The following is a 119222-nucleotide window of genomic DNA, read 5'->3' as shown; positions in this document are numbered from 1 at the left end:
TAAAAAACACCTGACTTTCCAGGAATGTTCCTCAGTGCGTCGTCAACATGATGAGAAGCTAAAGGTCACTGGATGAAAACGGAAACACGGGACGCAGTGAAGACACACAGCACCTTCCTAAAGGGTGTCTAAAGGTTGTACATAACACATAATACAGACGACATTTGATGGAATAACACAATACCTATCATTTGATGGCCTCGCTGTAGATACCGATGAAAACAACAAGGTCTCAAAGAATGTTCTATTGGATAAAAGGGCTGAGATTGGATCATTTATAAGGTTAGATTACGTTTTTATTTCTCTACGTTCTCTTAAAGGATGACCACATTCCCAAGTAAGGGATAATCAGTGAGAGGCAGGGCAATAAACAGTTTGATATGCCCGGCTCGTGGACGGCTTAGGGTAACCTTCCACGAGCCGGGCATATCAAACTGTTTATGGCCCTGCCTCTCGGTGATTATCCCGTTTATTCTTCTTCTTGCTTGCCAACATAATAAAACCATTCAAATACTTTAATAATTATGCTTTTTCTTATTCTTATTGCATGCTTATTAAATGTATACTGTTTGAGTTCATCTCCCTCAAAAAGTAGTCCCCTTTAATTACGATCGATCAAACATGCATTCCTTATTCCAAATAATTTTTATTTGCAATAAATGTATAACAAAATTATTTAGCTATTATATTGGTGCTATTTAGTTTGATACACTCAAAACTCAAATTAATAAATAGCCTATAGGCTATACAAGAGCATTAATATTCTTCAGGCGATTCATTTACTGTATGTGTATTAAGCTGCGGATTCATGCAGCAATTTCAGGTCAGCCTCGTTGACGTGGGGATGGTGTTTCGCCTTATCTTGGCCATTCTTTCGATGGGTTTTCTTGATGGATTTGAACACCCTGTTGCTGGTGGTAAACTCACTGTCCGCATATAAATGTAACCTTGAGAAATGACGGTTCAGTGAGGCTCTGATGCCGGTCATCGTTGCCACACTGTATGGCTTGCCTACTGCGCTTCGAACAGTAGAATAAAAACGTCTTAACAATTCGTGTAGTTCTTCGGCGCTGCAGGTGTCCGGGTCAGTTGTCACTGGCAGTCTATCCTTCTGGTGGCTCTTCCACTCTGTGAAAACTTTGATAGCAAAGGCAGTTGCCTTTTTCGTGTTTGATTCAATGGCCCCGTCTTCAATTGTACGCAGCTCTTCATCTGTCAGATCTCGGAAACGGGTACCCTGGGCCTTGTCTTTTGCTTTTGTCATTCCGTCGTCCTCGTCGCTCTTTAACCAGTCTTCAAATGTCTTCCCTACTCCAAATACATTAAAATTGACAATGAATTCATCCATTTTTAAAAAGCTGCAATGTTTAGAACTACGGTGAATAACGTTAGCAGCTGTAGCTAATTAGTTTCTATAGCAACCACACAAGGCTGCATCTGATCACTAGTTTAATAACGTAGTTGCTACATTGTGTATCGACTGACCCTTCGATAGATTTCCGACATTTTAGAAACTTTTTTTAATAAGGTTTATTTTTACAATGGACCTCACGTTTGAAATTTCAGTGATGGAAAAAAATACAAGCGCAAATTGATCTACTATTTGATGACGGTGTGCTCAGTCAGCAGCAAGTACAACCGACAAGTCAGCGGGCAACCTGCCGGGTTAATGCCCTCTTCCCAGCCAATCAGAATCAAGCATTCTTAAGCGAAGTAGAATAATAGATAATAACTCATAGCCATAGAGTTGATATAAAGCTAATTGCCAGTAGCCAGGGGGGTAGTAGGGGGCCTTTGAGGGCCGACAAAACTTTAAACTACAGCCGTGTCAACGTGCAAAGTTTTTTTTTTTTTTGAATTGATGCAAATATGGGATGGGATGAGTCCAGATGGATGAAATAATAAAGTTTTAACGGTATCTTTCAAATGCATTTCACTGACTGGAGGTGGAGAGTTATGCTGACCTGCTAACCATAAGGATGCACATGTCACAACTTCAGTGCACATATCTACAAGTAAGTATACAGTATGAACAGGTGTATGTAAGCAAAAAATACAAATTCAGTTCCTTTCTTAGTGAAAGGAACTGATTAGTGATGCAATGCGCAACGTTTGCAATGACAGTAGGAGACCTCCCTAAGGGGGCCCCTCACTCCGTTCATCCCAATGTTCCTCCCCAGGGAATTTTTGCCTAGGGACCAGGCAGACTCTAGAATCGCCACTGCCAGTAGCATATTAAGCTAATTAACCCCCTAAGAGCCAAAGCCTTTCTGTCTTCAAGAGCTAGTGGCGGCCCAGTTTTAAAGAGAGTGAAGACGTTTGAACCATCTCAAACTATAGACAAACGTAAGGAATCTGTAGTCACCAACCATGTCACGGTAGCTTGTTGAAAGGAAGACAACATTATGCTCTAAAACGAGTTAATTTTCGGCAAATCAAAAACTGGCATGCCATACTCACTGGGCTCCTTTTAACCCCTCACCTCATTATTCCTAACTGAAAATGAATCTCCTTTCTAAGTGAATCACATGCAGTTTGGGGAAGAGTCCTGTAGTTGTTCCCTTGCAGTATAAATGTGTTATTTTTTTACTTATTATAAACATTTTGGATAATGTATTGGGTGTGTGACACAGATATATCGACCATGGGAGTATATTATAATTCCATCAACATGTTCTTAGCCCCTATACACTCTGAACGTTCACATTTAATTATATTTGTCCATTTAAGGAACAGCACTTTCCTATTTGAGAACTTTTGGAGTTTTTTTCAGGACATTCATTGCTATTAATTTGGCGTACTGCTGCCTACAGTGACGTCACGCCCTGTTGTGCATTCTGTATGTTTGATAGGTCAGCCAGTCATGTTCTAACTCAGGGGTGTCCAAACTAAGGCCTGGGGGCCAACTGTGGCCTGTGGTCCATTTTGCCATCTCAGCTCATTTTAAAAGTATAATGGAACATGGCCCACACCTGTAACTTGTGCTTTTTTATATATTGTACTAAATATAATATATAATATACAACTCCGGAAAAATTAAGAGACCACTTCAGCATTATCAGATTCACCAGTTTAATTTATTATAGGTACGTCTTTGAGTTAAATTATTTAAAACACATTTTTTAAATTGTATTCTATAAACTGACAATTTTTCAACAGACACTGGAATGGCTGCCATACATGTAGAGATAGTGGTCTTTTTTCCAGGGCTGTATATGTGAACAGATATTACACAGTAGTATACATGTGTTAATAAACACCATTTTGAAATAAATTGGGTCAATTAATGTTGAAAATATTTTCTAGCAAATCTTAGTTGATTAAAAAAGCCCGATAACTAATTTGCATAACAAACTTGAAATAGACCATTCCTATTTCCCCTATCAAAAGCAACCTGAAGCTTCTGTTTTAAGGGATCAGCTGCCAACAAAATAAATACACCCTGTGGAGAGCTGTGATGTCTGTTAAAGCGTATTCAAGTATCAAGTATAATGTACCTACGTTTGTTTGATTTTGCTAACTTATAACTTATGCCGTAATATACTTCACCCTTAGTGAGGGGCCCAGACCTTCGTATGTTGTTCTGTATGTGGCCCTCAGTGAAAAAGGTTGGACAACCCTGTTCTAATTTATAGCTTACGATGACCTCCAATGTCACTGTTAGATGTGTATGTTAATACTACTAATACTTCAGTTTGAATCAGTATAAATGAAGATAAATACATTAAACAACAGGCTCCTCTGTACAGAACTAGAAGGTATAAGGACATGCACAATATGTTACCTTTATCATGTGTAGTTTAAATGTGGGAAACAGTAAGAACTGACAGTCCAGCCAGTGCAAATATCACAATTGGTGGTTTATTACCAAGGGGTTTAATGTACACTGTAATATGAATTCATAGAAAAAGCTATTTATTCATGTACAAATTACAAATACAGTTGTTTTCTCCACTCTTTTGTTTAAATGTACACAAGTTTCTTCTCTCCCATCGCTGTCCAATAGCAGCTTTACAACCTGGCAAGACTTTGCAGTAAAACGACAAGTATGAAAAATAAAAATGCATTTCAGTCAGTTCAACATACCCTCTGTATGTGGCGAAGGAATGGAGAGGAAAAGAGAAAAGCAGGAGAGTCTTTTAGTTGTTAGTAAGAAATCTGATGTCCCAGAAAAGAACAACATTAGCCAATCTTACAAAACAAAGACTAAGTCCCACTATAGGCTTATTTCAGAGGCTTTACAAGAGAAACGTTCTTTAGAAAATCAACATATGCATGTCGCATGATTTGGTGGTGCTGTAGTGTAGAAGGGCTTTTCTTTATGGCAGACACAGGGATGGCAGTGGAGGAAGAGAGGGAGCCACAGTCAGCCTCTTCACAGAATTAAATATCCACAATCACTTTGACTGGGTACAAAATAACTACTGGATCCCCCAGCACGAGTCCAATGGGTTTGTCAATACGTTAAATGAGTAAAAAGGCCTTTACACATAAAAGACACCTTAAAATAGAGAAACAAACTTAGAAAAATAACAGACAAAACATACAATTCATACAATTCTGTGTTTCTATCCCCACATTGGCACCACATAGTAGATTAAGCTGAATCTTCATCTCAAGTACATTACTGTTTCATGTAGTGTGTATCTTATACAGTGCAGAGTATATGGGCGTTAATGTGTGTGTGTGTGTGTGTGTGTGTGTGTGTGTGTGTGTGTGTGTGTGTGTGTGTGTGTGTGTGTGTGTGTGTGTGTGTGTGTTGTATTTCTATACTTTTAAGGACTTAATGTCTCCTCAGGGATGAAAGCAGTGATTAAGCTCTGGAAGACATGAACGCAGATCCACCCCTCTGGGAGATTGTCCATTGTAAAAAATAAGATGAGGATTATCTTTGGATAAAAGTTGTTTGGATACAATTAAGCATTTACCATCTGCTGCTTTTAACAATACAATCATATTTTAAACGCATACACCAAAAATAAACATAAATGTATGTTAGGATGTCAGGGAATCCATCAAATGTTAAGTAAAGAAAGAAAAAAAAGGCTGATTATAATTTATTCTGATATTTGATCATATGTGAAGGGAAGTGAGAGGTTGGTTACTCAGGGAGTATTATAAATATGCTCAAGAGACATTTCTAAGGATTCCTTAACGGTGCTAAATTCCAAATTCAGAGCAAATGGACCCTGCCAGTGACACGCACACACCACACCACGCACCACACGCACCACACACACACACACACACACACACACACACACACACACACACACACACACACACACACACACACACACACACACACACACACACACACACACACACACACACACACACACACACTAACTTTTAGAGCTACATAAACACAGAAGCTCGGATTACGACAACAGCAGAGGAAGAGGGGCGTCATTCTCTGCTCAGTCAGACCATTACGCCACAGGTGCATGCAGAGGATGTCAGAGAGGCTGGTATGATATCAACAATGGGAAAATTCACCTCTGTGTAGTTAACTCAAACAGAAATGTACTGTTTTGTAAAAAAACTTCATTGGAAAAAGGGCACTTTTGTAATTTGAGGGTAAAAAGACAGGTGCTCAGGCTTCCTTTGAGGTCTGTGCACGTTCCTGCCCCACTATACCTTTATAGCTTTTAATTACAAGGCTTATTAATTCTGATTGATCAATTTGAACATTTAAGTACTTTATAACACACTGCTGCTAAGCATAACATCACCGTTGCTACGGGGAGAAGGAAAGAGGTTAAAAGACTGATCGTTGGACATCGGCGAAATCAACAGAAGAAGACTGACAGGAAGTAAACAATTAAGGGAACACAGAATATTTTTTTTGCAGAAGCAGTATTATATTTTTTACTATTTTACAATACAATGCAATATGGTGATTGTGATAAAAGAGGTTTTCATTAATGGCCGCCTCGCTGCACATTATCCTTCACATACCTTTACCATTTATGCTCTGAATTCGGAATTTAGAACCTTTAAAGCTCCAGCAGACAGCCTCTAGGGATGGCAATGTCTGCTTTAGGAAATTCTCAGCTATGCCATGACATTTGGTGCGGATATTCATGGTCCCCAGAGGAAGAGTTGTAATAAATGTGATCCTTTACTCTTGTAACTAGCGCAATCATCAGGTTAAAATGATATTTTGTCTAATGCTTTGAGTTTAGGACTAAATATCTCCAGGACTAACGACCGTCCATTGGCCTCAGCTGGGATTTATGTTGGTGCTAAATAGAGAATACTAGCATGAAACATTATTCCTGAATGTGGCTATAAATCAGTACATTTCTCCATATTAACTACCTGAAACACTACATTTTAGTTTGCCATTAGACATGTTGGAATATCATACATAATGCCCTCAAACTTTCCTATTGGAATGAGATAAGCTGTCAATGTGCCCTACATCCGTATTATATTACTAGATGTGGTTTGCATGCTTCCAGCCTTAGGGTAAGCCCGTTGTATACAGACATGAGATCTCCCACTCAACTCTTGGAAAGAACCAAGCATATCCCAAAATCTTGAATGCCTTTAACCAAGGACAGGGAGGCAAGCTGCAGTGTTAACATTCATTAAAAATGAGGCTGTTAGGATTACTTAGAAATTAAGCACTGGTAACGGGAGTACATTATAATATTTAGGAAGGGTTCATTCAAATATAAAAAACTGCACATTGTAAAACTACAAAAAGTACTGGAAAAAAATCAATGGTGTTGCAGAACAGGAACATTTGTCAAAATAGGTGACACTGGTAAACAGCAGCTGTGGATTTGTTTCCAAATTATGGAGAAGGTTTTGAATAAGGATTGGGTAAGAACTTAAGGAAGTTAAAAGTGTATTCTTTTCAAGTTAAATTGATTTGGGTAAAGATTTTCAATATATGTTTAACAGTTTAAAGGGAGACTGATATTTGTATATGTTAAATCTCTATTTTCCCTCCTGGTCACTCCTGATGAGCAGCTGTGAAGTGTTTACTGCATCCTTTAACCAGAGCAGGTTAGGGTTGAGGATTTAGCAGTGGCTGAGTGTCAGTGGGCGTCCTCACAAGTATAGTAATACATCTTGTGCGTGTGTTTTAGTGTCTCTTTTTGCCCCCTAGTGTCGGTCCCTGCTCACTCTGTGTGTTGATGTTCGGTGTGTTGCTGCCTCCACACAGTAGTTGGGTTTGTCAGAGGAAGTGAAGCCCTGGCAGACACACACACTGATAGGAGCCCACTGTGTTAATGCACTTTGCATTTTTACACAGTGACATCCTACTGTTCAGCTCCGAGCACTCGTTCACATCTGTGGACAGAGGAGGAAAGACCTGATTTTGAAACAGACAGATATTCTTTAGGTAATAGTGTAGGTGTCAGAGTCCTACTGTGAACCCAGAAATGTTGAGTACACTAAAATGTTTATCTAGTGCTCTCTATATCCAATGATCGCAACAGTACTGATGGTAGTCAAAGTCAGCCCACAGAGAGTACCCATATGGACACTTTCTGGTTAAAACTGCCAATTTTTATCCTGAAAATGTCAGAAATGGATTCAGCATATTACAAGCCATTTTAAACTATTGTCCACATAGCTTTAATGCTGATTAATGCTAATTAAATTGCCCAACACGTGGAAGTTAGCATCCGGCAGTCTCTATGTGCTGGGGACCCTACTATACATTTATATCATAAACATTTGATATACTCCACAGTTCCAGGTTCACAGTGCTGGCAACTAGACTTTTATGTTATTTATTTTGTGTTTTAGTTGTGTAACAGGACCTTACCGACGCAGGCCATGCGAGACAGGTCCAGGGTGTAACCGTCGAAGCAGTCGCAGGTGTAGCCCTCCTGAACACGCACACAGCGTCCGTTCTCACAGCCGTTCAGGATCCCACATTCCTCTGCCCGCAGACCCTCAAAGGCTTTAAATGGAACTGTAGCACAAAGAGACCAATTGCCTCAAGGACTTGCCTGAGAGTCATCACCAGTTTTCTTAACTATGAAGAAAATCCTATGAAAGCTGTGAATGGGGACCAGCAGACTCTTCAAATATCATCCCTTAAAGAAGCTCATTCTAACACTTTTTTCTTTTTATGAACATGGGATGGCAGCAAAGCGCTGTGAAACAGGAACGTGTATCACTGTTTTTAGGCTTCAGCAGTTTGTAGAAAAACAACATTTAGATACAAAAGTAACGTTGGTATCTTTTAAGATAAATTCCTTAGCATTTACAAACTATATCAAAAAAACTTTGTGGCTACCTCGGAAAACAATAATAACTGTTATCAATCATGGATAACCACGACCACCTTCTCCAACAGACTGCTCCAGCTCCGCTGTCCCAAAGACAGATAGAGGAAGTCATTCCTGCCGAATGCCATAACTCTTTACAGCAGCTCCCCTCTGGCTGGCAGAGACCTCACTTAGCTTAATATGCCATTCTTGCACACTTAATGTAAATAATGTCCTGCGTTTATATTGTGTCAGCTGCACATTGGCAGTGTTTTCAGTGTTGTATTTGTCAGATAGTTTACAGATCTTGTAACTGTAATTTGTTGAACTTGTATAATTTAATTTTCAGTTCTATTTTATCTCCTATTTTAAGATGTTTATATTTCACAATTGCTTATTTTCTCTTTTTAGTTTGTAATTATTTGCCTTGTTTTCAGTAGTGTAAAGTACTGTCCGTAACAACAATATTAGGTATTGGTAGGAGGTACTTCACTTGAGTATTTACATTGTATGCTACTTTGAACATACTCAACGTACTCAACTACAATTCAGAGGTAAATGGTGTACTTTTGCTCCACTAAATGTATTTAATCCCTTTAGTTACTTTACAGATCTGGATTAACGATGTGAAATATAATCAACCCTTAAATCAGACTTTAGTTCACCTGGAGTAAATTCAGCAGCTACCCTGCAGTATACAGAGTATATATAGCGCATAGTGTTTGTGTGATGCAAGAAGAATCAGAATAAAAACAATCCTGTGTTTCCGTGCAATATAGTAACCGTAAAAGATGCACACAAAGAAATACTCACACTCCTCGTTCCCGTAAAAAGGCAGGGCCTCCTCCTGCTCAGGTGATGGGGAGTAGTCCACTTCATATTCCTGGACCGGGCCGGCAACAAGCGCATCACGACCGTACGCCCGCCGTGAGCCGAGGTTACACATGGACGCATAATCCTCTACAAGTGAGAAAACAAACATCTTTTAACACTTGTAGACTACTGTATCTATTCTCTATTTTACTATTGGTGTAAATGCATCTATGGACCATTCAAGGGAATAGGTTGTGAAGTGTATAAAGAGACCAGGAGACCAGAGGAAAAGTGACTGATGGGCGGTCAATATTAAAATCATAAATACAAAAATCTAAATTAAATGTACCATTGGTGTGGTCATAGAGTTTACAGTCTACAATCTAGACCTGTTTTATATGAAATGAGCCATGAGAAAAACTCCTGTTATGATTTGACGTAAAAGAGGATAAAATATAATTAGAATGGAGTAATGCAACATGTACAAACATTAAAAGTTGAACAACCATTTTAAGTGAGTTGCTAACAAACACTGTCCATCTAATACGACTGGTACAACAGAACGTAAAACACAGAAACGTATTATGGTGAATACTTGATTATGATGTTCAATTAGGTCAGTCTGCAGTCTCAATAGCAGACTGATGCTAGGGAAGCAATGATCCAGGGACTGTGTGCATTCACATCAATATATAGAAAGAAGTCGGTCAATTAGCTGTGGCCGAAAAAACCCTACATTTTCCTTTATCAGAAAACTTCCTTTTTATATTTGCAGAGAGCTTTGGATAAGTGATGGTTCAACTGACCCCAGTGAAGAAAAGAAAAAGAGAACAATAGTAGGAAGGCGGTTAAAGACACAGAGAGCTGTACAACAGATACAATCAGCAGAATAAGACAGACAGGACGTAAACACTACAGGGAACACGGTAATACCCCAATAAAAATGTTGTCAATTATTGATTTACTTAGGAAGTAGCTAATACGATCACATGCTGTATGTGATCCCTCCTGTGTGTTTACCTGTGTCTCTGGGGGGACACAGGGCACAGTCCATGCCCCAGGCCTCTCCGTACAGACAGCAGCACTCTGTGTATGTGGTCTTGATGTGTGGAGCAAGCGGCCGCGTGCACGTCATTGACTCTGTCACCCCCTGCCAGCACACTCCCCCATCGTAGTCTACCAGCTCTGCCGCTTCCTGTTCCTCTGCAGAAACAAAATGAAAAATGTTTACATCATACACTCCAGCATGTGCACTTCACTCTGCTTTAGCCAATCGACCCTCACAGGTGGACATGGGCATGGACTGTGCCTCAATATAAACACGTCTGTTTGCTATCCTGGCTCCAAAATGGTGGAACGAGCACCACTTTGATATCAGGACAGCAAGTTTACACATCTTCCAGTACAGTTGAGTCTGTTTCTTCATTGTTGAATGCACTGATTAAATCGCTTTGGATAACAGCATGAACAAACATAATTTAAAAAAAATATTATTATTTTTGCTAATTCAAGAACACGTTAGGCAGGACATTTGGAATTATTTGTTATTATAATGTAATAGGATACTTTCTCACCGGTTCCCTCAGGAGCAATGACACAGCGGTTGGTGTGGGGTTCAAGCACCATGGGAGGTTTGCATAAACACATGTATGAGCCCTTTGTGTTCAGACACTCTCGACCTTCACACAGCGACTCATCCTCACACTCATTGATGTCTGCAGGAGAACAGCAAACACACACAGTTAATGGACACACACACACACACACACACACACACACACACACACACACACACACACACACACACACACACACACACACACACACACACACACACACACACACACACACACACACACACACACACACACACACACACACACACACACACACACACACACACACACACACACACACACACACACACAGGGTTTGTGTAACAATGTCTTAGCCTTACCTCTGCACTCCAGTTTGGCAGGGTCGTAGTCTTCTCCGGTCTTGCAGTAACACTCGTAGCTTCCCACAGTGTCCAGACAGAAGCCACCTTTACACACCTCCTGGCCGAACAGCGCACACTCATCTGCGTCTGCAAGCAGGCAGAGACAGGCAGGACAGGTTCACAGAGTCAATGATGGAGAGCCAGGAGTAACTGTGCTGTGCATGTAGCATTCATGTAGCGTTAGCATCTGGTTATGGGAGCGTTAAATCATCATCCTCATGTAAGTTCATGGAGAGGATATCACCACAAAGTGTGGAGTAGTATAAAACTCCTGAAATAGAATGACTAAGTTCATTAGGGTTTCACAGAGAACATGTTTTAATGTTTGTATCGGAGGTTTGGTGATAGTTGTCTAACTGTTAGAATCAGATTAAATTATATCTTCTCTTTCACTAAATCTGTTCACAGAGCAACAGGACATAATATTCTGAGGGTTAACTGCTGTATGGATTTGATTAAGTTAATGATTTGATCCCAGCATACCCTTACAATTTGACATAAATACATGGCAGTGCTAACAACTAGTTGACAGTTTTAATATTTAATGCTGTACAACGGGGGTCTAAAACACTTCCTATTGGATGTTTTATTTACAGTGAGGTTTACAGTATCATCCTAAAAAGAATGGGCATATGAGCCTTGAGGCCTCTGTGGAAAGAAGGGAAACACTTACTGAGTGCATGAAGACTTTTATAAAGGCTTTAAACTGGACCCCTATTACTGCTGACTGTCAGGTAGAGAACTGGACTTGTATAAAAAGGTGCTATACAAACAAAGCTTGAATGGTTGAATCCAAATCTTCATATCCCCTTATTGCCGGCAACCTTCCTCTTTTTATCTCAACTAAACAGCTGTGACGTTTCATGATTCCATCTTCCACTTTTGGGAATAGATGGACTCCAACACACACCCATGGTCAAGGTATTTTACAGTACAGGAATTCCCACTCTTTCTAAATGAAAATAAACAGCACATGTCAGACGTACCCTGATGCGGATATAATTGCAATATGCTATCAATAGTTGAAATATAATCAGACCCTAAATCGGCACACCCAGTTTCGTTTCTTCCTGCTGCACTTGATAACAAAACACTTCAGATTCTGCTGTGTGATGTATGTATGATGCTACGTTGTGTAAAATACGCTCAGTCTTACCTTTGTAGCTGCCAGCTGTGGGTACTCCATACAATAAGTCTCCATTGGGAATAAGACCTCTTCCAGACGGACACATCTGATTGAACTGGTCTGAGAGGGGACGGACATGGAGGTTAAGAGGTTAAGACTCCATCAAGCACTGTGGTGTGTGTGTTTGCAAACCTAGAGTACTGTAATAACAAAAGGTACACTTTACTGTATAAGCCAAACAAGCGGTTCAGTTCCTGCTCTGTTTTTAATGTGGTAAGACACTGATTTCAGCCACTATCAATAATTGTAGGTGCTTACTGACGTTTTGTTTCTCTAACCTGACATTAGTGGTGAGACAATAGTGATGCAGGTCTATGAAAGAAAACTACACCTACTGTAACATGCTCGCACTGCAGCCATTTGTGATGCAGCCACATGTACCAGTTTAGTCAAAAAAGCAAACTCAAGCTGGAGAATAGCTTGGGCCTATTGCTTTTTTAAACCAATATGCGAAGTCACAGTGAAGGCACATGTGTGAAGAACAGTCAGAATCAGAATTGCACTTTCTCCAGATATTCTGCGTTCAAATTGTTTGTCAACTTGGGAGAACGTTAAGACGCCAGGAGTCACTCTACTGTGGCTTGATGTAAATGTACTAGGGCTGCCTGGGGTTAAACCTGGGTAGAGGAGGTCTAACATTAACTTCTGTAGGTATAATCTGCATGTAGCTTTCATGCCTCATTTCATGACACATGACACATCACCTATCTGACTGACACTCTTACAACATATTTATATACTCTAGAATTATTTAATTAATTTTTTTGGGGCAACCAGTGCACTTTAATGAAGTGACAGCTGTGAAATGGGGAGACAGACAGGATGACACGTGGCAAATGGTCTCAAGCCGGATTCGAACCTGGGTCGTCGGCATGGAGATCAAAACCCAGTATATGGCCACCAGCTCTACCAACTGAGCTATACGCAGGCCCAGACTGGCACTTTTAAGTTTGGTTATATGCATGGGTATTTCTTGGCTGGAAAGATTTGCCATGCAATCATTTGGACTCCAGGAGGTTACTGCTGTTACTGCTACTCCGCTCCAACTAACACCTAAACCTGCCACTCAGAATCGACCTGGACATTTAAGACTCGACCACAGCTGTGGACAAACTTTAGGCCAGCTTTAACTTAACATTTCCACACTTCTTGAACAAATCCAAAATGTAGGGTGAACAGGATAGGTAGATCATTCTGACTGTGGTTTGTGTCACAAGCTGCAAAATGGTACACTGTGACTGACAAAAAGATACTGAGTGGGTCAGTGTGTTATTGTACAGTTGCTTTTCTCTTCCTCCTCCTCCTCCTGCTCTTCCTCCTCCTCTGTCTCACCTGTGCCATTGACAGGACAAGGGTGCACCTCGCAGTTGTCCCCCCACCCAGCTCCCAGGGTGCAGCAGCACTCCTGCAGGGTGACGTGGCTGGTCAGCACGCTCTCACACAGGTTCTCATCGTTCAGACGGTAGTAACACTCCTTACGCTCCACTGAGGACACTGAGGGAGGAATCCAGGAAGAGAGGGGAAGGAGGGAAACAAGATGAAGGGATGAGTTTTAAAACATTTTATACACATTTAAAATTCTTCAGAACTGGGGTCTGTTTAGTTCCTATTTCCTGAAGGATCCACATAACTAAACCTGATTTCAGGCTTCAGCTGTCGCTCAATTTATTATTGTTGCAATGGTTCCATCTCAAATGAAGTCATGGTCCCTTTAACATTTCATTGTTTTTAAAAATCCGATTGTCTTCGGTTCTTTTTAAATATAATATGGAAATTAACTGCATTTTATACTCATTTTGCAATTTGCATATTGAATGAAAAACTTAGGTCACAGGTTCCTCAACATTAGCATTACAACAATAAAAATAGTGCAAGCTCAGGCATTTCATTGTTCATTATGACATATATTAATACATTCAAAAGGTAGTAGTTTTTAGTTGTGTTCAGTGGTGGAAAGTAACTCAGTACATTAATTCAAGTATTTACTGTTTGAAGTATCTGTGCTTTATTTGAGTATTTTCACTCATTTCTACTTTACACTCCGGCTCAGCTCCTAATCTACATTGCATTTCAATCATCTAGATTTGGTCTACATTGATAAACGTTAATACTAAAATGCTCTTACATGAATAAAAACAGGACTTTATATTCACCGTAATGATCATACTGCGAAAAGATCCATTCTGCAGAATGAGTACTCTTACTTTTTGTACTTTAAGTACATTTTGATGCTAATACTTCTTCTTCCTTTACCCAAGTAACATTTTTAAATCAGGACTTTAAGATTATACTATTTGTACTTTTATTAATATGAAAGATCTGAGTACTTCTTACAACACATGTAGTGTTTGTAGTGAGGAGATTAATAACCTTACATTTATAAATAACTTCATTATGTTGCTTGAGTGTATGAAGCATTATAGCCACTGTACACAAGTCAAGAACTCAGTAGAAAGCTCCAGAATAAGGACTAAATGAATTGGCTATCGATTGTATTCAAAAAATAAAAATTAGTATAAAAAACAGTTATGGACTCTGGGGGGGGGGTCACCTGTGGGAACAGGCTCACACTTGGCGATCATCACGTTGTAGTCCTGTCCGCTGGGACACTCGCAGTGGAAGGAACCATCACTGTTCCTACACTGGGCCTCCCCACACACACTGCTCAGCAGCTCACACTCATTCACATCTGTGGGGACAGGAGCAGAAACACAAATCCATGCATGTTGTTAATTAGTCAGGTCATTCGCCTCTTCACAATCAAAACATAATTCGTACATCATCAACCGGTGGGACAGTTCCTTCCATGATGCCAACAGGATGACAGAAAACAAATAGACGGATAAATATACTTTTGGTCAAGAAATGCGAACCTCTATATTAGTGCAAAAGACAGCATGACTGACCTTATATTGGATCAATCTTCAGAGTGGAGTCAACCTTACAGCAATTCTGTTATCTTTTTAAGTTGATGGAAGATGCAACGGGACCTAATACACTACTTTGCACCACACACTCACCATCTTGGCTGAGGCATTGGACTAACTGTTTAAAGGCAAAATTACACCTTTAACTCTGCAAGTAGGAAAATCAAGTACCTGTGTGAATGATCAGCCATTACGCCAAATCATTTTCCTACAAGACATTCTCTTCAATGGTTTCAAAAAGCAGCTTGGTTCCTAACATTTTCTGGTGCTGCTGTAGTTTACAGTTGCTAAAACCCCCAAAAATGATCCTTAGGGGAAAAAAAACAAAACACAAATAATGGCCGACGAGAGGAGAGGAACAGCTGGAAGGAAGACAGAGAGACGGCACACATTCTATATGATTAGTGGTTCACCACTGCTCTTGATTTTAAAAGTGTGTGTGTGTGTGTGTGTGTGTGTGTGTGTGTGTGTGTGTGTGTGTGTGTGTGTGTGTGTGTGTGTGTGTGTGTGTGTGTGTGTGTGTGTGTGTGTGTGCGTGTGCGTGTCAGCCACAGTGCAGTGATGGTTTGGCAGCGTAGTGCACACATTGTATTGAGATATGTTCATAAGAGTGTGCTGCTAGTTTTTATTGTTTGTGTTTTGAGGGTTTTTGTCAGCCAAGATGTGTGTGGGGGAAGTTTTATATCAGACTGCAGGAGGAAGGGAGCTCTGACAGTCCTATGGTCAGGGTTCGGAAGGAAAATGCGGGGGCCAAGTGAGCTCGGGGAAACCACCGGCACAGCTCAGACTCATTCCAAACCAAATTCGAGGAATTTTCAACTGTTCCATTTATTCCTCATTGGGATAGTGTGTCTGCAAACCTTGGCGATGTTTCTTTCAAAGATTATCTAAGAAACAACAAAGCATGTCTCATTAGGGCTTATTCTGCAATCATGTTTGGAGCCTTTACTTCAAGGAAAAGGAAATGTAGGTCTTTGTTTCAGACTGTTTGAGTATGATCCGACTTTAAAGGTCCCAGACTGTATGAAAGAAATGTCACTTCTCTTTTAAAAATGTTACTTTTCTAAAATGATGACACTGGAGCTTGTGGTCCACCTTTCTAAGACAGTTATAGCTCAAGTTGAAGACATCGAAGGACTCTAGGTTGTTCTAATGCTTAGTAGAAGAATGACAAAGAACTTGAGGTTAAGACAGAACAGTTTCATGGTGCTTTTACATCCCTAGCACTGTTAATGTGGTCCAGACAAAAAAGTGTCAACATCCTTTAAAAATTAACCAAAAGTAGTTCAAGTTCAGTTAAAGAAACTGAAAGGTAAATTGTCGATTTGAGTCATCATCAGGACGAAGGTGGGGAAATCCAAGTCCACTGAGAGACAGAGGTCTCTGCAACACTTATACTATAATATAAGACTTTTCTTATTAATGTCCTTTTGTGTCACACAGAGCTTACAACAACATTTTATTGGACTTCAAATCAGCCACATACTATGGATTATATTAAGAAACAGTAATGGTTTGGGCTTATTATGGTAACTTTTACCATCACACATCTCACAGCTGGCTGGACCTCGTTTCCTCTGTGGCAGTGCACCACCCGAGACCAGCTGTAGGTCACGGGGTCCGGGCGAGGGTGTGGTAAAGCTACCAGATGGAGGTGCGTGGACTTGCCCTTACTATTTCATAAGCTTTTTCATAAAGGAAAGTCTACGCTTAAATGTGGAGAGGGTGACTCCCAGACCCCTCTACTAACAGGAATCTGGTTCCACAGAAGAGGCCTGATAACTGAAGGCTCGGCTCCTGTTGTACTGTTTGAACCACTGCATTCTGGGAACCTATTGGGGTTTTAGGGAGCTATGAGCTCTTTAAGATAGAATGATGCCTGAACATTAAGGACTTTGTAGGCTAGGAGAAGAACTTTAATCTGTTTTCTGTGTTTTATAGGGAGTAGATGCATAATACAGGACTCATATGATTTTGTGGTTCTTGTCAATACACGTTCCACAACATTTTGAATCAACTGTGTCATGATCTTGGTTAGTATGTAATGTTTCCTGTTATATTTTGAAATGTATTTTCTCTTTGTGTCTTATCTGGTTTACCTTTGTGTCTTTGTGTTTGCAGCCTTTGTAATTGTCTTGATTCTTTCCACCTGTGTGTGATCTCCCTGCTGCCCGCAGCTGAGTCTTGTTAATGTAATTAGTCCCTCACTGTATATGCCTCTAGATGTCTGTCTAGGTGTTTGTTTTCAGTTCATCATCTTTGTCTGGTTCGTGCTTGCCTTTGAGCCTCTTAACGTTCCTTCTCTTGTTCCTCATGCCCTCTCTTATCTGTTTTTCTTTGTTTGCCTGGTCCTCCTGTTTATGTGTTAAACTGCTTTTGCTAAGCGGCTTTGTTAAATAAAAGCGCGCTTTTGGTTATAGATAGCTGCCGTCTTGTTTTTACTGCTTTTGGGTTCAACATCGTGCTAAAACCCTGACCAACTGAGTCTAGAGCAGTGTTTTGGCACAGGCTACAGGAGACTCCGCATCAGGACTGGCAGAATCAGGAAGAGCTTCTTACCCTCAGCTATCACCTGGCTGAACTCTGAACAATGACAGCTGCCCCCCACCCCACGCCGCACATATACACACACACAAATTCCCCCCCTGGATACACAGTGACTTACTAAATTTGACGAGTGACCTCATATTATTTAAAACATCAATACAGGTTTATATTTATTCTGTGGATAGTGGCTTTATATACTGTATATGTTTATAGCTGGTTTATCATGTTTCCAAATTCTATGCTGCTGTTAAATAATGTGTATATCTCCTCATAATGTTAAAAATATAAATACATTGTTTGTTTTTAGCCGTCACATATATATATATACACAGCTCCGGAAAAACCACTGCAGCATTATCACTTTTTCTGGTTTTACTATTTAAAGGTATGTGTTTGAGTTAAATTATAATTTTTTATTGTATTCTATAAACTACTGACAACATTTCTTAGTGTTGGAATTCAACATACACTGGAATGGCTGCCATACATGTAGAGATTTAAAATTTGGAGTGGTCTCTTGATTTTTTCCAGAGCTGTATTTGCTGTATATATATTTATATTATACTTGAACAACTCTGTGCTTTCTGCTGTTTTGCACTTCTGATTAAAGGCTAACTACATGTTGTTGTCAGAAGTACTTGTACTCTGTGCAATGACAATAAAGTTGAATCTAATCGAAATAGATTAACAAAATACTACATACTACTTCTAGCTAAATATAGGCATCCTAAACCAAAACTTACCCAAACATCCTTGGCCGTCCTGGTCCTCCTGGTAGCCCTGCTCACAGAGGCAGCGGAAAGAACCCAGCCTATTCTCACAGAAACCATGAGGGCCACACAGCGTGTCGTTGAGCCCACACTCATCAATATCTGGAGAGCAGAGAAACAAGGCCAAGAAATGTCAAATGCTTTGTCCCTTTCCTTTTACATACCATAATAGTGTTTTGTTTCTCTAAAGTCATAATTTTCGAGACGATTTCATGTAAAGTTCTTTACATTTCACTACGTTATATGAACATCTGCTGTAGAAATTCAGCCTCATTGTTCACCAAACCCACAGCTGCTCCTGTGATCTCTTATATGTCCTTCAAAACAGATTGTAGAGGTGACATTAAGGGGGAAATGTACTAGATTTCAGAATATTACTGAAAGCACAGCAGCTGGAGTAAACATTGTAAATAAAACATGAATTAGAAGGTTTTATAAACACACACACACACACACACACACACACACACACACACACACACACACACACACACACACACACACACACACACACACACACACACACACACACACACACACACACACACACACACACACACACACACACACACACACACACACACACACACACACCTCCTCGTCTAGACAGCCAGCTCAAAGGCTTCCGTCTGTTTCTTCTCCTCTTTTTTCTCTCCGTTTTTTCGGAGGCAGGAAATAGCATTAAACAGCTCTGGCACAGGGGCCAAATCTGCTGTCATGCTGCAGAAAATATGAGCAGTATGTATATATATATATGAAAGAACTTGAAGACTATTTTCATAACAGGGCAGAAATGAATGGACGTGCTGGATGCAGACTAAGGAGGGACATTATGAAAATGTAAAGCATGTGTAGTATATTTATTATAGCGTTGTATAAGATGGAATCTTTATCAAAATGTGTGTAAAATAAAATGATGTTGAAACAAAGAAACCCTCTCCATGCAGTGAGTGATACACAGTGTTTTATCACAATGGCAGTAACAACATGCTGATGTTTAAAAGAAACATTTTCAATATGTTAGCATGGTAACATTTAGCACTACCTGCAGCAGCAATGGCATTAGTTTTTTTATGCATTTGCTCATACTGTAACTTGGGGATAGTCCTGCAATTCTAAAAAAGAATTAACATTCTCATCAAGAAATATTTTTGCTGAGATGATGAATGTGTGCACCAAATTCTATACAGACATTCTACTAAAAAACACAAATGCCAAACTCATTGTGTCACCAAGGAATCGTCAGGGGATCACTAGAGTGCTTATGAATGTACCACACTTAGTGGCTAAAACACAAATCAATGATCACTGGTGAACTGCGTGGCTTGTTCCTTCATTAAAATGAACAAAGACTAGTACATTTTGCCCCAATCCTACATAATCTTTCCCTCTGCCATAAATATTCTCCCACTCTCCCAAACAAATGCTGTGTTTCCTCCTGTCTGATTAACGTTTTATTACAACTGCAGCGACCAGCCTTAAAGGCAAATAAGAAACCTAAGTAGAAAATGACTTCTGAGCATCTGAGTGTCACATGCAGCAGTGAACACTGAAGACACTCTGTTGGGTTTGATCTTTTGAATTACAGAATTACATCAGTGAAAACACGTGTGCTACGTATGATCAATACTTTTAGTCAGCATCAACATGTTAACGACTCAGGAGCCCTAAGTACAATAGGCTCTATTCTTAATGTGTTAATATCGATGTGTGTGTGTGTGTGTGTGTGTGTGTGTGTGTGTGTGTGTGTGTGTGTGTGTGTGTGTGTGTGTGTGTGTGTGTGTGTGTGTGTGTGTGTGTGTTATTTACAAAGTTTCTGTTTCAATTTCAGTAGTATTTTGTTGAATCCACTACATTTCCAAATTAATGTCACTTCTACAATCTGTTTCAAGGTAAATATGAGAAATCACAGGAGAAACTGAGTGTGTGTGTGTGTGTGTGTGTGTGTGTGTGTGTGTGTGTGTGTGTGTGTGTGTGTGTATATTTTCTGTTCTTTTGTAGTAGCATCTTACCGTCACAGGAGGGCGTGTCGATGTTGGCGATGAACCCGCTTTCACACTCACACCGATAGGACCCCTCTGTGTTGAGACACTCTGCATGGGGGGAGCAGAGCTCTGGTTCGTCCACACACTCGTCAACATCTGGAAGCACAGAGACAGAATACACTGAGAGGTGTTTGTTTATGTGTGTGTTTATTTATCCTTCCAACAGGTACCCCAAAGCTGGTTATCAACTGTGTTCAGGCTTTCCTCTTCATTCTCTGCGCGCTCACATAAAAAGGGCGTTTCTACCGTATAAGAATAAAAAAAATAATCACAGCATTAGCCGACCTGTTGCTTGGAAATTGGAAGAAATGTACCAATCGTGTAAATTCAGTAGCTCCTAATCTTTAAGATGGCTCACCTGTGCAGCGGGTGCCGTCGACCTGCCGGTACCCCCGGGGGCAGGTGCAGGTGTAGGAGCCCATGTTGTTCACACACTCCCCCACAGACTCACAGGGCCTGGCTTCTTCTAAACACTCATCCACATCTGGAAAACGCACAGATCAGTGTTGTGGGAGTTGTTCTTCGCTGGAAATTACTTTAAATATTATATCGTACATAATAAGATCATAAGAAAGAACGTTTAGATTATGGGGACAAATGACTTCAATTACCTACTTAGATTTTTAGTATGACGGACCACAAATGTCATTGAAATGGTGATAGAGCAGCTAATAACTAATATATTTTATTGGACATAAAAGCAGTTGGAAAATGAATAGGAAATGCCAAAATGCCTGAAGCTTAATTAACCTTAATTAAATCTGAGAATTCGGTTATTTTTGCATTTTTCTGTGTTTTCTAATAATTCTCTCTTATTTTGACGTGTACAGTATATTAGTTGATCATCCATTAATATAGTTATAAGATTAATCTGTAAAATAATGTAATAATTATTCTGGATATTTGTGATTTACGTATCAATTTACTCAATATTTATCTTCAAAGTTAATGTCTTTTATTTGTCAAGTAATGAATTAATGAACCATTTAATTTAATATCAAATTAAAAAAAGACAAACAGAGGAAATAGTGCAGTGTGTGCAAAAATGTGTACCTTATCAGTTAAAAAATGTATCTAAAAGACTTTGAGAAATAATACTAATATATATAAATCTGTATTATTATTAACTGTTCTATTGCTTAACGAGTTAACTCTTACTCATTTTTACTCATAATTTAGTTTTGTCCTTAAAATGTTGTTGGAACTATGTATATTTCATACCATCACAATCGTCTCCTGCCAAAGACTCTCTGAAGCCGGGCCCACATTGACAGAGGAAGGAGCCCTCAGTGTTCTGGCAGTGGCCCCTGGTACAGATCCGCTGGTCCTGGCACTCATCTAAATCTGGAGCAACACAAACAATGGAACAACTTCATCACAGAAAGCAAAGGTTCAAGCAAAGGATGTTCCCTCACATTTTGGACATAGGCAAACAGTACATATAATGTGCTCAAAGCAGTACAGAAGTTATATCAGTTTTTTAATATACGTTGGCTGCTATAAATACATCACTGTCTGCAATGTGTTCTCAAACTCAGAGTGCTGTGGTTCAAAGTCTAATGCCGCTTTTCCACCAACCCGTAGCCGGAGCTGGAGCCGGAGCTGGAGCCAGAGCTGGAGCCAGAGCTGGAGCCGATAAAGGTCTGGTTTTCCATGTTTCCACTGCAGCGGCAACAGCTTTAAGCACAGAAAAACCAGATCTTTCTGGCCCCACTCGGCTGCCCCGCAAGACCCAAGATCCAATACGAACCAATACATCACGCTTACTTTGTTCCCATAGTCTATTCTCTTAATTTCATAGCTTTCGTCTTGGCTGCGCTGCTTCCAGCCTCAGAACGAGATTTGGAGGGCTGGCCTTTATGTTAGAGCTTTTATCCAATCATATTTCAGCCATAATGTGTTGCTAGGGTCAAAGAAATCTACCCTTAGGCCTTCAGAATCAACAGTGCGGGCGCCTGTAGCTTTAAAGTGAACGCAAACAAAATTGTGGCGTTAACCAATCAGATTTCGAGTTGGCGACAACGGGCCAGCTAGCAGGCATACGCTAATATTAGCACAGGCACGTCTTCTGATTGGATATGCACTATTGAGAGGCAGAGCTAGGCAGAGCCCTACAGTCTATGGGCAGAGCTAGCAAACTGAACTAGAACTTGAGCGAGCTAATTTGTGTAGATTTCTACAAGCTATTTTTTTCAACCCACAATGGCTGAAGGAGGAGAAGAGATCGATTTGGTCGCAGATATAATTACAACGCCATTTTCAAGACGAACTTTTCAAGAAAAGCTACACATCTTGAGAAGGGAACGACCAACTCCAACGCTAGTGAGCCTAGCACCGCAGGGAAAAGGGTTTGGGCGCCATTTTCAAATCACTTACTACGAGCGGTACCCCTGGCTCACAGCCTCCGTGAGGCACTGCAAATTGTACTGCTGGGAATGCCTGCTATTTGCAACTGATCGATTTGGTGTTTGGAGCCACACTGGATTTGCAAACTTCAGTTGTGGATCTTCGTTCGTTGAGCTGTAGTGGATCTACAGCTCAACGAACAAGTGCGCAGGGAAACAGAGCTCCACAACGAAAGGGTGAACAAAAATAGGGAAATATTGAAAAGACTGATTGATTGTGTCCTGTTTTTGGGTAAACACTAAACAGGAACTTTCATTTAGGGGACACGATGAAAGCGCCGAGTCCAGAAACAGAGGAAACTACGTAGAGCTTCTTTCTTTTCTTGCTGAGAACCACACAGATTTGCATTACCACCTGTCCACAAACAAAGTGTTTACTGGGATGTCAGGCAAAATACAAAATGACCTGTTTTATGTTATTGCTGAAGTGATAGAATCGGAGGATGAAACCCTCTTTATCTGTCACATACATGCACACAGCAGAGCACACACAGTGAAATTGGTCCTCTGCATTTAACCCATCCTAGTACTAGGAGCAGTGGGCAGCTATTGTGCAGCGCCCGGGGAGCAATGGGGAGGGGGGATTGGAGGTGTCCGGTGCCTTGCTCAAGGGCACCACAGCAGGGCCTAGGAGGTGAACTGGGACCTCTCCAAGTAGCAGTCAACTTTCCATATTTCAAGGGACTTAAACCGGCGACCCTACGATTCCCAGTCCAAGCCCCTACTGACTGAGCTACTGCTGGACCGTTTTTTTTTCATTTCAACCCTTTTAGCGTGTTGGTGGGATAGCTAAACTGGCCGTCTTGTGTTGTAAATGTCCCCTCAGTAACATAATAATTATTCAAATCGCTGCTCTTCCCCCGGTCCTGCTGCGAGGGGCCAACAGGCGGCTGCACTTCAATCAGCGGCCGGGGCAGGAGGCTCGGTGGGCGGCATGCAGTGTGACCGTGGGGCGGCCTGTGTGAGGGCTCTGCACCATCCCTACAGCCAGGGGTCTTTTAACTCTGCAGGGGGGCTGGTTTCCTGCAGGGGGGAATCACAGCACTCTTCCCCCTCCTACACTGAGCCGTCAATGGCCTGGAAAAGGCGATCCAAGGTCTTGTTTTCACTTTGTTAACAGGTTAACAGATGGGAGAAGAGATCAAAATGAAGATTAAAAAGCACCCTTTCTCGCTGTTATGGTGGATGAGACGTCAGACGTGGGTAATGTAGCACAGCTGGCATTTGTCCTGCGTTATGTGACGGACACAGGTGTCAAGGAGCGGTTTGTCAGATAATCTGATTAATTAAGTTAACTGTAAATGCTGATGTATTGATTATAAATGCTTCGGAAATATTAATATAACTCTGTTGTACTTGACTATGTTAAGGTGATGCAACGCCCGGTTATACTGCGTTTCTGTCTAAATGTATAGTTTCTAGAGCCATGGCGTCATAATGATGGTATTAAGAGGTGTTATAATTCAGGTAGGTGGTATCACTGAAGGCCTAGGTGTGAAATGCACAGCCTGCCACTGGAATCAATACATGGGCTACACAGGTTGCCATCGGAAGTAAAATCATAACGAAAACTACGACGGTAGAATATGCCTGTAGAAAACGGCTTATGCCACAACAGGATAGCAGAGTAGTCATGATAGTCAGAGTAGCCTCGCTTGCTATGCTAACACCACCTGTGTAATGCCAGAGACAATTTCATAACAGCGTTGTGATGCCAAACAGCGTCAATTTAGACTGAAACACATTCACTTATGGGGAGGGGGGGATGCATCAGCTGCTTGTGTGACAGTCAGACAGTGAATATGAATCCGTCATAAGAGGGCACGTAAACGGTTACGTCATGACGCAAATGATGATGCCATGACGCAGCTCCACTTGAGCTCCACTCGGCCTCTGAGCGGTGGAAACAAAAAGGGTGCTACAGGCTAGAACCAAAAAAGCAAAAGATCGGAGCTTGAACCGGATCCGGTTTGGGGCATAAGTGCAAAAGGGGCATAAGTGCTAGACAGGGCAGAGCTAATCCAACTAAATGCTAACTTGTGTATGCTAAATTGTTGAAAACACAGGCAGAAAAATGAGTATCTCATATTATAATTGTTCAATAATATCTTGATATACAATGGCAGTATTGAGTTGCCTTAAAATTCAAACGAGGCACAAAAACCAACTGTAGAGTAAAGATTGAAACTCCATAACTTGTTGTTCTAGATCCATAAACTGCATAAACTCTACGGTAAATCTGAAATTGTGCTCAAGTGTTTTTGTGGCATGGAAAATGTATAAACCCAGAAAGTAATGTCTCCAGTTCGATCAAGTTTCGGAGGCATGAACAAAAAAAGTCCTAAAAAAGTCCTTTTGGTAAAACAAGTAAAAACGTTTTGAATGGTAAAGCCACCATGTCATTCATGCAAACGCTGCCCAGACTTAATGCACGTTTATGAGGTAACAACTCCTTTTTATGGCACTTGATATTTGCAGTTATTACACAGTTCATATTTATAGGGTTATTCTGAGCACCAGAGTCCCTGTGGCTTAACGTGAGTCTGTGTGATGATTCCAGCTCTGCAGCACGTTCCAGCTGAAGGCACAGGATGACTCAAAGTCACCATTGGGTGGTGGAAATCCTCATTTTAGTAGCTTACTGTATATGTTTTTAAATGAAACGTAAAACTGTTAAAAAAAACCTTTTCTTTAAGGAGGACTAAGAATTAAGAACAAAGCACAGACTAAAAGCTTGACTTCCTTGGCTGACGAAATTGAAAACCTCCTATTCAAAAGCCTAAAAACAGCCTTGTTTGATTACTGTTCACCAGTATAAACTTATTATTAATTTCTTTGTGGTATAAAAACCTTGGATAATAGACCCGACCCCCCACCCCACCCACCTGAAAAGCCTCCATTGCACCTTTGTTTACTTCTGTAATCTAGTGACATCACTATGTACACTCGCACTTCTATCAGGTAGCGCTCCAACACATTGTACGTGGTAGGCTAAGGGGCGGGACATCTCTAAGCGTTTCACCAATCACAACAGAGCCGACCAGCTAAGCAATCAGAGCAGACTGGGCTCTAGTTTCAGACAGAGGGTGAAAAGAGGATACTGCAGCAACTGACAGTATGAGAAAAATAAAGAGCTTTTTGAACATTAAAGCATGGAGACATGTCACAGGAGAGACACTACATACTGATATGACCAAATCATACTCAAGACAATCATCATGACGGAATGAGGTCTGCAATAAAAAAGCCAAAAAGAAGACCAGGACAGGAGAACAAGAAGTCCCTTTATGACTACTTTAGATTCATTTCTTAAACACAACAAACACACACACACACACACACACACACACACACACACACACACACACACACACACACACACACACACACACACACACACACACACACACACACACACACACACACACACACACACACACACACACACACACACACACACACACACACACACACACACACACACCGTGAGATGCTTGATATTACCCTCAACTTGGCAGTGTCATGTGAACATCTGTGAGCAGGGGTTATTACCTTCTAAAAAGGACTGCATGGTGTAATTATTTCCTCTCTCACCAACCACCACTCCCTGCCACCCTCCTGTGGCTTGCCTTGCCATGCATGCTGAGTGAACAGTCAGAACCTCACAGTTAACCATGTGTCACACAGAGCAGCAAACTACTGAAGAGGAAGGATGGGGACACCTTCCAGGAAAATATGGGCCGTTCTATATGTTCTTTGGAAAGGTTTATTAGTTTAATTGCTTGATTGGCACGGTATTTAATTCAGATTTTGTTTCCTGGGCTGATTTCTGCATGTGTTGACGGCTAGACGTTACTCGCCATGGGGTTAGGATATAATGTAATCTTGGAATGGTGCAATAAATTCAAAGCTCTACTTTCAGAGCAGTTAAAACGAAACCACATGGGCGTTCAAATTGACCTGGTTACCCCTGTCAATTGCTTCATCTAAAAAATGCAGCTCAATTTAAAAGTAGCAGCAGACCATTGGTATGTTTTCAAATACAGGGGAGCTTGGATCCCCTGGAGGAGGCATTTCAGAACACCCTAGAAAGCCTCATTGAATAGCTTTACGAGAACTCTAAAACACAGTATTTGACTGTTAAATGTTGTTGTGAATCTTTTATAAACTGTTGTTCCAACCCTATAATTGGTTGTTGAAAAAGATTGATGCAGATGTTATAAGAGTAGCTAATCATATTTAAGGAACAGCTCAGAGTAAAATGACTGTAACAATTAATTCCAAGTGTTATTCCAAACTCAGGACTAATTCTTTGACTTTTTCAGGCCTAGAAAAAGCAGCCAAAGAATAGTATTTCTTAAGGAAACTTAAGAAAGCAAAAAATCCCCATGCTCAGTTTTTGTTCATTTTTACAAAGGAGCAATAGAAAGCATCCTGACTGAAAACCGTACAAACTATCAAGGTCAAGAGGGTTCCCACAGGGGTAGACTGAAAATCGTACTGGAACATAACTGGTACCATCAACCAAGCATCAGTGATATCGGTGAGGTGAGGGGCCTGCATGGAGCCCAATGGAAAAGGCCAATATCAAACCCAGCCACAGCCTGTTCAGCTGCCATGCTGCGCCATATTTTCTTTAGCTTAAAAGATCTTGAACTTTTTTTGTGGAAAGACAATAAACTGATGATGATAAAATGATATGCTGCTGTATTTCCAAGCCTCCGTTTTAATTCTGCACGACTGTAGTGAATATTTTATCTCCAGCTGTCTGATACATTTCCGCCGTTAAATCTGCAACTTTGACTGAATGGTGGTTTTAACCCTTTTAAAAGTACGTATTTAAATAGCATCAGTGCAGAGTCAAATATGTATATTAGGAAAGTGGTTGACGCTGCACCAGATGGTAAAGATGTATTCAAGATTCTAAAAAATGTCTGAAACTCTGAGCGTGGTTTTGTATCGATCGTATTAATAGAGATCTCGGTTGCAATATACATCATTATAAAACTGTTAAAGTCATAATCGGATCCCTCATCCTCCGCAGTTGTGAAGAAGATATTTTATTGGAGCTCTGGGGAAACAGACATCAGGCCTGTTTGCACTCACAGAGCGTAATTTAGTATTATTTTGGTGGGTGGAGAAAGCTACGTTGGAATGGCAGGAAACCGCGTAATGACAGAGTGCCTTGAATTTATATCCCAATAAGTGGGACAAACCAGGGAGGAGGTTGTGCAAACGCTCATAACGGTGTGGTCACCGGCCTCCTCCAAGATTCCACTGACTTATAATTCTATTAGTGTGCACTTGTTAGTGTGCAGAGCTTGTGTTTGACCAGGTGTTTGACCAAGGACTGCCCATTGCCAGGCTGTGGTTATGCGTGGCTTACAGAGTGTCCTCATGATTGATGCTGCATTTAGTTTTGACATGAAATGTGCATGTTTGTGCTAATCCTAGCAGAGGGACAGATTTGGTCAATATCGTGTGGTGGAGTGAATACACATTTTTGTAGGCTGACCTGAAAGATTTGCATCGCAATGGGATTTTTCCATTAGAATATTGCAGAAAATGAGCTCCCTGGCAAACACAAATTTAGTATACTAACACAATATGTTCATCAGGATAAACTCCACACAATAACACCACCTCGTGATTTGTAAAGCGTTAATGCAATCGGCAGAAGAACAGAGTTAACGCTATGCTGCGTACGTGACAAAAAGACTCTGTTCTGGCGTTGTGTTTCTGAGGAGAGAGCAATTTCCCCCGACTAGGCATAAGCACTACCCTCGGCGTCGCCATCACAGCTGACCTACGAAGTGCAACCAATCAGATCACAGCTGTTGTGAGAATAAATCAATATATTGAAACGGAACATTAAATGATATAATTCACTGTTTCCGGACGGAACGGACTTTGTACTTCCGCTCGTATTGTTTTAGCCTCAGATAGCACGTAGCTAATAGTGTATCGTATATATTTAGTAGAGGGAGAATGACGCGTGGAGTTACATACTAAACACACCGCCTCTGACGCTGCAATAATACTATTACTATTTTAGACTTATCATATAATTGTATTAATATATACCTATTAAATTTAGACGAGAAGCTTCTTGGATTCTTTTAGCATATTCCTACTATAGTAGGCCTAACCCTACACTCTGCACAGCGGCGCAACCTAGCTGAGTAGGTAACCCTAGGAACGAAACGTAACTAGCTGTTTCACCTGAAGGTTCTGCGCCCAAACTCATGCTGAGCAAATCGCATATCATGTGAATGCAGCTTTAGGCGATAAATATACTACATCCTGGTCGCATGACATCACCACCGCTAAGCTAAAGGTGGCTAATGTTCGGCGTGATGACTTTTATTAGTTTATTTAGTCAATTGTTAGCAACTTGACTGTTAGCAAGTGTCTTTTATGAAACAACGAAGCTGTGGACATTCATGAGTGTAGTATTTACACGTGTATTTTAGTCATAGAACAAGTAGAAATGTAGCAAATTCAGGACTCATTCCTTACATACAGCATGTTATGTGAATTTGGGTATGGATAGGGCTGAAATTAAAATCATGTCAACAAGTGAAGAACAGAAAGTGGACATTTGATGCAGAACATATCTTTGAACAATAATAACAAGGTCTTTATTTTATCCTCTCATGAACATTTTAAAAGTATTGGGGTTAGTATTGTTTCTATTTTGTTTGTTGAAGCACTTTGTGTATGAAAGAGCTTTATAAATCATGAATCAAATCATCTAAGGGAAAGAGAAAAAAGTAGTGTGCATATAAAATAGTCTTTCCAGGAAGCATCAAAATATGCTTTTGCATGAGTTGAGGGTATGTACCTAAACAACTAGTTCCCTCTTCATCGACGAGGAATCCCTCCGGACACACACACAGAAAACTGCCCTCTGTGTTCTCGCAGCGACCACCAACACAAAAGGATGGGCTCTCCACACACTCATCTACATCTGGACATATCAGAGCACACAACATAGGATAACATCAGTACACAATTTAATTGCTGAAAGAAACTGACCTCCATGATTGTAACAAAAACTATACATTCATACAGTATATGTCAAACTCAAATGTCGAAATTAAACCATCTGTAATATAGAGATAGACCTGTTGATGGGGAGATACTGTATTTTACTTTTGAGCTGGCTTCTTGTTAGCTACCCTTACATTTGAATGTTGAACGTAAGAGTCAGAAAGATGTATTTGTCATTTTACAGCCACTCAGTTTGTAATAAAAATGTTAAAAACAGTCTTTAGCATCAGTTGGTGCATGGGATCCAATTGTCCTCGAGGGTCATCCATTACAATACCTTTGGGTTGAAGGGGCTGGAGCCAAACCAGCAAGCAAATAACGACACCCTAATTGGGCACCCTTCTGTCACAAGGCTTACACATTTAGACAAGCACTCACACTTACATTCACCATGTACTTGAACCTGCATGTCTCTGGAGTGACGTTGCTAGCTGTGATCTCCCTGAGGCTTAAACAGAACCAGGCTGTGCCGCCATTTGCAAATTCCTGGCTTACAAAAAATGTAAATGATGTACATACTTACCACTCTTCGTATCAAAAGGTGAGTTAATATGTTCAATACAACATAGCTGTGAGCTACAGGTAAAATCCCAGTGCTCTGCTGTTATTATTCATCCCAACTTGCATAAATTGACATAGACAAAATGACTTTGACTCAGTATCTTGCTTGCAAACTGTAATCCTCACCTACACAGGTGGTTTGGGCGTCATCCAGGCGGTATCCCTCATCACAGTGGCAGGTGTATCCCTCTGCTGTGTTGTAGCAAATCCCCTGGCCACAGATGAAAGGGCTGATCTGGCACTCATCTACCTCTGGGGCAGGAGAGAGACAGGAGAGGATTAATACAGAGCAGGTTAACAACTCATAACCTGTTCCTGAAAATACTACAAAGAACCACAACATACGATTATGTGCCACAACTTAGGCGCTTAATAGAAGACACCATGTTCGAAACCTGTACTATAAATCATGGTATGTGATTCCCTGGTTTCTTTTATTTATATTTGTAATGACATTTTAACAATGCCTGCCATCTCACAGCAGCAAGTTTAACTTTTTCAAACTTTCACATAAACATGTATAGAACAGAGGAAACAGAGGGCAAAATAACGTGTTTTTCCCTGATTTTTAGCGATTGTTGTTGGTATACCAACATTTGCTGCCGGTAACACTATCACAGAATGAATGATGGAGCTTTCCCTTTAAATGGGGTCATATTGCCAAAGATATCAGAGTCCTGCAGCACAGGAGACAGAGGAATCTGCGTGTCAATTATTTTTATATAACCTTTTTAGCCAGTGACCTGTCAGGAACTCAGTAAGACTCAGGACATACCAAGGACACAGGTGGTTCAGATATGTGTGTGTACAAACACAGTCTGTGCAACCTCCAAGTATAGCTCATTTTATATATACCTTTTCAGTGGGTGGCTCAGCTGTCACCTGTGACTTACCTCAGAATAAAACTCTAAAAACAGACCAGAATATGCCACAGCAGAAGAAAAGAAAAGACTTGAGAAGCCTCACCAGCGGACTGTGTGGGAGCGATGTCCTGTCCGGCATTAGATGGGAGGATCTCCACCGGTGCGGGCGGAGAGCTCCTCTCAACAACCTCTACCAAATTAAAAAAAACACCGTTATTTTAAATCCATCCAGTTTATTTTAAATTAAGTCAACATGTGTTTTCCATCAAACATGGCACTTTTTCTACTTAAAAACTGTGGCCAAGGTGCAGCCTCAGGAGATGAGTTTTCAGTCTGCAGCAGAAGATGTGTGTAGTTTCTGCTGTCCTGAGGGGAACAGTTCAGTCCTGTGCTCTTTTGAAAAAAGGATTCCATTCTTTTAACTCTCAGTGTTTTCATTCAATCAGCAGCAGTTTTATGAACAAAATGTGATGATAATGACATAGTTCAAAGGAGATGGACCAGACTCCTTCAAGGTAATGCAAACCAGAATACTTCCCTACTGTGCGGAAGGGTGGCGCTGAATATTTAGCAAGGTATAAATGCATTCTAATAATATAATAAATACAAGATGAAATTACCTTCAAACAGCCCCCATTTTACTTTGTGGGTAGTTATCTGGAACGTCGCTGTATGAATTCTAAAATGAATCTCCCTTGTTTCTCTTGGACCAGTTTGCCGATTGATGACATCCATGTTGGATTTTTTCTTGTTTGAAAAGTTTAGTACAGGTTTTTTTTTGTATATGTGTGATGAATATTATATATATATAATAATCTATATACATTATACCTGTCTTTTTCCAATACTTCAGACTATATATTTATTGCAGCTCCACCAGTCAAGGAGCTCCACTACTCCGAAAGCATAATTTTAGCTTGAAAAGATAAAAACAAATGAATGTCTGCAAATAGGAATAATAAATAAAAAAGGAAAATTATAATGAGTAGAATATTAGTTACTGTGAGCTTTTAGGATATCAAGACTAATCATGTCGGCAGCAGACTCATCTGAAACCTCAGACTGTGTGTTTCCTCATACTTCAGTTAGCATTTTATCCTCACGTTGGCTAAAATGTGTGCTATTGTTAGCATTCAAACATTTCAGCACAACTGGAACTGAGGGCAGTTGAGTCAGACAAAGTGCTCTGAGCTTGACAAGCTGTGTGTGAGATGTCTTAAACTGCACACCGCACCACAAAATTTCAAGTGTAGTGAAGCAGACACCTGGGTAGAGTGCCTCCATCTTGACAGTGGATACACCCGGAGATAGCTGGGGCAGGATGGGATCAAATACTGGCCTATCGCTAACCCCAGGAACTAGCAGCTCCTTCAACGACAAGACACAGACAATAAAACCAAACGGACAAGGTCAACGGAACACTGTTTGCATTTCTTCAGTCCATTATTCAGCTTTGCACACTGCTTCTGTCATGCATTACAGGCGTGGTACTTGGTACAGATTAGCATTTAGCTTGCATGGCAACTGACTGTAGTGCATAAACAGTGCAATAAGAAACAGCTCAGCGAGGAAGCCAGAGAACAAGTAAGCCACTTGTGCAGACACTTCAGTCTGGATTTGATTCTCTATCTGTTTTTCCTACTTACATAAACATAAGCACATTGAAGATTAATACAGTGCTGACCTGCTCAAAGTCATGCAGCAACGTTGCTGACTTCATGCAAAATGAATTGTGCAGCTCCTTAGTAGCTGTGATTGTCTGTGTGCATGCAAACTGCCTCTACATTTATCTTCTTAAAGCACCCAACCTACCTGATCTGGTGCAGTTGTTGCTACTGACCACAGAAAAAAACCGAAACAAAAACATTTAAATGTAGGTTTGCAACATAATATACTGTATGAAGATATCTTGGGTTTTTTTGTTTCAAACATCTATCTTTTTCTCCACCCCATATACAGTGGGGCAAAAAAGTATTTAGTCAGCCACCAATTGTGCAAGTTCTCCCATTTAAAAAGATGAGAGAGGCCTGTAATTTTTATCATAGGTATACCTCAACTATGAGAGACAGAATGAGAAAAGAAAATCCAGAAAATCACATTGTAGGATTTTTAAAGAATTTATTTTCAAATGATTGTGGAAAATAAGTATTTGGTCAATAACAAAAGTTCATCTCAATACTTTGTTGTATACCCTTTGTTGGCAATGACAGAGGTCAAACGTTTTCTGTAAGTCTTCACAAGGTTTTCACACACTGTTGCTGGTATTTTGGCCCATTCCTCCATGCAGATCTCCTCTAAAGCAATGATGTTTTGGGGCTGTCGCTGGGCAACACGGACTTTCTACTCCCTCCAAAGATTTTCTATGGGGTTGAGATCTGGAGACTGGCTAGGCCACTCCAGGACCTTGAAATGCTTCTTACGAAGCCACTCCTTCGTTGCCCTGGCGGTGTGTTTGGGATCATTGTCATGCTGAAAGACCCAGCCACGCTTCATCTTCAGTGCCCTTGCTGATGGAAGGAGGTTTTCACTCAAAATCTCACGATACATGGTCCCATTCATTCTTTCCTTTACACGGATGAGTCGTCCTGGTCCCTTTGCAGAAAAACAGCCCCAAAGCACGATGTTTCCACCCCCATGCTTCACAGTAGGTATGGTGTTCTTTGGATGCAACTCTGCATTCTTTCTCCTCCAAACACGACGAGTTGAGTTTTTACCAAAAAGTTCTATTTTGGTTTCATCTGACCATATGACATTCTCCCAATCCTCTTCTGGATCATCCAAATGCCCTCTAGCAAACTTCAGACGGGCCTGGACATGTACTGGCTTAAGCAGGGGGACACGTCTGGAACTGCAGGATTGAAGTCCCTGGCGGCGTAGTGTGTTACTGATGGTAGCCTCTGTTACTTTGGTCCCAGCTCTCTGCAGGTCATTCACTAGGTCCCCCCGTGTGGTTCTGGGATTTTTGCTCACCGTTCTTGTGATAACTTTGACCCCACGGGGTGAGATCTTGCGTGGAGCCCCAGATCGAGGGAGATTAGCAGTGGTCTTGTATGTCTTCCATTTTCTAATAATTGCTCCCACAGTTGATTTCTTCACACCAAGCTGCTTACCTATTGCAGATTCAGTTTTCCCAGCCTGGTGCAGGTCTACAATTTTGTCTCTGGTCTCATTTGACAGCTCTTTGGTCTTGGCCATAGTGGAGTTTGGAGTATGACTGTTTGAGGTTGTGGACAGGTGTCTTTTATACTGATAACGAGTTCAAAAAGGTGCCATTAATACAGGTAACGAGTGGAGGACAGAGGAGCCTCTTAAAGAAGAAGTTACAGGTCTGTGAGAGCCAGAAATCTTGCTTGTTTGTAGGTGACCAAATACTTATTTTACCGAGGAATTTACCAATTAATTCATTAAAAATCCTACAATGTGATTTCCTGGATTTTTTTTTCTCATTCTGTCTCTCATAGTTGAGGTATACCTATGATAAAAATTACAGGCCTCTCTCATCTTTTTAAATGGGAGAACTTGCACAATTGGTGGCTGACTAAATACTTTTTTGCCCCACTGTATGTGAAAGATGGTAGGGTGAATCTGTTATTTACCTTACCATATTTCACGTATAGTAGTACATAACATATTTATTTGAAACGTAGTGCTTTCTTTTATGCCACCTACAGGCATATGTAGACCACTTCCTAACAGCTTTCCATCCAGGGGGTGGATAAGGAAACTGATAGACTACAAGTACCTTGGAGAACACATTTACAAGAACCTGGACTGGACTAAGAAGCTGTGTACAAGAAGTGCCTGCTGTTCTATTTTCAATGCCTTGTTTTCGGTGGGCAATCGATGCCATCAGAACAAACATGCTCAAAAGGCACGAGTTTGACTAAAACAAGAAATGTTCACATTCCAAACACTGAGATAGATTAACCAAAAAAGTTCTAATGTTGATTCCAAAAGACTCTAGGCCAAAGGACACACCCTTTGCAGTGTGATCCCCCACAATATTACAATGGCCTACCTAAAAGAGCATGTTTGCCACATTAAGCAGTTCAGGTATTATAAATCTTATTCACAAGCAATGATAAACACGAGTGTGAGATTGATGGCAAGTTATAAGTGTAAGCTGTTGTGATGCAAGCTTTGTATTCATATTAAAGATCATTGATATTAACCAAATCATTTGGTTGGTTGGCCTCCTCTGTGTTTTGGGAATGACACACTTGGGATTGCACTGAAGGGATGGCATTTTCCAGGAATTATAAGGGATATCCAGGAGAAGCTGGAAGAAATCACTGTGCAAAAACATGTGTGCACTCTTTGCCTCACTCTTGTGCCAATGTATCCTTTACTGAGAAAAAGTGGGTCTGCCATCATTTCTATCTTGTTAAACTGCACCAAAGATAGTATCCGTCATTGAATTGTGTTAAACTGTATTTCAGAGCTTTACAACAAACACACAACATCCAGCGTGTGCTACACACATAACATTAAAGGTGGGGGTAGCCATTCTAGAGAAATAATGTTGATATTTATACGCAACATCAAAACAAACCCCCCCCCCCCCCCATCTCAATTGCTCCCACTGCTTTATTACTAATTGACAAAAAGTGTATTTGAGAATCACCAAGTTATACCATTCTACCAAACTAACTGAAAACGCACCAGTAGAGATGTGACAGAGACTCACCTGGTATAAACTCTTCTGGTTTCCCAAAGGCCTCCACTGGTCTCTCTGAGGTTGGCAGGGGTTGAGGAGGAATCTCAATGGGCTCCTGGTTAATGGTGATTGGCTTATTGACAGGTGGATTCGGCAGAACAGTGTAGCCCATTCCACCAGGACAGATGTCTTTGAACTTAGCTAAAAGGAAACATAAAAGAAAATAGATAATGTTTAAAGTTCATACCAAAAAACATGAGATGCAACATGTTCTGAGTGTGTTTTGCATATTATCTCAAAAGCAGTACATGACAATTCCACAGAAAAATCATGAAAAGAGACAGCCGGCATCACCATGGAAATATTTGATTGCTACTAGAAAAACACAGCTCATTGATATTAGCGGGAATGCCTTTCATATCCCCTTCTTATGGAATAACCTTCTTTTGGACTGACTTACCCACAAATCACCCCAACAGGGGTTCTGTATCTTTATAGGAAATGAGGGACAGGTTTCATTCAAAACAAAAGTCCCATAAAGTAACAGTATCTTGTTTATTTAATAGTGTTCCCACTGTATTTACTGCAACATATTACATCAGTGTTACATTATGCATGCATTCGTTATGATGAACTGCATTTCTTTTAAAACCTCTCACTGAGACCTCAAGGGAATGTGTTCTTTGTATAGCCCCCACCTTTATACTGATAATGTTGATCTGTTTTCAACATCCATCAGAAACCAGTTTCTATTCCCTTAGCTCAAAAGTTATAACATTATAATTATCTTTTGCATAAAAATATACATTTTCTGTATATTCTATAAAAGGTATATCACGAATTGGCACTGAATGGTCTTCGTGTTGTAGCAGATGAAGGTATAGCTCCATTACAGACCACCTCAGCATCCGGTTTTAATACTGCACATTGGAAAATTATAAATATGCATTGAAACCCTGACACATCACAACCCTGCCCAACACTGCTCTGGTACCCTGCGATGGTTGGCCCTCGCATGGTACCAGTAAAAAATCCTATACTTGAAATAGCAAGTAAGTCAAACTTTACTCACCACTGAACTGAGACACTACGCTCTCCAACAATACCAATAATATATTTGTAATATACCTGCAAATATGTGTATATATCAATGGAATGCAACCTTTTAAAACTTAGATTTTCACGAATAGGAATTACTGATAAAAGGAGTACAAAAATAATGGCTACCGCGAAAGGCTTTCAGTGTTACTTAATATTAACTCTAATAGCAACAACTTTGAATAGGCTGTGAAAGCTCTGAGCCCAAAAGTATCAGGAATAACCTGAGTGATACACATACACATTATATAAACTTATTTAAGGAAAATAATACTTAGATGATATATGTAATAGCAGGCTTGTATTGACTTAAAATGAGGTGAATTTGACCCTTCGGAATTTGAATGTAACATTCTTGAAGTTTAAATCAAGATTCGCAATTTGTAAAATAACCATCTTGAACTTTAATTAACAGTATAGAAATGCAACTTAACATTCAAAGACTGTATTTCCTAGAATTGAAATGACAAATTCTATAAGTGTTACTTAACACTCTAACATTTTAATTGATTTTAAACCTTACGTCCTTGATTTGTAACCTAACATTGTAGAATTATAACTCAACATTCTAGAAATGTATCTTCCCGAAGGAGACTTACATTCTACAATAGTAACTCAACATTCCAGACATTAATGTTGACATTCTTTGTGACCAATTACTTGAATTGTCTCTTAACATTTTGTTATTGTTACTTGACATTTTAGATTAACTCAAGATTCTAGAATTGTAACCCAACACTACTTGTAAACCAAATGTTTAGAATTGTAATTACACATTCTAGTATAATAATTCTACATTCGGAAAACAAACTCAACGTCAAAGCATTCAACTGGACATTATTGATTGATGAACATGCTTTCTTGACTTGTAACATTATACATGTGTAACTCAACATTCTATGTCTTTAACTTAACATTCCAGAATTGTTATTATAATAACTCAATATTTTAGAATTGTAATTTTCCAAAAGTAGTGTTCCACAATTGTAACTCAACACTCTAGAATTGGAATTGAACTTTCTAGAACTCTGACTTAAGAAGCTAAACTAGAAAATCACAGTTTTAGAATGGAAACTACACATTTCTGTTTTATATCTAAACATTGTAGAATTGTAACACCACTTTGTATAATTGTAACCTCACAGTAACTTGCACAGGATTGCACCTCAATGTTATAGTCATATGATTAAACATTCTTGAATTATAACTCAACAGTCAAGGCATCACACTTGACATTATGTTTGTAACCTTACTTTTTAAATTGTAACGTCAAAACATTTTGTTGTAACTTAACATTACAATTATGTGACTTAACATGACTTAACATGTATAACCTTACATTCTAGATTTTTAATTACACATTCTAGTAATATAACTTATGATTCTAAACATGTTCAAAATGTTCTAATTATAGTTCAATATTCTACAACTTTAATTCAACATTCTAGAACTGTAACTTCTTATACACATACATACACATTTTTCTAAACTATAACTGAAGGTTCTAGCATTGTTACTTAATATTGGAGACGTTAAAGTTCACATTCTTCGTGACCTTACTTTCTTTGAATTGTACTTCACAATTTTTATTATTAAATATGTAACTAAACACTCTAGAATTAATAATTAATTATTACAATTAAACATTCAACAATTGTAACTCAACATTCTATATTTGTAATTTACATTTTTAGAGTTGTATTTACACATCCTAGTTTTATATCCTAACATTCTAGAATTGAAACTTTATAATCTAGTGTTGTTACTTGACATTCTATACATGCATCTTAAAATTCTAAAATGGAAACTGCACAGTGTAGAACTGTAACTCCAAAGTCAAGGCCTTAAACTTGATATTCTTGATTTGTAACTTTCCTTTCTTAACTGACTCAACAATAAGAGTACAGAGTATATTCTATAATAGAGTCTACTATATTGAGTTTAGACTCATCTAGAATTCTAGAACAGGACTTTAACATTCTATCATTGAAACCTGAGATTTTAGATTGTAGATAAATATTCTGATAATCTTACTCATTATTCAAGAATTGCAACTAACCAAAGTAGACTACACTTTAGAATTGTAACTCAACATTCTACAATAACTGAACCTTCTAGAACTCTGATTTATCAAGCTAGACTTGTAAATGATATGTTTAGAATTGTTATTTCACATTCTAGTTATATAACTGAACATTCCATACTTGTAATTTAACATTCTAGGATTGTAATTCAACTTTCTAGGATTGTAATTCAACTTTCTTGAACTTATTGGAAATTCTGGAAATTAATTTTGACATTCTAAAACTGAAGAGCACAGTCAACATTTTCTGAAGCCAATTAAGGGAAAAGACAAAAACATATCTTGCATAAAGAAAAGTCTAAGTGTCATTCTTTGCTCTTCTCTCAATAAAGAAATCCTCTCTAAATCTGATATACCAGATGTTATTAAAACATCTGTGCTAACTGTTTATGATCCAGCATTGTTGTTTCTGCCTCTGTGTCATTGCACACACCTAAACCATTTAGGACACTGATGAGTCTGGTCACAGGTAGTCCGGAAACAAACTGATAAGATGGATTTTTTTCATGAAGGTAAATTAATTGTACCCACCCCAAGGAATCACCAACGTAACGTAATGAGCCAAGAAGGAGCAGCGACACCTCTCCCGGAACAGGATAACTAGAGCCCCCTACTTGCTCTGGAAACCTTGTACTCTGTTACACTGCTCTTGTGGTCTGTTAATTTGCAGGACCCTGACCCACTGGGCAGAGTCGGTTACCTGGCCCTATGTGCTGCATAGACTTACAAAGCTTTGCTGATTTGAAAAGCCAAATGTCACAATTGAATGGTGGTAGGCATTGTCTTTCACCATACTTAAGTGAGAAAAACCACTTTGGACTGTTCTCTTTGAGACAGAATAAATGTCCGATGTTGCAGGGGGCCTTACCTGTTCCTGGAGGGGGGCATTTGTCACAACGAGGGCCCCAGGCTTTGCCCACACTGCAGCAGCAGAGCTGTCTGCTCAGCTGGGTAGACACTGGGTGCAAACACTGCCTCCCTGAGCTGACCAAACGGAAGCAAGCCCCCTTTTCCTCTTGGATGGCAGGTGTGTTGGCTAAATAGGAGCGCAGGAGGGGGTAGGAATCGATGCACCAGAGTTTAGAAGAAACATACATGGGAAAAAGAAAGAACAGAGAGTAGAGAAATAAAGAGGTTCCCTTCACCAAAGCAACCTTTCCAACTGCTATGACAAACATATATGTAAAACAACACCAGTGCATAGATAAAAATGCATAGAGTATTTCACAGTGAAGAATCAGGAAGTCTAATTTTGTGATGGCACAAAAAACTATATTCTAAAAAATTACTGCCGCTCATTCAAAGAGCACAAAACATGTTCATGTTAATGCTTCGTGCACTAGCTAGATCATGCGCTGGCTCAGATGAAGGCATGCAAAGAGAGTTTGGCTCAGTTTGTGTTTTTAAAGTCTCATGGTGTAATCCAATATCTTATAATCTTATAATTGGAACAAAATACTTTGATGATATGTTCTGAATGAACTAGAGATTGGAAAGTAATAGATAGAATCATAAAGTCTATTCTATATTTTACGTGGAGCCACTGAAGGGATGCAAGGATAGGTATGATGGGGGTAGACTGGCTGCAGTATTTTGCAAGAAATGCATGTGGCACAGTGCTGCGTAGCTGAGACAGAAGGAAAAAGAATTGCAATATCCAGGCGTGAAAAATGAGGGCATGAATAAGTAATTCAGAAGCGTTTTTAGCATTGATTAGATTTTTGTAATGAGCTTGTTTATGTGAGCAAAGTTTCAGTTCTTGTCAAAGATAATATCCCGTGTTTTGTTGAAGGGGTTTAACATTGGGGGCCAGACTGCCGATGTGGATTGGATCTTGAAGACAAAGTAATCTTGACCAATAAAAAGGAGCTCAGTATTGACTGAATTTGGATAAAGGAATGATATCCATTTTCTGATGGCAGCAAGGCAGTCATGGATAGTGCTAAATTTACCCATGTTTATTAGTCTAAGTAATATGTGAATATATATGTATCGTCAGCATAATAGGGGGGACAGATATAGAGGAATTGTTTAAGCAGGTTATCTAGAGGTAACATGTACAGGGAGAAAAGAATGCGTCCAGGGATTGAACCCTGTGGAATACCCCAGAGTAAAGGGGCAGATGAAGACACAAAACGGTCTATGGCCACCTCAAACTGCTTATTCGATAGAAAGGAGGACAACCAATTGAGAGCAGAGACTGAGAAACCATCCCAAAAGAAACCTGTTCACAAGTTTCTAAATTTTCACAAAAAAACATAACTGACTTTTTCTGTTCTTTGTCGTTATGTTTATAATGTTCTGAATACGGTTAGAACTGTTGTGTAATGTTATCTGACTAAACGGCTGTTTTAGTCTAAATCTTTAGTTTAAATTCTAATTAATTTGCCAAATCCTTTATCAATTGCTAATAAATGCTTAGAGGGAAAGGTGTCTCACATGTACACCCATAGTGACTGAAATAGTACATTAACACTTAGAGTGAATTATCCAAAACACCACATTTTCACTTTTTTCACACTCATGAATGTATCATTAAGGATAAAAATAAATGGATGGATGGATGGAACAGAAAAAGAAAACCTAAATGTGATCCATGACAAAACCCCACCCCCAAGCGTTGTATACTTTATCTCCAATAAACAGGAACAAACACATTTGCTACGAAAATGGGACTCCCAGCACGTGAGACGGGAAATGTAACCTCAACCACTAACAGTTAAAACTATAAACAAGCACGAAAGTGACATAAGTCATTGATTTGTGACTGACATTGCCAACACAAAGTTGCCGAAACACACATTAGCAACATGTTTGCATTTTGGTACAGGCCCAATGTGTGTCTCGATCTTAACCGGACTGTGCAGAAGTTGCACATTATGCCAGATCGCGTTTGTAGTTTTTCCGACCCAGTTACAATTTAGCCATGCCCACTTTCGCATTAACGTAGCTCAAGAGAACCTCTCCATGTTAAAGTAATGACCAAGTAATATCTCGTCTAGATTGGAAAAGTGAAGTGAAAAATGTTCCAGTGGTCTGCAGCTCTGACAGAGTCGGAAAGTAACAAAGTGCATTTACTTTGTTGTAGTACTCATGTACAAAATGTGACAAAAGCAAAAAACTGCTAAAATGCTTTAAAAGGGGTTGTAGTTTATTGTTTTTAAATCCAGAGGGAATTTATTAAAACAATTATACTCTCTCTGTTACATTTAAACTACAGTATACAACTAATAAAACTCTGAGACTGACGCTCTGACGCTGCACTGACTGTTAACATGGGGACACCGACGTTCTCTTTATACTTCCATGACTCAGTCACGCAGAGCTACTTTAATGAGGTGGGCGTGGCTAAATCTAAACTGGGTTGGAAAAACGATAGGCGACGCCAGATCTTTGCTCAAATCTACATACTAACTGACCCCGGGGAATACAAACTAGATTAATTCTCTATGCAATTCAAAAACTGAACACTTAGCCATCTTACTAACGTCAAAGAATCTAAACTCTGATGTCAAAAATGGTTTGTCATTTTCAATTGTGATATATCATTTTAATTTGATACTTTATGATGTAATGGAGGCAGGCTATTTCCCGGTTAAATAATACATATATTGTCCAATATGACAGCGGTGCACTGATACTGTATATACATATACTGTTATTTATTTAGATGTACTCCTTAACATCGCTATCAGCATCAGACCCTGAAAATGAGCATTGGCTGGACTCATAGAGGAGGAAATTAATAACTCACACCCCGTTTCGATCATGTGCAAGATTGATAACTCTGGCACTAGCGCGTGAACAGTTTCTTCTTCTAACTGCATCTTCCCTCTGTTCCCCAGATTATCCACTTTATCTCTTCCTCCCTCTTTTCATATACACTAAAAGCCAATAGTTTTGTTGGGTTTGACTACATGTTGGCCTTGCGGTTCATGCATGAGGTGGAGTCTTTTTATATAGTGAACACCATGCTTTCATCCATGCACTGTTTTCATATGCACATCATTAAAGACACATTTCAGCTTCAGAAGCATGCCTGGCAGCCTTTTTATTCGCCTGTACTTTGAAGCAGGAGGCCGGGATAAATATTGAAAATGTTTTCAACCTGTCTCTCATTAATGATGGTAAAAATCTCAAACCAGTTTCAGAACGTTTTTTGGTTAAACATATCAGAGACCAGCATGTGCATATAATGCATTCACTCCTGTAAATATTTCAGTTTGACACTTCACTGTTGGAGGTGCTGGTTTGGATGTTATTAAATCACACAGTGAAGAGAAGAAGAAATCTTCGGCCTAGTTAGATTTTGTAAGACTTACATATGCAAGTGGTGAGTGTGGAGTCGGGGACAAACCCGGGTTTGCAGGTGCACCTGTAGCTGCCCACGGCATTCAGACAGTTTCCATTAGGACACACACCCTGCAGCTGGCACTCGTCTAGATCTGTGAATCAACACAAAATTAAAAGTGCGATTAATACAGAGCAGGAAAGAATTGAGAAATAAGTCATCTTTATAGTTTCCCATATTGCAATGGTATTTCTTCACAAAAAATGTCCTACTTTCTCAATTACATATACTAACACAATAATCAGGCACGTGTATCCCAGGATTGTATTTCACTGAATATTTTCCCGAAGCATACGTAGGTTTACATTTTTAATCCTTTCAGTCTGCGTCAGCAACACAATGTTGTATATATATTTAAGCGTGTGAGTGTGTGTGTGTGTGTGTGTGTGTGTGTGTGTGTGTGTGTGTGTGTGTGTGTGTGTGTGTGTGTGTGTGTGTGTGTGTGTGTGTGTGTGTGAGCAATGCCAAAAGAAAAAACAAGTGGTGAAGTACTCATTACAATATATTCTTCTTCTATGAACTCAAGAAATTATGAAATGAGGAGACAGAGTAGAAGAGAGGAGTTTATAGGCGGGACTGGAATTCTGTGAGGGACTATTTTCCCAGTACCTTCACCTCACACAGAGACCATCTTTTCCATATCACTATTTTAGAAGCAATACAAATCAGGTGTGAGCTTGTAATTACTGCAGTTTAAAAAGTTTGTTGAGTTTTTAACCTTCAGGTAATGCAAAAGCCAAAGGCCCCTCTCTAGAGCTGGAGTTTGGTTTTTCCATTCTGTGCTACTGTGGAAACATGGCAGTACATATACAACTCGGTTAAAGAGGACCCTCTCCTTAAGGGCATTTAAAGGGCTCATTCTGAGGTAGCAAACACATTTATATTTTTAGCTTAAATGAAAACAAAGCAATGCATGGATTTCAAAAATGTAAAATTGCTTAAAAAACAAATTAAATGTTATAAAAACAGTGAGTTAGCTTTACGATTGTACATTCATGTTCTGACCGCAAAGCATATGGGGATAGATTGAAGACAAAAAACAGAAAACAAAAAAAAGGAAAAGTGGTTGAAAAGGTCAATCATCAATAAGAAGAAAAGGATGTGGTTGATTATACTGAGTCCCAGCACCTCCTGACACACACACACACACACACACACACACACACACACACACACACACACACACACACACACACACACACACACACACACACACACACACACACACACACACACACACACACACACACACACACACACACACACACACACACACACACACACACACACACACACTCTCTCCTGCTTCTAGCCACAGAGCTGGCAAACACCAGGGATACCATTGCAATGTGCCACCATTACTAGTGTTAATATTGAATTCAACGCCCACTATTGGTGCTATAAAGAACCACAAATGATTGTGGGAAATGACTTTCCGGGTAGAGAAGACCATAATCGCTTTGTGCACTTATGAACACTGCGTCAGCTTTTGCCTGCTGTGAACATTCCTCCTGTTCGTACGAGCTATCAAGAGGTCCATTCCTAATGTACTTCAATGAAACTGACCAATCAACAGTCAGTTCAGTTAGAAAATGCACACTTATGTTCAATTTAAGCTAAAGTTAGGCCTTAGTTCATACCATCAAATAAAGATATTCCAAATTACATTTTAATTTACAACTAAATGTTCTGTACAACTCATCCTCAGAGTGATGAGGCGAGCATCAAAGCATTGGACCAATAGTTATTATTAGCTGAAGTGATTACAAATCATTTTGCAGATGACATGGATTACATTTCAATCTATTAAATTGGCAATCTATTTATTCTCATGGTATGGAGCTAGAGAACAAGTCACAGGATCAAGTCATTATGGTTCTTCCTTTTGGAATGATAATGAATATTGTGCCGATCCATGCAGTAGATTTTGAGATTTTCAGAAACAAGCAAGAGCTCTTACCTTGGCAATGGGAACTGTTGATTCTCCTGTAGCCCTGAGGACAATCTATCAGAGGAATAGCTGAGGAGAGGAGAACACAGGAATAAGAGGAAGCCAACATGTCAGTCAGACATTTAATGAACTGTTGGACAGTCAAAAACAAAAACCACACCCACAGTCAGCTATTTCAATTATCTTCCAGTGAAATGTTAATATCTGTTGTCCAAACTGATCCACATAGCACTCTTTATATTTCTAGGATTATGGCAATAATTGGTAAAACGTCCTAAAAATTCAAAGTTTAACTGTGCTGCCTTAATTGGGATTATAGCCTTTGCAGACCATTTACATGCACAAAAACCTATAGAACACACTACAGCGAGTGTGGGCCCCTGAAAAGCATAAAGGTGGGGAGTGTAGAAGTGTTCTTTACAAATTGTAGTCTCTTTTATTGGTTGAATTTTAAAATAATTTAAATACTTTACCTAAATGTTCTGATAAAACCAGAGTGTGAGGCTGTTGCAGGACTGTAAAAATCCCTGTCAATCACATCATTCAGTCCCAATGAAACGATTGCATGGCTAACCTTTCTGTCAAACTGCCTGCCTGTGAACCTCACTGCATGCACTCGGCTGCATTTGGGCTCACCACATGACACCTGAGAGTACTAACAAAACCCCTGTTTTTTGTTTACATTCATTTATCATTTTGGGGCTTTAAAGGTAGGCCTGAAGAGAGGATGTGTCGGCACCCACACTAGCTTTGATTTATCTCATGTTTTCCTGTGTTAAATTGAGCAGTACTTATACTGAATTGAGTAATAAAGGATTGCACATTGAGAGGCAGTGATAAATAAAGAGTCATGAGATATACGGGACACTATTAACCTGCTACTAGTACTGAGATATAGCAAATTCACGTGTCTCATGTGATGTGTAAACAATTTATTAAGGTTCAAATGATCATATGTTACATAAAACATTGACAAAAACAAAAATGGGATATGTGGTTGAATTGTGACATGTTTATAATGGTAATAAAGTAGTCCACCTGGACTTGTTCAGGTTGGTTTTAAAAACACAGTGTCAATCTGTGTAACTGTGATCGACTAGATGCCCTTGATTTGGGATCGGGAGATTGATTGCTTCTGCCTCGACCCACATATCTGGGATTTTGCTGCAATTTTCCTCACTTCAGTCATGTTTTCACTAGGGAAACTTCACTTTCACTCTGGTGATTATATCCCATGTTTTATCAGGGGCGTAACACAGGGAGTCAGGGCTGGAGCTGGAGGTTCAAGACCTGAAAGCAGCTCTAACATCCAGCAGCTCCCAGCACACTGAGAAGTCAAACCCGTCCTAATCTGCAGGTTACAGGCTGGGCACTGCTGCAATGCTATACAAAGGCACCAGTGGGGACGTGGTACCCAAATACCTGAAAGCAGATTGATATTTTGCTCAACAGGAAACAACAAAGCGATGTTTGTTAGACCAATAAAGCCATTTTATTTACCAGCTACCAGTGTCTCCATGGCACAATGGACTGTTTCACACTTCACTGTCCAGGGGAAACAAACTCCTGCCCCTGCCATTCCTCAGGACAACAGAGGGAAGGACAAATACCTGGCTCTGTGGTGACTCCCACTGAAATATGTCATTAATGCGGCTGAAATCCCCTCGGGGTCGAGGCATGAGGGCTGAGAGCTGGTATGAGTGATTAACAGGGTTTTTCGATATTATAAATGCACATTATGACAAAGTGTGAACTTGCCGTGAACCTAAACATATCTGAGCTGAGTGAATGTTGTATTGTTTACGTCAGACATTTACATTGAAACAAGTTTACAGACCCCCAAAAATCCACTCTGTCCCTCTCTGTGTGTGTGCCAGTATATCTGGTGGATTATGAGTGGAAACCGCTACTACTATACAACCTGAGGGATAGCATGTATTACACCTGGATATTTAAAGTTTGAAAAAAGAGGGAGAAAAAAATGTTTTTTCTCCCTCTTTTTGAAATTGATCTTCCCTGATTCAGTCAGGGAAGATCAATTTCTGATGGCCACCAAAGACATTGTGAGGGAGAGAATAGGTGATAAGGCTGCTAGGAAAGCTGATACATACCTGTTCTCTGTACCACAGAGGAAGACTTTGTGTGCACTTTTAAAATAGCTAACATAATGTCATGTTTATGTTTAGTGTTTTTAAGATAAAATGTAGCTCTGTCCCAAAGTCGAACCCAGGTGTAATATTTAACCCTAAACTGCAGGTGTCTGCTGCTTAGGGTTAAAAATGTGTTATAGATATCTGTTGGTGTTATAATCCCCCTCACTATGATTAAAACCAGCTATCCTTACTAAAAAATGCATTTCTGGAACTGATTGGCATTGGTATTTAAACGAGCAGTTTTTTTTTTAGTGTGTTTCCCTCAGAGTTATATGTATTCATAGAAGATAAATGGGCTTTTAAAAAAATATTATCATACAATTAACACAAAATGAAGGTGTTTCATTGTTCAGACACACTCTTCAATAATGTGACTTGACTGGATTGTAACAGTAGGATTTAGCAGAGGTCTTTCAGAATACTTGCTGTCAAGCTGTTGAAATGATGAGGGTTAGGTTAATGTTTACCCTCACTGGCATGTACAAACAGCTTCACACAAAGCTCTAAATCTTTAGAGGTGAGCAGAGCATTCCACTGGACATCAATTAAATTAATTAAATTCCAAATAGCCTGACCAACATCTATGAGCATTAACAGAACTCACATGGTTGCTTTGGACACTTCTGGCATTTGTGGAATCCCCAGGATGTCCCAATAGTCTGGCAGCACTGCTCCTGCTTCGTGAGGCCTGGCAGAGCCTTCCCACACTGGAACACACAGACGTACACAGTGAAACAAAGAAAGGAAGAGGAATTATTGTGTTTATTTTTTATTTAAAGTCTGTTTGTGTGATCCCAATGCCGTCAGATAAACACACTGACTCTTGTCTCTTATCTTTATGGAAACAACTGCTCTGTGAAATGTGACCTGGTGGTGAACTGACTCATGATTTATGACCTTCACTTAAACTTGACATTGGGGGTTTGTACAGTAAAAGAATAAATCTGCTCTTCATCTTACACCCTCAACTCCAGGACCTGATTAGCTGACAGTGTACCTGACTGCCTGCTGTTTCCTGGAAGCAGCGCCCCAGTGTGTTCTTGGAGGTGACGGGCGGGTACTGGGGGACCTGGTATCCGCCCTTGCTGGGATAAACGATGTTGTAGCCGTGATGCTGGACGTTCTGGCTGCTCTCCGTGTGGCGGTAGGTGTAGGTGGAGGACAAAGAGGAGCTGGAGTGGGAGCCTTTCAGCGGCTGCCCGTTGTTGTGGTAGTTATCAAGCTGAGACACATGGTGCACCTGGACCGAGGCCTCTGGAGGGTGTTTGATGTGTATGTTCACGATGCCGGGGCTGAACACTGGAGGCGGATGGGACAATCATTACAGGACATACAGTCTAATTATGAATATCTGTCAATATATAGATGGGTTCGTCCTTTGCATGTCTCAATAACCTGTAATCTGATCTACTTTATACTAGGCAGGATTATGGCTGTGGAACCAAGGGCATCCAGTATCAAGGTTTGTTCCATTTGGAAAAATAATAATTTAATATGAATTAATTTTGAATAAACATGGATAGTGTGTTTCTGATTTTCCAAAGTAAAAGTATTAATAATTAATGTTAAACAACACAGATTATTACATGGTTTAGTAATATTTGATTATTCAGAGCATGTGACACGTTGTTAATCCAGTAGTACAGACTGCTGTCAAGGACTATATTGACTGTTGTTAAGGAGGATCAAGAAAGAGAAAGGAAGAGGTTAAAATACGGAGCGCTGGACATCAGATAAATCACCAGAAGAAGACAGACAGGAAGTCAACACTAACAGGAACACGGTCTTGGCTCTGCAGTGTTTAAGGACTTGTTAGTGGATCAGAAACTGTGATCAGACTTGAACAGTTACAGTAAACCTCGATCACTCGTAAAGTTGCTGTTGTCGCAGTTCCAGACGTTGGTGTGCCGTGGAGTTTCTTTTTTATTAGCGGAAGAAATACGTTACTTTTTGAGTCAATAAAACAATTTCAATTAATATCGGGAGTCAAGTCGTTATTTTGTTTAGTATCTGGCCGTGTTATAAGCGGGATAATGTGCAGCTGATACTTACATTAAAGTGTTGCTTTCAGATTTTTACTTTGCCATGAGGATTGGTTAAATACTCGATTCTGATTGGTCAATTTGGACATTCAGTGTTCTGTTAATTCTCGAAAGCAAAAAGCTGATAGAAAGCTATTTATTTTTAACTCTGTGTGATACTGTTTGAATATTCATTTTCATATTTCTATAAAGCAAAAAACATTGGATTTATTAGACTTGGACAGCTTCAACAGTACTTAAACCAGATTGGACATTCAGATTAAAGCAACTATAGCAGAGTTCGCAGAGTTCACTTAGCTTCTACTACAGTATGTTGGGTTGTGGCCCGAACAGTTTTGGAGCTTCTATTTATAATACTTAAATGTCCTTATTAAATTGCTTCAGTTTGATCCATCATGTCTCATCTGTAATCCAAAGGCTGCAGAGTGGTCAGTCTCTGCTCTCGTTGCATCGTGTCTTTTCTGTGTTTATCCTTGCAGAAAAGTGTGAGAGCAAAAAAAGTTTGCTCTCACACTTTGCTTATATTTAAAGGAAGTGAAATACTAATTCACCACAGTGCCCATTTAACAAAAACAAGGATGTGCAAAACAATGTATCGTCCTTTCTCACAAATTGTAAAGACTTGTAGTTTTGCTCTTACAATAAGATTTGAAATGCTTGAGCTAAAACTAACTCAAAAAGATCAAAGATCAAAATAACTAACACACACTGACCATCAATGATTTATCAGGTCATTTGAATTGTTGATTTTAATATTTATTGAGAATGTTCCTGTTCAAAGCTGGTGTTTTTATCCCTGGCCAGTGAGCAGTTATATTGTTTGTGACTTGCTTTAAAGACCATGCTGGTGTTTATACATGTTAAAGGCCAATGACTACAAATACCCTCCACTTTACATCCCGGCTGGGAATCCTCCAGAGCATTAAAGGACTTACAGTTAATAGGCTGAAACATGCATCTTGCAGGAAGTTGACTGATAAACAAAAGGAAAGTGTTACTCCTCTACTTTTCCCACCCACATGTTCCATCTCCATCACAAAACCCACATGTTTAGCCTTTATTTATCCTACTAGCAGCACAGCTGCTGCGTTCACTCACCAGGGTTCTGTCCGTTGCTGTAGGTCAGAGGCAGAGTGTGTGTGGAGTGGACCTGGGATTGGCTGTATCCGCCCGCCGGCTGCTGCTGCTGTCCGTTCCGAACGGGCATCTGGCAGAACTTCCCGGTGAAGTTGGGAGGGCACTGACACTTGTCCCTGGCGCTGCACTTCCCTCCATTTATACACGGCAGGTGACACACCACTGATGAGAGAACAAAGAACAAGAAGTTGATGAAGTGCCACACTAATGGTCCCACACAATACAAACCAAAAGAGAACGTGCCATAATAAACACATCTGTGAGCCTATTTGGAGTCTGGCTGTTCAACACATCTGTCAATAATTAGGTTTAAGTACGTCAGAGTTGGTTTGGGCTGGTCCTAGGAGGTAAGAAAATTAAGTGCTGATGAAATGCTCAGTAAGAATGTTTAGGTCAGCCATCCAAACCACGTTCAATTCAGAAACTGTGTTGTCAGAGATCTAGCACAGAAAAAAAACAATACGCAGCCATGCAGGTCTCAAACACAAAAATATATATATTGTTATATATATTTTTGGACTCCATTGGACTCCTTTGTTTACTCTCTTAACATAGTGACATCACTTGTGCAACACAATGTATTTGATAGACTTAGGGGCGGGACATCTTTAAGGAGGTTGATCAATCACAACAGAGCTGGACATTTAACCAATCGGAGCAGACTGGGCTCTGGTTTCAGACAGAGGGTGAAAAGAGGTGCTTTTTGAAGGAGCGTAAACGCGCCTTCTTAAAGTTCTTTAAGACCAGGGCTACAAAGAAATCCTGATTATGATGAGCTGGAAGATGTGGATTGCCTTTTAATAACTGAACAGTAAGTACTGTAGGAATGTTTAATTCTGTTTGTATCGATAAATGCATGCATGAGTAAAATGGAAAAAAGACAAATAAATACCATGAAATGTGACTTGCTGTGGGAAAGGGATGTACTGTATGTAAATCAGAGTATATTTCTCTGTTAAGATCTGAGCATAACAGTGTCCACAATGTTTGGTTAAGTCTACTTTTTTTTAAAATCTTACTATCCTCCAATCGGAAACCAGCCAGTATGTCTAGGTAGTGGAATAACTCTAGCTCCTAACATACAGTGGCAAGAAAAACAAGTGAACCATTTGGAAAACCTCTGAACACAATGTGTTCTAACTACTAGCACACACATTATTGTGATGTTTTTATCCATAATGAATAATTATTCATAAAAGCAGGACAGCAAAGGGTTCACATACTTTTTGTTGTACCTGTAGCTGGGTTAGCTTGGCTTGATGATGATGGATCTACAGTAAAAAGCACCTGATACAAAAGGGAGGGCAGTTTGACCTGTAGGACAACTCTCCCTTTTCTGAATGCTGCAGTTCCCACACACCATGAACACACCATAGAAACAGGTGTCGGCTACACACACACACACACACAGAACAGGCTGCAGCCCTCTTTCAGTCAGAGGGATAAACCATGCAGAAACAGCAATATGGTGCTGAGACGCCAGAGGGAAGAGAGGATACAGTGAAGTCCCTGTTTTGCAGCCAAAAGGCGTTAACACAGCGCTCAGGAGGTGATGATACACATGCAGAGTATGTACCAAACTCTGTTCAATGTGGTATTGTTCCATAAGATTGGCACAATGGGGAAAAAAACAGCAGAAACAGGTGGGATCTAGACACTAATAAACCCATCCAAGTACTTCTTCATTTCCTGTTATTAGTTAGATCTCAGACAAAAAGAGATGCAGGTTCATTTTCCCAGGCCTCGCTTTCCAAAGAAAATCAAACCTCACAATCAGGACAGGAAAGGGACACTGTAAGATTTTTGGGGGATTCTATCCCTGTGCAGCAGCCATTACTCACATCCCAACAGTCATCCACCATGGGTTACCATGCCATTACATTATTGGATTACTGCTCAAACCCCCCCACCATGCATATCACACATTACAACAGCAAAATGTATATAATTATTCAGAAAACCTCACTTAGTTCTATTAGGGATTTAGGTCTGTATAGATGGAAGTCATATAGTCGTTCATGTAGTAGATCATGCAGGCTGTCATTCTGTTGTTTTACAACTCATTTTTATTATTCTAGCCCTTATTTCTTCCAAACCTGCAAAACCCCCTGATGGCAGTATAGTCAATAAAGATGTGTGTGCACACTGGAACTTTTAAAAGTACCTTTGTGAAAATCAGAGTGACCAAGCCTTCCTTATTTACACCCAGCAAAGAAAAACAGACCACCCGTTCACAATGTTCAGCCCTTAGAGCAGGGGTGTCCAAACTTTTTCCCCCCGAGGGCCACATAAATAAAAACATACGAAGGGCTGGGCCCCTCACTAGAGGTGATATTGCCTCATAGATTAAGTTATGAGTTAGCAAAATCAATCAAATGTTAGTAAATGACACTTGAATATGCTTTAAGAAAAAAAACAGCCTACATCACAGCTCTCCATAGGGTTTCATTTATTTAGTTGGCAGCTCATTCCTTAAAAGAGAAGCCTCAGATTGCTTATAGTAAGGGGGAAATGAAGGGTATAACTCAAGCTGGTTATGTAAATAAGCTATTGGGCTTTTTTCTTATCAACTTAGATTTGTTAGAAAATGTTTCCAACTTTAATTGATTGAATTCATTGTAAAAGTGGGATTATCAACACATTTCTACAACTCTGTAATATATGTTTTACATATATACTTAAGAAGTACAATATAACACAAACTTTCTGGGCGATATTTCATTATTCTTTTTTAATTGGACGAGGGCCAATTCAAAATGGCCCATGGGCCGTATTTGGCCCCCAGGCCGTAGTTTGGACACCGCCGCCTTAGAGTAATGGAAGACACTGGTACATGCTCATTTCCTCAGCCCCCCCCCCCCCCCCGTCCACAAAACACTACTGCCTCTACTACCCCTTCACTACAAAGACTACTGCAAAACGTCATAACTGTTGCTGTCCTGGCTCCTCCGTGATGGAACATGCTTCATTAACATCAGAAGCACATTTTCCCCTGCAGACTGAAATCTCATCTGTTCAGTCTGCACCTTCGCTATAAAAAATAACTGAATTAAGTATATCAACAACTTGAGTTTTCCAGTTCCTCCCCTTGTTGCGTTGTGGCTGCATCAAAATATGCCGCAAACATGCAGGGCTCATTATATACATGACACTATCTCCCAAAAGCTATTTATTTTTCATCTAATCATAAATGATTTGATAGTGTCTGGACTGCAAGAATGAGCTGGCAGTTACAGGCGTCTTTAATAAAGGAAGAACGAGTTGAGTTGCCAGAGAGCTCTCAGCACAGCGAGCCGGTGTGTGCACCTGGATGAGGAGTTGCCAGAGGAGCTGGAAAAACACCACTTAAATCCTCTCTCCATGGACTGCACAGGGCCAAATAGGAAACACATTCAACAGGCTGAATCATAAAAAAGAATCCTTAATAAGTGGTATGAAGTCATTCCCTGAGTAGTTTCTGCTATCACCAAACTATCATCAATCGGCCAATTAATTTCCTGTCTTGAACTGGCCAAATCAACACAGAAAAATAGGTCAACACCTTTTTTCTTATGTGGGGAAACACATATGTGGAAAACTGCACATGCCAAAACACCTGATTGTCAGAGACAGCACGCAGAGAAGGTTCAAATGTTCTGTGGAATTGGAAGCACTTGTCTCAGGACGATGACCCAGAAATACTCTTTTAACACAACATTTGAAGTTGTTGTAGCAGTTGCAGTTGCAGATCAACCAATATTTTCACACTGACAGTAATTAACTTACTACTACAGCAACAGTTACTACAGATGGAGCTGGATTTCAAAATAAAACACCCTCCTGTTTCCAGCTGTTGTTTTGACATGGCTAATATGCAGCTCCTCAAAACCATGGGCTACAGTCACTTCTAACACTGTAAACACCAAACAATACTAAACATATATTGGCAAATAAATCACTTATTCCAAAGAATGAGTATAAAACAAGACTATAAGTCATACATTGGACTCGCACATGTAGCTGGAATGCATTGCTATAGACGAATAGATGAACATAAACATTTTCCCTTCCAAGTCACTAAAAGTTCTCCATATCAAAAATATAACTAAAAGAACACGGTCAAACAACTATACCGCTTCCCGTTCAATAACACTCACAGCTGTGTCCCATTGTCCTGCCATATAAAGGCATATAGACATGCTCATCATATCCCCCTGACAGCACTCATTTGACAGCAAAAATGAGGATTTTAATTAACTTATAAGTCATCTAAATTAACATCTATTAAACCCTAGTGTAACTCAAGAAAATGAACAGTTAAGAGTTTAAAGCCTCATATTAATAAGCTCAATATTCAACACTAAATGTTGCAAAGTAAAATGGCTCTCACACTTACATTAAACAAGCATTAAGTCCGCTCACACACCTGTGAGTGCACGATATTCGCCGGATGGTGCAGGCGCTTGGTACTGTTTTCAAACCGTTAGGGATTTTACCGTCCACTAAAATATGTTTCAAAAAAGAATTCAGCTGAGAAATAAGCTGTGATTAATAAAATAAGCCGTCTTCATACAAGTAAACAATATTACAATGTGGTGAGAATCGTGTATTGAATGGATATACATGAAGTGGGGGGTTATGTACAGGAAATGCATGCATGTATATCTACTGTATATACAGTAGATAGACTGTAGGGTTTATAACGCGTGCAGTAAGTATGTGAAGTCACTTAGCTCAGCTCCAGGTTGTTATGACAGGCTGCTTTTAAACCTTCTATCTTTATTTACACCCATCACGTTTAGTCAAGTCAATGTTTATTACAGACTAATATAAAAAAAAAAAACCATGCCTTAGAGGGCTCATTATCAAGCAGAAACCCTCTGAGTTACCGTCATTGGAAACAATGAATTAGGGCAGTGGGGAGTGGAGAGCACCCTGAGGGGCCCCGGTTCTCGATGTGATTTTTCCTGGTCTTACTTGCTGCTTCTTGTCTGCATGCTCTATTCCTGGAAGGATCCACTGACAGGAAGGGGCTGGCACATTGACTTGGATGAGTTAAGAGTGAAGGCCCTCTGGGATATGATAGAGCATTATCAGGTATGGCATCACAGCCTGGTATAGCAACCTCACAGCGCAGTTAAAATCAAAGATGGCTCGCCTCGTACGGAATGGCAAGAAAATCATGGGGGTTAAAAAAACCTCTATACCTCCTAACATTGATAAGCAGCCAATCATAAATGAATTTGGTTAATATATAACACTAAAAATGACATGTCATTCCACCCACATCCTCCACCCATTGATCTAGCTCTTACCTGCCTAGTAGGAGATTTAGGGTCCCTAATAGCAGGCCAAACTGTTACAAACACTAATTCCTGGCAATATCCATTAAGCTTCTCAACAATCAAATGTAATGTGACGTTTATAAGGATTCGTGAATAGGGCGTCATCGTCAGAATGTTGTCTGTGTTTGCAGTCTGTGCGGCTGTCTTTTATTGTGTACTACATACTATTTATGACTTTTTATCTTTTTTGGAACTGCAGGATGGAGTCCAAAACAAATCTCCCTACAAGGTAGATAAGGTGTATCAAATTGACTACAAACAGGATCCTTGCTAGTGTCCATGAGGAGCTGCAGTGTAGTACAGCAGGACAGGTAGTGTCCTTCAGGTGGACCAACACCAGTCTTTGGGATGGTTTCATGACCACAAATCATAATCCTGAGATTGAGGGTTCTAGGTAACGGGATGATTGTGGAGTGTTTTGAACAGGGGGACTTCACACCTCCAGTGATCTGTTGAAGATCTGTGTGAAGATGGGGGCCAGCTGGTCAGCACAGATGTTCAGAACACACAATCTTGGTCTGTTGGCTTTCCTGATCTTCTGTCTGTGAAAGAGCTGGCATTGAGTGAAACACATCCAGTTCTAAAGAGAGTTGGTGGTCCTCCACAGGGTAGTAAGTGATGTTTCACAGCTAACATGAAACAGGATCATTGCCTATATTTATAACAGCTCCTCAGCTTTTCAGTGCATCTTGTCTTTGTTACTTTAAAGTTGGTTGTCAGTGTATGTAGCTAGCAAAGAACACACTAAGCAGTTTGGTTGAGAGCAAAGTCTAACATCTTTAATGTGAAAACATGCACATGTTACTGCCCTGGTTGTAAAGGATTCTGTCCCCACTGTGTAGGACCTTTCCTTGGCTTGGCCAAGCTGCCTGAGGTGTTCCCAGAATTTGTTATGTTTGAGATGCTAAAGTCGTTAGTGTTCTAACAAAACGTAATGTGATAGGTGACAGTGAAATGTTGTTTTTCCAAGTCTGTAGAAGCAGCATCTGCAACACAGCGCAGTACAGAGGACCTGTAACTCCAGCTTTGCCTCGTTGCTTCAAAAGTTTTTTAGTGTTAAAACAGACAAAGTCGATTATAGTTTTTACCTGTAAGTTAGCAGAAATTAGCCAGACTCAGTCCCAAAGGTGCACAGGAGACAGATAGATAGATACACGTAATTTAATTTGGTGCAGCAATGGTCCAATGCATTTTTATCTCTACTGAAGCTTAATGTGCTGTCAGTATTTTGGCATTTTGGCAGTTTTTGGCCAAAATATGCTCTGTTGAAGTCAGCAAGAACCAGTGGCTGGCTGTCAGGGCCAGCAAGGCATATTCTGCTGGCTACACTATCAGAATCACTGACTCAACTTTTAATATCATTTTTCATTAACAGGTTTTAATTATTTCTAATAGTCGATTCCCTTCATTTCATAGCTTTTCTCTGTGTTAAGCTCGGCTGCAATGCCTCCAGTAATGGTTGTTAATGTTGGAGCTTTTATCCCATCTGTCGAGGCCTTCAGAATCAACAGTGCGGGCGCTTGTAGCTTAAAATAAGTGGCAATGAAACGGTTGCTTTGACTATTCAGATTTATAGCTGGCGACACCGGGGCCAACTAGGGGCCAATCTCCTTTGATTGGATTCTCAGGGCTAGCAAACAATAGCGTCCTTAGCAACCTGCACAGGCTCAAATATTTCCCTGTAGATTTTAAAGCGTTTCTTTCAACCCACATGGCTGACGGCGGAGGATAAATTGATTTGGTGGAGGGTTTGGATTACATAAATGTGGATTAGTAAAAGTAAAGGATTTACCCCTGAATTGTAGTGGGTTATAACAAGTCCCTCAAAATTGTACTTAAGTAGAGTACTTGCGTAAATCTACTTCCACTGACCATTATATAACTCAAACAATGTAACTCAACAACTGACATAGAGCAGAGATACAGCCAGGCAGACAGATGGATGAAGAGCTGGGCTGCTGTCCAGTGTTTCTCTGGTGATTAGCTGCTGCAAAGCCCTGAGGCATGTATCTGAGGAATTACTACGTTAGTTGAAAAGAGAGTTTGTTTCACTGTGATTTAAACATTTGTAGTTGTAGTAACACAATAAGTACAGTATCAAAACAGGTTGGTACTTTGTACACCTTCAAAGTGAATCTCTATTTCTCAGTTTATAAGAACTTGCTGTTATTATCCATGCCTCGTCTTCTGGACATAGCCAATTGTTACTTGGCCAACATGTCGTCATGTGTTGTCAGCATTTTAACGATCCTCCCCCTCCTCCCACTGTATCATGAATCAACATTCCCCCTTACTGGTCCTCTCATTAGGTAAATATGATAAACAAGACAAGTGGGATTAGTTCTGTCTTGGCTCTCTCAAGCTCTGTCTGGACTACAAATAAACGTTCAACTTTCCAGCTCCTTAGCTCCGTCTGCATCCTATCACACAGCTAAGAAAGAGGGAGGAAGGAAGGGGAGACAGAGAACAGGGTTGGAATGAGGCGAGCCCGGACAGGCATGAGCCTAAGCTCTATTTCTCCACCTTCAGTCAGATCCATAGGCCAATGTTAATATGCAACACTGTCAAAATATCAACAGTATGTTGGTAAGGATATACAAAATATCAGTTTTACAGATCTGTATTTCTCACAGATAAATGAGTAGAGCTTTCACAATCCGCAAACACTGTCACTTTCAGCTTTCAGGAAGACATCATTCCAAAAGACTCCGTAGAGACTATAACATGTTCCAAATAAAGTCATCAAATGTTGATAAAGAATATTAAACATTAAACAGCTTCGCACCTTTTAGGTTTATGAAGCCCATTTAATCCTGTAATTTGGAAGCCAAAAAAGGGTGAAAAGGGGACCACCAAAGACAGAGTGGTCTGCCGACATGCTTTGTAGCTGGGTAGACGACGACCTGGCTAAATGGCAAGCTAGCAACAAACAAGAATCATGGAGTTTGATTATTTGGAGAGGTTCTATCGTGACAAAACCAAACTTCCCTGCTTCCATGGCAGGTTTGTACGACTTTAGACAAGATATCACTTACCTAACAACATAAGGTTTGTGATTCACATTTATCTACAGCTGTCAATGTCATAATGGAGACAGTCGATTTGAAGAGCCTACTAATATCCCAAGAGAGCTGGAAGCCAAGTAAAGGCTTAGCAAATACTCTGTGTATCTCGATGAAGTTGAATTAACTCCAATAAAATACAAAATAAAATAACACACAGATGGCAGATGGTGCAATCAGTCAGTAAGTGTTATTTTGCCATGTACACCAGACAGTGTCAAAATGATGGGTATTTGACCATACTTATGTTAAATAGCTATATTATATTATTGCGGGTTAAAAGTGTGTATTTTCACCAGCATTCCCATAGTACATCCATGTTGTTGCTGATATCATGACTGATGGGAAACTACATCACAGCTTTCTCTCACTGCCATCTTTATTCTGCAAGATGAAAATGAATTAAATTTGAGTCTTCAGTGTGACCAGAAGTGTGTGAGGTCATCTCAACTAAGACATCTAGTAATTGGTTCATGCTTTAACAAATCCACCCCACAAATGAACAGCATCCATCCAGGTCACCCAGAATGAACAGTGTGTGTGAGCTGTTGTAGTAATTTGTTCAGCTGAGTCAGACAGGAATTCATGTTGTTCCGCTCTTCCCATGTTTCTGTATGAGTGAGAGATGTTGTCCTTGTAAGGACTGAGACAGGTTCAGACATATTTTGCAGGGTCTGTGAAACACATTACAGAACCCCCACATCATGCTGCACAACACAGACCTGTTTCTACAGAGGCTACAGTGTTAATATTTACACCCAACTAAGGGATATCTAACTTACACTTCTGACACACAACCTGTCTATATGTCATCCTTTCTTAACATATAGTTGATAACATACCTGAAAGCATCTTTTACTAAAGAAACCGGTTAAAGCCAAAGATAAAAATGAATGAAGGGTACCCAGATTGATACATGGGTTACTTGAAGATTGTATTCTGTACCTCTGCTATTTCTTTGTGATTATATTCTACAACTTTATTTAAACAAACGTTTAAAAAGTTACAAGCCTAATAATCTCCTTTAGAGTTCAAGATGAGAGTTACAAATCTATGTATGTCAGCCAAGACCCAATACCCAAGAACCCATCATCACAACCACCATCACCATCACCATCACCATCACCATCACCATCATCTTGCCCAAAATATGGGAACATAAAATATTTTTACCACTTTTTGACAAAAGGTTAACATTTTTGCAGTCTATGATGTTGACATCATTTATTTGAACATTTTCTTCTGACCATCTGATGAATCTGACTCTGATATTCATTCTCTTTTTTACTCTAATTGTCTTTCTATTTTAATTCAAAACTGGCATTTTAGCTGCTAAATGCTACACTTATTCACCAAGTCTCTAAATTATTCTTAAAGCCGCTGGTGGTTTGGATGGTAATGTACAGTGGGTTTATCAGAGCTTATACATTTTTGTACATATAAAGTATAATTTGGCATAATGGCAAACTGACACACAACAGTAGAAAACAACTGCTGTTTACAGATTAGAGCGGGAAAAGGAACACATTCAGAATGGAAACTGAGTGGAAACTCATCCAGCTGAGGGTCAGTTTGCCTGAGATCAGAACAGACAATAATAATACCGCACACAACACACACGGCTTCTAGACTTGGGCAGATGGATCAAACCATCTCAGGCTGATACTGCCATGACTGGAGGGAAGCACCCCGTGCTCTCTCTATGGTTTTTCCCACCGCTGTCAAGGCTCTTTGGGACGGAGCTAAATATACAACGCTTCGATGTCTAGCTACAACTTGCTGGGCGTCTGGCACAACTCAAATTTAAATCAGCACAAGACCTATAGCTCTAGCATACCTTGCAAAAAATAACATAATACATATAAAATGTAAAGTTAATAAGGTCAAGTGTTCTAATTTAAATAGATGGCTGGAGCACTTTCTGAACCCTATGAGTCATACCTGATAGGGGTGTGAACAGTTTATGGGACAAAATAAAGCAGATCAGCATGCCCTCCTCTCAAAAGTCATTATTGGGCTAAGTGTATTTTCTCCAGGTGTAAACTATTGTGTATGCTCTTTTAAAGTAATGATTTTCTATAAAACAATGAAGAAGCTATAAATGTGTTGTGCTTAGGCATGTGCTGATGCAAGATCGTGTTCTTGCATGTGTTCCTATGGTGACACTACGTGTAAATACAAACACTCTAACCTCCCCCTCACCACTGCTATTTGTATGTCTTGTATGTGTTATAGCATTACCTTATGTCTGTGATTTTATGTTTGTCTAGAAAATTCCGAATGCTTAATGCTACGTTAGGGTTAATAAAAAATGTCAATGCCAACAAACATGTATTTAATCAACAGCTTTAAAATCCCAGCCATATAGAAGCACCACCCAGAGAGAACAGTGACCCAGTAGCGTTCTTATCTGCAGATATAAATACATTTAGAAAATGTGTGTGTGTGTGTGTGTGTGTGTGTGTGTGTGTGTGGGTGTGTGTGTGTGTGTGTGTGTGTGTGTGTGTGTGTGTGTGTGTGTGTGTCATGTGTGTGTGTGTGTGTGTGTGTGCACGTGTGTGAGGATCACTCACCTACTCTGAAGTTGGGTGCCGTCAGGGTGTCGGTGGCGTGGCCGTTCTCACTGATGATGGTGGTGGTGTTTCCCAGCTCACAGTTGTTGTGACATCTTCCTCCTATGCAGGTTAGTTTACAGATGGTGGGTGTGAAGACCACCTTGATCCGTCCTGTATGGTTGCCCACTGCCACAGAAAACATTGCACACACCGAGAAGAGGGGGAGGGAGAGCAGACGAGGTTCGGTTATTCTTTGATCCATCAGAAAAGCACTTTCCAGTTTAAGCGTGTTACGATGAACTGGTGAGGCTCCAATCAAAACACCAGCAAAAAATCTACTATGTAATTTTAAAATTCTTAAAAATGTGTGATCTGTCTCCCCCCTGCACTTATTCACTTCCAACTACCCCTCTCTATCTGGTTCTCCTCCTCCTCCTCCACTGCTCCTAAATCCAGTGGCGCCTTTGAAACATGAGCAAGAGTAAAGAAAATTTTTGGGGAGAGACAGAAGTCAGCAAACAAAACTCTGGGATGTCTTCCAATTGTTCATTATAAGTCTCTGAGGTGGATACTGGCATATGAGCGCAGACAAACAGCAGGCATGCCACCTCCTGCTCCTGTGCCTGCTCTCTTTGCTCTTTGTTTTTCTTCGTATTTCATCCACCTACTTAGGTTTTACCGCCGTGGTCGGAAAAACTATGCTCAGGAACTTTAGCACCTCAAATAAATAAGAAGACCTCTAAAAATCCTCTGCTATGAGTTCATTTGCAGATCAGTTGCAGTAGCCATTAGAAGACAAATGTTTATTTGACCTTTTTCTTGTCTGCTGAGATTTTCCCCTCCTTCAAACACCCAGCCGACAGGAAATGAGTGACAGAGATACTGGATCCTGGCTCAATGTATCTGACACATTTCATTTTACTACATACGGTACACCAATATCTTACATATATGCAGGCTTGGGGAGTAACAGATTACATGTAACAGGATTAGGTAAACAGGGTCCAAAAAAGGTAACTGTATTCCCTTAGGGTTACATAATCTAAATCGTCATCAGACTACTGGTACATTTTTTTAAAGAGTGATTAAGTAATGAGGTTTATTACTTTTATATTGTGATACTTAGATTGGGTTACTGATTTTTTTTTTTTACAGATAACTAGTAATTGTAATGTATAACATTACTTAACGAACCTTCCCAACCCTGCACATAGTAGGACTTGAGGTTCATTTACAGTTTTGCTCTATTATTGAGACTGAATTTATATCTCCTCCCGTGTGGTTGTTCTTGGCATCCCTGTGTCAGCTCCAAACCCCTGTCTCCAGCGCTCGGTGCCTTGCTGTGGCTGTCAGCTGTTCACACCTTAGAGTGGAGACGCATGGAGGGAAGCCAAGTTGCCAGAGTAATGCTTTATAATCCTGAGAGGATTAAAAAAAAACTACTGGATAAAAGCTACCTAAACATTGCTAATAGGTGCAACAATTAACTATTGATAAGGGATCTAAAATGATGAAGGGGTTCAAACAAATGCCAACAGAAATGTGGTTTTCAAAATGTTGCCATAAACATATATGGCCCTCCAAGACCCAAAGTCTAATCATGGTCTGCCCAATCCTTTTTAATAGAAAGAATATTCAAGAAAAGAAACAGCAAGGCAAGGTATGTAAAGCTCGATGGGGAAAGTCAAGGCTCTGCTTCTTTTAAGGGGATAAATCATTATAAAAGTGCCTTTTTCTGTCCTTATGCTCATACATGCTAGTGTCTGGTATGGCTAACAGCCCACACACTATGGAATAACAGCACCCAGTCAATTATTTTTGGCTGCCTCGGTCAGAAACATGGGATTCTACATGTCTTTCCGACTTGGCTTCACATCAAATTCAGGCTCATTAAAATATACGGCCCAAAGTCTGAGTTTCTTCACCCACGGCCTGAGAACTATATTTGCAATTCTTTTAGTAAGCCAATCAGAGCAGACCTACTACTCGTAATGGTATTCAGTGTAACCACCGATGGCTGGCAAATAGCTAACAGCTAGCAGTAATCAACCCTCTTCTTCAGGTGTCAACACACAATGAGTTTCGCATTTAGGGAACAGGTTGAGTTGTAAACGTGTTAATAGTCAGTTTACTGATGAAATACGTGTTTGCATTCTGTTGCGTAACAAGTGTAAGTGTTTGGTTTGGAAAAGAAGGAATGGTGAATGGTCTGACAACCAACAGCAATTTAACAGCTTTATCAGGTTCATTAGGATAAACCCTTTGGGTTAACAATATGTTACACGCAATAAACATTTAAAAAACATTGAATCATCTGAAACATGTACAATTTAACCTAAAATAGAAAGAGAACCCAATTTAAAATATTCAAAATTATGTTAACTATTGTATTTAAAGCATTAGAACGCTTTAAATGATGTATTGTGGAATATATACAAAAACTGCTGTAGTTAAGGAGTTTTAAATATCAGTCGAATGTGTCTTCTTATGTTGAGTAGAGGCTGCATAAGTGAACAATTGTACTGTACAGTGATGAGTATTAAAGGAACATTCAAGAACACCCACACTTTTAAAGCAAGTCTCTTTTAGACACCAAGTGAACAACAGTTTTCAGATTGAGATAACACTAAATTACGTTTAGCAATAAACCAGGGTATGTGTACAAAGTGTGATTGGATTTAATGTTAAGGGTCAGTCTTTTACCAAAGACCATTACACAACATGTTGGTTTATGGAGCAGTTTTTTAAATAAGAGCTTGTTTTGTCAACTATTAAAATCCAATTAAAGAGCAGTTTGGTTTTGCATTAAATGATGTTCTGAAAAGTAAATGATCTGCATATAACTGAACAGAGGCACAGGACAAATCTCAGGAAGGTTATTAACGAAAAAGATAGAAGAAGTGGACTCAGCATTAAGCGGTGGGGTACACCTCTTTGAACACATAAATCAGACTCATTATATAAATAAGATTAAAAACATTTATGCATTTTGAGAGAGGCCAAAAGAATTAAGCTCATGTAAGATTTATAAGTGATCAAATCAAAGGAACCTTAAGAATAACCAATGTTTGATGGTGAAAGAACACCATGAGTCAGTCTTAAAGGAGCAGTAGTTGAATAAACAGAAGTCCACTCCTAATGGAAACCAGATCTTTTCATTATCTCCTGATTAATATATAGTTATTTCCAGCATCACAATCTTCTTCATCAATAATCAGTTTTCTCCGATTTTGAGGTCGATGATCTTTAAACATATTAAACCTGGCCTTAACAATGAGCTAATACTATACCTCAATTAACAACTTTCGTTCAAAATCGTGACAGTTAAAATATATATGGTTGACCCACCTTACTTTCACCTGACTTTAGTTTAATGCACTACCTCTAACAACCATTGGTTGATGCTTTGCCCTATGTCTGGTGGTAAAATGTGAGATTCACACGATGCAACTGATCACTCTTTTGCACATACACTGCCTGCATTAAGGCCTCTACTGTCAGGACAAGTATAAGTCCAGTAAGTCAGTGCTTTCTAATACACTTACGACTGTCACAATAAACATTCTGCCACATCTATAGCTAAGGCTCTCTTATTAGGTCAGTTCATTTAACTGTCTTAGCTGTCCTATACGATTAAATTGCTACGAGTTAAAACATGTGCTTAACTAAGCTGAACAGAGAGCACTCTCTCACCAACGGCTGAATTTCTTAAAGCACAGCCAAGAGTCCTTGGCAAACAGCAAAAAGAACATGAAACGTACAGCCTGCCGAGGTATGTCGGGGCCCTTTGGCGTAGCACTGTGAATTTAAAACAGAATCCAATCACATTAATAGAGATTCTGTTTCATGGTTGTTTACACCAGTCACTCTCAATGAGGCTGACAGGTGGCAACGTCTGTATGCCGTTAAAAATCAGCGATGATAAACTATTTCCCTATCCTCTGAGCGTTCCCTCCCTCCCTCCTCCTGCTCCACTGCTATGCCTTCTTTAGGTATGCCTACATTGCTGGCAGATTTCTTGGGTTGTGTCGAGCACATGGAAAGGGAGTCAGGAAAACATCTCAGACACAACACAGACATCAATCAACTTCAAAGACAAAAATGTTCACGTGACATTCATGCAAGCTGCAAAAATCATAAAGAGGCTGGAGAGAGTGTAAGCGGGAGGAATGACAGTGTAAATACTGAAGTCAGGGGGGTCATTCATTTCTTTCTGTATGATGTTTTCCACTGGACCGCAGGAGGCTTATGTGATTCATGTAAGGGAAGGAAAGTGCAGACGCCTCAGGGGAAGTGTGTACAGTCTAGACGCAGACTGAAATCAGGATTAAACACTTTTAAAATTTCATTTGTAAGATTTTGTGCTATTTTGATTCCATAACATGTTTCTTTCAGGCTTTTGGAAGGAAAACGTACAAAATACACATTTAAGTGTTCGTTTTACTATAGTTTGTCTATTTGCGTCTGTAGATTTCTCCTACAGAAGGATCTGTTCATATGTCATTCATAGCCAGCATTATATAACAATTTATACCTAAAAACATGGCGAAAATTGATATTTTATGGCTATTGGCAGTATGTTCTGATTTATGTAGTGATAAAAAGTAGTGCTGCCAAAGTTAACGCGTTAGTTTTGGCAATTAATTTTAAACATTTAATGCATTAACATTTTTTAACGCAATTAGCGTGGTTTTGTTTACTTCCGGTGGTGGATGACCCATAACCTTTGGTCACGTGCACGGGCAAACCGCGCAAACATCTATCCTATCTAAAGGAGAGTCTATGGCGGAAAGATGTATAAGGACGGACTTTTAGGGGGGAAGTTTCATTTTAAAAATTTGCCCGACGGCTCGTGGACAAAACCAAGGCAATTTGCACAGTTTGCAAAGCCGAATTTAATTACCACAGAAGTAGTATCACCTCAAAGCAAAGCACCCTGCTGAAATTACCTCCACGGGACCTCGCCAGTCTGCACTACAGGGGTGTGGCACTCGTGGACGAATAACGAAACCTGTAAGTGAAAAGGTAACCAATTCCTTGGTTACTTGGATAGTTAAAAACTGCCGCCCAGTTAGCACAGTAGAGGATGATGGACTGAGAGAAGTAATTTGTGTTGCGTCGGGAGATACCTCTTATAATTTACCCTCGAGAGGAACCATCGTGTCAAGAATACACACGTTGTATGAGGATGAGAGGGCAAAGCGGACGAACATGCTTAAGCAAGCAAAACACATCGCTGTCACAGGTGACCACTGGACGTCTGTCAACAACCTTACGCCATTAAAATGGTCTTTGAATTTAAATACTTTCTCTGTGTTTATTCTACATTAATCTGATGATTGATTTTAAATAAATAAATATTCATTATAAGCTTTAGTCTTAAGTAAAAAAAAATGCAAATAATTTATTGATAGATTAATCGCGATTAATTACACAAATTTGTGCGATTAATTAGTTGTTTTTTAAAATCGATTGACAGCCCTAATAAAAAAGAGATATCCCAAATCCCATCAGTAAAACGTTAGATTCATATCTGACTACAAAGTGAAACAAGCATTTTGAACCTGACTTTATCCTATGTTCAGGATTGTGTTCCTGAAATGTATCAACATTTGCATATTTAATTACATAATGGGTCATTTGCATATTTAAACATGCTATTTCAGAAAACTTGTAATAGAAAAAAAACAATTGTCTTAATGTAAGTAATTAACTGGATAAATGTCATGCTGGTATCTTTGAGTTAAAAAATTACCCTATTCACCTGTAGTGTCTCGCCTTATCAAACATTCTGTACAACGAGCCGTAGCATGCACAATTACCATAAAGTGTATTCTAATGTAATATCTTTAAAAAAACTAGAAGCAGCTGTGCAAAGTCTGCTGAATGTCCTCAAGTGATGTCACTTGAGTCAGTGTGTTTGGGGTCGAAGACTATACATTTAGGTCGCAGGCACACCTAATAGTCTGGTTCTCTGGTGCGCACCAGATGCAAGTTTGTACCATTGTTTCAATTTTCAGAAGGAGCGGTTTGCGTTCACTCGGGCTAAACTCAAACAGACTATAAACTGTAAACAAAAGTCATGTGCACGGAAATGCTGTTCAACAATTGGTCAGACATTAAGTGGGTAAAAACGCAAATAACCGGCAATTTCTACCGTAGTCTCCGCCATGGAGCATCAGCAGGTTATTCCTGCTGCTGGTAATCTGGAGAGCAGATCAACAGATAGTGGACGGCGCATATGATTATATAATCAGACAACGTGTGTCATAAAACATGATAACACATAATGATAGACGTTGTTCTGCCTTCCATAGGAAATGCATTGTTTTCAGTTTAAGTTCTTGTGTATCTTGCCTTTTGCTTGGTAGATAGCGCCACCCTGTGGTCATGTTGCGGTACTAGCTTCGGTCTCTTCCTGAACCACTTGACGAAGAAAGACCACGCTGTAACACCGCTCCTGGAAATCTCTGTTTAGATTAACAAGAATTACGTCAAATGTGTAGGATTCTCATTTATAAACGCCTAAAATGTAATCTGATTGGCAATGCTAGCTCTCGTGGTCTCGTGTGTTAGCAATGAACTGCTTGATTTGTACTTCAAGAAGTCTAAACTCATGTGCGTTGTATTTGTTTATTTGATTACAGTTTTACAAAACGAAATAACTCCTGTATGTTTGCTGGAACTTCAGTAAAGAAACAAGAAAAGAAAGCCTTGTGAATTGAATTCCATATATATTATTAAATATTAAATAAATATTTTGAAGATCTCCGCGTTTATGTAAGGCGCAAATACTACGCTTCCTATGTTTTGGTGCGGGCTGCGTTCACAGCAGCGATGAACCGCTCCAGAGTTCATTAGCAAGCGGCCCGAGCCCACTTCTTTTAGGCGGACCAGATTGCGGTTGTGTGCTTCCACACTGACTCAAGCAAACCGCTCCAAGGAGATAAACACACCAGGGTTCGATTTAACTGGACTAAATGAGTCTGGTGTGAACGCGACCTTAGAAATGTAAAGATCAGGAGGAGTTAGTTTATACACTTTTGTGAGGTTAGCAGCTAAAGGCCAAATTATTTGCTACTAGGCACAAATTCCAATCTTTAAATGAGCTGAGATACAAAAAAAACAAAGATACAAGGCTGCATGGATTTTGATTATATAACTTTTCAGTTGTCCACCGTGATTTTGACAATGCAATAGGAGTGCAATGCAAAATAAGTGGATGACTACCAACCATGGAACAGTTATTGGGTCGTCGTGGTGATGGGAGGTGATCTTCTCTGCCCAAACCTTCCGTCAGAGGCAACACTGTTAACATTTGTCTGAGGGTGTTTCAGCAGGGTGGGAGAGCGGAGGAATAGCTGAGGGGACTTGGGGAATAACTTTCCCAGATGTGGCACTGCAGCCAGTTGCTGACAGGCTGTCTGTCGTGTGAGACAGGCTGAAGGAAAAGCTGCAGCTCCTTGATTTAGAAGAGCAAACATGTCTGCTACTTTCACAAAATGTAGCGCTGACTGCACGCTGGGCAAGAACCAGCCATGGTATTCCCATTAATATAGGCTCAGTGGCTTAAGAGCTATTTGTAGATATCCAGACCTGCTGTTGGAGGGAAGGCTCAGATTGATGGTCATTGTAAAGAACCGGACAGGGGCTCTGGTTCAAATGTTTTGTTGGGCCCTTCATCACATACGAACACACATACCCCCCATCTCCATCACACAGATGTAAACTGTATATCGCTACTTTCAATTGATGGAGGTTGGGTTACCAACAGGCAAATGACAGATTACCTGAAATACTGTGTTGGGAAATGAGTTTGAAAAGATGTTGAGGTTGACAGATTGGTCAAATCTGTCCTTATTATCGCACAAAACACGTTGAAGCTGCTATCAATAAAGTTAAAGCCCAAATGCATACCGTTTGTCTTGTAGTATCAGCGTGCACTGGTGTCTCCGAATAATTTTTTCTTAATTCAAATTAGACTTTTTAAAAGTGTCTACACAAAAGGAAGAGATGCAATGTTCACATTACCACTGATGCAGCAGCTTGTGAACCTCATGGTTACTAATACCCCACCTATATACTATTTAGGCTTGGGGTTGCAATCTTGTTTGATTTTAGATTCATTTCCAAGGTTGCCCAAAATACCCAGCTAATCTTTTCTATCCCCCCCAATCTCAAATACTGTATAAGCAAGGGACAACAAGGCTGCCAATTATTTTCAGCTGTTGCTGACCATTGCATTCACTGTTTGAAAGGACAAATGTTTCAGTTGGCAGTCAATTTCATCTGTAGCTAAAGACTCTGCACTCATCTTCTGGGTGTTTGTTGAACGGATAATAGCTGTGTCTCAATTCAACGGCCGCATCCTTCGGAGGCAGCATTCGTAGACCGCTTGCGTCACTTCCCCCGAGAGAAGGCTGTCCCAATAAAAAAAAAAAGACAAGACTCCGACGAATGCGGCCGACGAATGCAGATCCGGATTTGGAGGATACATCTAATGAATCCTCTGCGGCCTACCATATCCCAGGATGCAATGCGCCCTGGTGACGAGTGACGTTTATTCAAAGTAAATAGCGGTCAGGTCTCTGCAGCAGCTGGGTGGATTTAAAAGCAGCAGCAAGTGGAGGAATCACTAATGAATGTGAATAAAAATATACAACTTGATAACACACTTGTGCTGATATTTCTTCACTGCTGGTGTTAAATGACATGATGGATTTCCTCTGTGTTAGTGATGGAAGATCTCATAATAGAAGACATGAAGCTGCAGAGAGGATGGATATATTCTTACCTCTACTTTGAGATTAGTAATTGTTTATTTCATTTACTCAGGTTTGAACCATTATTTACAACATGAAGTAACAGTGGAATAAAAGGATATCTCTAGGTCATTAAACAGCCTTAATTTCAGTGTTAGTTGTATTAATAGGTTTAGGGGAAGAAGGAGAATATAAACAGTCTCAAACCACAGCTAGATAATAACATTAGAAAACTGATATTGTTAAGAATCAATCTATACAAGATGCTTTTGTTGATTAGTTAAACAAACGTGTGTATTATTACAGAAAGATGAAGACTTGTTTTAATAGGAAATGATATGATTAAATGATCAGCTATACATCATTTACCTGTTAACTAACTAATGTAACGTTACTGGAGGCCAAAGGAACAGCTTCATCTTTATTCTATTTATTTCAGCGCCGGCAGTAAAAGTAAAAAGTAAAGTGTCTGGATCCTCTTCAGCTGAGTTTGCTCATTAAGTAATTTGCTATCAGGCTTCTGGAGCGCAACAGAACAGCTCGTATCACGTGACGTAAACAGGAGGTGCTATGTAAACTAGACCGTCTCATTTCGTAGGCCGCTCGGTCCAGCCTACCCGATCTACGTCGGCTGGGTCCTCCGTGGACCGCGTAGGCTGGGTCCTCCGAAGCAGGCGGCCGTTGAATTGAGATGCGGCTATTATCTCAGGTGGGGGGAACACTGGAGTCTTAACTGAAGCCAATACAACATGTCTTGGATAATAAGGGGTGTGAAGTCAAAGGGACGTACGGGAAAATAGATTCATAAAGGATTTGAAAGGTTTTGAATTTGATAACCAGATGTCACTCTAGATTCAGACTCCATAAAATATGCTACTGAACCTCCTATTTAATACATATAACCAAACGACAAACGAGTTTCATCTTTTTCTTTTCTAAATAATAATTAAGAACATCAATTCAGGGGTTTCTCACTTTCACAACCAGTGTTTTCAAAATAAATAATGCCGGTACTCTCCCCTCTATATATATATATATATCTTTGTTTCTTTTTTCCTACATTTGTCTGTTAATTTCTTTGGCATTTACAAACTGCAAGCTGAAATTAAACTGGGCTGAAAAGGTTATTTTGAAACTGGGTCTGGGTCACTGTGGCCATGCCTGGGTCTGCTTGAGTCTACAGTGCAGTAAAACCAAGCATCACTTCAGTGCTTTCTGCTGACCCCCCCTCCTCTTTAATATCCCAGAGTCGCTCCATCTGGCCGTGGCCAGAGGCACAACCACTCTCTCTGCAGTCCGCAGATTCTTCGAAAATATTGACTTATTCATAGACGCATACTGGCGTATCTGCAGTGGAGCTCTGCCTTGAATTTATGACAAAACCACAGTAACCAACCAGGACTTGAATTATAGCTGCTGGTGACCCATCAGATCTGTACGAGATCGACTGCGTGCCAAAGTTGGTCCAAACCTTTCTTTCTTTAAATGGTTTGAGCAGCTCGGGAATTACATGTGCCTCATAAAAATGTGAATTCCACAAGCCAACGGCACGTTTCATACGAACCTCACAGACCTGAAGGTGGGGGGGGGGGAATACAGAGTCTTAATGGTGTTGTTCCGTAAACACATAAAATGCATAAGGAATACCTACAAAATAATTTGACCCATATGATGCCTGTTTTTTTATATGAAGTTGAGTTGATGTGTGCATTCTGTATTTAATAGAGACCAATGTGTTTTCTTTAAATCACTATTTTATTGAAATCAATGTGTTTTCAATAAAATAGTGATTTTTAACATTATTTAGGTAAAGGCTTTAAATGTCTCCTATTATGTTATTTGAACAACATATTGTAGGTCAATATCTATACAAAACATGTCTGAAGTGTTTTGCTCAAAATACCAAACAGATCCCCCATTGTAGCATGCCTCATCCCCCTCTATTTCAGCCCTGTTTCTGGAGTGCTGATTCTGTGACTGTAGCTTTAAATTTGAGCTAAGCTGAAGCTGGCCACGCCCCTTTGCAGCATCATGATCTCTCCTCTGAAGAGAGTTTTCTACCAGGAGAAACTCAGCTAAACGCTGCCGTGATTAAACGCATACTATGTTCCAAACCACATCCAGCATTATTTCTGAAACACTTCTCAGTGTTTACCACTAGAACAGAGACGTTATATGTATTATATAAACAACAACTCTAAGTCCCTCCTGCAGACATCCTGCTGAACACACAGACACACAGAGGTGCTGCGGAGGGGATTCAGCTCGTGACTGTATATGGGGGACGATAGGTTGGGACGTGTCACGTGGACGGGACGTTGCCAGGAGTTCAATGTAAAGCCAGCCCACATTTCCGATATGACGTGGTAACCGAAGCAAATCTGGATCAGCTCGTTTGTACCCCCGCACTGTTTCTCATTTGTTCTGTTATGTTCGTGTATTATTAAATTGGCCAAAACCATTAAAACTTTAAACCTTAAAATCAAGTCATCTATCTTTCGTCTATTCAAGCTATTTAGCACTGGGTTTGACTTTAAACAGTAAATGGAGATCATGTGTCTCCTGTGGGAGGGGTACTGAGTATGGAGAGACTTTAATGGGGGGGTATATGAAAGGTATTCAGAGGCTCCGCTCCCCACAGTCTCCCCTCATTCGAACACATCCAGACTCATGTTGTTTCAGTGGAGTGAGGGCTTCTCGCCCAGATGACACACTTATTTTATTCCATCTCTTCTTCTGTCCTAACTCTCACACTCTGCCTTTGTCTGAAATTGCCCTTACAGAAAATGAGACTAATAACTCATCCTGGACAGCCCCAAGCAGCAGGCAATGCTTAAGTCTTTATGCCATTACCCTGGAGCTGCAATTTCAACAAATCCTCTAACTGCCCAATTGCAAGCTCCATATTCTGCCCTATATCCTCGCAGTGTCTTAGCAGATGTGATGTGTAGTGTGTGTTTGTGTGTCGCATGTATTTGTGTGTATACGTTGAGGATGTACATTTTCACAGGTTTTAAAGTGATTACTTCCAGGAATATATCAAACATTTCTCGCCATACACAAAGTTTGACTTTGAAAGCAGAGCCACAGATCCGTAAATATAACATATGTTGTTATTTATGTTGAATATGTTGTCACATATAGTAAAGCAGCAATTCTAATCTTAGAAGGTGTACCTTTTTGAAGATTAAATAACACAATGTTAAGCATATAGAAATACATGTTCTTAAAAGCACTGTAAATGGAGTTATCAATGCACTCATAGCATTGTCAGATTCACAATGGACAGCTTTAAAGATCAATGCATCAGAAGCATGCAGGATGTTTGGCCTTCTGCGTGATGTTTGATGAACACTATTCTAGAACATCGGGTTTTAACATGAAAGTCTGCACATCTGATCATCGACTTGACAAACTGTGTGCATTGTTAATTTGGAGAGGTGACTTGCGCTCCAATTCGTTCCTTCAGTATGTCTGACTCTGGTGGTCCTCTAACTCTTCCTACAGTGTGATAGTGATGTCACATTTCTGAATAATCTCTCACAAACTTTTGGCCCCACGAATTGATTTCAACGACAGTTGGTAAAGGTAGCATCACAATCAGGTTTATATTTTGGGAAAATGCATCAGAAGTCTAAATGTGTGTTGGATGACAAGAAGATCTTTTTTTAATTATCAAAAACAAACAAAAATAAAAGTGCTGGAAAAGCTTCATTGTCATAATCCAATCCTTAAACTCACTGTTGTTTTTTTATTTCATTTTGTCTGTAATAAACTTCTATCTCACTTTATATACATACACTGTATATATATGAGGCCGTTTCAGCATTATCATTTTCTCTTGTTTTATTATTTATAGGTATGTCATACCGAGTTATTGTATTGTATTCTATTAACTACTGTCTCTGTGTTAGAATTCAACACACACTGGACTGGCTGCCATACATGTAGAGATACAGATTTAAGAAAAAATTCTGAATTTTTTCCAGAGCGCTCTCTCTCTCTCTTTTTCTCTCTCTCTCTCTCTCTTTTTCTCTCTCTCTCTCTCTCTCTCTCTCTCTCTCTCTCTCTCTCTCTGTCTCTCTCTCTATATATACTGCATATTAGTGTTGTCACGATACCAAAATTATTGTTTCGATACCGATACCAAGTCAAGAATTGCGATTCCGATACTTTTTCGATACTTTTCCTGAAAAGGGAGAAACACTCTCAAATATCATTGATGTGCTTTATTTTAAAACTGGGGCAACATTCTTATCATAACACACTAATAAATGAACATATGAACAGCAGATATATTAAACATTTGAACAAAATATGAAATATCAAAATATAAAAAATAAATTAGAGCAATGACACTCAAGGTAAAAAAATAAATAAATTTAGCAGCATTATCTCAGTCATAAGAAACACAAGCGTTACCAGTAATAAACATAAATAACAAATTAAAGCAATGGCATTCAATTTAAAAAAACAAATAAAATGTAGCTGCATTATCTCTTATACTCACAACTGAGTTTAAAAAAACAAATAAAATTTAGCTGCATCATCTCTTATACTCACAACTGAGTTTAAAAAAACAAATACAATTTAGCTGCAGCATCTCTTATACTCAAAACTGAGTCTCTTAAGAGCATTAGCCCTAGAATGGCCAGCAGATATTCATTTCTTACACTTATTTAAGTTCTTGGCCAAGAACACTAGCATGTCTAAATGTTCTTCAGTCAGCCTGGAACGTCTTGGGCTACAGATATTTCCAGATGTGCTGAAGACTCGCTCTGAAGCACAACTTGATGCTGCAATGCAAAGATAGTTCTTTGCAAAGTGTGCCAGGATGGGCAGTTGTGCCTCATGTTGACTCCACCAGGCCAGGGGATCCTCTGCAGGGCTGATTTCTCTCAATTGTTTGTATTCAAGAAACTCAACATTTAGTCGTCTATCTGTGGGTGTTGCAGGTGTGGGAGAATGGTGCCTCGTTTCAGAATTATCTGCCCCTTTCTTCTCTGTGGTTATGGTGCAGAGCAAACTTTTTAAGTCTCTCTTATTCCTCTTTGGTGCAGCACCTGTTCCTCTAGGGTCCACTGGACTGTGGGGTGGAAGCTGAACGGCCTCAGATTTAAGGAGCAGCTCCCTCTTGATATCCTCCTCCATTGTTACAAAAGTATCTTTAAATCTCGGATCAAGGAACGTAGAGGTGTTTAGGGTCATCTGCAGGTTGTGGTCATCGTACCTTTTCTCAAAATCTCCTCTAATTTTGTTCTTCATTTCTATGGCCAAGGGGCGGTCGCCTTCCTCTTCTATTAGGCAGGCTTTGATTTTCCACATCAGTGGCAGGACTGATGATATGGTGGTTTCTTTCTCTCCACTCAGGGCATCAGTGAAGTCACTGAGTGGAGCCAAGACATCCCTCACTATTTCTATAGTGGTCATGTCTGTGTCTCTGGGCATCAGGTGCCACTTCTTCCGGTCCTCAGCCAGAACCGCAGAGACAGCTTGCTGCTGCTCACAAAATCGTTCCACCATGTCATAGGTGGAACCCCATCGGGTGGGCTCATCATGGATTAATGTATGTTGTGGCAGTTTTAAAGACTTTTGTTTGTCTTTGAACAGTCTAGACGTCTTGTTTGATCTGGAGAAGCCTGACACAGTCTTACGGAGCCTGGACAGACAGCTTGCCACACGATCAATATCTATGGCTTTGTTCACTGCCAAATGCAGATTGTGCCCGAAACAGGGTATCCAGGTGTATTCACTGAAAGCTTTGCGGTTGTTTGACGCATTATCTGTTGTCATTCCAGCCATATTGGCCATGTCTAGCCCCCAGGAATCTGTGATAATTTCCTCCAGGGTTTCCTTTAGAGTGTCGGCTGTGTGATCAGAATACAATGCAGAGCACCCTAAACACCAGGACTGCATCTCCCAGGACTGTGTAATGAACTGGAGTGTTACTGCCATGTAAGTGTCCACAGTTCTGCTGGTCCAGAGATCAGTGGTGCAGGAGAAAAATGTATTCGGTGTGTGACTAAGTTGGGCACTGATTATCGCTCTTGTTTCATTGTACATCTTGGGAATTTCATTGTACATGAAAAAATTCCTGGATGGGACGTCATACCTTTTGTCGAGATTTTGCATAAGGTTTCTAAACCCAGCTTTTTCCACTATATAAACTGGCACTTGATCCAGACAGATGAATTCTGCTACTGCCCTGTTAAGCCGTTTTACCTCCTTGGACTCCCTGGGGTACTTGTTGTGCTGCTCAAACATAGCTTGGAGGGTTGGCTGCTGGGTTGGCTGCTGCCTTTGAGGAGTTGCTCTTCCAGAGCCCATAGCTGCAGACCGCTGTAGCAGAAGAAAATGGAAATATTTAAAATATGATGGTGATAAATGTGTCATAACGGAGGACCTAAATAGTTTATGTGTGATAGTAACAATAACTTGTGACTAACTTAACATCTCTATGCAGTGGTAGTGATAATTGCTAACATTCACTTAACCATAACATTACCATTATTCATAGGATATAATGAGTTAACCTAATGTTGTTTAAACTGTGACATGGATTAATATAGGCGTTTCCTGTACTTCAATGTCTGATTTCTTTGATGGTTAACTTTATATTTGAGTCCATAATTTCTTACAAGGCAAAGGTTTCATATAGGCCTACACCTCCTTTGCGTACAGCAGGTTCATGCTCTTTAAATGCTGTAACCCAATACAGGCTAAATAAATCACTGACAAACATGCACATGCTGTGATTTTTATCATATAGGCTAATAAAGGCTATAGATCATTTTAGCTGATGTTTTGTATGCTTTATTTTAGCAGCTTGCGAATTATTTACGTCATCTATGAAAGTTGCGTTTTCAAAGAAAGATGCTGAACTAGCGTTAGGCAGGCTATTGTGGTTAGCCATGAGGATAATGCCCATAGTTAGCCTGCTATTTCTGTAGATAGCCTGGTCAAACTACGGTGGTGCAAAACAGTGACTTGTCACAAAATAAACTATAGCCTTCTCATTTGACTTGTTTTAAGGGCATGAAGTTCATGAACGTGATGATACATGTTATATTTCACATACTAACCTGTCGGTCTTTAAACTCCTTGTGCAACTCGGCGTGCTTGTCGGCCAAGTGTTTCGCCAGGTTCGAGGTGTTGGCTCCCTTAGTTTGCAATTGTTTGTAGCACTTACGACAAACAGGTCTCGACATATCGGTAGCTTTGCCCTCACTGTCAGCAAGGTAGGCAAAGTACCTCCATATCTCACTCCTCGCGTCATCTTTATCAACCAGCCGTGGACCGGCGGCCACAGTATCACTCGCACATGCAGCCATCTCTCTGTAGTGTTTGTTAAATGACAGCAGCAGTGCAGCCTCTTGCTGCGTGCGTGAGGAGAAAAAACACGGACGTCCATAGGGAGGCACTCGAGCGTGCGTTGCACACACCAACATGAAATATGTCTCTTACAAATATGGAACACGGACATTCTAGAAGTATCGATACTAATAAATTTAGGAATCGTGACATTTTTAATTTCCAAGAATCGCGGTGCTTTTGAAGTATCGGTACATCGTGCAACACTACTGCATATACAGTGTAAATGTTATATCTGAAGCTATCATTGAATTTCCCACACTCAACAAGAGGTTATCTCTGATTTATAAATATTAACAAGTCACATCCATGAGGTCCCTCCCATCTTAACCACATCTAAACAGTTGTATTTCTTATAGCTCATAGACATCTGATAAATAATTTCAGTGTATTGCTGCAGAGATTCAATCACTGCCTTCCCATCTACAACGTCACTCAGATAAAACCTGCTTTTCCTAACCATATGGAAACCTACTTATGTTTATGTATTCTGTAATCTTACCACGTTTCTGAGTATACTGACTTGCTTTACAATTTTACATTACTCTGGTATTTATAAAAAACTCCACCTTGGTGAGACCAGAAACTTTCCAGGATCTTAGAAACCCTCATGTCTGCTTTACTGTCACACAAAGCGGGACACCTGGTCACCGTAGTTCATTGTGATCAACCTCCAGTAGCATCAGGGCTCACGTGACATGAGGAGGAAGCATTCGAAGTATTTTCATTTCCAAAACATCTTTAAAAGATGATGTGAAGGGTGACTTACTCACCGTGGATGGGGTTTTGTCCCACGGTCAGGGGGATCGGCCTCTCAGGTTGGATTTGGACATGCGTCTGTGTGTGTGTGTGGTAGTATTTGGGCTTTATAACATACTGCTGGCTGTGGCCTGGGTGCATGGGGATAGGCCGGATCCTGGAGGAAAGAAGAACATAATGAGTCGTCAGAACAAACAAATATATATATCTGAAATGAACAGTAACAAAAACATCTTGAAAAATACCATAATGACAAAAACAAATACACACATTAAAATCATTCCTGTATTCCAGGAGCCAGAAGCAAGCCTTGAATATCATTCAGTATCTATGCAGAACTATAAGGACTTTGTGGACGAGTTGACCAAAAGAGCATCAAAACTTGATGTATTACACCAGCTGTTTTCCTTTAAAAAACCTATAGAAACCAATGCAGCAGCCTCTTCCTGCACTATTCGATTCACAGTGGAGTCACATTTTGGAGTCTGATCCTTGCCAGCACCAGTACATAAATTGTTAATGATTTGTTTTTTTAATAAGAGTTTTTAATTAAAGACATACTTTATATACTCAGGATCTGAAATGATTGCACTGTCCTTGGATCAGTACTCTGAAATCACTTCCTTATGTTCTCAAATTCTTGTAGTTCTTCAAGACCATCAAACCTCCACTTCCTTTCACCACCCTTCCTAATAGCCTGGGCCTCTAGCAGACTTCTGGGCTCCAAACCTCACCAACAACTTTGATGTTGTCCTAAAAAAACACACAACAGACAGACACTTCAGAGAGTGTGTTGTCCAAGTATTGTGCAACATGCAGGGCAGACATTCATCACCTGCCAGTGCTTACAAATAGAAATAATGCGCCGTGCACACAGAGAAAAGTTTCAGTTTTACAAGCCCTAAAGACGCTCCACATCAAGTCTCAAGTACGTATGGCACATTAACCCTTAAATGGTTTCTGTATCCTGGGGGATAGAGTCATTTGACAGGCTGTGTCCATGTGTAAAATGGGTGCAATATCCGTGTAATATGGGGGTAATATTGGTGTAATATGGGTCAAATAACAGCGTATTACAGTATGCACCAAATAACGTTGTAACATGGGCATAAAATCTGTGTAATTGGATGTAATTACAGTGTAATAGGGCTGTGATGGGGTGCATTAATGTGTTATTTGAGTGTATTAACAGTATGACATGGGTTTAATATGGTTGTAAAATGGGTGTAATTCAGATTTAATATAGGTAGCTCTAAACTGGGTGTAGTACGGGTGCAATCATGGTGTAACATGGGTGTAATTGGTCGGTTTTAGGGGTGTTTAATGTGCTATATGGGTGTAATATAGAAAATACCAATCAATTAATTTAACATAATATTCATCGGATTTTCCATTTAAGGGTTTACAATTAGAACTAATAAGGCATATTCATGGCTTAGGTGAGCTCAATGCTCAGTGTGTCCTTATCATTTCTTGCCACCAACATGGCTCCATGGAAAGCAATGGCGGTCCGTCTGTTCACTTCTTTGTGTCGCGGGATAAGAAAATCAGGACCCAAAAGCAGAATGAAGAGGAGGCATGTATAAAGTAAAAACAAATAGTGAGTTTTATATTAAATAAAGCTGATAAAAGCAGGCAAAGTATACAACAACAAAAATAAAGAAAAAACTGATCGAGTGCAGAACGCAGGGCATGAGGAACAAGAACGGGACCACGGGCAGTACCTCGGGGAAACAGGCAGTAACATAGACGACAAAGAACACAACGACCTAAATCCACGCAAGACTAATCACAAAGACAAGACACAGCCAGGGGAAACACAGAGACAGGAAGAAAAGAAAAGATAACACAGGGGGTGAACACCTTTCAAAATAAAAAGGAAAGATTAAAGTCAAAAATGAAGATCATGGCACCTTGGACAAGGCCGAAATATCCCAACAACTACAAACATCCACTCTGGAGGATGTATAGGATGTATATGACTGACTTTTTGTGTCATTGGTGTTTTTTTGTAGAACAATACCTTTCATTTCCTAACATTTGGAGTAACTTTTGTGTTGGTCTGACTTTTCATCTAGGCATGTTGCTGTAGTCCTGCTTGACCACCCTGCTAGAATTCAGTTATATACAACCTCAAGATCTCCTTCAAATAGAAAGATAATAGACAATAATACATTTTAATATTGAACAAATGTAAAACGACAAATTAAACTAGGATTGCTATACATCTGCATACACTCCTCTTCAAACTATAAACATAGAGGTATAGCCATAACCAAACTAGATGACATCTTCCAACCTCCAAACCAGACCAGGTCTAAACGCCACAGAGGAAAGGATCGATCTCTCCATGAGAAACAGAGGAAAGCTGAGATCTAACCTTACCAATCATCTCAGGAACCTGAGGCTATTCCACCAATGGCAAGCTCCATATTCTGTCCATATCCTCATAGTGTCTGAGCAGAGGTGCATGTGTATATTTGTATACATTAAGGATATTGGTTTTTTACTCTATACACTCAGTATGACTTCTTATTTTATGTCTATTGAACACCTGGTAACATTCTAGTAGGGCTGCAATTCTCTTCTAAAAAAGTGTTTTGCTTTTTTGAAGATTAAATAACTCAATGATAAACATATCAAATGATACTGTGAATGGAAATATCAATGCACTCCATACACCAAAGAGGAAGGAGTTCCCTTTCCTAGAGAAACAGAGGAAAGCTGAGATAGGAGCTAAGCTAAGCTAACCTAGCTTGGATCGTAAGGCTTATCCACTAGCAAGCCATCTCCTGTTTAATGACCACTCGTAAGATTGATGAAATAATACTCAGGCTAACCCAGCAACTGGAAACCATAGCGGTTATGTCCACCTTTACAGAGACCTGGCTCCATCAGGGCATTCCTTATCAAGCCGTGAACCAAAGGAAAGAGCGCAGGATGAGATTTAAGGTAATGGACTCAGCAGTAGTTCTAACTGCTCAAAGTTGAAGGACAATATCTCCAGAATGTAACATTTCATTGAAGCAAAATATTATTATATTCAGCATTCACCGTCACTAATGTGAATTCAAGAAGCACCCCCTCCTAGTTGTTTGCCTCCGCCAACCCATCAAATCGCAGTTCAGATGCATGTATCTCCAAAATGTAAATCACTTAGTCTTTCCAGCAGCAGCAGCTCTCGTAATGTTTTCACCTGGTGCAACTGTGTGAGTCATACTGGCACAAGATGCAGTCACAAAACTTCAATGGTGAGTAGATGAGACCAAAATCAAGGTTGAGTTTGGAGATGGCAATGGTCCGAGCAAGATGCCAGAGGTGAGGGGGGAAGGAACTGCAAGCTGCCTGTTTCGCAAAATAGTTTTTTGTGTTATCCTATTTTACCACAGTCTGGGACTTGATTGAGACCAGTGACCTTCATGTTTGACCTTTGAACCAAACCCTAATCTGTTCATCCTTGAGTTTTGATAACACTTTAAACACATTGAAGCACTCCTCAAATATTGCATTTTCATGAGAATGCTATGCAACCCTTTTTTTTTGGGGTCAATTTATTGATCATGTTAACAAAGATTATAACAAACATAAAGGTATAACAATAAATAATCAGATGTTTTCCTTAATGTGCAACCCTTAGTTGCACAATGCCAACCAATTCTATTAGATGTTGTTCAAATGAATTGTGATCAATATAAATATATATTCTTGTAGAAATAAATGTGCACCAGGAATAAAGATGCATCAGTCGTTTGCAGGAACTTTTTCAGGTCCACCACTTCCAGAGAGAAATCACCAACAGAGACCACTGTCAACAGTTAAAGTTTGACGTATTTCCAGATGGGATGTGTATTATTTTTGTGTGCGGAGCAAAAATAGTAAATGTTTTTGAGCCCCAAGATTGTGGCACTGGCTGGAAGTATAAACAAAAGTCAACATGAGTAAACAGTGTGCATGTTGATGTGAGCTCATCTGTGTTTGGTCAGCTGTCAGTGATCAGAACTGCCAGACATTCTCTACATCCTCTTTTATTAAAAGTGATTATGTTAATTCCTGCAGTCTGTTTATACATATACTGTGTTTGCATGCTTTATCTTTGCATTTAGGTCCGGATAAACTTTACACAGCCTTGTTTACTACAGACTGAGAGCATCACTCCACCAAATGGGCCATGTGCTTCGAATTTTCATCATGCAGTCTGACATTAGTGGAGATAAGCAGCTTATCTCAACTTAGTTACAGAGATCAATTCCTCACCAACAGTACCAGGGCAAGGATGTTGACATGAATGCATGGGATTCTCTGGGTTATGAAAATGGAAATACTCACTGCATATTGTCCCCAAGCATTGACCCATCAAGCAAATAAGGGGAAACTGAGTCCCTAAGAACTTTCAGGAACAAGTCAGGCCAGGAGGAAATAATGAAGTCCTGCTGGTCAGGGTAGGATCCTGTTCTTTGGCCAGAGAAACCAGCCTGAGTCAATATGTCTTCTACCAGAGGGGATCCAAGCAGACTTGCTTCAATAGACTTTTTTTATTTTTGTCTTTTAAGGTCGATTCCTTATCCTCAGGTCTATTTCAAGCCATACAGTTATTATTTTGGGATGGGTCACTTAAGGCCTCTATTCAAATGAAGTGTTTAGCCACGATAGCAACATGGCTCTTGTGATGGCAATGTGTGTAGGTTAGTTGGTCAACCAGTTCAGACTAAAGTATCTTGGTAAACATAGGAAGAATGGCCATGTTATTATTTATGGTCATTCACTGTCCTCTTGGTCTCTCGAGGCAGCTCATCTCTTTCGAGCTAACTATGCCCTGGAAGGAAAGGATGGAAGAGGCGCAAGAGAGGAAGAGGGGGAAGAATCAGGAACTTGTGGAGGAACGGGTGGAGGACCATGCATGCCCGTGAAGTTGGGCAGCTGTCAGTTTGATGGCCATTCCTTCAGCACGGCCGATTGAACGGTGGGTATTAAGGGACCAAGCAGGAGCAGAATAATAACATGAAGGAAACAGAGACAGCGTGGCTGAAAAGAGGCGGTTAGCGGGGTCAGTAGAATGCCACTTGAACCCAGGCCGATACCTGATCAACTTCGGTTGCGTGTCCCTAAACACCAAATGACTCCAGGATACAATGATGATGGGCTCAAATGTTTCAACAGTCCTCAGAGGAAGCATTATAGCAGTTGTAATGATCCGGACCTCTAAAGCACAATGAATTGGACATTTTTATTTAAAGCAAAATGTCTCAACAACTAATGAATAGATTACCAGGATCTGCTAACTTTCCATGTAACACTTCAGTTTTCCAGTGATGTAATTTACTGGCATCTCCCTTAGGGATAAGGTGAGAAGTTCAGTCATCCGGGATGGACTCGGGTAGAACCGCTGCTCCTTTGCGTTGAAAGGAGCCAGGTGAGGTGGTTCGGGCACCTAGTGAGGATGCCACCTGGGCGCCTCCCTAGGGAGGTGTTCCAGGCACGTCCAGCTGGGAAGAGACCGAGGGGTAGACCTAGGACCAGGTGGAGGGATTATATCTCTTCGCTGGCCTGGGAGCGCCTTGGAATCCCCCAGTCAGAGCTGGTTGATGTGGCCAGGGAAAGGAAAGTTTGGGGCTCTCTGCTGGAGCTGTTACCTCCGTGACCCTGACGGATAAGCGAGAGAAGATGGATGGATGTATGGATGTATGGATGGATGGATGGATGGACTCCTTCTGCTTGATTCTATCTTTTTTCTATATCCCTTACTTTAAACTTGCATGGAAAATAAAAATAAACTAGCAATTTCTTCATTACAAACTTTAGTTTACCTTTTCAAAAGTCCTCTCAATCGTGATGCTAGTAGTGGAGTCAACAGGTTTTCAAAAATGTAGACCAAACATTTCAATCGAAATGGTCGCTGTATTTAAATATGATATCATCTCACAGGGTTGTCTAATGAACGATATAAGGAGTGCAGGGCAAAGGAGGTGATAAACATGGTGTAATTTGTCAACCAGGCGTATTTTCATCTCATTTATATGATCGGCCCCCTGCCATGGCAAAAATAAACTGAAAATGATAGCCTTGTAAATAGCTCTGCTCTGACCTGTAATGTCTTAAATAGAATAGATCTTCTGTTTAGGGTATGCAACTATATTTATAGTTTAGGTTATGCCACTCTCCCTTATGATGTACAGTTATATGTTTACATGTGTCATTTTGTGTTTATATATGTTCAGTTCTACCAAACATTCATAAAGCTCTAACCCTAACACTAACCCAACCTTCTGAATATTCTTTCATTGGTTTAGCCAATTTTTGTATTGCATAAAAAATCCACATGAAAGTATTACATTTTTTGGATCATTACCTTATAAAGAGTTGTGTTTCTGTGCAAGTGATATCCAGAAACAAGGCTTTCTAACGGCTACAATAAATGCTCCTCTACGCTCATTGCGTGATGCTAGACAAGTAGCGCAAAGTGAGTTTATCAAAGCGCTACCTTCTCTGAAAAACTCAGCTGACCACTGATTTGCCAAGAAACAGAAACAGCACCTCACATGGACACTGTTCAAAAAGAGCCTTGTGGTGAAGCCAGCTAGGCAGTTCTGGTTCTATGGTACCTCCCCCGTTGCCTGTTGTGAAGGCTGCCTCTACAAGCCTCCCAACCAACCACACATCATCGTTTTTGGATCATACATACACACGCTTGGTGGCATGTAGTTTGAATATGTAGCAAATGCAGTGGATGTTGAGAAATGTCTCTAATAGTCTAAACTACTCTATAAACAAACACAAAAATGACAATTAGCAACTTGAGCCACCTTTTTTTCTGAGCATACACATCACAAACTAACACTAACAAAAATGAACATATGTATATTTATTTGCACATAAAACTGCAACCTCAAACATTCCTCTGCATGATGGTAATGTAAGTGTGTGTCCGGCATACAGATGTGGTCGTAGTTTGCAGCGCACCCCCTCCATCGCAACACATCTACAACTACCTCTACAGAGACTTAGTCCTAAAATTGGAAAAAGCAAAGAGCTCCAAACCTGAGCTTAGAGCGAGGGAGAATAATGACAGCAAAAGAGAAGTTATAAACATAAGCTCTCATTCCAGTCTCAACAAAATATCTAGCATAACCGCGTGTGTTGGCAATGACTCTGCCATTAAATGAAAAAAGTAGGAGGAAAGTTTGGAGAGAGTCCAAGAAATTGTTAAAGCAGTCTGCTAGTCTTTAATATCAGAGAGGACATTTCACTCATTTCTACATAAACAGAACGGTGAGTCAGGGTTGAAGAGTGAGTCTGTGTGTGTGTGTGTGTGTGTGTGTGTGTGTGTGTGTGTGTGTGTGTGTGTGTGTGTGTGTGTGTGTGTGTGTGTGTGTGTGTGTGTGTGTGTGTGTGTGTGTGTGTGTGTGTGTGTGTGAGAGAGAGAGTTTTAAGGGGGCTGAGTCTGTTCAGTCTTGGCCTTCAATACTTTGGCCGCAATCACAATCCACCAGCCGACCTCTACTCTGAAGTCGTCCAAGTCTTCTTCCCCAGGAGAGCTGACAGACTCTGGTCTAACATAGTGAACCCGCTGAACCTCACCAAAGCCCTCTCATGTATTAGCAATATCACAACTACGGGAATGTGGACTCCAGGGAGGGGAAGAAGAATATCTCTGCAGAGTACGTCAGTGCTATGTTCTGGCTCCGGGACCGGTTGACCGAGGGGACATTCTTGCATGGCTCTTAAAGTGTGTAACCATGAGAACTTCTCTTTAATAATCTGCAGGTTACCTGTCATAGACAATGCTATCACCCTATCGGACTGCATTGTGCATGACAGGTAACCTGATTGCATCTAGCTGCAGAGGTGGGAGGAGTTTTTAACTTAAATAAAAAGAGCAATACATTCATGTTAAATACTCCATTTCAAAAAGAATCCTAAATATGTAAGTAAAAGTACAGATATATTATCAAGTCCTCCATATGTGATATATTATCATACATACATGACCTTACTAGATTATTAAAATTGTTGCAATATATTGTATAATTACATTTTTCTCACATTAAACAGTCAGTCCATTAGTTTAATTTTGAAGGGTGCGTTATGTTAAAAGTTGATCACATGTTCATGCAAAATCTGAAAAATTTACTATTACCTGTCATGCACATCTGATTGCACTGTGCATGACAATTCATCTGATTGCAGAGGTGGAAGAAAGACTTTTTACTTAAATAAAAGTAGCAGTACCAGATGGTAAAAATACCCGGTTACAAGTACAAACCCTGCATTCAAAATGTTACTTAAGTAAAAGTCCAAAAGTATTGTATTTAAAGTACCAACAGTAAAAGTACTCATTTTGTCTCAAGGCCCATTTCAGAATAATATGAAATTATAATGATCAGAGGTGGAAGAAGTCAGATCCTTTACTTATAAGGTAGCAATACCATAGAGTCAAAATACTTTCGTAAGTGACACTACATAGTTATTATGAAGAGGAAAAGTACTAATTCTGCAGAACTGTCCTCCATATTTGATATATTATTATATACAGCCGCGGAAAAAATTAAGAGACCACTTCAGCATGATCATTTTCTCTTGTTTTATTATTTATAGGTATGACTTTGAGTTAAATTATTATTTATTTTATTTTATTCTCTAAACTACTGACACTACTTCTCTGTTTTGGAATTCAGCAGACAATGGAATGGCTGCCATACATGTATAGATAAAGATTTAACAAAATTTGGAGTGGTCTCTTGATTTTTTCCGGAGCTGTATGTATATGACATTATTAAATTGAAAATTGCATCAAGCAGCGTTATACTGCTGTACACAAACAACGTTTCGCAGTATATTGTATAATTTTACTTTTTACACCTTAAACAGATACTGCAGTGGTTTAGTTATGAGCGATGCATTATGGTACAAGTTTATCACGTGTGTTTTAATGCAAAATCGGAAAAGTAACTAAAGTTGTTTAATACAAGTAATGGAGTAAAATGACATTTCTTCCCTTTTAAATGTAGTGGAGTAAATGTATTTAGTAGCAATAAATGGAAATACTGAAGTAAAGAACACACTTCAAAATCTCACTAGAGTAAATGTACTATGTTACATTCTACCTCTGTCTGATTGTGTAATCAGATGGGCAGATAGCATTGTCCTCTCATGATTGGCTGTTGGGTCATAAATTGTGGTCATCAATCCTGCCATGTATCTACAGTATGTTCATATGAGCTTCCTCTGGATGTATGAAGGCCTCACCCTGAGAAGAAAACTCATTTTGGTGAATTGTCCATAGTTGGGTGGAGTTGGAATGGGAACTGAAACTCAGACACCTTTGAAATGTACAGTCTGTTACAGCGCATGCATTACTGCCAACGCTTCACAAATGCTGTCACTCAGGCACGTGCAGAGGATGTTACAGGGGCACGGGCCCACATTCATAAAAGGCTGATTTTTGTTACTTTCAAATAAATATATGCCTCAAATACCTACTTTTGTGACCGTTTAAAGGTATAGTTAAAGTTAAAGTGGAAGTGAACTTTATCGTCAATCAGACCATACAACTAGTGCAAGTAATTATGCAGAGGATTGAAATTGCGTTTCCCCATACTCCAAAATGTGCAGTACTATTTTAACACACAACATATAACATAACAGTGCACACAGACATAAACAAATAGACACAACATATACAGACAGACAGTGGGCATATACATTTATAAAGAATGGAATATTCACAGTGTGCCAGAACTTGATTCAAGTTTGAAGTATGTTACTGAAGGCAATAATAAAAAGGTGCAATATAGCACAGTGCAAAGTGCAGAATAGCAGCATGGAGATGTATGTGAGCATGTATGACATTGTGCATATAAAGAGCATAGTACAGACATTTAGTTTAAATTATTTTTAACATTCAGTTGGTCTTTGTGGGTGCCAAAGTTGTCATGTTCATGGAATTTTCGTGAGTGAGTTGAGTAGTCTGATGGCCTGTGGGAACAAGCTATTGCTTTTTTGCTGAGTCTGGTAGTCTTGCACCGCATGATGCGGTAGCGCTTGCCAGATGGTAGGAGGGGGGAACAGTTTGTGTGCTGGATGGGTGGGGTCTTTGGTGATGTTGGTGACTCTCTTGAGGCAGCGAGACGGGTACAGGTCCTGGATGGATGGTTGGGCTGATCTGGTGATTTTCTCTGCTGTCCTCACCACCCTTTGTAGGGCCTTCTGGTCAGCAACAGGACAGCTGCCGTACCAGACTGAGAGGCTGCTGGTAAGGAGGCTCTCAATAGCACCCCTATAAAAGGTAGTGAGGGCAGAAGGGGGGAGGTCAGCTCTCCTCATCTGGCGAGGGGGAAGTGGAGGCTTTGCTGTGCCTTCTTGACTAGGGAGGTGGTGTTGGTGGACCATGTCAGGTCATCTGTGATATGCACTCACAGACTACACAGCACTTCCATTGATAGTGAGTGGGGTGTGTGGCGTGTATTTCTTCCTGAAGTCCACAGTTATTTCTTTTGTTTTGTTGACGTAGAGTTGAAGATTATTGATGTCACAGCAGTTGAGGAGTAGATGTACCTCCTCTCTGTAGGCCGAGTCGTCATCGTCGCTGATGAGGCCTATCACTGTTGTGATGAAGTGATTTGAATTGTGTCTGGCATAACAGTCATATGTCATCAGTGTGAACAGCACAGGGCTCAACACACATCCCTGGGGGACCCCGGTGTTCATGATGGTGGTCTCTGAGGAGTTTTTGCAAACTCTTACTGTCAGTGGTCTGTTGGTAAGGAACTCCAGTAACCAGTTGCATAATGGGGTGTTGATGCCTATTGCGCCGAGATGACTGTGTTGAAGGCGGAGCTGAAGTCGATGAACAGCATCCGCACGTAACTGTTTTTATTTTCCAGCTGAGCCAGGCATAGGTGGAGTGTTGTTGCTATGGCATCATCCGTGGAACGATTGGGACGGTATGCAAACTGGAATGGGTCAAGTGTAGCGGGGAGACTGGATGTTATATGGACCTTGACCAACCTTTCAAAGCACTTCATCATGATGGGAGTGAGTGCTATGGGCCGGTAGTCGTTCAGTTTTGAGGCTGGGGATTTCTTGGGTAGTGGTATGATGGTGGTGGCTTTGAAGCATGCTGGTATGATGGCTTGGCTCAGAGAGGTGTTGTATATGTCCGTGAGAACATCTGTGAGTTGGTCAGCACAGTCTCTGAGCACACGCCCTGGAATGTTGTTAGGACCTGCAGCTTTCTTGGGGTTTACCTTGAGTAGGGTCCTCCACATGTCAGCTGAGTCCAGGTGAAGTGTTTCATTGTCCGAGCAGGCAGGGGTTTTTGTTGATGTGGTGGTATTGATTTCCTCAAACAGGCTGAAGAAGGTGTTAAGTGTGTTGAGGAAGTCTGTTATCCTCACACGGCGGGGGTGTTGGGCTGTAGTCGGTGACTGATTGGATGCCTTGCAACAGGCACCTGGGGTCCTTTGTATCTGTGAAATGTGCTTGGATTTTGTGTCCATAGACACGCTTGGCTGTTCTCACGCCCCGGTTCAAGTTGGCCCTGGCAGATCTGAGGGCGTCTTTGTCCCCGGACTTGAAGGCAGCATTCCGTGCTCTCTGGAGCTCAGGTACCGCCCTGGTGAACCAGGGTTTGTCGTTGGCTCTCTCTGATGTTTTTGATGGCGGTCACATCTTCCATGCATGTGGATATGTATCCAGTTACAGACTCAGTATATCCGTCAAGTTGACATGTTGGTTGATGGTGGCAGCCTCCCTAAAAACAGTCCAGTCTGTGCAGTCAAAACAGTCCTGTAGAGCTGAGGTCGCTCCCTCCGGCTATGCTCTGATCTGCTTCACAGACGGCTTGGACCTGGTCAATAGTGGTCTGTAAGCTGGAAATAGCATAACAGAGAGATGGTCCGAGTTCCCCAGGTGGGGGTGGGGAACAGCTCTGAATGCCTGTTTAATATTGGTGTAGACCTGGTCAAGAATGTTATCTCCCCTGGTCACAAATTTCACATGTTTATGGTAATGTGGTAGTACTGTCTTCAGTCTGGCCTGATTGAAATCGCCAGCGATAATGTAGACAGAGTCCGGGTTAGAGTTCTGCATTGAGCTGACAGACTGATAAAATGTAGACAGTGCGTCCTTTGTGTTCGCACTGGGTGGAATGTAAACAGCTGTGAATTCTCTTGGCATGTAGAGTGGTCGGCATTTAAGTGTTAGAAATTCAATATTCTCAGAACAGTGGCTTGAGACAATTTCGGCGTTTGTTCACCAGTTGTTATTGATGAAAATACATACACCACCTCCCCGAGATTTACCGCTGAGAGCATGACTCCTGTCCGCACGGAATGTAGTTAGGCCGTCCAGCTGAATGGCGTTGTCCGGAACGGTGTTATTGAGCTACGTCTCTGTGAGGAAGATGGTGTTGCAGTCTCTCACCTTTCTTTGTGTAGTTAAATCCAGTCTGAGGCATTCCATTTTGTTTTCCAGCGAACGAACGTTGGATCGCAGAATAGAAGGAAATGCTGGTCTGTATGGGTTAGCTTTTAGCCTGGCGCTGATACCCGCTCGACTGCCCCGCTTGCTGGCTCTGATACACCGCTTGCACCGCCTCCAGTGTCTGCCGGTGGTGGAAGGGGAGTCCAATGCTTTGCAGGCCCCTGGGTCTTGTCGGTGTAGAATGCCAAGTTCGTAGAGTGTTTCGGGTTCCAAAGTCAGTGTAACTCCAGAAAGATTTTCGAAAGAGTTGGGAGTTTCGTAGTCCGAGTAATGTAGCTCTGTAATAAACTATTCTCGTACAAGACTGTGACGGTACAGACAACATATTTAACATAAAACGCACATCGCTATCGGGAGCGGGAATAGCTGCTGCCATACAGGGCGCCGCCATCTTGGTATATGAAATGTATTTAAAATAAACCCATGACTGGCGTTGGTTCAAACACAGATCCGTGACAGTTAATAAATTATACATGCAAAGAAATGGAAGTACATTTCAGTAAATTCTTATCACATGTTAATTAGCCCTCTCACTGATAGAAGCTCTGTACTGCTGATAAACATGCACTTCCTCTCTCGCTTCCATATTCCTCTGACCACCTTCTTTATAAAGCTATCACGCACAATGGTTCCATTATAACGGGCAACAAGAAGATGCTGATATTATATGGCTAATACGAATACAAATAAAATTGTGCCAAAAACGCACTTGACTCGATTCTTCGAGAGAGTTACATTCAGCCTGCTATCACTGACATTGAATCAGGAAATTAAAACCTCAGCTATTAGCCGTTAGCACACAGAGCTCACAGCTCCTCTGGCTGTTCAGAAACTGGAGAAAAGTCATACATTTACAAACCACAGACTGTCTCTGGCATGGCGAATACAGTCGCTGCTTTATTTCTGTTTGTATGACGTTTTTGTGTGTGGACGGAGCAGCTACATGTTAGCCTAGCCTGATTGATTAAAAGTGGTAAACCTGTCATATTTTGTCTACACTTGTCAAATCATTAATTCATGTTTTTTTTAACTGGTATCAGTATGTTATTATTCCTGCTTCATTTTGAAACGTGTATTATAATAAAATAAAATAAATGAATATTTTGTCCTAGTTAGTATTTACCATAGTATCTACATGGAGACGAGCCCTGCCCCTTCGCCGACGCGTCTTCTTTGACGGACAGCCGTGGTGAAACTCGAGTGACTAGAGCGATGCGAGCGTCCGTGGACGTACCATAATAGGAGAGCAACAGGGCAGGTGCTCGAGCCCCCTTTGAGGTCTATCTTTGCATGTGCCTGGTGTCACTCTTTCTTGTTGACTCTGTGGAGGTCTTTTGATTACCGGTATGTGGCCCCACCATCTGTTCAGACTGCTTAAACTGGTAAGATGCTAAATATATGAGACCAGTCATTTCTCTTTTTTATCCCCTGCAATGTGTTTTTTTAATTGCGGCTGGGTAAACTTGGGCAAGCATTACATCTGAAACAAAAAGGTTGGTTTTTTTTGCTGTCGCTGATCCACCCCATGACTCCATGTTGACTTTGCCCCTGGTGACTGGGTGGGTCATACTGTTTCTTGGCGGTTTGAATAGATATAATTGTATTCAAACTGTTTTAATTGAATTAAAAATAGTCGTGAGTCATGTCATGAGACAATTTCTTCTTATTAAGGAATCAGGAGTTTTATTACATTTAGCAAATATCAGTTTCAGTAGGTAAGAAAATATGTATATATATATACGTTTTCTCATATGACATGAGTGGACCATTTCGAGCTTCAAAGCTATGTCAGACCACAGGTGTATTTCCTTTCTTCTTTGGGAAATAGTAGCCTGTCAGCTTCACTGTTTGCATATTGAAGTTTGCCGAGGGGTAATGCAATTGGTTATGCAGAGTTTGGAAGAGAACTCTGGATTCGTCTTAGTACACATCGATTTGATTGCTACACTTTAATGTGAAATGTATAAATACACACAGACTTTCTTTGATGCATCGCATTACCTCTGGTACACTTTTGGTAACTCTTTTAAATTCAGCAGCTACCCTGCAGTTTACAAAGCCATTCAAACTAGCTGCACCTTTACCAGCTCTGAGAACACTTTAATGACCTTTAATGATCATTATAAAACATATCAGAGATATTATTCTGAAATGGACCAATCAAACAATGACTGCTTTTACTGTCGCTACTTTAAGTACATTTAGATGAGAATATTTTCTACTTTTACTGGAGGAACATTTTGAATGCAGGACTTTTACTGTAACAGAGTATTCCTACACTCTGGTACTTTTACTTTCGCTTTAGTACAAGATATGTGTAACTTTGTCCACCACTGACTGTAGGTATGAAAGCCAAATTATGTATTTATATTTATTAAAACATGAAGACTTAAAAAAAAAAACTGAACCCTTCTGCCTCCTTCATGCAGCTTTTGGGTACACCCGAGTTATCAGATGAGATCCTGAGTTCAGTATCTAGGGATTAGTGCCCTATCATCTCTCCAATCAGATGGTAAAATATGTTGAAAGAACCAATAGGAAAACAGCTCATTGTGAGAGATAAATCCTCTCTGCAAATTGAGAGCAGCTTTAGAGAACACAGATCTGGTAACAATTACGTGTGCTGTGCATAAAAGACCTCTTCACGAGTGCAAGTAAAACACTGGACATAACATATATTCATTAACATTCTAAACAATCATCAATATCAGAAGTCTGCTCTGATCTGTGTCAGCACTGGGAACTCTGCCAAGTGATTCTGGATGTTTCTGTCAACATAAAGCTGTCACATTGAGTTAAAATCTGATTGTTCAAGTCAATGTTCGAGGCCTTTATTAATGTCTGATGATGCAACTGCACATTCTCTAATCATCTGATGCAGTTAGAGGCACAACATTGGTCCATTTCAGATTAATATATATAATGAATCTAATTATTGATCATTAAAGGTGCCATACAAAGCATCTATCTGTTATTTTAAATTGTTCTCTGATGTCTACAAAGAAGGTATATACTTGGTTGATCCAAAAAATGTCCAGATGCGGCTTTACAGGCCCATTTATAACCCTATGATTTGGTCCTAGAATGAAACAAGCTGCATTGCTTATTTGGGGCTCATTTAAATAATTATGATGAGCTCTGCTCTGATTGGCTGGTTTACAAGGAGCAATCCATGGCTGCCTCCGAGCCCACAGAAGTAAGTGAAGTTCACAAAACTGTGAGAGATGAACCATGGAGGCTATTGGCATCCAACCTTCCATGTGTGAGCCTTTATCGGAGGAGGAAACTGATGCATTTGAAAAACGGTCAGTTGGTCGGAGATTTGGAGAGCAACGTTACAGAGTGGTAAGTGTTAGCCTTAGTGTTTCCAGCAGCTGGTGTATGCAAATGTTGGGGCTGGACTACCGTGTGTGACATCACACACAGGGATTGTTGTAATTCGCCCGTTTTACCGCTGTGATATGCATATTCATGATTTGCACGTGAAGGAGGAAACAATGGTGTTTGAGGTTCACAGTATGTCAGCTCAATGTACCGAACTCTCCTTATTCAACTCTGCCAAGGTAAATACAGTTTTCAATTCAATGGCAACCCTTTAAAGTGTTCTCAAAGCTGGTAAAGGTGCAGCTAGTTTTAATGACTTTGTATACTGCAGGATAGCTTGTGAAGTTACTCCAGGCGGAACTAAAGTCTGATTTAAAGGTCCCCTATTATGCAAAATGCACCTTTTGATGTCTTTTATAAATGTGTCCCCGGTGTGTAAGGAGACTCACAAAGTGTCAGAAAATCCAACCCTCTCTCTTTACCTCCTTACACACATCTCTAAAAACGGGGGTACAAACGAGCTGATCCAACGAGCTTCGGTGTGTGTGTGTGTGTGTGTGTGTGTGTGTGTGTGTGTGTGTGTGTGTGTGTGTGTGTGCGTGTGTGTGTGTTCAGCAGGATGTCTGCAGGAGGGACTTAAGAGTAAAGTTGTTATATATATATAGATACATATAATGTCACTGTTCTAGTGGTAAACACTGGATAAAGAACAAGCTATGTGCTTTATCAGAAACAATGCGCCACGTGTTTGGAATATGGTCTGTGTTTACATTAGCAAGCATCGCTAACACTTAGAGCTAACGCTGTACTTGAAAGACTATGTGTAATATATTACCCGGTAAACCCGTGAGAGAAACTGCCAGTAAACACCTTTCTCTTTGCAGAGCTCACCACTTGCATGTGGATGCTCCAAAGGGGCGTGGCCAGCAGCAGCTAGTTCATTTAAAGCTACAGTCACAGAATCAGCACTTCAGGAACAGGGCTGAAATAGAGGGGGATGAGGCATGCTACAACAGAGGATCTGTTTGGTATATTGTTCAAATATAGTATAATAGGTGACGTTTATGTGTTGATTATATTTCACATCATTAATCCAAATCTGTAAAGTAACTAAAGGTATTCAATGAATGCAGTGGAGTAAAAGTACACCATTTACCTCTGTAGTGAAGCAGAAGTAAAAAGTAGAAAACAAATTTAAATACCCAAGTAAAGTACAAATACCTCAAAATGTTACTTACGTATAGTACTTGAGTAACTGTACACCTCTGCTATTGGCTGGTGATAATGGGTGCATAGGGGCCGGGCAGACCTCAGTAACAACCAGCGTTTGATAAAAAACTGCGAATATATCAGCAATTGTGTGGAGTTGACTTGCAGCCATTACTATTAACAATACTTTCAAAGAGTAATTCAGAAACAAACACATTGTATACGTGAGTATCAACAGATGAATCCTCAAACCAGGTTATGTTAATGTTTGACAGATACCAGACCTGGCTTCCATCAGTAAACCATGAGAATGTGTGAAGCCAAAACACAATGATTCTTTGTTAGGGTCCATGCTCTCCCAATTAGCCAAAAAAAGAGACCAAGATGTGCCGAGAGTAGCTGGTATAAATCCCAGAACTGGGAAAATGTGTTAAAGTAAAGAAAAGGTACATCAGGACGTTAATATTGATGCGACCCTACTTTGTGCAGACACTGCCAGTGTAATCCAAGGTTTCTCTCTTTAGGACACATAAGTCCTTTGAAGCAGTGGGTCCCAAAACCAGGGCCACGTACCAGTACAGGGTTTCATAACATTTGGTACCAGGCTGCAAGCAAACAATATACCTTGGATAAAACTGAATAGTAGTTACTGGTGTGTGACTTTGAAGTGATTATAGGAATCTGTGCACTGTGTCCTTAAAGCTTCCTGCCATGCCCACAACAACAGGTTAAAGGACCCTATTATGCTTTTTGGAGTTTTCCTTTCCTTTAAGTATGGAGACGTGTCACAGGACAGCCACTAGATACTAATATGAACCTGGAATGGAGCAGAATATGTCCTCTTTAATCATTGAACTAAAGTAGGTCCTCAGACACCCAACAATTGGTTCTGGTTGTGATTTTTCAATCAGACTGTTTCGACAGCTGAAATGTTAAGGTATAAATAATCTTTATTAACATAGATTACTCAGTGGGTAAAAACGAAACAGTGGACTGAACAAATGTTGTGAATAAATGTAGGGTTTTACTGCTAAAATTAAGAAAGAAAATACACATTTATTGATGAGGCTTCCTATTTTTGGGTGTCAGGATGTGGGCGATCTGTATTTTCTAAAATGTTATCATGTTGTAGTTGTGGTTGAATTAGTATGCAAATAAAGGTTATTAGTAAGCAGTGGATGCTCAACAGTTGATGAGATGAAATACATCTGAATTTGGTGAAAGACAACATAGATATGATTTGTCCTGAACAATCGAGTGTGGTACTTACTGTTGTTGGACGTAATGTGGCCGTACATGCTGGGGGGCTGGCTTGACACTTAGTTTCATCTGGGCCATGTTGTTAGATGAAAGAGGGGCATAACCACTGGGAGGAACTTGCTGAGGTATGGGCCGCTGGGGAACCACATTGTGTACATTAGTGTGTCCATTTGAGGTACCGGTGCCGTGTCCATTGGTGGGTCCATTGCCCGGCAGAGCTGGGAAGGGGTGTGTGGGCACCGTCTTCTGCTCACATGCATTCCCCTTTGAGCCAGGCTTGCAGACACAGAGCTGAGGCCGGAGGCACATTCCACCGTTCTGGCATTGAGGGAGGCAGTTGGCTACAACAAGAAAACCAGACAGAGCAAAGACAGAAGAAGAGAAGGAAAAAAGGAAGGAGAAACAGATGGTGAATAAAAATGAGTGATGACAGTAAAAGATACAAAACAAGAATATAGATGCAAGCAACTGCATAAAGTGGATATGAATTTAAATGTAAACTCCTGCACATTGCACCTCATATATTCATGCATTTTAAGGTATGTACAACTACTAAGATAGAAGGTAAGTATAATAACAACAAAGTTCTTATTGTACCTCTACAAAAGGAATTAAAATTGCATAATGCATTGCAAGCTGGTGCATGGGAGGGCAATCAATTTTAGTACCCTGAATTAATATGATGTGCATTACTACTTTAGCAGTAAAATTGCATCAATTCATGGCTGTGAGTGTTTCCTATACATATGTTGAATTTGATTGTAAATCCACATTTTAAACCTGATATTTAAGGCGTACCCTCAGGGCCATGGCACTTTAATGTGGCCTTGAATACAAAAACTGAGAGTCTGCCCAGTGCGGCAGCAGAAGCAGAGTCACAGTAAAGAGAAGTCGCAGAGATGATTTGGTGTCAAAGATAAAAACAAAAGTACCTTTTTTTGAAAACACTTTGGATTTATATAATGAAAAAATCTAATTACACCTATGCTAGGTTACCAATGTGTACACTTTTGGTTTGGATCTGTGCTGAAAACAATGCAGTGCATGGAGAAGTTTAAATGTAGAAGCGACACACAGCCATCCATTGTTAAAGTAATTCACATATATTGAATGGCTACATGAATATCTTAGTTTTTGAAATGTCTGGTCTAATTGTTCGCACTGGTGTTGTCACATGTTCATTACTGAAGAGAAAATGTAACGGTGTCAAAGAACTTCAGGTGGGCATGCTGCTGTGGCACACTCATATTATAGCTTTAAGCGTATCACTTTAAGAAACCTGAGCCAAGACCTTTGGGTTGAGTCCAATATCAAACATCGTCAGTGTAAGAGGTGAGGATGATGAAGTCCTCATCTAACAACCAAGTAAGAACTGTAATGTGTTTCAACAGACTGTACACTGAGACAGGGTAATAAAGTCTGGGGAACACAGCTATAGTTAGAGCTTTTTAATAAGGCGCAGCAGCTGACATTTGGACATAAAGCAGTGTTGCTATAGATGTTTAAATTGCCTGCACCAAGCTAATGTCTGTTTCTCGTAAGATGGACAGGTTCTGGGCATTGCTTGAGTCTAGCATTGGTAAATCATTAGGGCCTAGCCTATGTTTACAACCCCATGGTAATTCTAATAGGACCAAAAGGCACCACTCTGGACCAAGTGAACCAGATTACAGGTGTCAAAGCCACCTAATTTCAGCCCTATCTAATATATTAAAGTTGGTAATACACATTTGTATGCACACACACAGAATTTGTATCACTTTTTTCCAACTCAGCAAGTTTTACATTTCAGGTTTTTCTGCATTTTCAGCTAAATTCAGCAACAAACTTACTTAATTTCTGTAAACCATTCAACTATTAAATTATTATTATTATTATTATTATTATTATTATTATTATTATTATTATATAGTTCAGTAACAAACTTGTGAAGGTTTAGCATTGAAATGCATTTTCCAGTTACTTTTGTTTCTATGGTTACGTCCCCTGCTAGATTGCGCCTCTACAAAACAGCAAGGATTGGTTGTGCGTGGAAAGGGCAGCAGTTAACAAGCTCAAAGTTAAAGTCATATTAACTTACAAATTAGTGGTTTTTGAACACATTTTTCCATTGTTTTGAATGGAGCGATCCAAAGCGGCCCTAAATAAACTCTTACGTTTACGGCCCCTTATACTTGCATGTTAAGCTCTCAAAGTTCCCTTTCAGGCTACTGAGAGTAAAATATGGGAGCATGCACCATTAAAAAGAAAGATATAAAAACAAATAGCCTGCTCAGGCTTTGAACACATAGCTATAGAAGCATAAATAAAGACTTTAAGAAGTTTAAAACATGTATAATTAATGTTACTAATAGTAACAGACAGAAGATCCAATGGAGGCTTGAGAGAGAAGTGATGACCATGGATATATCTGGCCTGGAAGCCAAGCTGCGTGCCAGTGAAACATACTATCTGAAAACCCAGATGAGCAGCATGAAGCTTCGCAAAACACAAAAAGCTCACGAGTGCCGCTAAAAAGGACCAGCAAGTCAAGGCTGAAAAGCGTTTGCTCACAGTGAAGACAGATCTGGAGGGAGATGCTAAGAAGACCCTGAAGAGATCCCAGGCTTCTCATACAGCAGAGCTGGAGAACCAGAGAGCAGACACCAGAAAGATTGAAGCCGGCCTAAAGAAGGCTGATGATCAGAGACTCAGGGCCTCTGCTTTAAGCAGGAGAGAACAACTCTCCTGGAGGAAGTGAAGAAATCCAAAGCCTCTTGTCTGGCCTACAGATCTAAATCGTATAGGTGGAACAGAAAGCTTTTCAGATGCTCCAGCTCCAGAATTGAAAGCTGAACACACACACACACACACACACACACACACACACACACACACACACACACACACACACACACACACACACACACACACACACACACACACACACACACACACACACACACACACACACACACACACACACACACACACACACACACACACACACACACACAGATGATCTTTCTTTTTTTTTTACATTTTGCAGGTGTACAATGCATCTTGCATGTTTTAAGCCTTGCTCTACTATGTTCAATCACACTTACACACACACTTTCTAAAACAATGTCCTTTGCTTAATGTCACATGTGTTATGTCATCCCAGCTGGAAGCAATTTACAGCCATTTATCACCAAAGCTGGTTCAAGAGGGTCTTTCAGGGCCTTCTTGATGTGTTTCAAATTAACACAATGTTTGCTTAGATCAACAATGTTGCATCCTAAAGAGGTAAGCTGCTGCTGCTATTGCATCAGATATGTCAAATTGAATATTTCTTCATTTACCAATCCAGCGTGCAAAACGCACCATCACATTCAGGAAAACCAAAACACTGAGTGCACCGGCCGTGAACAGTGTAATAGCTTCCCATTAGGCCTCCATCCCCTTTCTAACCTGCTCTCTCGACCATGGGGCCACAGCCTTAGTCATGGAAGCACTACCCACCATCTGTCCCATCATAGTAGACACAGTGAACTTGTCAATGTCATCTGGCATAGTCCCACCCAGCCTCAAAACTGCCTCAGTTACTCCTATCTTCAAAAAGCCTGGTTTGAATCGGGAGGACCTCAACAACCACCGGCCGATCTCCAACCTCCCTTTCCTCAGCAAAATCCTGGAAAGAGCCGTTGCCGCCCAACTCCAACAACACATGTCCAACCACGAGCTCTATGAACCCCTTCAGTCTGGCTTCAGAGCCCACCACAGAGACTGCCCTCATCAAAATAACAAACAACCTCCTCATCGCATCTGATTCCAGCCTCATCAGTATTCTCATCCTCCTGGACCTCTCCGCAGCCTTTGATACCATATCCCACACTATCCTGTCTGACCCCCTTGGGCTCAGTGACACAGCTCTTGCCTGGTTCAAGTCCTACCTCTCGAACTGACAACACTTTGTCACCATCAGTGACTGCAGTTCACCATCAGCCCTTGTCAACCAAGGTGTACCTCAAGGGTCTGTGCTTGGACCCCTCCTCTTCACCATCTATATTCTCCCACTTGTTCAAATCATCCGCCAGCATGGTCTCAACTTCCATTCATACGCTGATGACACTCAGCTCTATCTGTGCACAAAACCATCCACTCAACTCCCCCTTCAATCCCTTATCAACTGCCTACCAAAAACTGGATGTCGTCAAACCTATTTAAACTTAACAGCACAAAAACACAACTCTGGAAGGTTGGAGATCTGCTCCTCTCCATGGGCGGCTACTCCATCTCTCCGTCCCCTGAAGTCCGCAACCTGAGGGTCATCCTGGACACAATCCTCTCCTTCCAGTCTCACATCTCAAATCGGTCACTAAATCTGCTTACTATCATCTTAAAAACATCTCCCGACTCCGGCCTTCACTCTCCGACTCTGTGGCAGAAACGCTCATACATGCCTTCATCACATCCCGATTGGACTACTGCAATGGGGTCCTTTCCGGGGTTCCCAGCAAAACCCTGGAGAGACTCCAGCATGTCCAGAACTCTGCCGCCAGAGTTCTCGACCGCACCAAACCATGGCAGCACATTACCCCCACCCTCATCCACCTTCACTGGCTCCCGATCAAGTCCCGGATCACTTTCAAAACCCTCCTCCTCACCTACAAGTTTCTCCATGGCCTTGCTCCACAGTACCTATCAGACCTCCTCCATCCCTACACCCCTTCACGGAGTCTGCGGTCCTCGGAAACGGACCATCTGTCTATTCCCCGCACTCGCCTCCGAACCGTTGGTGATAGGGCGTTCAGTATTGCGGCCCCCACCCTCTGGAACGCTCTTCCTGCAGAGATCCGCATTCCTGCCTCCCTGGACGTCTTCAAATCTTCATTTAAAAACTCACCTCTTCACCATAGCCTTCGACAACTAACTCATCTTAATTCTTATTATTATTATTATTATTATTATTATTTTAGTAAAGGACTGCACTGAAGAGCTTCCTCAATGTTTTCGCTCTGCTCCTGACTGGCTGTGGTGGTGTTGGATTGACAGATTCATCCAATCACCTACCAAATAATCTTTGTAGGTGCCTGCCCTTTCCCAAACTGTTTATAATGACTGCTATATAGTAGATGGTTCTATGTAAATAAATCATGTTGTACATCAGGTAAATGTTGTTGTTTGAGACTGACTCACCTTCAATACTAAGGGTTGGGACCCCTCCATGGTCCCTGTTCACTTCAATAATAGTAAAAAAGGGAATAGCTACTTTCCACTCTCTCACCAGTAATGCTGATATTCAACTTCCTGTGCAAGGATAAGGCGGCAGGATGCTTTTATTGTGAAACACTACATACGTGCCACTTCCGGTCATCGAGTTAGCGAAGCAACATAGCAGGGTTGTGGTAAAACACTAAAAACCTTGCATTTAGCTCACAATAAACACTTAACCAACTAAACTACAGCTTACAACATAAATAACAACTGTGTGGCACCCGACATAGCGTAGCTCCTTCTACAGCTTTGAGACGTGCATGCCGACTAAGTAAAATACCGGCATTAACGAGCCTTTATTAGCGCTCACACAAAGAGCTCTCTGAGTTCTCAGTTCTAATTGACGCACACATCACTTGTGATGACACTTAATGCACTGTACAACTTTGTCTGCTAATTCACTTTCACTGAAGTGACCTTTTGAAGTCAGACGTCACATACGAGACGTGGGTTAGCCCCTTCCCACTATGAAAACCAACACAGATATGAACTTTAAACAAAAATATAAACTACATTTTGCATTTCATGAGCTGAAATCAAAGATCTAAGACTTTTTCTAAGTACACAAAAGGCCTATTGCTCTCACATATTGTTCGTGTGACACTTCTTTTTATTGTCAACATATGTTTGACCTACTTTTGCAACTCATTTTCTTAGATTGTTTTTGTTTGCACCACCAGACACCAAATCAAATTCCCAGTAAGTGTAAACGTACCTGGCAATAAACTGGATTCTGATTCTGATTCTGAAATCTGTGTTAGTGAGTACTTCTCCTTTGCTGAGATGTATCCACCTAACAGGTGTGGCATATCAAGATGCTGATTAGACAGCATGATTACTGCACAGGTGTGCAAGACCCCGGTGAGGATGACGAACATCTGCAGCCTTCGCAGTTTCCGCAATGGCCTCCAGCCCTTTCCAGTCCATCTGGGTCAAAAACAAAAGATTCTCTATATACCACAAACACACACCTGAGTTTTTATGTGTAGAAAATGATAGCAACTTAAATTGAAATGTGACGTCCCACAAAATATGTAAATGATTCGACAAAAATAAATAGATCCAACATATAGAGGTAGCTGTTCGTCAAAAATTCAAGAATTGCCTTAAGGAGTAAGTCATATTTTTTCAAATTACCAGCAATCAAGTATTTAGATATTAAAGAGGCAGTTGTGTGCATTTGTGCATAAGTGAGTGTGTTATTGCGCATGTGTAAAGGAGACCTTCTAAAATCCTGTAATTACATAGGGCTCTGTTCTCTCCAGGCAGACGATAGGGGCATCCATTCATCAACTACAAAGCCTGCCACACAGACTGCATGGCAGGAGTTTACTCACACGCATGCTCAGATATGTTGCAAAGGAAAGCGATAGCAGATAACACACACAGATCTCAACCTACCAAATCATACAGAATATTCCTAATATGATTTTTAAAAAACAGAGCCAAGTCCTAACCTGTTTAAGTAGTGAAGGTATATATATAAAGCTCTCACAAAGATCTAAAACTCCAACTGCTTCTCACAAAAGCAGAGGTACAAAACACACACACTCGACCACCTTAGAATGATACCCTCTGCTATAAGCATTTCCCTGTGTGCGTGTGTGTGCGCGCGTGTGCAAAATGACTCAGAAAGAGGCCATTTCATTCTCCCCAGGGTTCTGAGGGTGTGTCACCTCCTCACTAAGCTTGTTAGTGTAATTAGTGGCTTTCAGATTTGTGAAAATGATTAATGAAGGGGAAACTAAAGGGCTGATGAAAGACATCTGCTGGCATTAGGAAATGTTCCCTCCTCTGGGGTTTCTCAATACAATGCACAATAAATGTACTAGGTCTGTTATTACAATAAGGTCTCAGTATTCTTTAAACAGAAAGTGTAGACACCCTAATGGGTACAACTTAGTTCAACATGAAAGGCTTTGATTTACCCGTTGAAAATCAAATGTGATTCAGATTGGGAAGGTAGGAATACACTGTCTGTACCAACTATCACCATCTCATGACCTCCTGTAAACCATGTTGCAACACAACAAATGATGACTTCCTTCATCTTGGACTATCTATATAAAGTCAAATCTAATGAATGTTAGAGTTCTCCAACATTTTTACATGGGTAGCTCTGTCAAGACTGTTTGCAGTTGGCCAAAAGCACACACTTTTGAGTTAAAGTTCATTCAGAATGTTAGAGGGGCCCTATTGGGTGTTCCCTCTCCTGTAGTGTGTTCTATTGGTTTGTGTGCATGTAAATGGTCTGCAAAGGCTAAAATCCCTGTGTTTCCTCCAGATGGACTTTCTCTGACCCCACCCCCTTCTTCAAACACCTCCTTTGGACTCCTTTTTTTACTTCCATAACAATGTGACATCAGCATGTAACACTCGTGCTAACACATTGTACGGGATAGGCTAAGGGGCAGGACATCTCTCAGCGGTTGACCAATCACAACAGAGCCAACTGACCAGAGCAGACTGGGCTCTGGTTTCAGACAGAGGGTGAAAAGAGGTGCTGCAGCACAGGCAGTATGAGAAACACAGATCTACTATTTATTTATTACTATTCAAGTGCCTCTAATGTTGATGAATATACTGAAATACATATTGATTTTAGATCCCAACCTCTAGTTCTATATATATTGTTAGCTCTCTAGTAACTTTTTAAAAGGATAATCTATTTTTAGTCTGTTCCCAATGGAAGTGTAACAGACTGTGATAGCATTGAAATAGTTAAAATTCCAGGATATTAACAGCACACTATATTATATATTCCAACAGCACCCTCAGTCCAGAAAATGATGTGTCCCTACTGATCTAATATCAGTAGAGTTACACCCGTCTTCCCTTGAGTGATTCATTCTCAAGTATGACATCATTCCTGTCACCCCCTGGAGCTAAGTTATGTGAGCGTTTTTAAAATAACCCCATGGTTCATTTTCCACTTGGGGTAAAGCTTTTTGCTTTCTTTTCTGACTTGCGTAAATAGTGTTCATTTCCCCAACCCCTCTCTCTGGCCTGGAGCTGAGGCTGCCATCTGTTCTTGGGATAGTTTTCTTCCTCCCTCTCTAAGACTGAGGTCAGCTACATAAAAGCGTGGTTCTGTGACAAGGGTGACGGGCTAAATGCTTGTAATTTACTTGTTAGCTGAGGACAAGAAATAGAGCAGTCATGTTGATGTCCTTGCTTTTTGATGAAACCACCACTCAGGGAGCCCCTCACACTGAGCCCTGCAAGGGTTAAAAATATGTTGGGTGTGTGTGAGTGAGTGTGCGGCTGTGTTCATGTGGTAGGGATCCAAGGTGAGAAAGCAGAAAGTGGGAGGCATAATGATTTTCTTTGTGTCACTGCCTCGATGCAAGACCTTTAAATTCCAAAGTGAAGGAAAGAAAAATGCTCAGACTTTACTGTTAACTGCTACAGCCTGTTCAGCCTTGCATGTGGCAGGTACAGATGTTCACTAAATTTAGGAGTAGGTAGTGCTGGAAAGAGGTGACACCGATATATGAGGTATCGAATTCCACATTATCTGAGTCACTGCTGGCCCTCACACTTCAGATTAGCTGTGATAAGACTGTCTGCTGAGAATCGATGGACCTCACTAAAGCTGTGTGCGAGAGGTACACTAATCTTTTCACTGGCCAGCGATGACGACATAAAAACACTATCATATTAAACATCAAAATGACTCACTGAATCCACTTTGACTTGAATCCAATGATGTATTCATCACAAGGCAAATAACTCTAAAAAAACAATCCTAAAGTACAGATGAGGATGGGGAATGTCTGCAGTCTTACTCGAGGTAGATGGCCAGTTTAACCTTTTATTTGTTTGATTAACACAAGTTCATTTACAGATACGCTCTATATTAGAATAATAACAATCAGAACAAGGGAAGGAGGACAGAAGGCCAAAAAAGATGATACCCCCCAGCCCCAACCTGTTACCCCTGCTGCCATACCCGCTGACCACACAACAATTGAAACATTTTTATTTGTGTTATTTAGCATAAAGGTATTACAACTACATTTGATTTTCTTTGTGCAACTCTGTACTATAACAATGAACTTGAACCATGCTCTTTTTAAAATGTGCCAACGGAATTAAATACACCCACATTCTGCCACATTTACATAGGGCAGAAGATTGGAACGATTATTACTGGGTCTCAATTCCGAAACTATCTTAGTACACAGTCATGTCGAGCACTGTGAACACGTATGCATTGCATGAATTTTGACCGTGTAATGCTGTCGCAAATCGCTCACGGATGCTGTGCTTACCGGATGTGATGATTGCTGCTATTAGCTAGCTAGCAACAACCAATCGTAGTAGCCTACCATATCCTTAGAGTGCTCAATTTACCCAATTAACATAACAGTGCCTTGTTTACAAAACTTTTTTTGAAACTCAGCGCTTTGGGATCTGAATCAGAAGTAACCGCAATACTGACTTTTGTTGCCAAGATGGCGATCGTTGAATGTGAGAAGCGTTCCACACCAAAAAATTGAACCTTAAGTCACTGGAAGCCACTCAACTGCGGTAATAATAAGGAGACAGAAGAGTGTGTGTCAGAACTGATGTGCATCAATGGATGCTACTTAGAGCTACACACTGGTCCTTTCAGTGACATTTACATACGTTTGACACTTAAGAGGTTAAGAACATGTCTTTATTTGACTGCTTCCTTAAGAATGGAAATGCCTCAAACATACAGCTACATCCCCGGCTAACATGAATACAAGACTGAGTGAATGAGAGATAACAAACTTTGCAATTCTCTCTGAGACAATTCTTCCCTCGTATTTGTTCTACTCTCAGGAGAACTTCTTTCAGGCCGTGACACCGGCCATCTCCTGTTCACTTCTCTACATATTTTTTGTATTTCCTTGGTATGTCATAGCCTCCAGGTGTGTTTTTATTCTCTGAGTCAGCCGTCCTCAACACATGCATTCTTTGGATTTCTCAGCAAAAGCAGCCTTTACTATTTTCTAGTGTTCCAGTGTCCTTTGTTACAATAAAGAAAAGCCATTCAAATGAGACTAAAGAAACAACAACAAAGATCTAATCATGGCAAATCATCCTGTCGACAATAAGATTGGCCAATGCTGCAGAAAACTGAGTGACACTGCTATCTGCTGTGAGCTTGTAGCTCTTTTAAGGGAGTTAAATGGGGTGAGTATGCACATCATCATGACAAAACACCCACTGACAGGTTCTAATCGACTTGACTTCCCCTTTGGCCTGTGAGCTGAGGAGTCAGGAACATTGCTGAACATTTACTGTGCCTCTCTCACTGTGTTACACCAGTTCACAGCCCCCCAGTGTCAGTGCTGCTGATAGACACAACAATGAGCTGTTTTGGTCTTGGTCACAGACAAAGAGCAGAAAACCACTTGACTCAGCAAGTTGACAAGTTTAGTACAAGCCAACACACATGAAGGAGAATTTTGTTATGGGGGCGGGGGACGGCAACACCTGGAGGATGTACAGCGTACAGTTTTCTTGTTTTTCAATCAAATAAGTTGAGAATACGCTTTGAAGGGGAAGGGAAAGTATCTTGTGAATACCACATCACACAGAAGCTAGTATTAGCAGAGTGGAGCATCGATCACCAGCACAACGAAAGATTTGCCAACATTGGACGTCTTACAGCTGTTAGCAGAACATACCGTTTAACAGTCTATTAAACTCAAGGTTATGCTACCTGGAAGGTACTGCTAGACCTCAAGAAGCTCAGAAGTGAATAGGTCTGATTTCTGAACACGCTTCCTCAGTCCCTGGTTTGTTTATATTCATAAAAGATAGTGTTGTTAAAATCCTTTCACACATCTTCTCTTAATAATTGCATTGTTTAATATTCACATGACTTTCTTAGCATCATGTTTTAAGTCAGAAGTTAGGAAAGAATTCTTTCAGATGTTCTGCACCTACTACTGTACATGGAACAGTTAGACTGATGCACACGGATCACACTGTGTGCAAAGGTTTTATTTGATTTTTAAGCTCCCGCCATCTATGTGCGTTAATGTTATTGCCTAAATCCTGTGTTGCTGTCTGTTTATTCTTCTGGCATTGTTACATCGGAGTAACTCAGACCAGTGCTCTTAATTTTCATTAACTGCTGCACTGAAGGCTGAATACAGACACTAGCAGGGGTGTGAGGTAGACTAAACACAGAGGAGAGCGAGGACAGAATCTGCGTTTAATCTGCTTTATTCTGCTGATACCAATCCATTCAAATAAACCTGGATCTGCCCCAGGTAGATCAGGGCTTGCAATAATATTCTAGTGATAGGACTCCTAAATTGTATTATTGATGTTTACATATGCAAGGTATTGCACTGTATACCGATATCTTGAAAAAACATTACAATCCACCATTCTATTAGTGTGGGTACTTAAAAGTATGTATGAGCTGTGTTGACATAGAGCTAAATATGGAATTTATGGTAAGCAAGCTGTAACACTAAACATAAAGAGAAAAGATATACTGTTGAAGGTACATGGAGGCTCCGGCGTCTGAGTGTGTGGCATCAAACTATTTATTGCTCCCATATTGTCAGCTGATATTACAGCCTCATACTTTCCATTCCTACATCTCACATATAATCCCTAGACAAGTTCTCATAAAACTTACAGTACTGCTTACTTCTGCTGGGATTGAACGTATGATGAGTGTAGGTTGATGTAAAACGATTTGAGAGCTAGCCTTACCAAACCGAATATTTTGCTATACCTTTACAACTCTCTCTGACCAATTAATGATATTTGATGTCACCAATTGGTATCACCTCAAAACGCTTGGAACCTTGGGTGAGTTGATACTAAAACGAATACCAGGTATCAGGTGCTATCCATAGTCTAAACCTCAAAGACAAAGCAGAGTTGAGTCAAGTAAAGCCGTACCATGCAGAGAAAACCCAGCTAACATATACCAAGTTATTGAGTACGCTGCAGTCCAGCACTTTCCCTTTTTGTTTGCATCTTTCCCTTTTAAAAAGGAATTGGACAGGCCACAAAAACATGTCGCGTCCATGAGATAGCTGTTGACATTAGGCCCATTTAACAAAGCGCCATTGTGCCCTGCATTTCAGTAATCTGCAACATTTCAATTTATCCAGTGTGGAGGAGGAGCTGGAATGTCTCCTGATCATTTCTCAGAATTTCTCTGAATCAGACCAGTTCTGTTCAATCACATGCTGTCTGCGGCTGCCAAGAGACAAGTAAAAAAATCAATTGGTGCTCTAGAGCAACAAGGCTTCCACTGCATTATTGTTTGATCATCTTTTTATTTCTTATTTTGTTCCACCAGGGACATCTATGTTTAACTTTTTAACAAAAACGTATATTTACAGGAATTTGTCAAGTATTGTAATTATACTTAATATTATAAATGCTCAGTTTATACATGGCCCTTTAGGCCGCCCTACAGTTAGGCTGGGTTTACCTGGCCGGCATTATTTAACAGGTTAACGGTGAAAAGTTATACTTATGTTTAGAAGTCTAGTCTAATACTTTGTATTCACACCTCTATAAGTGGGTGTACAGGCGTGTATGTATTCTTCGGGATGGTGAGAAACAGCATTTCAATCTCCCTGTCTGCATCACACACAGACAAATTGACAATCAAGTGGACTTTGGTTTATGCTATTACGAGACGGAAAATAGCTCCTTACTTTATGTGAGATGTAAAAATGTCATGATTGTGTCAGCCCTAGCCAGACTATCTGATCTTTTCGTACACACTCAAAGAAAACCCCCGGTTCTCTCCTGAGAACTCGAGCATCTTTCCCTCTGCACACTCAAACAGTTGGCACAGCACTGAAGAGAAGCTGTTTACTTCTCTGATCCTGACTTGGCACGATCACACTAATAAGAAAGCGACCTGGCCAGTGGTCTGTGCCAAGAGAAACACTGCATTTCAAATCTGTTTAATGCATCCTTGCACAAATGTAATCTTTACTTTTGCACACACACACACACACACACACACACACACACACACACACACACACACACACACACACACACACACACACACACACACACACACACACACACACACACACACACACACACACACACACACACACACACACACACACACACACACACATATTTTAACTTATGAAATATGTATGTGTAAAAACTAAAAGTGTGTGTTGATGGAGAAGCTCTTAAATGAATATACAGAAATAATAGTTGTGTTCTTTGCAAATTCAAAGCCAAAACAAAGCACACGTGATATCTATTAGGAAATACAACATATCAAATAGGATTAAAAAACATGAAACAGAAACGCACTAAATAAACAGGGTAACAATCACTAATCGGGTTTTCATTCTGTATCTTTTGTGACTATAGACACCAAAGAGCCAGTACATGTTTACCAATTTTAAACACAACATTTGCTTTCAATCCTTAGTGAAATGGACCGCATCACTGTTGTGTTACAAAAAGTGGTACACCTACGTTTGATGCACCGCTGGGATCCCTGAGCTTTAGTCCACCCGTGGCAGCACGTCCCTCCACAGACATTCACCCTGCGAACAGAAACAGAACAGTTGAGCTGCATTTCAAGATCCCACCTGAATCACAATGTCAGCCCAGAACTTCACTTTACTCTGGACAGAATAAAGTCTTTCACCTCACAGTTAACTCTTTGACCGGACATCAGCATCAACCCTTCGTACGCCTGATTGAACTGTTGTTTTTCTTTACGTTTTAAAGCTAGAGGCTGTTCCTGAATGCAGTCAAGGTAAGAAATAGGTCTTGTCAAGTTTCATTTAAGGTCTGAATTGCCAGATAAAGATGTTATCCACAGGGTTCAGGGGGTTTAAGACAGGTCACATGACTCTTGGCTCAAATCTGCCTGACAGACCGGATGTTCTCCAGACTCGAGGGACATCCTAAACCCAGAGATAATGAGATGTGGTTTGGTTTGGTGATGCTAAATGTGACTGGGGAGGCAGGAATCCTCTACGACACTGAAGCTGCTGAGGTGTTGTGTTTCTTGTGGTAAGTATGTTTGCCTTGCAATGCCATCCTGAATCACACTACAAAACTGTGGTTTGGATAAGGTCTACAGAGACCTGATTGAGTCAGACAGTTGGAAGCTGAACAGACCGGGGAACTGGACTCACATCCACATCAGAGATTTGGCTGATGATGAGGATGATGATGCTGATGATGTGAGTCACAGCCTCTTGACCTTTAGAGGAGTTTATACAAAATAAAAAACGATACTGAAACAGACTACGTCATCATGGCTACGTCACATTCGTTCTCGGCTCAGTAAATAAATGGAGGGAACATAACTCCCTTCAGGATTCAGCTTTCAGCACATTTCCAACTTGTAGGCCCCAATGAGGTCCATTCAAGTGTTCGTACTGAGTAGTTAAAACTTTTAGACGTCTTTTTACCAATGTAAGTTATTGAGAAAAAATATGTTTGGGCATGGGCGGTTCTTGGGGGGGGGGGGGGGGGCATGTGACACAGAGTTTGGACCCCTCTGTGAGCCCCCTCCAAAAGAATAAGTCTATGATAATGCAATTCATGTAAAATACTAAGTTACTGAGCCAAAATTAACAGGGATTTTTTCTCTTCAGTAATGTAATTTAAGTATGTTACTGAAACACATGAATAAGTGTAAACTTGTATACTTGGTAATAAAACCAAATCTGATTCTGAAAATCAAGCACCAATAATGGTAATTCATGTTCTTTATGCGCTATGTCTTTAAACTAAAACATTTAAAGTCTCCTTCTTCCTGTATTAAATGGACCCCTCTCATTAAATGATTGGCCCCTTCACGGCCCCACCCCAGCAACATCTAGAACCCCACTGTTTTTGGGCCATAATAACCACCTTCTGGCCTTTAAGATTTGCCTAAAGGCCCCGCTCACTCCCTGGGGTTGGGAGAAGAACAATACGGCTATGTATGATGTAACTATGGCAACAGTGTATTGATCATGTGTTTACCTGCTTTGGACGCATTCATGTGATGTTGTGCCAGGTTATTGTCTGGTCACTGTCTGCACTGCAGTATCATAAACTGATAAATGATTAAGTGACTTATATCTATCGATCTAAGTCACTTTACTTAATTTAATCTCTCTTTCTCTTCGTTCTTTTTCTCCTGTCCTTCCCTTCTGCCAGTCAGGTCATCACGTAATCACACAGATGGCATGCCGTGCTTTGACCCTGCAGTGTTCTCCCCAGTTTGGAGCTGTATCTGTAGTGGTCAGCCCCAAATCAGAGTCGGCTGTCAAACAAAACTGTATTTTTTCTTTACTTGCAACGTTTGTTGAATAAATTACAGAAATATTTTCAAGAAACGTTGGGACTTTCCTTTCTGCCATGTTTTCTAAATCATGGTCACCAAACTTTGGACCTAAAGAAAGACAAAGTTCATGAAAACATGGAGGGAAAGTCATGGTGGCCATAAAACTCAAATCAACAGTGCTAGTGTTAGCTACAATGGTTCCATTATAAGCAGCATCTGAAGCATTTGTCAACTCTGTTTCACTTTCAGAATGAAATGACAGAAAGGCTTCATAATGGCGTTTGTTTCACAGCTGAACTATATGTAATGATCGCACATTGTAAGGCTCTGATGGGCCACACACTGAGCAGCTGAGGTCAGGCTGCCGGACCACACACTGCCTGGAGGCCTCTTGGTATTCTACTGATGGTTTCCTGGAGCCTACAGGTGAGCTGGGGTGGTGGTGTGAGGGGGGGGCTGAAAAGCAGCAGCAGTCCAGATGCAGGTCAGCAGCAGATTGAATAGAGCGTCAGATTCAGGAGAATATGTTAAGTTGTTGATATGAGGGGGTGAGGCATGTTATCTGTACTTGTAGTTGGGTTGACTGCCAGAATTAGCTCACAGGCCTACGTTCCATTAGTTTTGAACAAAGGGAAATTAACCGCTTCAGCCACTTACACAAGGTAGTACATTTAAGGACAGAACACACCAGCTGATATGATGAGTGTCTCACAGCCTTTCCTTCAAAAACTTCTGTTTGGGAGTAAAGTGTAAGTTCTACGTGACACTGACACCAAGAGTTTTCACGAAAGATAGACATGTATACTGTACATTCATAACTAAAGATTATCTGAATCTAGCCCATGTAGCGGACCTCAACACTCTTTTTTTTAAATCGAATGCACAAATAAGGGATTTTATTGGATCATGGCTGGATGTGAACGCTTTGATTTCCTGCAGCCTATAGTGGGGGAAAAATATTAAGTATATTTCACATTAATGAAGCCAGCGTCTAACAGCTGAAAAACTCTTTCTTTACCACTGTTGATTTACCATTCAACCCTTTCCTTGAACTGTTGGCCCATTTGCTGTTGTCACTGCCTATAAACTGAACTGGTACACTTCTGCCTATACACAGCCAGCACCAAGAACAGATTGACATTTTTCCATGAGAAGAACTGGTTAAGTTAGCCTTCAATGATTTTGATCCAAAACAAAATACCAGGTGTGAACCCTCTCCCTGACTGCGGTAAGCACCAAACAGCTGAACACCGGTCCAAGGTTAAGAGGTAGTCAAGCTGAAGGTTTTACAGGCAGCTGGTCCAACCTCAGAGCCAGTTGAAAAAGGCTTCCCAAACTCCAGACACCTCAAAAATTATTTGCATGTCAACAGAACCAGTCAGTTGCAGAAAAAGAAAGACATGTCTTGATGACAACAGGAAGTAGCTATGTTGTGTAGAGTTCTGTAGGCCGCTCACACCAAGATTTACCTGAACGGCTATAAAACAATGTAAAATCAATACTGTATGTCACCATTGGTCTGGACCTTCAGGTGTGTAAAGGCCCTGATTTTGCGACCCAAAGTGGGTGTTTTCACTGACTCAGGACAAAAAAACAATAAGTGGGTATTTACAGCTTCATAAAAGAACAGCTTTTGTGTGATGGATCTGGGCAGATGCCCGAAAATGATTAAACTTGAACCCTTCAACTTCAACTTCAATCACTGTTGACCACTCAAAGATGGGCGAACAATGTATTTCTTGTGCTTTTCAATTTCCAGAGCTCTTCAATAGGTTTCAAGGTTTCAAGGCTTCAATAAAAAAATTGTCTTCGATCAAGACCCCAAAAAAAGTTCTGTTTGGTGAAATCTCAGCGTGATTAGCTGCTACCAGCTTACAAAACACAGTGTGAATCTCTGAAACAGCCACTGCCTGAACCATTAGCAGCGGTTTAGTACAGTGCCACAATACCTTGAGTCCCTGAGGGATGAATAGACAAAAAGGTTGGCGTTTATAAAAACGTGATGGGAAAATGTGAACTGCTGTACATAAATGTATAATGATCTTTATTTTATGATACTTCATATCCATTATGTGAAATTATAAAGGGGCTTTTTAACCAATTGCTTTTTCGATTTGTTTTGTGTCATTGCAATAACCATTCCTACTATTAACACTACACTTTAAACAACATCCTGTATAGCAGTGCTTGAATGCTTCAACAATTTCTAATTTGGGCCCTAGAAGTGATGTGAATGGCGAGTTGGTTCACAGAAATAAAGTACTGTTCTTTAAGATAATAATTAGATAATAATATCAGCATTAATTGAATTAATTAGCAAACACTTGACAGCTTGCCCAGTCAAGTGGTGTGCAAACAATCACTCTGATCTGTACTGGCAACTCCAATTAGTGTCACAGAAAAGTCAGCACCTGATAACAGTGGTCATGTGTGTGTTCTTAAGGGAGGGACCACCAGATCTGCAGAACACATCTGTGCCATTAAAGTTAGATAAGGCTGTAATAGTAGGCTTTAGTATAAACCATAGCATACTGAGAGCAGTGTTTGGTTTATGATAAAGTCAGGAAGTCCTGACATGACAGGAAGTCATTAAGTTCCTTCTCATTTTCCCACTAGAATCACATTCCTCCGTGCTGACATGAGCCTCTTACCCAGACAGCTTCACGGTCTGCTGCTGGCTCTGCCTGCCGGGACCAGAGTCTGCCTGGTTCCCCATCCTGCGGGTCCGGACCTGGCCGCCGAGGTTCGCACTGAGCTCCACATTGTAAGTGTGCGGCTGCCCCGCCGCGCCGTGACGCGTGGAGATGGAGCTGAGCCGCGCCGGGCCGTTGGCTCCGGCCGCCGGCCCGGGCTGCAGCACATACAGCCGCCTGAAGCCGTGCTGCTCTGCCGACACACACACCGGGGAGAGGAACAAACCCAGAGAAAACAGCAGGCCGCATCTAATCCAAGCCATATCCACACCGAACACAGTTTTTTGGAAGTTTTGGGGAACAAATAGGTCCGTGACTTCACTTCTTACGCGTAAGGAAAACGGTTGTATTCCTGGGCATATTCCTGTCGGTACCTTCTCCCGGTATGGTAATGCGCTAACGGCTTCTGAATAATATAAATAACAGGCGGTTAACGTGAAGCGCTCCTCGCGGGGGATCGTCGCTCCGCTGTCTGTCTCCTGAAGGCCGAGCAGTGGCTCCTCTGCAGATCTCCGAGAACTCCAGGAAAGTTCCTCTGTTGGAGGTGAACAGACCCAGGAGCAGCCAGCCTCCAGACGTGACGTCGGGGGGCGGGGGGACAGGGGGACGGAGGGGGGGGCTACACACTCACCCCAGGAACATTTGCTGGGAGTTTTTTGGGGCCCAAGGGTGTCGGAGGACCCAAACCAAGGCCACGCCCACCCCAACACACACACACACACACACACACACACACACACACACACACACACACACACACACACACACACACACACACACACACACACACACACACACACACACACACACACACACACACAGACTCTCTGTAAATTAATACTGACTCCCAGTGTAAATGTGTAATCTCTACAATATAAAGTAAAGAAGTGGCTAAGAAGGGGTGCTCCACAAGGGGGTGGGGGGTGGGGGGGGGGGGTGATCACCGTGTATGGAGGCCCAGATCCCTCAGACAGCCTAGTTGCATAGTTAGAAAGGTAAAAACGGTTACTGTATGCCCTTACAGTCGCAGAGACATGGCACAGGCTCATCAGGTTTCTGATACATGGGGATTATAAACAGGATTACAATGTTTAGTACATTCTAAAAAAAGCACAAACACACTTATAACTCTTCCCAAGTCTTGCAACACCAAATCAATTCCAGTTTATCATCATGGACTCAAGTTCAAAGAATGTGCTTGGGTGAAGATGTTGCCTAATTCTGTCAGTATTAAACTAAACTGAGCATTGTTGCTTTTTGAAAACTGTAGGCTACTCTGTGGTCATGTGATTCTTTGTCGGTCTTGAGACTCAGTGAATACGTTTATTGAAAATTAGGTTTGCAGACGGCACATTTGTTCAACAAAGTGTCTGTGTCTCTTTTTCTCTAAGGTCACATTGTTCTGTTATCTTACATAGCACACCTAAATAAAACCATCTATTTTCTCTTTATTTGTTTGCATTGCATTTGATTTTGAGGTAACCCAAAAACAACAGAAGGTAATCAGGTTACATGACTTGGTGATAGTCAGATGAGGTTCTGATTATATTTTATTCATAGGTAATAAATTATTTTAATGGAACACATTTTAGAAGCTACCCTCCTCAGGTTCTGCCCTCTTTACCTCAATATAAGGCTGCTTTTATGTATGAGTCTGAGATAACAATTCAGGTCTTTTTCTATGTTTTCTTTATGTATCCGCAATGGAAAACCATATTTCCTTCTTATTACCGTGAAGCATTTCACATCTAGATGTTATCTGCCCAGTTTGCTTTTTATAGAAATTGAAATGTCCCCCCAAAATCTGTATGTTTCCAATTTCCTGCCCTAAGAACTGTATTCAAACACTTCTCATGTTCCCATCATGCACTTGTGTTGCACACTGCCCACATGAGGATGATATGTGCCATTTCGGTCTTTTTACTTGAGCAGCCTGGCTCAGACAGACTCCACAGGAGGAGAGACTGTAGCTGAGGAATAAACTGTAATTAACTGTAAACTCAAATCAAAAATGGACTCGCGTTAATGCCTTTCAACATATTAATTGTTATCTTCTTCTTCTTCCTTTACGTCTTCTTCTTATTTTTGCATACACTTCTTTTTGTTGTCTTGCTGCTGTGATGGACCAATAAAGGCTTTCTGGTTCTGATGCTTGAACATTTGTGAAATGACAGATTCCCTTCACAGCAAAGTCACCTGGGTAAACATTGGACACATTTTTCACAAGTCACCCATCGACCTTAAAATTCCAGACCATGCTGCAGAAGTAAAACTGTTGACAGCCTGGTACTAGAAAGGTTTTGGTCTCTATAGCTAATTACTTCCATGATGAAACTGCATGGGAGTGCATTTCTATACAACCCATTCCTTTTATTACTTTCTCTCTCCTATTATACTATATTTGAACAACATATTGTAGGGCCATATCTATACAAAACATGTCTGAAGTGTTTTGCTCAAAACACCAAACAGATCCCCCATTGTAGCATGCCTCATCCCCCTCTATTTCAGCCCTGTTCCTGAAGTGCTGATTCTGTGACTAGCTTTAAATGAAATGCTGCAGGCCACGCCCCTTTGGAGCATCATGATCTCTCCTCTGAAGAGAGTTTTCTACCGGGAGAAACTCAACTAATCGCTAATCTGCTCTAAGTCCCTCCTGCAGACATGCTGCTGAACACACAGACACACAGAGGTGCTGCGGAGGGGAATCAGCTCGCTGACTGTATGTGGGGGATGATAGGTTGGGACGTGTCACGTGGGCGGGACGTTGCCAGGAGTTCAATGTAAAGCCAGCCCACGTTTTGGTCATTACATCATAACCGAAGCAAATCTGGATCAGCTCGTTTGTACCCCCGTTTTAGAGATGTGGGTAAAGAGGAAAAGAGAGAGGGTTGTATTTTCTGACACTTTGTGAGTCTCCTTACACACCGGGGACACATATTTATGCAAAAAGTGCATTTTGCATAATAGGGGACCTTTAAAGCAAGTTTCACTTTGCTAGATTGTAGCCCCTCTAAGTGACCGATGTTCACTGGATGGTAGCTCTACTAATGTCTGATTCCTTGTATGGTGTCTTAATATCTGTCCTTGTTTGATGTTGCAAAGGGAGCTGCTGTGATGATAGTAAAAATTCTGACTTGATCTGACAATAATGTATTATCTTATCTTGAACTCCACTTTACATTAGATTTAGCTGACACTTTTATCTTATAGAAACAAACTCAGAACAAGAGAAATAAAGATATATTCGCTTTCAATTAGCCAAACCACTGTTAGCTCTGGTGCATTGATTAGAAATGGGCTTAACTCTCCGAGGAGTTGAATTTGATGGCCAAGATACAAGCGAACAGATGGGTTTCATTTTGCGACCGATGACATGTAGACTTCCTGCCACCCTGATATGTATATCGTTTCATTATTTTTGAGTCGATGAAGACAACAGGTGTGTTTCTATTAAGTGCTACCTGGGTCCCACTCACAGTGAGGGTGTAGCAAGCTGATTGGCTGATGCAAAGCAAAGTGCTGGAGGTTGAGGTTTAACCATGTCCTGGATGTAGGATGGGCTGGATCCATTCACTGCACAGACAACCAGTACCAGTGTGTTGTGCAGATTGGTCCAGGTATTGTCAGTAGCATGTCATATTTTTAAAATATATTCTCAGGAATTGTGCAATGCTTAAAATGTTTGTGAGCTTTGTAAACAACTAATGTAAAAGAAAATACATTAGGCCATGCAAAATTAGGACACAGACAGTGTCTAGACAATTTCAAACTGATGGACTGGCTTGTAATGAATCATCTCTAGTTATAGAGCTTTGACAATAATGTGCAGGACTGAAGCACATAACAACATAATGCTGCAACAAGAAAGCTCTCTGCAGGAGACTCCATGCCGAAATGCTTGCTTATTGAGATGAGAGCCAATAAACTAAGGTTTTGTCCTCCTTCACTTTCAAAACTGTTTAGTGGACTTAGGGATGAGCACTTCCCGTGGATCTCATTGTTGAAGCACAAATAATCAAGAGTTA

At 40.5% G+C, this 119222-nt stretch overlaps 1 protein-coding gene across 1 annotated transcript; it reads right to left on the bottom strand.

Annotated features, from left to right (window-relative positions):
• Positions 1-5287: 5287 nt before the first annotated feature.
• On the bottom strand, positions 5288-115734 carry ltbp1 (latent transforming growth factor beta binding protein 1). The gene is given in 31 exon segments (XM_063874833.1): positions 5288-7209; positions 7211-7308; positions 7790-7939; positions 9051-9197; positions 10071-10253; positions 10625-10765; positions 11008-11136; positions 12206-12295; positions 13568-13729; positions 14787-14924; positions 18453-18581; positions 20492-20620; positions 20883-21008; positions 21746-21868; positions 29774-29899; positions 30670-30795; positions 31510-31596; positions 32672-32774; positions 33219-33241; positions 36094-36264; positions 40113-40280; positions 43567-43689; positions 45556-45615; positions 48304-48406; positions 48697-48998; positions 50840-51040; positions 61838-62005; positions 78726-78868; positions 96995-97325; positions 110689-110759; positions 115153-115734. Coding segments are annotated over 31 exon segments (4446 nt in total). The 5' UTR covers positions 115458-115734; the 3' UTR covers positions 5288-7119.
• Positions 115735-119222: the final 3488 nt, after the last annotated feature.

Source organism: Eleginops maclovinus, chromosome 22, assembly GCF_036324505.1.
Source record: "Eleginops maclovinus isolate JMC-PN-2008 ecotype Puerto Natales chromosome 22, JC_Emac_rtc_rv5, whole genome shotgun sequence".
Taxonomy (NCBI): domain Eukaryota; kingdom Metazoa; phylum Chordata; class Actinopteri; order Perciformes; family Eleginopidae; genus Eleginops; species Eleginops maclovinus.
The sequence above is the reverse complement of the archived record's forward strand: the minus strand, read 5'-3'. Positions and strand labels throughout refer to the sequence as shown.